Genomic DNA, 107,019 nt, shown 5'->3' on the forward strand with positions numbered 1-107,019 from the left:
TGAAATTAATAAATAATTATGAATTTCACATAGGCACAAAGTCTGAATACCATGTTAACACACACACACACACACACACACACACACACACACACATACTGATTTTCTTTTTTTATGGGTACATTCCATAGACGTAATGGTTTTTGTACTGTACAAACTGTATTGTTTATCCCTTTCAAAGGTCAAAACTCCCCTTTACGTATGGCTACTTCAAAACCTACCTTTAAACCCATCCCTCACAAAAAAATTCTGCTATTTTAGTTTTTTAAAACAGTTCATTCAATATGATTTATAAGCTTGTTTTCTCATGTGTCCCTACAAGGTCAAAATTTACTAGTATTACTTGTGGGCAGAGCTGGGTAGTAACTGATTCCATGTGATTTTGTTTTTTTATGCCACTTTACCCCACCCATGGGGCAAACCGCACCCTTGCTACAAATTTATTTGTTAAAAAACTAATAAAACACTGGACATTTTTCATACGTGGTTTATAATTTATGTCATTGTCACTAAAACTATGATAACATTTAACTTTTGTTTCACAGAAAAAAAATTACACACTCCTTTTCCCCCACACTGTAAAAAACACAATTTGTTAAGTCAGCTTAAAATAATTTGTAACCTGGCTGCCTTAAAATTTTATGTTCAGTCAACTCAAAAAAAACTTTATTCAACTTGAAATGTTAAATTAAGTGACAAGTGACAACTTAGATATTTGAGTTGAATCAACTTCGAATTTTAAGGCAGCTGGGTTACTTACCCATCTGTTAAGTTTAGCAAACACAAATATCTAAGTTGTTACCTAGTACAACTTAACATTTCAAGTTGACTAAACTTATTTTAGTTGACTGAACTTAAAATTTTAAGGCAGCCAGGTTACAAATTATTTTAAGCTGACTCAACAAATTGTGTTTTTTATTTTTTCACAGTGCACTCTACCCTACTAGTTACTTCTTTCAAAAGTAATTATTATGTTACTTATTACTCCAAGCCAACAGTAATTAGTTACACTACTAGTTAGATTACTTTTCCATTACACCCCAAAAACTTGGTAATTGCATAGTTTTTGCAGCCTCTGAATCTGAAAGTTACAGATAGCCTAAATGAAGAGTAGAATCGGCTCAAACTGATGACAAGCCACAATTTTTTAACAACTTGTTATTTTAAAAAGCACCAAGATGGTAAAATCTGCAACTGGGTTTAAGCAGGTAGAACCAACGTAACATGGTGGGATTCGCAGTATACAGTCTTAGCAGCACTACACAATTTATATGTGACATTGATGTTTTTTGTCATTCTTGCTCCCTACCTGTGATGTGGTCAGCTAGTTTGCTGTGTTGGTGATGTCACATGCTTACAAGTACGACAACAGTTATGAAAACTGATTGGGTTGATTGAATTTTTAGATTTCAGATCATTGGCGATTGTGACAAAAAGTAACTAATTAAAATTTTTGTATGGTAACTGTAATATTATTACTCAAATTTTATTAGTAATTGGTTAGACCACTACACTGTAAAAAGCAATTTGTTGAGTCAACTTAAAATAATTTGTAATCTGGCTTAAAATTTTAAGTTCAGTCAACTCAAAAAAAGTTTATTCAACTTGAAATGTTAAATTATACTAAGTGACAACTTAGATATTTGAGTTGAATCAACTTCGAATTTTAAGGCAGCTGGGTTACTTACCCATCTGTTAAGTTTAGCAAACACAAATATCTAAGTTGTTACTTAGTACAACTTAACATTTCAAGTTGAATAAACTTATTTTAGTTGACTGAACTTAAAATTTTAAGGCAGCAGGGTAACAAATTATTTTAAGCTGACTCAACAAATTGTGTTTTTTATTTTTTACAATGTAGATGCCAGGGAAAGTCATATTATTACTGTAATGTGTTACTAGCTATAGTAACCAACACTAGTTGACATGTAGTTGCAAAGTTACTTACAGTTAGTAGAACGTCTAAAGTGGACAATTGAAATAAAGTGTAACCCCATCTTTTACTAACACATTATTAATATTTTTACTATAGAGTGTTTTCACGACCCATCATCAATTGACCATACTGGCGGCACTGAGCATAAACAATGCCACTGAACCCAATGGAACTCACATATTTTGCTGCTGAAAATGGTCAATTATTGTCATGTTTTGGACTGTACTAATCGCTCGGACTGTGAAAAACATTTGGAGTTGGCTACTATAGACTGCCAAAAGTTATAACAAATTAAGGTGAAGAGTGCAAAAAACTGTCTGAGGAACAAAGGGCATTTGTGTTTGGTCAAACCTTTTAGTATTTATTTTTAGTCTGCAAGAAATTTCCCAAAAAGTTAAATATTTGCATTCTCAACCTCTTGCAAATGGACTTTCTGATTTAAAAACAGTGGATACAAATACAAGACACTCATTTTATTAATAAGTTGCTTTTTTATATATATAAAACATTACAGTTCTATCCCACAGTATAGTTACAGCACAACACACACACACATACACAAATAATTGCTGTTTCATCAAAGTTCCATGTTTTTTTCCTTTGAAGCATGTTGTGAAATTCTATCTTTGCAATCTGTACTGTACTGTGACAGTACTGACCTTCACCACAAGGAAGTTGAACTATGCAGACAATACATCTTTCATTGAAATGTCAGGTGCGGAAGATTACACTTTTGGTCAATTTTCGAGGCAAACAGATTCACTAGCGTGTTTTTAATTCCAGTCAGTGAAACATTTGAGAATGAAACCAGCATCGTTTAGAGGAAAATCAGAACAAGCATATGTATAAGTGAAGAGTTTAAGTATTTATTAAATTAGTTATTTTATGTACTTTTAAAATGAAAAATATTTTTGAATGTCCAGAACTACGTGAAACTTAAGAAGAAAAGAAAGAAAACACAATGTTCTCATCATATATACAACAGCTGAAATTAACAAGCTAAATGATTTTCCTGAATGTCGGGCCTCTTGATATCAGATCGTTACTCGTCATTTTTCCAGACCACCAGAGACCGCCAACTGCTCATTGCCACCACAGGTACACGGACATTGGCAGGAACAGTAGACCAAATGAAGCGCTGAGGTTGGGAATTCGATTTGTGGGTTTGTTTTGTGTACTCGTTGTGGTGTTTCCTGCTGTTGCATTTGTTCCTGCTGTTGCCTTTGTTGCTACTGCTGTGGTTGCACTGATCATGTTGTTTGCTCTGGTGGTGTTCTGAAATGTGAAATAATGGGATGCTTACCATGATAAATCTTTTGCTTACAGAACCACATTACAAGATGCTACAGTGTAATTAAGCACAGACACATGTGACATCATTCATCCCCTCCCCTTTATGTTATCTTGAGTATCACTTTGAATACACTTTGAATATGACACATATGACAGCTTTTTTGTTTCACTTCAGTGCTTAAAAATACTTAATATACAATAATACAAACTAAACTATTAAATGAAGCATCTAAAAAGCCACATCAAGAAAAAAATGCTATCACCTTTGCGAAAATCAACCACGGTTTTATTATAGTAAAAGTGTAGGAACCATGTTTTTAGCATATTGATTACCACGATTTTACTACAAATACCATGGTTAATTTGTATTTGCCATGGTTTAACTATAGTTCTTTGCAGTAAAACCATGGTTAATTTTCATAAGGGCATTTAAAATAACCTCCTACCCATTTAATTTAAAAAGCACTGTTTGACATACATTTGGATCTTACATCGATTTCCTTAATATAAATGCACTTTTGAGTTATTTAAAATAGAAAAGGGATGAAATTACCTGTACAGATGTAAATAACAGCAGAGATGCCATGGGCAATGCAAAAACCCAAATCTTGGACATGATGTGATCAAAGGCAAGAGAGGTCCTGGTGCAGGTGCTAATGTGTGGGTGCTTAGAAGTATTTGTGATTACAAACACTGCTTGTGAACAAGCTTTTATAGGCTACTCCTCTCTCCCAAAACATGATGGCGAACGGCCAATCAGCTGGCCTATCACTCATTGCACTCAAAATGACATTTGTATAGTATTTCGTAACATTTTTTTCTTTTAAAAGTCTTATTTTCCAGTGCAAATATAACATCCTTTATCTTAATACAAGCAAAATCAATAAAGATACATTCTTGTCAGTGAATATAGTTTATTGTTTTCTTTTCCCCATTGTAAAATTCTTATTTTAATGCATAAATCTAACAAACTTTAAAGAAAAAAGTCTTATTTTAATCAACAAGTTTTACACAGTTTTGTTTCTCAAGTAGATGTATCTTGTTTAAATGATGTTGAGATATCTATACTACAACAAAGCAAAAACACAGATTAAGAACATTATCTGTATTTGTGATATATAGTTAAAATGAGTCCTTTGATGTGGCCTACATAGTTTGGTTATAATTATGTTTTTTGTCACATGTTTAAACAGTATTTTCGATCATTCTAGATCAAGATTCTTCTTTCTTAAGCCCAAATGAGTGAAAATGGTGCTTTACTGAAGTAAAACACATTCAATAGCAATAGTATGACTGGAATGCTCAAACATTATTGTGTTAGACTTAAACATTAAACTGAGGTGTGTTTAAATATTTCTCATAAGATGAAGAATCAGTTTGTGTGTCTTTTGAAAGAAAATGAAATTGAGCTGCAAAATTAGACATTGCTGAGTTTTAATTTACAGTATATTTTATACTATGCGTTTTTACTGGTGTTCGTGATACAGACATTGACACGTAACCAATAAATTCAAAATGAAAAGACCCATTATGCATGCAGGAAATGTCCTAAGAGCTCAGGTTCCTGCACACCTACCTTATCAATGGAAAAGTTCATTTGCAAAGTTGAAGTATTTGCATTTGACTTGTTAAGTAAGAAAAGGTATACCGAACGAGATATGAAATCATACAACTGTACTGCACATATTCAGGTTTTTGGTTGCAGTATTTGAGATTGCTTTGAAGCAAAATCCTACACATGATTTTAATTTTCAACATCTTTGATTTAGTGTCATCGTCTCATTTCAGACCAACAAATCGGACTTCATTACAAAAACAACCCAGCTAAAACAATTCCAAAGTCCTGTATCACCCTAGTTCATCAAATACATACGTTCATAAATAATAGAGTCACTGTGTTCGTCTTCCTTTGAGAAGGAAAACACAAGTTACCAGATTAGACTTAATTCATCATATGTTACATAAAAGCACTGAAAACAGAAAAACATTCCCTGACTACTAACTACAAAAAATGCCTGAGGAATGATTAGTACATACTGAAGTTAATGAGAGTTAGCGCAGTTAAAGCATTATTTGGCAATCCATCTGATTGCATTAAAGTTCCACTACGATGAGAAACATCAGAGAGATCAGCAAAAGACCAAAGTGGACATACTGGGCTGAAGCACTGCCCTGAGGATGGCTGGAGGGGCCAGGCATTGGGGTAGGGGTCAGCGGTGGTTTCGCTGTGCTGCTGGTTGCGATCGGAGGTTTGTTGAACTGAGGATGGGTTGTGCTGGGATGTGGTGGGGTGCTCTGGGAGCTCTGGGATTGAAGGCTTGGAATAGTGCTGGTATTAGTCGATGAAGTGTTTGAGCTGGTCGTATTTTGGGAGGAATAGTGTGAGGTTACATGTCCAGAACTGACTGTTGTGCTGGGTGTCTGATCAGATCTGACCTGTTAGAAGGAGCAGATAAAGACAAGAGAAAGACATTCGAAATACTTAACAGAATGACAGAAATTTCTAAAATGTTTTCTCTTGTTTTAAGCAATGGTATGACTGAATCACCTTGAATCACTTTGTATTAGAGAACATTAGACTTAGAAGAACACTTTCATTTTCTTTCAAAAGAAAATGAAAGTGAACTGCAAAATTAGATGTTGCTGAGTCAAAAGTTTACATACACCTTGCAGAATCTGCAAAATGTTAATTGTTTTACCATACATAAGGGGGATCATACAAAATGCATGTTATTTTTTTTATTAAGTACTAACCTGAATGAGATATTTCACATGAAAGATATTTACATATAGTCCACAAGAGAAAAAAATAGTTGTATTTATAAAAATGACCCCGTTCAAAAGTTTACATACACTTCTTAATACTGTGTTGTTACCTGAATGATCCACAGCTGTTTTTTGTTTGTTTGTTTGTTTTGTTTTGTTTTTTCCTTTGGTTTTTCAGCATTTTTGTGTATTTGAACCCTTTCCAAAAATGACTGTATGATTTTGGGATCCATCTTTTGACATGGAGGACAACTGAGGGACTCATATGCAACTATTACAGAAGGTTCAAACACTCACTGATGCTTCAGAAGAAAAAAACAATGCATTAAGAGCAAGGGATGTAAACCTTTGATCAGAATGAAAATTAGTCATTTTTGCTTATTTTGCCTAAATATCATATTTCTTTCATTAGTACTGCCCTTTCAGTAGCTACCGAAGATACTTAAAATGTTTCCCAGAAGACAAAATAAGTCAAATTTACCCTGATCTTCAAATTCCAAAAGTTTTCACCCCCTGGCTCTTAATGCATTGTGTTTCCTTCTGGAGCATTAGTAATTGTTTGAACCTTCTGTAATAGTTGCATATGAGTCCCTCAGTTGTCCTCAGTGTGAAAAGATGGATCTTAAAATAATATATTGTTTATAATATATTTTATACTGTGACGTATATGCAGTGGTGTTCGTGACACAGGTATTGACATATGACCAATAAATTCAAAATGAAAATATCCCCTTCTGCTTGCAGGAAATGTCCTGAGAGGACTCATGCCAACAAAAAAAGGTAAAAAAGGTAACACTTTACATTTAAGGCTCATTTGTTAACATTAATTATTAGCTAACATAAACTAACACTGATCTTTATTAAAGTTATTTATTAATAAAAATACAGTTCTTTGTTCATGTAAGTTCACAGTGCATAAGCTATATAACCATAGTTACTTTCCTACTTTCTAACACTTTTATCTTAATCAGATGGTAGTTATCAGACCGTAGTTAGACTGTACGTGTACAGGTTGGTCCTCAGAACATGACAAGCAGATGGTACCAGAACATGATTAGAACACCCACACTCGCTGCAGGGAGAGTGAAAGGTCACGTCAGCTTCACCACTCCCATCTTGCTATACATTTGATGCCCAGACTGATATTTTGCATATCCTCGACCTTTAGGCTTTTGTGTCACGGTTCTCTTTCATTTCCTCTTTGATGTCCTTACTATCTCACTTAGTATCTTAAATTTTCCTCTCAGAAATGAGGCCTAGCAACAACAAGAACAAATATTTTCCTACAACTAGAAGCACTTTTTAAACACTACCCTTTTACTGTGCACAGAAATGTATCAGTAAATTACTTTATGAATTGTGTTGACTTCAGTAACAAATTGTTCTGTAAGTCAATTTGGATAAAAGCACCTGGAAAATGATCAGATGTAAATGTGAATGCAAATGAATGCCTTTTAACCCAAAGTTAATATAATATTTGTTTAACTGGGTTGTTTTTGTTTAATAGAAACCATAATGAAAAGAATGCATAAGGTTCATTAAAATCAGAATAACTAAGACTAAAAAAATCTGTAGTGTAATTTTACAGTTTAAAATAACAGTTTGCTATTTTTATATATTACAGAATGTCATTTATTCCTGTGATGGCAACGCTGAATTTTCAGCAGCCATTCATCAGAAACATTTCTGATTATTGTTAAAAACTTGTGATGCATTTTTTCTAAATTATTTGATATAAATAAAAGAATGTATTTAAAAAAATGAATTATTTGATGCATTATAAAAAGTCTTTTGGTCATTTTTTGCTAATTTATTGCACCCTTGCTTAATAAAACTTAACCTTACTGACCCCAGTTTTTTTTTAAACAATAGTGTGTGTATGTAGATATAAAAATTCTTTATAAAATAAAGAAATATATAATAAATATCCATTGATGTTTCAGAGGTTCTGTCTGATGATCACTCACCCGGACAATGACGAGTAGCAGGCACATATAAAGAACAGCAAAGTGTCTCATTGTCCCAGCTGTTTGGATCTAGGATCTAAGTTTAGGTGCTTTGTCTGTGGCAGTGCCCATCTCCGTCCACCTCTTTAAATACTGCAGATAAGGGCCACTGAAATATGCAAAATCACTCTTATGTATGTGACACAACTTCAATTATAATGGAGCATTTCACACAGAAAGACTTATTCATCATCATCATCATCAAATGGCCCCTGACAAACCGTCTGACATTTAGTCAGTATGACCAAAAACTTCTTCAGACTTCATAAGGTTGGTCTTCAGAAGCTATTGTTGGTCACTTATCTTGCTTCATCAGTTCTTGCTCAGCGCACGGCTTCCGTTTTCTTCCGTTTTATTGTTTTGCTGCAAACCCTTCTTTTTTCCAGCATTCACTTTTATGTTGTATACTGAGTGACTTATAAGGTTAGTCATTGTGTTTATAGATATTTGCCTATTTTTACTGTCAAAGTAATTACATTTTCTCAGGTTTTACAAGCCATGCCCTGATTTGAATATTTTTTAGTACTGACCTGTTGCATTGGCAACGAAATTGATTACTAATCATCCTCACAAATTAAACTGTCACTTCTGGAATAAAGTTTTGTTTTGTAATTAGTTTGAGGGAAATAATCCCCAATTTGATGAAATGTTTTGCTGCTAGGAAAAAATTAAGTTTAGGTTTGCATATAAACAAACACAATTTCAAATTTTCTTAATGTACTAAAAGGTAAATGTGGCATCACACTGGCATGGGGTGTGTTGCTAAAGCACATTCTGTGTGGATCTAAACAAATAAGCCTAACTATGACCCTTTTTATTTATTTAAAATATAGTTTCACCTGTTGTGGACTGCACCTGTTGTGATGACATGGAATTGGGTGGCATTAATTGCTAGTGCAATTGCATTTGTGTATATGTAAATGGTCATGTGCTACTGTATTCATATTGCCATCTGTTGACGAGTTAAAACCGCAGACGCTGTTTTTGGCAGCTTCAATTGAGACTAGAGTGGAAGTGTTTAGGTTACAATAGTACAACCAGTAAGGAGTAATTATAATAGTTTCAGTTACGTACTCTCTATTACATTGTCAGAGTCAAAAAAGTGGCGAAGCATTTCTCGTACTGGATACATTGTGATTTGATTAGAAGGGAAATATTCTACCCAGTACAGGAATAAACAAAGAATCTTTCCCCGAATCGCACTACATTATGAATTTTAATAACTTCATTCATACAGCCTTATCTAACCCATATGCATCATGAGACCAGTTTATTCTTTCCATAGCTGTAAGTGTATTTACTGGCAGGTCACATGTAAATAATAAAACAGGGAACTAATGATCATGAGACTTTTCTTTTATTCTCAGTAACAGGAGAAATGCTAATTAGACTAACAAGAACATTTACATACACATAAAAAGTATTTTACAGTGTACTCATTGTTATAATCAAAGTAGCATCAGAGGAAATAAACAGAAAAAAGAAAAATATCCAGGAATCAAAGAAAAGGTTTCAAGTATGCTATAATCATTTTATTTTATTTCAGAGTCTCTGTGTATTTCATTAGTTTTAAACTTTGTAATTTCAGTCTATTGTTTGCCCATTTTTGTTTGTGTAGCCTATATGGTATTTTCCATACATAATTAAGAAAAGTTAAGAAAAGAAACTACCAGTTTCCTTTCTAAACTCTTATTTCACATACAATAAAAATATATTTTACCAGTTAAGCGAATTTTGAATTTTGTGTGGTATGAATTTAGATATTACGTTTTAAGAAGTCTTGTTTAATGCTCAAAACAGTACACAAACAGTAACACACAGTAACAAAAATAAAATGATAGACAATGACAACAAAATAAAAAAAGAAAAAGGGGGCGTTAAATACATTACAAACAAAAAAAATAGACTTACATGTAATTAAAGACAGGAAAAGAGTTCATTTTAAAAGTAGACTGCGGTTAAGGCTAGAAGGGCATGCGCACATCAATCTACAACGCTAATACTGTTTTTGCATTATAGTAAGGGCTAGGTCTAGGGTTCGGGTAGATGCAGACGTTAATAAAACACAATCTAATAGGTAGAAAAATTAATTTCGTTAGTTTCCGGCCTGCACATGAAATTTGCAGGATGACGTCTGAACTACTCGCGGAAGTGACGTAACTCTACGTTTGTTCCTCCAATCAGAACTCGCAGCGCATGATTTCGAACATCAACGTCCTTGACGTAAACTACGCCGGAGAAGCATCTCGCACAAAATACACAGCCATATTCGCCCTGAAGTAGCTGTTTATTCGTTTTATGATAGTGGAAAATAAGTAGGTAAGATGTACGCTGTGATTTGGTGAAGCTCGGCGTAGTATGGAGATAAACGGAAACCCTTGAACAGCTGATAGTCTTTACATTGGACGTTGTGGACGAGTGACTGATCCTGCGCAGCTCAGCCATGGTTCGGGAACGGGTGGTGCAGAAGAAGTCCTTCCAGCAGAGTCTGGACGACATCAAGGACAAAATGAAGGAAAAGAGAAACAAACGTCTCGCTAGCGCCTTAGCTGCCAGCCGCGGCCTGTCCAAACTGAAGAACAAAAACACAGGTGCGATTTGCACGAGGGTTTGGCTTTGTGGTGCATACCAATAGATTTATTGATATATTTATGGCTTTAGATGTACATTTTGATGTGTTTTTGTGTTTATAACTTCTAGTTTGTTTGTAATGAACATTACTGTATCTATTGAAACAGACCTCTCCGTTATTAGGTGGATAGTGCACATAAAACTGTAAACTGTTTCATTTACGCCCCCTCAAGTTGTGTCATACCCATATTTACTTTTTTGGAAAACTAACAGCCTCAGTCCCCATTCACTTTCATTGCACTGTTTTCCATTAATCCTAGCATCTCCTTTTGTGTTGCGCATAAGCTCATACAGGTTTGGAAGAAAATTAAGGGACCGTAAATCACAACACAGTTTCATTTTCTGTCCCACAGCTACAGTGAAGCCGTTTGTGCTGAAGAGCGTCCAGGTGAATAACAAAGCTCTTGCAGTAGCCCTGCAGACCGAGAGGGAGAAGGTACGGCAGGCGCAGGGGGTCATCCTGCAGCTCAAGAAAGAAAGGCAAGCGCTCATCTTCCACCTTCTGATGTTGAAAAGGACGCTTAAAGATCGAGGACCTGCTGAAAATGCCCAGGTGAGAGGTGTACGCAAGGAATCACCCAGATGCTGAGTATTTATTTACAGCTTCAATCAAAATTGCAGGCCCCCAAGACATATTGCTGCAGAGAACAAAAATTCGTGAAAACAATTCAGCAAAGGCGTCAGTATATTATTAGAGAAGGTTTATTAATACACATTTGAGTAATTCTGAGAACACAAGTGGATGAATAATTAAAAGAAAGAATCAAATTGGCTCTAAACATTACTGTTCAAAATTATTCAACCCCCAAAATTCAATTTGAGATCAGAGTCTTTTATTCTTTAAAACCACCAATAAATGCTGCTTTAAAGCTTCTGTCACCTCTATACTGCAATTTTGGCCCATTCCTCTTCTGAAAAGCTTTCAGATCACTGATAATCTTTCGTCCTTTTTCGCTTTCTTCAAATTCAACCAAATATTTTCAATGAGAATTAAATCTGGAGACAGAACAGGCCACTCAAGAACATTCAGTGACTGATCCCTGAACCAAGCATAAGTGGATTTGGATGTATACTTTAGGATGATTGTCCTGCAGGAAAGTACACTGATCATCAGCTTAAGTCTTTGCACCAAAGGCATCACAATTCTTGCCAAAATCTTGCTGATCCATTATAGGTCCAAAAAGTTCCTGTTTGGTCATGTCACTCCATAAAATATTCTTCCAGAACTCCACAGGTCTTTAATTTAATTTAATGACTTTCAGTTGTTCTGGTCAAACATTTTATGATATTGTGTTTTTTCTTTAACACCCTCAAATGTTTTCTGGTACAACATACTTTAAGCCAAGGAATGAGGCTGCCAACTGTGTCTCTAGGAACTTGTAATGTCTTGGAAAGCTTCATATAGCCTTGGACTTTATAAAATAATAAAATTATTTCTTCTCTATAGCTTTTGTGAGCGCTCTGTTGACTGTCATATTACCTACTCAGCTTCAGCACTTGCATTGGATAACTATATGTATATGTAACTGCTCAATTCTGTTTTCTAATAGTTTAATTTTGGTGTTAAAACAATTTTGTTCTCCACCATACAAATAAGTGACTAAAAACAGCAATGTTGAAAAGGGATTGAATAATTATGACATAGCTGTGTTATTAAAAAATATTACATGATGTATTGACATTATCACTTTTAATATGCCAGTAATCTGTTATAGATGCAATTTTTATAAGTCCTGGATCTTCAGAGCTTGTTTCTTGGGGGTTGAATAATTTTGATTGGTGCTCAATTATAAAGTTTTAATGCATGTAGACATTGGTTGAAATGCAGTGCAGGACATCCATGTACAGACTTTTTTGTATGGGAATGGGCTGTGCTGGATGCATTTTCCTGCTTGTTTTTGTAGGTTTCTCCTCCTGTTGAGACGAGTCCACCAAGTCCACCTCGGCCTATCAGTCCTAGGTAAGCAAGAACAAATCTGTAGCTCCATTTCAACCAAAACACAGATTTTTTTCATGCTTTATTAATGATTATTGTTACTGTCATTGTGGCACAGACCAGTACATGTGGTTGAGGCTGATATCCAGGATCATCACCCAGCAGAAACACCATTTATTGCAGGTACTGGACTGTATCCAATCACTTTAATTGCTAAGATGAATGTTATAAACAGTCTGTATGTTTGAGGTTTTATACTTTGCTGTTTTTTGTTTGCAGAGGCTGTTTCGGGTTGTCGCAGTGACAGACAGGTTTCATTGCCCCCCACAGTAGGAACAAGGCGAAAGAGACGCTCTGAGATTGTGAGGAGGCGAAGCTCACGTTTGGACTCTGGTTCTGTTGAGAAATCTGACACATTAGATGTGAAAAGAGAAGAGAATATTGATAACAGACAAGGGGTGGGGCAAAACACACCTTTGGATGAGGTGTGTAATGAACAGGAGGAGATTAATGAGGAACAAGCTGGACTAAAAACAGGGTTCGACCTAGAGATTTCTGAACTCCCAGCCGTTCAGCACTCAACGCCTGAGCGCCCCCAGCGGCTCGCCAGACAGCCTAAGAAGAAAGCTACTCAAGCCGCTCCCCGACCCAAACCAGAGAGGGGACGCAAACCAGACCGAGCCCCGTTGAAGAAACCATGGGAGAACTCCAAACCCCGTGCTCGCTCCAAGAGCCGAGACCGATCTCAGAGTCGTGCAAGAGCGGCGCTTCCATCTGGCGATCGCCTCAACTCCTCATTGGGTGGCAATGACACCTTTGACTTCGACTGTGAAGAGGCCATCCATCTAACGCCTTTCAGAGCAGGAAACAAAGCTGCGGAGAAACCATCACCTGATGCTCTGAAAAAAGAGGATGAGGGACTGCCAAGTCCTATTGTTATGGAAACCAATAACAGCGTTTCAGAAGATGAACAGGATGCAGATGATTCCCCTTACATACCGAAGAGGAGATCCAGAAGAGCACGTAGTCCACCACCAAGACGGGCTCGCTCTAAAAGACGGTCTGTTCAAGAAGCTAGGGAAAACAGAGGAAAAGAAAATGCTTCCCAAAAGCAGGACAATGTTGAAATACAGCATTTGGGTATGTATACAAATATTTTATTTTATATGCAACAATTGCTTTTTCAGTTTGATTTGCTTTAATGCATTTAATGTTCTACAGAAGAAAGTAGGCCTGAAACTGAAGAAATTGGCTTGCATCTCAGCGATGATCTCGACCCGGGCCTTCTGCTCCCGCATTCACCAGTTTGTGTTCTTGCTGAGAATCCCATCCAGTCAGAACCAAGCCCAGAGATCTGCCAAGGTAACTTTGTGTGTGGGAACACCAAACCTTTTGTTGAAAACATTTTTAATTTGTAAATGGTATCTAATGGTACATATAAATCTAAAGATAAATGAAAAGCATTTAAGACAAGAAAGCAATAAGGTTTCACAAAGGACTTTTTCTTCTTGATTCTCCCTTCCACAAATTAAGGCATTAAAAGGTCTTGAATCAGACCAGGAACTTGCATTTTGCATTAAATGTTGCATGTACTGCAATATCTTCCTCAGTGTTTTTGTTTTGTTTTCCAATGCAAACATCTATGCAAATTGAAGAGATGAAGTCTTGTTTTTTGAGAAACTGAAACAAAAATAAGTTTATGTGCTTAAAGGATTAGTTTACTTCCAGAATAAACATTTCCTGATAATTTAGTCACCCCCATGTCATCCAAGATGTTCATGTCATTCTTCAGTCGAAAAGAAATTAAGGTTTTTGATGATAACATTCTAGGATTTTTCTCCATATAGTGGACTTCAGTGGAATCCAACATGTTGAAGGTCCAAACTGCACTTTCATTGCAGCTTTAAAGGGCTCTACACAATCCCAGCTGAGAAATAAGGGTCATATTCAGTGAAACTATCTGTTATTTTGTACTTTTTAACCACAAATACATCATACACTGGCTTGACTTCACGTTTTTTAAGGTCACGTTGACGTAGGTGGAAGTACTGACCCAGCGTTTTCAAAGCGAACATGCAAAGAAAGTCAAACGCCCTTTACAAAAAAAGGTAGTGATGGAGTTTTTTGCCCTACCCTACCTTTTTGAACTGACATACACAGACAAAGGCCTTGTCCACACTAATACGTTTTCATTTGAAAATGCATATGTTCCTCTCCATTTTGGCCTTCCATCCACACTGAGGTGGTGTTTTTGTCAAGGAAAATGGAAAAGGCAAATGCAAAAAAAAAAAAAAAAGAGGCTTGCTCTGAAAAGGGCTGATTTTGACAAGGGTTAAAAGAGTTTTTTTTTTTTTACAGTACCACTGAGAAATTTTAACGAAAGTATGTTATAGACTTCTTCTTAAGACCCTAATGAATCATATCAACTTGTGGGAAATGGGCATCCGATGACCCCTTTAAATAAAATGATCCTGCCAGAAGAATTGTGAACTTGCATCTGTTTTTTCTGTATCATCTCTGAGGTTTTATGAGATTTTACACATGCACAATAAGGCGAATTTAACGTTTTCAGACATTGCAGTCTGGATGAGAAACTTTTGGAAGATGCTTGGAAATACTAATGTGGATGGAGAGTGTTTGAAACGAAATTTATGTTTTCAAAAGTATCCAGAGAAAATAGAGAAAAATCATGGAATGTTTTTCTCAAAAACTGAAAACTTGAACTTCTTGGATGACATGGGGGTGCGTAAATTTCGGAAAATTTTAATTCTGGAAATCAACTAATTCTTTAAACAAGAGCAAATATCTGTCAACAGGGTATGAAAACTTGTTTTCCCTTTGAATTCAGTTTATCTTGTTTTAATTCTAAACTTTTTTTTTTTTAATGGAAATAAATTTAAAATGGAGTAAATATATCTTGATTTAAGAATCTGTAGAAAACAGAATCTTCTAAAGAAAATTTTTTGCAGTTATTTCCATATTCTTGTTTTGTTTTGTTTTTTGTTTTTTGTTTTGTTTTTTTTGGCTAAATGAATTAAAATTGCACTTTCAAACTTTTAAGCATTGCTAATAGAAGACATTTACTTCTAGAGAATATACTGCTGTATTGTGGACCATTCAATGTGTTCCCTAAATTGTCTTTATTTGGTCTTACATTTGTCTTTATGTAAACCCTGTTTTAACAATGGAAATATTTCTTTACTTGGCTTAAATTTATCCTTATAAAATCTACAAAATCCAGTTTCAACAATGTAATTATTTTCCCACAGCACCACCTTCTGCTGATTCAGTGGAGTCTCCGATCCCGATTACTCCTGGTGGTGAGGCGGAGCTTATGATGATTGACTGCCCAATATTTGAATTTCCAAAGCGCCCTAGCAACTCATCCAACCAGGAAAATGAAATGCCCTTGGTGAATAGAGGCAGAAGAAAAGGTAAAATCCTTTACACTTTTTATTTGACTTTAGATTCTGTTACATCTGTTCTTCTGGGAACATTTCCACTGAAATGTGCTATGAGGAGCTCTTGTATCTTGTTTCTCATCACATGTATGTGTATCTATCTATCTATAAATATTCACTCACCAAAGTCACATTTCTTGGGGTCACCTTTTAGAAGGAAAATGAATTTGTCACACGCATGCACTTGTGTTTTTACAGGTGGGCTGGTTGTTCGCTCCTTTCTAGGCTTGGGTTTGAGTGATGTGACAAATCTCTCCCCCGCAGCCTTTCAGAAGCCCATGTCTGCGCAAAACACCCCTCAAAGCTCCGCTCGTAAGCGCCGCTGTACGAGTACTGTCAACTACAAGGAGCCGTCGATCAACTCGTAAGTTCTTTGAACTTTCAATTGTTTGAAGTGCCTGGTATTCTTTTTTTGATATTGTAATTTTATTAAAGCTTATCCACCTTATTTTTCAAAGTGTAAGTAAGTTAATGGCCGAGATTTTCAGTTCATTAGTCGCTATAGGGATTAACAAAATTAACAACGTGCAGTAAATGGTTAAACTTTTTTTTGCTCTGCAAACCAGTGTGTTCATAATTAAGATTACATTAAAATAATATAGTAAAAGACGTAATATAGCAACAAAATGCAGCAAAATTAGCCGTTTTGCACAGCTAAAAATAGCTAGACGTGGATGAGACCGGAAACCAGACCCATAAAATTTACAAATGCCGCACCCGCTCATACAGGAAAAATAAGGTGGATAGCATGATCTTTGATTTCGTAATTTCCTAAACCGTTCTTTTTTAGGAAACTTCGACGTGGTGACAAATTTACAGACACCAGGTTCCTGCGTTCCCCCATCTTCAAACAGAAACCCACTTCCCGTCGGAGCTCACTTAAAAAGATGGAATTATATAATGAGTCTTTTGTGGGTTGTCGCTGAATAGATGATGAGACTAAACAGGCCTTTGTAACAATTTCTGCTGAACCTCATAAAATTACAGTGCTGTCTGTCTAAACTGCATTATTTTTTGCTTTTGATTTTTAACTGTCTGTTACGTAATTGAATACATTGTTTTTGAATCTCATGATTTTAATTGTGAATATTAATAAAGTTTGTCCTTTTAATTATCAGAAGGATTGTTTTTAAATTACAATTAGGAACCCATTACACAAAATGTATTGAAGATCATTTATTTACAGCTAGAAGCATTTTAACATAAATTGGTTTACTTTTCAGAGGATAAGTTTAATTTCACTAAATTGTGTGAAAGGGCATTGTGTAAGTTTATAACAGTTTCAAGATATTAAAGCCATAAAGTTACAAATATAAAATATAAAGACTTTTATAAAAGGTTATGCAGGTCAAATAAAATTCATCAACTAAAATGGTGATTGCATATTTAAGTTGTGTGGTACCAAATAAAACTGCTGAAATTGTCATGTCCAAAAATTAAGCTCAAGTCACAATTGTGACAAAGTGGTTGCTTCATATATATATATATATATATATACATACATATATATATAGAAAAGACCAAATGAATAAAACTTAAACAATACAAGTATGATGAAAGAAACACTTGTTTTGGAAACACTTTACAATAAAGTAGAATTGGTTAACTTTAAGAAACCTATATGTGTGATCTAACAATAAACAGTTGTACTGCACTTATGAATAATTAACATGAACCTAGTTTAGTATGCTAAAAAAATTATTGTAAGTTCATGAGGAAACCATAAGATGATGACATTATGGTTTTATTTAACTACATTATTTGAACTAATCAACAGTAAATTCTACTTCTAAACCCTATTGCTCATATCAAGGTTTCACAAACACTTTAAATACATTAACATTACTCAATGCACTATGAACATGAGCATCTATTTTATTAGCATCAAGATTAATTGTATAAAATATATTGTTCATTGTTAGCTAATCGATTAAGTAACATTAACAAATAAGACCTTACTGTAATGATCTTAAAATCTATACCATGTAATTTTCCATTCCCCTTCACACAAGCTCATGAACAGTGCAAACTCATCAAAATGCACTAAGGCACACAAATTTCAGAACAAACCTCTTTTTCCCCAGCTTCAAAATCATCCATAAAACAATGGATACAAAACAACGCACACAAAAGTCAGGCAAGTTTACAAGTCAATCAAGTTTATTTAAGATTGTTTATGCTTTCTTTTGCGCTTGTGCTTCAGCTTTCTGGAGCTTCTTCACCTCTTGTTTGATGATCCTGTTCCTCTGCAAAGACAAAAAATAAATAAAAACAGGTTAAATTGCAATCATATCTTAAGACACCACAACATATACACCAAAGTCCAACATATACATATACAGTCTAAAAAAAAAAAAAAAAAAACATACCATTTTCTTGGCCAACATCACCTTGAAGCGATCAAAGTCAGACATTGCGGCCCTCTGTTAAAAGAAAATTAGTATGATAAGAAAAGACTTATGAAGCAAATCACCGTCTAGCATGTTGCAAACGCCCCAAGATGCAACCTTGAAAATGCTAGATCTGGCTAAAAGATGCCATTCGTTCACAATACAAACAATCTTTATCCAATAAGTGCAAGAGATCTCAAGTGGTTCTGTATGTTGTTACATACCTTCTTTTTGGCCTCAATTTTCTTGGCCCAGTTGCTTTCTTCCCACTTCTTGTTGATTTCTGCTTTTTCCCAGGCGCGCCTAACATACTTCTGACGGGCGCTGAAACAAACCAAAACAGAAGAGGTGATGAGCGATTGAAACAGACAGAAATTAACTAGTGCTCAGGGCAAAAAAAAAAAAAAAACCATCAAAAGTGACAAAAAAATTCTCATTTAAAAAGGTTTTATCTAACATTTAGTGGTTCAACGCATTCCAGTCATCTAATTACAGTTTAAGCTGAATGGAGACATAAAAATAAAAAACACAAATACATTTACAGAGATTTTATACTAAAAGGCACCTCAAAGTGACAGTGGTGTAAAATGTTACAATTTAGAAAAAGCAAGAAATCTTTGACATTTGAAGGCAGAGCAAAATTAAGATGCTCTACTGATTATCAAATACTACTACAATTAGACCAGCAAAATACATGGAATGTACTCATAAAATATGACACAAATGCTCCAAACGCAAACTCACCCGTGAGGTACTTTGATGACGAAGTCAGTGAGCTGCAAGCACTTGAATGGCATAGCCTGTCTCCTCACTTCAGTACATGGGCCATCTACCAGTGCCTGAAGAGAATTTAAAACAATCTGACTTACAACTCAGACATTAAAAAGCTTAATGAAATATGTAATGTGAAATGAAGGTAGTATGCTTTACATTATACAGTGTAGCAGTATTCAAAACTCACCCTGTTTTGGTCAATGACATCTATAATGACCACCAGTTTGCCCTCGTGAGGACCGAAAGCAACAAAGGCAACGCGGCCGATCTCAACAAAGCGCTTGAACACCTGAAAAAAAAAAAAAAAAATAGAGGAAAGAGGAGATAAGTATTGAAGCATTTCTAAGTAATTTCCAGCATATATACAGTACCCAGTCAAAAGTTTTTGAACAGTAGTTTTTTTTTCTCCAAGTCTCACCAAGCCTGCATTTACTTAATCCAAAATACAGCAAAAGCAGTAATATTGTGAAATATTTTAACTATTTAAAATAACTGCTATTTAAATATATTTTAAAATGTAATTTATTCCTGTGATCAAAGCTACATTTAGTTGAGTTACTTCATTAATCCCAAAGGGAAATTCACATCACAGCTCATCACACAATACATAAAAAAAACAATAATAATAATAAAAAAACACTTACAGCATCATTACTCACGATTCTTCAGAAATCATTCTAATACGCTGATTTGCTGTTCAAGAAACTTTTATCATCACCAATATTTAACAGTTGAGTACATTTGAGGATTCTATGATGAACAGAATAATCTACCCAATCCAAAAGATCTGAAATAACACTTTTATAACATAATACACTATATCATTTAAAAGCTTAAAGTGTGTAAACACACATATTATATATATATATATATATATATATATATATATATATATATATATAAATAATGTTACAAAAGAATTCTATTTCAGATAAATTCTGCTCTTCTGAACTTTCAATTCATCAAAGTACCTTGAAAAAAAATCCACTCAGCTGTTTTCAACAATGTTTTTTGAGCTGCAAATATTAGAATGATTCCTGAAGGATCATGTGACTGGAGTAATGATGCTAAAAATTCAGCTTTGAAATCACAGGAATAAATTGGACTTTAAAATATATTCAAAAAGAGAACAGTTACTTTAAATAGTAAAAATAATTCAACATTTTGCTGTATTTTGGATCAAATAAATGTAGGCTTGGTAAGCAAAAGACACGACAAAACACCAAAAATCTTAAGGTCCGAAAACTTTTGACTGGTAGCGTAACGACTGCCACTGCTTTGTGCGTATTTAATCGTTTCTTTCCCGAGTATTTTCCCTGACTTTAAGTATATTATACCCGGTGTCTCCCTTTTCAAAAGTCTCTAGCTTTACATCCACAGCACATCTGTCCCGCTGAGTAATAACACATGCCTCCATTGGAAAGAAACTGGACGAAGAAACGGCATTCCCGTTATAAAACGCATTCGTTTTAGGGTCTTCGTTGCTTTATCATCATTTGGTGGTAGTTAAATATGAAAGACGAGTTTAAAGTCTGACGGCTGACATGTTTGTAGACTCCGGCCTAACTCACTCCACCACGTTGTTTCGAGACATGTCTGCAGCTCATTTTCTCCCCGATAGCGCTAAAAGGTTCACTTACACTACAATCATACTATATGTGTGGTCGTTGTGTTATTAAAATACATTTTAGATGTTTTCCTGGTCTGTAATCTTTCAAAAAACACCATTTTTACTTGATTTTAGACACCGCGTAAGTGAGTTCACTCACCATGATGGCAGACCGTGGTAGAAAAAGAACGAAGGGATTTCCGCTCTGGAATGAAGAGCCTTCCGTTTGAGTTCTGCGCATGCGCGGCGACTACAAACCGTGAAGAGATATGGAACGAGATGAAATGTGTATATGTTTAATGCCGTACAAGTGCAGCTGCTTATTTTCATATTTGAACGGTTTATTTTATACAAGTCCACGAATGTGCTATGACAATGTCTTTTTAAAAATATTTTTTATTAGTAGAAATTTTATACGAACTGTTCAAAAGAATCGAAATATCCGAATTGCATTATTAATAATATCGTTAACACATTATAACATAGTAAACATATGTATTATCTTGGGAAATCTCGTTTACTTATATAATGTCGTATATTAAGCAAACACAATTTGTTTTTTGCTTTGTGCTGGTCATAGCAAGAAGAAAAGCAAGCTTCCATTGAATGCAGTTTAGTGTCTGATCGCTGGGTGGCAGTGACAAGCACCCGTCAGAGGCTCACAGTTACACGCAAATACAACTTTTACATTAAACGTGGCAGGTTTGTGCTGAAAGAAAATTGTTCCAAAGTTCCAAACAGGAGGCTCGTTGGTCTAGGGGTATGATTCTCGCTTAGGGTGCGAGAGGTCCCGGGTTCAAATCCCGGACGAGCCCTTTCTTTTTCACATGCTTTAAATGCTCATCAGTGTCACAATAATGCAGTTAAACAATAAATAATTCAAATCACGTTATTCATTTCTTAAATAGATACATAAAACTATTTTGATAAATAGTTCTTAATAAAACGTTAATGTGTAGCAGTATAATTCATTAATTATTTATTAACTCACGTTAGGTTTTCAGTTTAAAACATTCCATATTTAAAAATACAGTAAAAACAGCAATATTATGAAATATTTTTAAATAACGTTTTTCTATTTTAATTTACTTTAAAATATAATTTATTCCTGTGGTGGCAAAGCTGAATTTTTATTAGCCATTAGACTTACTACAGACTAAACTTTTTTTGTAATTTGTGATACTTTTTGGGAGTCTTTGATTAATAAAATGTTAAAAAGCATAGTGTTTATTCAAAATAGAAATCTTTTCTAACAATATAAGTCTTTACTATCACATTTTTTTTTAAATCACTATCATATATTTATTTATCAGTTTAACATATCCTTGCTGAATAAAAGTATTCATTTCTTATTTTTTAAAATAATTTTTATTCATCAAAGAATCCTGAAAAAAATATCACAGTTTCCAAAAAGCTGTTTTCAACAATAATAAATCAACATATTAGTATGATTTCTAATAGCTCATGTGACACTGAAGATTATTTTTAAAAGTGTATTAAAAATAGAAACAATCACTTTAAACTGCAATAATATTTCAGAATATTACTGCTTTTACTGTATTTTGATCAAATAAATGCAGCTTTGATGAGCATAAAATCCCAAACTTTTGAACAGTAGTGTATGTAATTTGTAGAGCTCCAAAGGTACTGTATAACACTAGAGAGATATGTGACCTCTATCAGCCAAAAATGAAAATGAATATGCGCTCTAACCAAGAGTGGGTGAAAGGAGCACGCTTGGCCCTTGGGGATCTTCTTTGACCACTTCCCTCTTTATACAGCCTGTGTTGCAGTCCTCTTTCTCACAAAAACAATATGTCGGTGGTGCCAATACGTGAGGAACTATGAGAACAGATCAAGAGGAATTTGTACTTACACAAAGGAGGTAAGCTCTATACATGTGTGTGTTTATGAGATAAAGAGATAGAAGACAAAAATGTTACTTCATGTCAGTAGGACATTTTTCTTTTTTGCATTAAAATATTATTTCTCATATTTTCTTTTACATATATTTTCTTTAATCATTTGATTATCAGCTTAACTTGCTCTTGGTAAAATATTAAAAATATTTTCTGGAGAGGGTATTAGTTTTTATTTAATTTTTATACATTGCTCTTTTATCATTTTAAGAATGTTGATTTTAGAAGTAGAACTCCTCAATGAGAATAGAAAATATTAGATGAATAAACATAAGAAAAATGTAAGTAGGGATCATGTAGCAAATCATATTGTGATATACCCAAGGGGATGTCCTATTAGACAGAAAATGTTCTGACGCAAGAGCCAGAAGAATGATGAGAAAAAACTAGTGCAATAAATTAGTAAAAGAATCATTCTAGGCATTATTAAATCCTTTTGTCTATGCACATTTTGTATCTTTTCACTGTATATGACAGGTCATGGTGGATCTCCAGTTGGCTGCCATCCTGGTGTCCCACCTCACTCTCCTATCTTATAAAAGCGGAAGAAAAAATTCTGAAACGTAAGTGTCCTGTATGTGTAATGGTAGGTTTCTGATCCGCATACAAACCATTCAACATCTCTATTTTATTTTCAGCCATCAGAGTGAAGTTTACTCAAGGATATGTTCCCATATCTAATGGCAACTACATATGGACTCTTGGCTTTAATGAAAGAGAACACTCACCTGAGATCTCAGCCTCTGGAGTTCAACACAATCAGGTCCCACTGGTGCTACTACATGGTTTTGGGAGTGGAGTGGGTCTGTGGGTAAAAAACCTACCTGCCCTTGCACAGGAAGGACGGCCCGTGTTCGCACTGGACATGTTGGGTTTTGGACGCAGCAGTCGGCCGATTTTCGGCAGGGATGCCAAGGAAGCAGAGGAACAGTTTGTACAAACCCTGGAGGACTGGAGAAAAGCAGAAGGGTTGGAACACATGATTCTTCTGGGCCATGATCTTGGAGGATATGTGTCAACTGCATATGCCCTGAAATATCCTCACAGGTCTGTGAGTGTGTTCGGAATTAAAATAACATTTTAGCTATGCTGAATCAAGCAAGGATGTCTGCTATAATGATTTTTTTGGAAATGATTTTGTCACAGATTGAAGCACTTGGTGCTGGTGGAGCCGTGGGGTTTTGCAGCAAGACCACATGTTCAGGAGAACTGGGTTCCCATCTGGATTAAAGTATTTGGGGCAGCAATGAATCCATTTAACCCTCTTGGTCTGCTTAGGCTGGTGGGCCCGCTGGGTATGAAACAGCATTATTAACTAAAACTATTAAATTTAATTTACAGTAAATTAAATAAAATAAAAATATTAAATGAAAAAATATAAACTTAAAAATTTGAAATTTTGTTGTGGCAACTAAAAAAAGGGTAAGCTGATATACTAAAATAACAAAAAATAAAATATAAAAAAATCTAAATGGAGGTATTATAAACAAAACAAACAAAAAAAATGAAACAAGTCACAACTAAAGTAATATCACGAGGTGTAAGGTCATCACGAGAAATAAACAAAAGCCTAACCTTTTCATTTTTTTATCCTGATTTGGAAATTCTCTGTAGTATGGCAATTGATCTTTCTTTACAAACGTATTTCTCTTTCAGGTCCTTTGTTGCTACAGCTTTTGCGATCAGATTTTAAGCAGAAATATGCTTCTGTATTTGCCGATGACACGGTGGCTGATTACATATACCATGTGAACGCACAAACGGCCAGGTAAACCGCGAACCCAAGCGGAATAGCTGCTTCTGACCTAAAAGACAGAAATTAAAAATGTTTACGAATGTATCTTGTGATTGGGCAGCGGTGAGACCGCATTTAAAAACATGACAATTCCATACGGCTGGCCTCAGCACCCCATGATTGACCGTGTGGAGATGATCAGTCCCTCTCTTCCCATGACCTTCATCTACGGATCACGTTCCCGCATCGATGGCCAATCAGGAAAAGCCATTCAAGAAATGAGACCCAACTCACACACAGAAATCGTAGTAAGTTTTACTTGAGGGAACATATTGTTTTTCCTCTTTAAACCCCACAGTTAACGCTGTTCTTAATTTCTTTCAGGTCATTCAGGGTGCAGGTCACTATGTGTTCGCGGACCAATCGGAGGATTTCAACCAGGCTGTGCTTAAGATATGCAATAATGTCAGGCACATAAATGGGAAGGATGAATGAGAGAGAGAGAAAAATGAGGGGGGAAAAGTGCGTGGCGGAGAGATTCCGTAAAAAGGAGGATTAAATGTGGCTTTGTTTGGACAGAGGAACTATTTCTCTTGGCGAAATTAGGCAGAACAGACAAAACTGACAATATTGTGTCAAAATATTAACTTACTGTTTATTAAAATGTTTTATAAAATTAATATCACATTACAATTTTACTACTCTTGCTAAACTATATCATATAGATGATATACAGTTGAGGTCAAAAGTTTACATACACGTTGCAGAGTTATTTTACCACAATAAGTGGGGTCATACAAATTTTATAATTTTTTTACCCTGTTCAAAAGTTTACATGTACTGTGTTGTTACCTGAATGATCCAAAGTTTTTTTGTTTAGTGATAGTTGTTCATGAGTCCATTGTTGGTCCTGAACAGTTATACTGCCTGCTGTTCTTCATAAAAATCCTTTAGGTCCCACAAATTCTTTGGTTTTTCACCTTTTTTGTGTGTTTGAATCCTTTCCAACAATGACAGTATGATTTTAAAACTCTTCTTTTGACACTGAGGACAACTGAATAGAAGGTTCAAACGCTCACTGATGCTCCAGAAGGAAAAACAATGCATATTATTTTCTCTTGTGGACTATATGTAAATGTCTTTTATGTGAAATATCTATGACCCCTCTTATTTCAGTAAAATAATTAACATTTTGCAGATTCCCCTGGTGAAAAAACCAGCATATGCTGGTAGGTATGTTTTGATGCTGGAATGCTGGTTAGGTAGGTTTTGATGCTGGTTTAAGCTGGTCCTTTGCTGGTTTATGCTGGTCCTTAGCTGGTTTAATCTGGTCCTTTGCTGGTTTTTGCTGGTCATGTTGCTGGTCAAGGACCAGCATGAACCAGCAAAGGACCAGCATAAACCAGCAAAGGATCAGCTTAAACCAGCATCAAAACCTACCTAACCAGCATCCCAGCATCAAAACATACCTACCAGCATATGCTGTTTTTTTCACCAGGGTCTGCAAGGTGTTTGTAAACTTTTGACCTCAACTGTAAATATAAGACAAAAAGAGTAACACACTATTTTTGCCTCAGATTCACACGTTAAATCGACAGCCTTAATTTATTGTCATGTGTCTTATATCAACAAAGCAAACGTGAAATACGTACAAAGCAAAGTAAAGTAGCATATTGCTAACTTGTGTTGTGATCTACTCGAGTGCATTAGATGGAACAACCTCTAAGAAATGCTACAACATTTAGCAATATTTGTGCATGTCACTGGTGCTCTGGTGAAAAAATACCACTTGTACAGATAAGAAAAATAAACGTGGCAGTTGTTCAGACAACACATGTACAATTGCGAAATTAAAGTGTAATTTTGACCTCATTTGATGAAATAGAAGTGTCTGTTATTTGCCAACAGAAGTGAGTACTTTGAAATCATTTTATCTGATTTTGCAAAACAACCTTCACATGTACAGACATTTACTTACAGAAGAAACCACATATACAAAGATCATTGCACTCATGCATGTTGATCTGGTTCAAACACATTTAAACGAAGGACAGACAGGTAAGGATCATCATATCATCTGGTCTGGATATCAAACAACTAGTTGCTAAACATGCAGGTCAAGCTGTTGTGGTATATTTGATCATCTTTAACACACAATCAGTAGCAAAAAAAGTGATTGCACTGACACAGAAAACAACTAATGGTGCGTTCATGTGCTGTATTGTTATGTCTTAGATCATGATGGGTGTACTTGTGATTTTGTTTCTCACTCTTTCTCCTGTGCTGTGCGTTGCTCATTTGACAGGTAAGAACAGATTAATAGAAGAGAAAATCCCTTGACTCAAGAAGTTCTGTATTGATTATGATTACCTTGTTTAATGCATGGTATTCATTTATTCAAATTATAGACAAAGAATAACAGTGGTTAGTGAAAACCTCTGATCCTAATTTTGTATTTATTTTCTTTAAAGTTGTCTAGGGTGGGTGGGTTGTCACTTTCTTCTGTTCAATGTAACTTTCATATTGCATTGAACAGGTAATCTTGCTTTCGAAGCCAAAGCCGTTCAGTCTTCCATAGGCGACAAACAGGGAGATGCTGAACGTGCAGTAGATGGAAACAAAGAGAGTGATTACATGAAGGGCTCATGCACTCACACTAAATCTGAGCTTGGCCCATGGTGGAGAGTCGACCTCAAAGATGTCTACAGTGTCAGCAAGGTTATCATCACTAATCGTGGAGACTGCTGCAGTGACCGAATTAAAGGAGCTCAGATACGTATTGGTGACAGCCTGGATAACAATGGAAACAACAATGAACTGTAAGAAATGTTTCAGTTGTTTTATCAACTTCTCATGTTTATGATTATCAGTCTGGTTTAACAAAAGAAAACTGAAAAACATCTGTTGAATTGAATGAAATGATTGCTTGTTATTTGTTTAATAGCTGAGAGGCCTCTGGTTTTCACTTTCACGTTCATTTGTGTATTTGCAGGGCTGAAAACCTTCTGACTGTTCCTGAAGGCACAAAAACATTTGAGTTTAAGCCTATTAAGGGTCGATATGTCAACATCTTTTTGCCTGGGAAAGATAAAACTCTCACTTTGTGTGAAGTTGAGGTATTTGCAGGTAAGAAACAGCTAGAGAAGACAGGACAACTCTGATATATGTTGTGTATACATATTCATTTTGGGTGTTTTATTAACAGAAAAGAAGGAAGTCCAATCTATTTGTGTTCCAAGTGAGTGTTTTTTTTACTCCGAATGTGTTTTCAGCTGCATAATAATATCCAAAGTAATTTTGTACAAAATTACTCACAAAATGAAATAAAACATAAAATAAAGTAAATGTCCTTTTTCTCATTTTTGATGTTTAACAGGAAATCTTGCTCTTCGAGGTGAAGCAGTCCAGTCTTCCACATATGATAAACAAGGAGATGCTCAAAATTCTATCGATGGCAAAACACTGACAAAATACAGTTATGGGTCCTGCTCTCACACTGAAGAGGAGAAAGACCCCTGGTGGAGAGTTGACTTGAAGAAATCCTACATTGTAACCAGGGTTAGTATCACTAATCGTGGAGAATGTTGTCCAGAGCGGATAAATGGCGCTCAGATCCGTATCGGTGACAGCTTGGAAAATAATGGCAACAGAAATAAGCTGTAAGTGTTGTCTCGCTCTCGGTCTTCTTACAACTTTACTATGCTTTTTTTAAAGCAAATGGATCAAGTGTATAAGCTATTTATTAAAGCAACTGTAGCTTGTGTATTTTTGTGACTTCAGAGCCCCCTACAATTAAAGGAGAAGTCCACTTCCAGAACAACAATTCACAAATAATTTACTCACTCCCTTGTCATCCAAGATGTTCATGTCTTTCTGTCTTCACTTGTAAAGAAATTATGGTTTTTGAGGAAAGCATTTCATGATTTTTCTTCATATAATGGATTTGATTGGCGCGCCGATTTTGAACTTCCAAAATGTAGTTTAAATGCAGCTTCAAAGGGCTCTAAACGATCCCAGTCGAGGAAGAAGGGTCTTATCTAGTGAAACGATCTGTCATTTTTTTTGGAAAATAAAAATGTGTACACTTTTTAAGCACAAAAGCTTGTGTAGCACAGGTTCTGGGATGTGCGTTCACGTACTATTGAATCATGTCAAAAGGTCAGGCCGAATGTAGGCAGAACTACAGACCGTGTTTACAAAGCGAACGCGCAAAGACTTAGAAAGTGCAAGTAAGTCAAACGCTGTTTATAAACAAAAAGCTACAACGATGTCAGATGATTCTGAAGTTGTAGGAGAAAATAAGATGGAGTTTTTAGCCGGAGTACACAGACGATGAACTTAGATGTGATTCGTAGTAGTGATGGGAAGTTCAGATCATTTTACCGACTCAGACCTTTCAGTCTCGTTCAGCAAAATGAACGAATATTTTTTCGAGTCATTTCGTTCATTTTATCAAAATATAATTAAAATATTACGTGTTACATCCCTAACACATCTACTGCTTACACAAACGTTGATTACACTATAAACAAGACAAAACTATAATGCTATAAGAAACAGAAAAGATTAATTCATTGTTTACCTGGGTCTTTAGTCTATGATTAGCTCACCTCATCTCTTATCTGACATGTTTTTCGGATTCGAATCATTCATTCATCACGTGACAGCCCCATAAGATGAATGAACGACTCGAAAAACCCCCAAAGACTCAACACAGGTGAACTAATTCCAGTACAGAACCAAATAGGCTGTTGCGCATGCGCGACTTAACAAATCACTCTCTGAGACGACTCATTCTTCGCGAGTCACATTAAAGATTTGTTCAAAATGAACAAACTGTAGCATCGTGAACGCGCATCCTAGAGCCTGTGCTACACAAGCTTTTGTGCTTAAAAAGTATACAAATTTTTATTTTTCGAAAAAAAAATGACAGATTGTTTCACTAGATAAGACCCTTCTTCCTTGGCTGGGATCATTTAGAGCCCTTTGAAGCTGCATTTAAACTACATTTTGGAAGTTCAAAATCGGGGCACCAATCAAGTCCATTATATGAAGAAAAATCCTGAAATGCTTTTCTCAAAAACCATAATTTCTTTACGACTGAAGACAGAAAGACATGAACATCTTGGATGACAAGGGGGTGAGTAAATTATTTGTAAATTGTTGTTCTGGAAGTGGACTTCTCCTTTAAGTGAAACTGACTGTTGTATATCACCATAAGCTATATACTGTTAATAAATTGAAAATGCTATAAATAAAAGCATACCCTTGTGAGAAACATCTAATATGCATCTCTATGTGTATTCACAGGGCTGCAGTCATTGAGTCCATTCCAGGTGACGGCACAAAAAAATTTACGTTTGAGCCTATTAAGGGGCGATATGTCAACATTTTCCTACAAGGGGAAAGAAAAATACTTCAGATGTGTGAGGTTCAGGTGTTTTTAGGTAAGATATATACAAAAAAAAGAGAAACAATGTGGAGTGTGTACATATGAATACTATGCATAAACTTAAATAAAATAAAATTATTGCTATTTATTTTTATTTTTTTTATTGACAGCTTAAGTTGGATGAGAAGAAGTTACCGATCCTTAAAGAGAGAAAAGACTTCAAACAAAGTGTCTTCTCAGTATTTTCAGTAATCCTGTATTTGAAATACACCTTGTCATTTTTTAATCCAGCTCATCATTGTTAATCTTTATTTTCTACATGAATAAAAAAAGGATGATTAAACCCCGCCTTCCTGTGTAAACCTACAATTTTATAGACTATAGTTGTAATATTAACTTTTAGTTTTAATCATCAATACCTGCTGGTGACCTTGCTTAATTATTACTAATAATAGAAACACAGACATGCACACTGAATACTACAGCTGCAAGATTTAAAAAGGTAGGCTAGGATGCATTATCTCTGTTGAATTGGAAAATTGTACCCGTTTTAATACAGTTCAAAAATCCAGTTAAAGGAGAAGTCCACTTCCAAAACAAAGATTTACATATAATGTCCCCCCCCTTTTTGTCATCCAAGATGTTCATGTCTTTCTTTCGTCAGTCATAAAGAAATTGTGTTTTTTAAGGAAAACATTTCAGGATTTTTCTCCATATAATGGACTGATATGGTGCCCCGATTTTGAACTTCCAAAATGCAGTTTAAATGTGGTTTCAAACGATCATAAATGCGGTTGTAAACGATCCCAGCCGAGGGAGAAGGGTCTTATCTATCTTATCTGAAACGATCGGCTATTTTCATTAAAAAAATACAAGTTAAATACGTTTTAATCTCAAACGCTTTTGTTCTGTTTGTGACAGTTAGGGTATGTTGAAAAACTCCCATCTCATGTTCTCCCTCAACTTTGAAATCGTCCTGTATCGCTGTTTTACCTTTTTTGTTAAGGGTGTTTGATCTTCTTTGCATGTTCACAGTGCAAAGACTGGGTCGGTACTTCTGCAGCGATGTAGGATGATTTTGAAATGATTTTTGAAGTCGAGGGCGAAAATACAATTGGAGTTTAAAAAATATTTAAATTGTATTTTTTTTTATGAAAATTACAGATCGTTTCACTAGATAAAACCCTTCTTCCTCAGCTGGGATCGTTTACAACCATATCTGGGAATGTTTGAAGCCGCATTTAAACTGCGTTTTGGAAGTTCAAACTCAGGGCACCGTATCAGTCCATTATATGGAAAAAAATGCTGAAATGTTTTTCTCAAAAAACATAATTTCTTTACGACTGAAGAAAGAAAGACATGAACATCTTGGATGACAATGGGGTGAGTACATTATATCTGAATCTTTGTTTTGGAAGTGGACTTCTCCTTTAATGGAATGAGATTATTTACTTGTCTTCCTGTCATGCTGCCAAAGGGTCGAAGTGATCTTACTTCTTGGGTGTCACTAGTATTCTTTTATGTAATAATTCAACAGACCGTAGGGTGTCTCTTTTGTCATTTGTGTTTTGGAAAGGTGCTTACAAAGGCCCTCGATGCACACTAAGAGGCAAAACTTCACCTGATTGTCAAAGTGCCATTGCATCATAAAAGTGTGAAGGAAAACAGAGCAGATCCAAAGGGGGCACTCAGAAGCACCCGTTTGAAATGACAGTCTTGTGTCTTGTGGTATTGTAAGTCCCCACGTGCACATGAATTGCACCATTTGGGACAGGGCCATTGACGGTGACATGTATGTGCACTCTAATTTTATAATTTACATTTTGAATGTTCTCTGAACATTTTGACACAAGTAGTAACATTTAAAAAATGTCAGACAAATGTTCAAAAGGACTCCTTTTGACAATACCATGTCAATAGGAAAACAAAGGCAAAACCCAGCCATTTTAGGAAATTTAGAAACATAGTACAGGTAATATGTAACAAATAAGTGCGGCTTAACGCACAGGCTTGCCTAGGTGGCAGGATTGTGCAGGGGCCCAGGATTGGCCAGACTTTTTTATCGTTATTTTAAATTTACTTAGGCACGAACAAAAAAAGACCCTCAGTGTGGTCCATAAGAAATGTTAAAGGATTCGTTCAATGACAGTAAAATTTCAAGTATTCATTTTTCATTTTGTTGAATTTTATTTTTATCATTATTATTATTTTATTTTGTTCGTTTTACTTTGCATAAATAAATAAGTGCAATTAAGTGCTTGTTATATTTTTTTCTAGTTTTTTTTTTATTCTGTGTGAATCAACAAAATCAACTTTTATTTTCATATATACAGTTAAATACTTACAATCATATAAACAATGTCTTTAAGATTCAAACAGGTTTGACATTACAGGAATGCTCCACTGTATTCTCTTTTAAAACTTTGATTTCATAGAATCAGTTTCTTTGAAGTAGATAAAAAAGACAAACCAACTAATAAAACAAAGCATCACATTATAATAAAATCCACTGCTAATACTGTAACGTAATATTTATACAGGAAAATACTCCCATTGATATTTTGGCAATATTTTCGTCTAAGACTACATTTGAGACATAACTTATTCTGTGGGGTGATGAGCATTCAAAGCATGTGAGAAAAAGAAAGGGCTCGTCCGGGATTTGAACCCGGGACCTCTCGCACCCTAAGCGAGAATCATACCCCTAGACCAACGAGCCTCCTGTTTGGATGTCTGGAACATTTATTTTTTTTCAGCACAAACCTGCCACGTTTAATGTAAAAGTGTATGTACGTGTGACTGACAATCTGCAGTGTGCTTGTTACTGCCACCCAGCGGTCACACACTAAACTGCGTGAAGCTTTTACTGAGAATGTGAGAAGGGTATTCCTGCACAACAGGAGGCTGCAGTTTCTAGGACCGCATTTCTAGGGGCCTACAGTTTTTTTTTTTTTTTTTTTTTTTTTTGTTTGTTTGTTTTTTTTTTGTATTATTTTATTTATTTATTGTATTTATGTATGTATTAGCTTGTACTATTTAATAGCGCTTGCTATTCAGTTCTGTATGTTATTATATTTCAAAGAAATACGTAGTTGTTTAATTCTATACACTTAATTATTGTCCAAACCAACCAACGTCATAAAGTGCAGTAAACGGTAAAACAATTGCGCTACAAATTAGTGTGTTTATTGCTACATTAATAAATGTAAGATAATTTGAATACAAATGCTAGTTCATAACATTCAGCAGAACAATGAACTGTTTTGCACAGCTAAATAAGCTAAATGGAGATTGCTGACACCGCCTCGAACACAAGTTCAAACCAGGTCTTACATTAAAAATAAGATGGAAAGATAAAAAATGAATAGTTTTTGTTTTATGCTTGAATCAGGTCTGCTCTAGATGGCGCTGTCACAAAAAATAGGGTACTAGAACTGCGGTCCTGAAACTGCAGCGTCTGGTTGTGCAGGAACATACTATTGGAGAATGTTCCTAAATAAAATACGTTAACGATGCATAAAACATTTTAATTTTATTTTTATTTTATTACCTATATGCAGGCTACGAGTTTTGTGTAGCCAATAGTACATTTTTATTGCAACACAACTATTATTAACAGAACAAAGAACATGTCTTTCATTGTGTCTCTGGTTAGCATCTATTTTTCCTGTGGGCATTCATGTGTTTTGGAGGGGGAGTGGCATTGGAGAGTGATTATGAAGGGAAGGTGGGATCTTATGCTTTCAAAGCTAGCCTCTCCAAAATTGCCTACCCTATTTTGAATGTGCTGGACAGGAAAAAGACTTTTGAGACTATTGTGGAAAGTGATTTGTCAGGAAATTGTGTTTTAACACACACAAACACAAACACACAAACTAGCAAAGCAAAATGGTAACATCACAACAGATTAAATGAAAGAGTGGTCAAGTGAAATCAAAAGCTCACGGCACGAGAATTAGCGCTATTTTGGTAAAAACTATGGCTGCGTCCGAAAACCTAGTCAGCTGACTTGCTGCCTCGCTGCCTTATCAGGCAGTGACTTCGAAGGCTGCGAAGGAAACTCTAGAAACAGTTTCGAACGGACTTCAGAGGCAGCAGAACGTGACGCCGTTGCTAGGTTACCTAACGGTTAAGTTGTAGAATTTGTAGAAAAACGATCTTGTACTGTTATATATAAATGCTTTATTAATACATAAAGACCTCAGTGTCATTACCCACCGAAGAGTCTGTGCGTCGGAGAAGACGACTGAGAATGGCAGCTACTTTTTGCTTAAATAAATATAAGCACTGATGCAAGTAATATTGCAGAACAGGTCATTGTTATTAGTGTGTGTTTCGTTATTATTGGTAGTATATTGTAAATATTATTCTTATTCACTACTCATTTGAACTATTTTAACATTTTATTAAATACTATTATTACAAACAATATTATTTATTATGCTTTTTACACTATTACGATTCATAAAGAATATCATGGTCAAAATCTCTTCTATTATATAAGGTAACAAGTCTAATTTCACCAGAATATCTTTATTTATATAGTCTATATGACGCACACGCACAGAATTGTGGGAAATCGAAGGCAGCGAAGGATACATCTATGCTGCCTTCAAAATTCCATCAGATGAAGGTACCTCCGGAGACAGGAAGTGAAGCAGAATTAGAATTCGGACGTGACTTGATGCCTTCCTGCCTTGGAATGCTGCCTCCGAAGGCAGCATTTTAGAGCTTTCGGACGCAGCCTATAACAGAGAACGGTTGACTACGCTAAAATTAAAATTCTACTTTTAAATGTTACATTTTTTATGTCTTAAATGCTTGTTAAGCAAGTTTAAATGTATGTAATATTGTACACTTTATGCTGTATTCACCCAAATAAATTCAATTTGTCTAGTATTTTGTGCATGTGTTCTTGCTTACTAATAAATGTTCATCTATTGATTATTGCGTTTTTTATAAGTTCCAGTCCATTTTAAGCAAGCAATATAATCATTTTTAAACAATAGTTGACTTTAATAAAATAACCCAGCATGTTTGGTAAAAACATTTAACCCAACCAGCTGGGCCAATATAACCCAGCATGTGTTTTGTCCAATATTTACCCAGCGCAGGGTTGACAAAAAACCCAAGGTGGGTTGTTTTTAACCCAGCATTTTTTAGAAAAAAAAAAAGCAAAAGAAAAAATCTTTTTTCGGATAAGCATCAAAACAATGCCTAACCGTATTGCCACGCACCAAAGCAGTCAATACAGGGCGGTCAAGAATAACTTAAAGAGGTTGCCAACATTTACTACACCAACGTTGTGGACAAGCTTTTGACACTTGCTGCTGGTTTGAATCTGGGGATGCTTCCTGTTTTAAGTGTCAGTTGATGGCCCTATAATTTTTAACCAGAAATGTGCACGCTGCTTTTCTGATTTTCTGTGACCTTTTCCCGTGTCATGTGAAATGTATCCGTTTTTTTTCGTTGTTACTAAAGGTGAAACGAGTGAGGAAAAAATTAAAGATCAGTAGTGAGACTATTCTGTCATAAATCGCATACCATTCATTCCTGAACTTTACCCCCTGGTGAAAAAACCAGCATATGCTGGTAGGTAGGTATTGATGCTGGGATGCTGGTTAGGTAGGTTTTGATGCTGGTGTAAGCTGGTCCTTTGCTGGTTTATGCTGGTCATGTTGCTGGTCAAGAACCAGCATGAACCAGCAAAGGACCAGCATAAACCAGCATCAAAACCTACCTAACCAGCATCCCAGCATCAAAACATAGCTACCAGCATATGCTGGATTTTTCACCAGGGCCGTCCGTTACTGGCAATGAAATTAGGCTACTGGTTGATATGTCCCGGTAGAGCCCTGCATTTCAACCCAAGTCCGACGGGCCTCGACTTTTTTACGCCCCTAGGACCGGGCTTTGAGACCATTTTCACATCATAGTTTTGGCCGGGCTTCGGGCCTGTTTTAAAGCTTGTCGCAAAGCATCGGCAAACGTTATTACCATGAATGTGTCGGGGGGGAAATAGTAAGGAGATTTCTGAATTATTTATTAATAAACTAGTGTTTTCCGAGTCAGTGTCGCTCCAGTCGAGATGACAGAAAGCGTGTCATGTTTGTTTTCTTTCTTTTATAAAAGCACTATTTGCAACGTTTTGTTGATATTGTGAGTGCACACAAATAAAAGTATACCCTTTACAGTTCTGAATGATGTATTATTCTTACATTTATCAGCAAAAATGACGGAATATTTTAAATAATTTCCACTGAAAAAATGGAAGTGATCCACTTTCTGCACAAACGATTGAATTTTGGTCCAAATAGCACATATTTACCTAGGTTTAGCGTTTAAACTAACATTGTTTTATACTTGAACTGTTTTAAATCTATAGATTTTATTTTAGGCAAGTCGAGAAGGCAAAATTAATCAAACAGACTATGATCAGTCTATCCGCAGGCCGCTTTGTCATTACTTTAAAAATCAAAAACTTATATTTAACGAACAACAACAAAAAAGCTTCAAACGGTTTTTCTACCTTTCGTTTTTAACTTGATAAAAAACGAAATATAATCACTTTGCCACTGCATACAAAACTGAACTATTTTAGTAGTATAAGCTGTTTTGGGAGAAGGGGGAAAAAGACGGGCTCTGGTCAGACTCGGGCCGAGAATAGTTTGCATAGTTTGTCAGATCTTCAGTTTTCAGCATTTGCTTTCGTTTGAGGGTATTTAGCACCGTCTAGCTGCCCCCCTCCCTCATTTTTGGGTGAACGACACTTTTTTTATTAAACATGGTGCAACACAACCAATGCATTGCAAAAATCAGATGAATTGTCTGTTTGGACTACTGCTGTTACAACACATGAGGTGAAGTGGTAACCAAATAGACTGTTGTCATTTAGACACCTCAAAGTATCTATTTCTAGTTCTTAGTTTTTTAATACCTTGTATTTTCTTTCTCATTTTTATGTAAAGCACTTAATTACCATTGTGTATGAAATTTGGTATAAAAAATTTGCCTTGCAATGAAGCTAAAATATGTTGATATGCTGTATTGTTACTATAAAACTCTTACAACAAACATGTCTTCTAATATCTTAAATTGTCGCGTATACCGAGCTGCAACCTGGAAACCGTAGCAAGACGTTTCGCACTGGTCTGAGCTTGAATGTGCCCCAGTTTTTACTTAATTTTATATACTTGACATTTACGTAAAGGTGCAGTGTGTAGATTTTAGCGGCATCTAGTGGTGAGATTGAGAATTGCACATAGAGAAGCTACGGTGGCCGACACAGGACGAAGATGTCGTTGTCTAAAACAGCAGAGGGTAGCCATTGTGATTATAAATTAGGTAATTATATTTACTTAATTATTCAGTAAACCAAAATGTTATTGTGAATATTATTGTTACTTGTTCATGGTGTCAGTGTTTCATTTGTAAGAACAACATAGTGACGAAACACGCTCTGTGGAGCAGTTTGTCCGTTTAGGGTTACTTAAGAAATATGGTGGTGGTCTTTATACAACTCTGAAAACATAGCTGTGTATTATATTTAATTTCTGTCAATACTGTAGATCCTCCTAAATATTGCACACTGCACCTTTAAATGTGTGTATGTGCATAATAGGATCTTTCTGCTTTTGAATCAGTATTTGAGACCATCTATAAATATAACATTACTTAAAGCTTTCATTTCTGCATGTTTAGATTGAGTACAAATGAGGAATGTTTAATATTTTCACATTCTTGCTTGAGGTAACTTTTTTTCAATGTAGAAAGTACTATTTTTTTTTTTTCTGCTTAAATTCTCTTGATAGATTAGGAATTTTATTTATTTAATTTTTTTTAATTTTTTTTTTTTTTTAGTTTATGCCTTAGCCTACAGTATTTTTTAAATCCAGCAGTTACAGTATTGACCAAATAGACTACAATCAATGATGCATGTCTTGTGTTAAAACTAAATGTAGGAATCTGATTATATTCCCAATTGGGCAGTGGCAAAAAAATAAATATTGTCTTTAAAATCTGTTTATTGTTTATGCAGAAAGGTTGCAATATAGGAGTAAAACAAATAGGATTTTTGACTTATAAACATGCAACACAACATATAATGCTCTGATGATTCTTTATTTGCATAGAAAGCAAAGATAATTTTTAGTTATTTTGCAAGTATGATGAATAGCAGTTATTCTAACAACATGTAAATCATGTTTAGTGGCACAGCAAAGGAAATACTAGATATACTGAATAAAGATTTTCACTTTAAGCAACAGTGCACTTAAGCTGTTTTTTTTTTTTTTTGCTTCTGGAATCAGTGGACTGAGGTGTAACTTCATCTTGTTGCACTTAATCTGCCAATGAAATTAGATCATCAAGACATTATTAATAGTGACACATACAGTACAGTACACATGTGCACAAACCACCGTCTGTTTCCTTTTATCTCTCACCTGCAAACACCTCGACTTCACACAGAGTGAGGTATTTCTCATGCCCAGGCAGAAAAATGTTGACATATCGCCCTCTAATAGGTTTAAACACAAAGGTTTCTGTAGCTCCAGCTGGAATGTGTTTAATGGTGGCAGCTCTGTTTAAACACACCGAGACAGAAAAATACAGAGAGATTTATCAATCAAAAAGGCTAAGAATCAAGATTGTATTCAAAGTTTTTAGTAATTCTTGTTTTATACACTCTCTAAAATAGGCTGAGACAGAAGATACTTACAGCTCATTATTGTTGCCATTATTTTCCAGGCTGTTGCCGATACGGATCTGAGCACCTCCAATCCTCTCTTCACAACAGTCTCCACGATTAGTGATGCTAACCCTGGTCACCTTGCGCACTTCCTTTAAGTCAACTCTCCACCAGGGATCATTGTCTGCAGTGTGAGTGCAGGACCCAAGCAAGAAATTTGATTCTTTACTGCCATCAACAGCATGTTCAGCACCTGCTAAATGATTGTATGTGGAGGACTGGACAGCTTTAGCTCCAAGAGCGAGATTCCCTGTTCAGCAAATAAAGTAGATTTCACTGTATAATCATTATGCAAAGTCATGTAAACAAAATGATTATAGTTTTTTTTTTTTTAAATGTTTAAATTCTATAAACAGTTTCAAACAATATTTAATGCAACAAAGAAGAGTCCCTTGAAACACAGCACTCTGATGTCTCTATTACTGTTATTAAAGAAAAAAAAACAGTTATGAACAAATTAATAAGTACTTAAATACATTTGATCAAGATTCTTCTTCTCTCTCTTTCCCCTACCTGCAAATACCTCAACTTCACACAGAGTGAGGATTTTCCCATCCCCAGGTAGAAAAATGTTGACATATCGCCCTTTAATAGGCTTAAACTCAAATGTTTCTGTGGCTCCAGCCTTAATGTGTTTAATGGTGGCAGCCCTGTTTTATTCAAAGCAAAAAATCTTTAGATTTTAGTCATTCTTATATTCTCTATAAAGAAAGTAAAGCCAGAATATACTTACAGCTCATTATTGTTGCCATTATTTTCCAGGCTGTTGCCGATACGGATCTGAGCACCATTTAGCTGCTCTGGACAACAGTCTCCACGATTAGTGATGATAACACTGGTTACCTGATGCACTTGCTTTAAGTCAAGTCTCCACCAGGGGTCTTTGCTCCATGTGGTATGAGTGCAAGACCCGAAATAGTGATTTGACAGTCTACTGCCATCGATAGCATTTTGAGCAGCTCCTGTGTCATGTGTGGAAGACTGGACAGCTTCAGCTCCAACAGCGAGATTCTCTGTTCAATATAAAATAAAGTATTTCACAGTATAATCCCATAATGGGACATTGTGCAAAGTCATGTAATCAAAATGATTGATTATAGGTTTTTAAATGTTTAAATTCTGTAGTTTCAAACTATTTAAAGCAATGAAGAGCACTCACTTGAAAAACAAGAACACTCCTTTACTGTTAAAAAACAACAACAACAACAAAAAGTTATGCACAAATACATACATACAAGCACATTAACTAATTTTATCACAAAGTCTTTTTTGTCTCTCTTCCTTACCTGCAAATACCTCAACTTCACACAGAGTGAGGACTTTTTGAGACCCAGGTACAACAATGTTGACATATCGCCCTTTAGTGGGCTTAAACTCAAACGTTTGTGTGGCTTCATATGGAGTGCACTTAATGACGGAGACCCTGTTAAAACACACAGGGGCAGAGCAGTGGCAGTTACAGCTCTGAAAATACAGATATTTATGTAAAAGTGAAGAAGAGTGTCACGCCCACAGACTGTTTTTGTTGTGCTTTGCTCCCCATGTGCTCCTTGACTAAGTTCTCCACCGCCTAATTAATGCTATCTGATTCGCCTGTGTTGATTAATTACCTAGTGTTTAAATACCCCAGTCTGTGCATTGTGTCTCTGTCGGCTGTCAATGTCTTTAACGTCATCCTTGTGTGTTCCACTTCCTGTGATGGATTTTCCCTGTGCTTCATTTATTAAAAGGTTCATCGGATGCCCATTTTCCACAAGTTGATACGATTCTTTAGGGTCTTAATGAAAAGTCTATAATATACTTTGGTTAAAAATTCTCAATGGTAGTGTAAAACAACACCCTTTTTACCTTGTCAAAATCAGCTCTGCAAAAATCATCTCATTCTGTTCGAGTCTGCTTTAAATGCAAATGAGCTCTGCTCGCTCCGCCCCTCTCTTCTCTCTGTGGTGCAATGAGCCTGTTTACTTTAGCCGCATTTAGCCGCTAAACTTGCTAATTAGCACATTATTAGGAAAGACGATCGCAAGATTCATAAAAAAAAAAACGCTTATACTCACTTCTGTTGTAAGTGAAGCTGGATCACGAATGATTCGAGTGAACATAGATGGATATATGTAGATCGGGAGGCACATTCCCTTCACAAACAAAAGTAATCTACTGCATCTTCAGCAGCTCAGATGTTGGGAGTAAATCACGAACACTACGTTCATTATTACATCCAGCAACACAACACCTCAATTGCTCAATCTGAGATTTTCTTGTCTAATTTACATCCCTGCTCCGGCATTCAAACAAAGAGGGCAGACTGTTACAACTGATCTAAGGCAGTGTTAATTTTGACAGCAAATTCTGATTTAGTCTTAGTCTTAGTCTTTGGAATAATACACCATTTAGTTTTAGTCCTATTTTAGTCATCTGAAATCTTTTAATCTTAGTCTAGTTTAGTTGACTAAATATCATAAAAGTTTTAGTCTTAGTTTAGTCTTAAGTCTTTTAGTCTTAGTCTAGTTTTAGTAGACCAAATATTAGCATATTTTTTCTCCATAATTCACGTAATTGTAAGTATATTACAATATATGGAAGCATATAGAGAATACAGGCACATATCTAATTGTTGTAATAAAAAACATTTATTTTATTAAATGTCAAAAACATTAGCCTTTTTCACAAAAATAACCATAAGACCTGCTCTCCCTGAACAATATACATGCTCCCTGAAAAAGATATGCATTGTCCCTGAATTATATGAAACGCATATGACATCCTAGACCAAGCTCTGACATTTCTGTCTGTCTGTCTGTTCATGAGACAACCGCTGCCCTCGGACCGCGTGCACAAGACGTTAGCGTGTTGCTAACGAGAAAAGTCAACTTAAATTAACCAAAGCTTTGTAACCAAGACTGTGCATCCAAGTATAATGTATAACTAAATATAATGTATAACAAACGTCCTCATAACTTGAAAACCGCGGCTTTTGAAAATGGCTTTGCCAAGATCAACCTGCCCTCAAAAGATTCGCTCTGATTGGATTTCCCCACAAAAGGGTAGTTCTTATTGGATCTCTTCTCCATTCATCCCGCCCCAACATTTTCCTCTCGTTTTTATTCGTTGACTAAAGTTTCAGTTAAATTTCATCATCGTCTTCGTCATCATATCTGACTTTTTATTTAGTTTTTATTTAGTTTTCGTCTGTAAAAAATGTTCGTTGACGAATATTTTTCGTCATAGTCTTCGTCAACGAAATTAACACTGATCTAAGGTAAGACGCTCATGTCAATAAAAGTGAACTTAGCATCCGATGACCCCTTTAAAGACTTTTGGACATTTCCATGTCTCCTCGCTCCATCGTCTATGTTAGAATTGTGACAGAACAGCCGACCTAAAAACAGATACTTCCATGTTTTCCCAGTGTTTTTTCTCTCTGTTGTGTTTCATGGATCTCCTCCTTATATAGAAATTGCTCGACAAGGGCCACACTACACTGTTCGTATTCCTCACTAACCTCACCAGCTATCCAGACGATGCGTTTTATGATGGCAGCTTAAACATCACGTACAGAACGTCATTGTCCTAGGACGGTCCTCGAGCGAACTTCGCCACTTTCGTGGAGTGGACACTCTGGACCCAGCGTCCAACCCACCATCTCCCCGCCGCGCAGAGCGGATGCCCGAGTCCACAAGGAACGACCGAGCCATGGATCGCCGCGGAGCCCATCCTGCTCATGACATCAGTCCAGTTGCATGAGCCGGTAACAACGCCCGCCCCGAGAGAGAACGCCAAGGCCAGTGATGTCTTGGAGGGGAGCTCCGCCCACTGCAACATGGCTGAGGGTGAGTTGGTTAAAGAACTGGGTGAATGGAAAGCAGAGGAGGATCTTATAGACTTGTGGGCTGACTTACTTCCTCTCCTCCTTTGGAGCCCTTAGTCTATCACGTTTTCCCATCCTGCCCAGAGAAAGACTGTGTCCCCAAGAGCATCCCTTAGAGCCCAAAGGCTCTCAAATGCCCACCCCCTCCCACCTGCTCCACTTCCTCTTCCGCTGTCGTCTGTCAGCCCTTCCGCTCACCCTCAGTCCTCCATCTGTGCGGTGGGTTTGCCGCGGGTCTGCCAGCTTCTATTGGCGTTATGGCTGGAGGATCCCTTGTCTCTGCCTCCAGCCTCAGAGTCCCGGACTCCGCCTCGGCCCTTCGACCCAGCGGCTCCACCATGGCCCCTAGTTCTCTCCTCTCCGCCGTGGCCCGGCAGTCCACTAGCTCCACTGGACTCCCTAGTCACTCCGGCTCCGTCCTGGTCTGGCATCGACCATCCTGCACCTCGAGACTCCACTCCTCCTGCTTCACCTCATCCCTCTGGCTCCGTCTGGCTCCTCCATCCCTCCGGCTCCACCTTGGTCCTCTGTCGCTCTGCCTCCACCGCGGTCTCCCGGATGCACGGTTCCGTGCAGGTCCGCGGCGCCACTTGCTCCACCTTGGTCCTCCAGATCCTCCCTGTCACCCTGGATCTTTGGCTCTCCGTCCCCGCCTCGGGCTCCTACACCACCTGCTCCGCCGCCTTTGGTCGGCCCCCTGGAGTCGTCAGCCCTGCCTCCTCCATGGTTCCTCCCTCTGTTGGCTCCACTGTGGCCATCACCATGGCTGTGGCCTGGGTCATGTCTGGCTCCTCCTGCTCCAAGTCCCTCCTGTCGTCTTTCTGGCTCCTCCCTCTGTCTGGTCCACCCTGGTTCCTACTGTTTCCTTCATGGTTCCTTCCTCCGTCATCTGCCCTATGGACTCTGTTCGTCATCCTCCTCCCAGACGTTCGTTCTCCTCCTGAGCCTTCACCCGAGGTTCCACTGCGCGAGGATGCGCTTTCCGGGAAGGGGGCGATAATGTCACACCCATCTAGTGTTTCAATATACCCCAGTCTGTGCATTGTCTCTGTCAGCTGTCAGTGTCTTCAATGTCATCCTTGTGTGTTCCTCTGTTGGATTTTCCCTGTGTTATATTTATTAAAGACTTTTGAATGTTTCCACGTCTCCTCGCTTCATCACCTATGTTAGAACTGTGAAAAAGAGATGCCTTCAAACATGCCACATACATGTAGAATGCCAAATTCAAGTAGCAATCTTAGAGAGCTTTTCACAATACAAACTGTTCAATTGGTTGGTGATTTTGAACATATTAAATTAAGGTTAAAATTTTGCATCTTGTTTTAGTCTAGATATATCATTATCATGAGAAGATGATACAACAACAGAAACATTTCTCACAGTTCATTGTTGTTTCCGTTGTTTTCCAGACTGTTGCCAATACGAATCTCAGCTCCAATAATTCGCTCTTGGCAACAGTCTCCACGATTAGTGATGATAACCCTGCTGACACTGTAGACATCTTTGAGGTCCACTCTCCACCATGGGTTAAGCTCAAATTGAGTGTGAGTGCATGAGCTCTGGTGGTAATCAGAGTTTCTGTTTCCATCTACTGCACGTTGAGCAGTTCCTCTTGAATCGTATGTGGAGGACTGAACAGTTTTGCCGCCAAGAGCAAGATTCTCTGTTCAGTATGACATGAAAGAAAGAAAAAGGCAAGATAACTTTAAAGCAATACAAATAAGTATGTCATGGTTACACAATCTCCTTTATTTTAAAATCCAGACATTTCTATATAATTCTATATTTACCTGTCCAATCTGCAATGCACAGCTCAGAAGAAAGTGTGAGCAACAAAATCACAAGTACACCCATTCTGATCTAAAAATACACACATACACACAATTAACACATAATCTCAGCACATGCAGGAATTATTTTCCAATCTCATCCATTTTTGCACATATTTATTACTATTGTAATTGTAAAATAGTATAGAAGCAGAGCTGGGTAGTAACTGATCACAGTAACATGGATTATGTAATCAGATTCCAAAAATTAAAAACTTGTTATTACTTGTTAAAACTGGTTAAATTATATTTTAAAATATTCTGAACTACAGTTACTTTTTTATTTATTACATGATTACATATTGTTCATAAAATAGCAGTAGTTTATTCATAAATTCTATTCACAAAAATCATTTCAGTTTTAAGAATAGTTTTCCCAGCATTTCAACATTTGCATTAACTACTAATGAACACATTCATTTTTATTTAAATTATCGCTCAGTATTACTATTTCTTCAGAAAGGCTTTTGTCTTTCAAACACACTAAAATGCACAAATTCACATTGTTTCTTATTTACGCGTAATGCAGTGATTGCCAAACTTCTGTCTGCTGAACCTATCTAATAAATTATATTTACTTGAAGAATCCCCCCGAGATTTTAAAATAAATATTTTAATAATTAAGTATCACATTTGCACATTGTTCACGGTTCTTTGTTGTGCAGGTAAACAAATAAAATATTTTTTTCAGAAAATGATTATAATTGTATATTTATTGATTTAATTAATTATTTGCTTTTCATTAAACTCATGAACCCCTTGCAATTCTTTGTTAATGTAACGTAACGTTTAATGCACTTCATGTCGTCAATAACAACGAATGGAATACATTTTCTTTTTCTTTGCATTTTACAAGTACAAGATTATCCTACTTAAATCTGTTTGATAAAGGAGTTAGGTCAAAAGTAGTGGTTTAATTTAAAAAAAATTACGAATTAATCGCACATTTTATGCTGAAATTAATCGTGATTAATTCCATCTGACATTAATGTTTTTAATTATACTTTTATATGGCAAAAAATTTAAATTCAATCTTCAAATTAATGTAGAGAAAACATAAAAAAACATATATTTTCATATTTGTGTAATGCAATCTTTTATGACCGAAGGCAAGTATCATATCATATGATACCAACTGATGTGTCTATGAATTTTTTCCCCTATTTTTTAACCACAGATTATAGCCATTCAACATTACAATGGAAATGAGAGCTATCACTTTAACATTTATTAGACTTTAAAAAAAACCTTCTAATTTAAGCGAACTTAAAACAATCTTCACATAAACCCCATGATAATAAATGTCATATAGCTACCTGTGCCTTTCAGCAAGAAAATATAGCCTAATTTAATAAAGTTATCAAACACTAAATTCTAAATTAAACAAAGATAAAGCTTAAAATAACAGAAGTTATTGATTTCCTCTTTTTAATTTTGTTCTTTAATTAACAGACATCACAGCAGCTGGTCATTAGGATATTTTGGCTGCTGTTTCTTTAAAAGCTGCAGCTGCTGAACTTGAGGCGGATATGATAGGCTACAATGTAAGTTTTTATTATTTCTGAATTACATTTAAAGCTTTAAATGTAACTAAGAATAATAAATACTTACATTTATTATTTTTACACAGTTTTAAGGCAGCTTTAATCACCTTTTTTGTAACTTCTTAAATTAACTGACGACATAACTACAACACTGCATACCCATAGTTTCATTTCGGTTTGAATATGAAACAGCACTTTATTAGAGCACGCGTCTGCAACGTCTCCCGCTCGATGTGCTCGTAAAGACATTCTGGGTAAAGGCTAGAAGGAATACAGCTCTAGCTACTGGGCATGCTCACATCAATGTAACGTTATTTTAGTAACACTGTACAACAATAAAACTGTTTTTGTATTATAGTAAGGGCTAAGTTTAGGGTTGGGGGTAGATGTAGACGTTAAAAAAAAAAAAAAAAAAAAAAAAAAAAACACACACAATCCAATAGGTAGAACAATTCATTTCATTGTTAGTTTCCGGTCGGAGCTGTATCCCTTCTAGCCACAACCGACATTCTGCGTCTAAATAAACGCAATTCTTCAGCAGTTGTGAGTGGGATGACCAAACCTAGCCCCGCCCTTGCATTAATTGCTTAAATATTTTTAATGCCTTAAACTGAAAAAAATTAATCGTCTGTGCTAATTGTGACACCACTAGTCAAAAGTAATCAAAAGTAATATAAAAGTAATCAAAAAGTAGTCTGACTGCATAACCTAAAATGTGTTATGTAATCGTAAAAACAATTTTTGTCAGGTAATTTGGAATCGGTAACAGACTACAATTTGTGAGTAATCTGCCTAGCTCTGTATAGAAGTAGCCTATGACTTAAAGTCAGTGTAATGACTTTGACAGTGACTTTAAAGTTGACAACAACACCTATAGTGCACATGGACCAAATGGTTGAGTTAATATCCCAATCAGAAGTGTAATAAATTCATTAGCATGTGCCACTGATGGCGCTGAAAATAGAGCTAGACCATAATTCTTACCTGTCTGTCCTCAGTTTAAGTGTTTGAAGCACAGATCAATGTGTGATGATCAACACTGTGTGCAGGTCTTTTTATATGTGGTTTTCATACATGAACTGGGTGTTTGTATGCAAGAATGTGTTGCAAAAATCTGATAAACTGGAACACTGTCTGGACTACTGCTGTTACAACACATGAGGTGAAAAAATAACCAAATAAACTATTTCATTTTAAATACTGATGTGACGACACTTTTGGTCGTTACTTGGTTGTGTGTGTGTTGTTTCTGAGTCTTTGCAGGTGTCTGGATGGTTGCTGTGTGAATGGAAACACTGGTGCGCAGGCAGTTCTTTGTCTATAAAACTTCTCTTCGCTTGTGACGAAAGGACGTAGCTTTTTGGTGGGATCCGGTGTCAGCTCTCCGGTCTTTGTGCCCTGTCTACGTTGCTCGAGACGAGTTGAGAATGATTCGTTTTAGGCCTGATGGTTAAATAAAGTTTTGTTTTTCAACGCAAATGCACTCGTCTTCTCCTTATTTGTAGTGATCCTTTCGGGATCACAACACTGAAAAATAAGTTCATTTTTGTGTATTGTTAGAAATGAAAAAACAACGTTTATTGTTAAATTCACACAAGGAATTAAAATTGTACTTTTACAGTTAGTATTAGTATTTAATTCCATTTCTGAGTAATTAGTATTTAGTTCCATTCTGAATGGGGGTGGGGGAGAAACGAGGTTTCAGGCTCTGTTTTTTGCCCCATTCCTTTGTGTTGTTGCCTGTGGTTGTTGTAGCATTATGCTTGTATGGCCAAGCTTGACCTTTTCCTGAGAATATTTTAAAAAAGTTGACTGGGGAAGTGATGGCAGCCCATTTCCCCATCATATAAATCCCTCTCTGCACCCTGGCCCACTTGCTGAAATGGCCAGTCAATAGAGAGTTTAGCAGTTCCCCTGCCATGGGGGAGAGGGGGTCTCCGCCTCAGAGGAGACAAGACAACTGTGAATTTATTGATTTATTTACTGTATCTTACTGTAAGTCAGTGGTTTTCAACCTAGAGGTTGCCAAGCTCACTCTAATTTGGGGGTTACAAACAGGGATAAAATTATTAGTTTGACCATAACCAAGATGAAATTCCCTACATTTTTTTTTATTATCATTAAAACTGTATTTGTTTACCATGATTTCAAAAACTCACATAAATACTGTCCAACATTAAGCAAAGTTAGTAGCAATCTCACACAGTCACAGCATGCAGCGTAGGTTTCGTTTTGTTTGAAATTATGGCAGAAGGCAGTGAAAGGTTTTACAGAGGGAAAATATACAAATTAAAATATGATAATGATTATGAATAATATGATTGTATCTCTGAAGGGAACCAACTATCTTCAGAAAAATTTCCATGTAAGCGCCACCTGCTGTCAGACAGTGGATTTATATTTTCTTTCAGCCTGTCTCCTGTCCTGGTGTTGTTTAATTTTTTATGCACAGAACCCACCAATTAAAAAAAAATAAAAAATAAGAATGATTTTTACTGAATTCTAACAAGGAATTAAAATGCTACTTTTACAATTAATATTTAGTTCTGCTTTGAATGGGGGTGGGGGACGGTTGGGTTTTCAGGCACTGTTTCTGGATAATTGCGTTTGCTCTTGTAAAGATTTGAATTAACAGACCCAACTTTCCTTATATCAACAATTTGTGCTCAGTCTTTTAGAAATGTCTTTCAAACATTTGTTCGGTATCTCACTACGGGCCTATAAAAAAAAAAAAAAAAAAAAATCGGACAAACGTGTGTGGTGAAGTCCAGCTTGCCGCTGCACAAATGTCTTGAATTGAAACGCCCTTAAACAATGCCCACGATGTGGCCACACCTTTGGTACTATAAGCCTTCTGGAGGACTAAAACCCATGCAATATAATAGCTTCCACTACTCAGTGGGAGAAGCATTGATGATGTGCCCTGGCCCTCTTGCTGAGATGGCTAATTGATAGAGAGTTTAGCATTTCCCCTGGCATGGGGACTGCCAGGAACGGAAGAAAGATTAGGAGGGAGGATAGCATCCTCTTCGTCTTCCTCCAAATCCTCCTCTAAAAGACAAGCAATTGCCTCCATCATCTTCGTCCTCCTCCACTTTGTCCCCCGCCAGCTCTCTTCAGCTGCACTGGGCCAGAGGACCAAGCTCGTCCATCTCCAAGGGAGGTGCATAAAGACTCGGGTTCCCCTTAACGGGAAATGAGAACAAAGTGGGCAACACTTGGGATTAGAGAGTGCAGCCTGTGCATGTCTTAACTCCCAGACATGCTATGCTCAAAGGGTGAGAGTCTTTAGATGAAATCAAAGATCTGCATGCACACGGGCGAGAGGGATCTTTCCCTTTCACTTTTCCACTGGGCCTGATGCCAGAGCTGGAACCAGTGCTTAGCCAAGACTGGCACTCACTCAGCCAGCTCCCGTTTCCACTGGCAGGGAGCAGAACTCTCCACGTCACCAACATATGACCGCAATCGCTTGTTAGCTCTTGTGGAAGGAGAGTGTTGATCTATTTTGCTGACCATTTTTGAACTGACATATTTAATTGTTGTGTTAATGTTGTTAATTTACCTGAACTCCAAAGGCTTTTAAAAATAGGCTTGTTCAAGATGCATCTGTGCCACGCAAACCGATTGGTGTATGACAAAGTACCGTGAGAGCAATTCAAAAGCAAAGAGTCGTCTGCAATTGCTCTCGTGGTACTTTGATTTCATATGCTGATCTGTCTGCGGAGCACCGATGAATCTCGAACAAGCCTAATGGCTACTTTCAAACTGCAGTCTGTAGTGGACGCTCTGCCTACTGACGTCATAGGTTCCCTTGTTCGAGATTAGCAAGGTTTCAGGGCTTGGAACCAAGATCTGGGCACCAGCCCAGAATTTTTTTTTGAGTGGAAAAGCGCATTCCCAACTGGGCTTCAGCTCCTGCAACAGCCCGGTGGAAAAGCGTTAACAGAGATGTAAAGAAGTTTACGTAAACGTGCCTCTGTCCAGCCTTATAGCAATTATTCCTGTAAACACGTCGGGATCGTACCAATCCATCACGTTTGTGCGAATCATTGGTGATCCAGCTTCACTTACAGCAGAAGTGAGTATAAGGGGTTTTTTTTATGAATCTTTGCAATCGCCTTTCCTAATAAGGTGCTAGTTAGCAAGTTTAGCAGCTAAACACGCTAAACGTGGCTAAAGTAAACAGAGCACGGCTCGTCACTCCACAGAAGGCGGGTTGAGCAGAGCTCATCTGCATTTAAAGGAACATGCAACAGAATGGGCTGATTTCTGCAGAGCTGATTTTGACAAGGTAAAAAGGGTGTTTTTTACAGTACCAATGAGAAATTTTAACCAAAGTATGTTATAGACTTTTCATTAATACCCTAAAGAATCATATCAACTTGTGGAAAATGGGTATCCGATGACCCCTTTAATGCATTAGCACAGTAAAAGACCAGATTCAGTATAGCTACATCTTGATGATACACCAAAATGATACACTAAGCCAGTAGCAAATGATACCGATTGTTGTTTAAATGTCACCTAACTGCTGACTTTGCATGTGCACAAACCATGTTCTCTCTTCTTTTATCTCTTACCTGCAAATCTTTGACTTCACACAGAGTGAGGTATTTTTTGGTGCCAGGTAGGAAAATGCCCTCAATATTTTTGCAGCTCTGTTAAAACACACAGAGAAAAAGAAATAGAGGGTGACACAGCAATCAGAAAGGCATATAGCAAACTGAATATATATCTGTCAAAGGCAAGTTTGTATTCAAAGGAATTTGTGAGAGTAATTTTATCTAGTACATTTTCCAAACATTTGTGAAAGTATTTGCCAAACAGAAAGACAAAAGCAGACAAAAACAATTACTATAAAAAAGAGTGGCAAAGTGTAAGAAGAGAGATTGAGAGTGACACTTACAGCCACTTGTTGTTGCCAGTACTTTCCTGGAAGATGCAGATATGGATCGCCCTCTAGTACACTTAAACTCAAATGTTTGTGTGCCTTCAGCTAAAGAGAGATCAATGATGGCGACCCTGTTAAAACACACAGGGGAAATATAGAAATTAATATAAAAGTGAAGACAAGAGGCCTCCAAACATGCCATATAAATTTTTAACGCCCAATTCAAGTAGCAATTTGTAGTGAGCTTTTCACAACACAAATTGTTCAACTGGTTGTTGAAAATTTTGCACCTTGTTTTATTGTTCCAGACATACCATAATCATCAAGATGATAAAACAACAGAAATATTTCTTACAGTTCATTGTTGTTTCCATTGTTTTCCAGCCTGTGCCCCATCTGTGCATGTGTTGTTGCCTAATGCATAAGGTTGTTGTAGCATCATATGCACAAAACCAGTCATAAGGGTCCTTTTTTTTAAAAAAAAAAAAAAAATGGGATTTATACATCATCTGAAAGCTAAATAAGCTTTCCATGAATGTATGGTTTGTTAGGCTAGGACACAATTTGGCTAAGATACAACTATTTGAAAATCTGAGGGTGCAAAAAAATCTAAACATTGAGAAAATCACCTTTAAAGTTTTACATATAAAGTTCTTAGCAATGCATATTACTAATCAAAAAGTAAGTTTTAATATATTTACGGTAGGAAATTCACAAAAAAATTTACTTTACTTAATATTCTACAAATATACCCCTGCTACTTTTTAGACTGTTTTTGTGGTCCAGGGTCACATATTTGTATGTGAATGCCCGAGACTTTTAACTACGTTTTATGCAAGAATATTACTTACATAATATTGATTACAATTATGTTTAATTTAATCATGTGCATGTATCTGCAATTTACAAAAGTGAACGTATTTATGGTTTGCCCATACACTGAACCACTAGGCGGCAGTATTCATCGAACACTCCAAAATCAATTGCGCATGTCTTGCGTCGAAATTGGAAGTGAGAGGGTGTGTTTATTCTTTTAGTAATAATCGCTCAGTGGCACGGACAGGTATTGAGGAACATGTTACTCATTAATAGTGTCTTTAAAAATAAGGTTCCGACTTGCATCTGTTTTACAGTTTGTTGTTTTACGTTCTACCAGCTTTATGCACGTCACGTTGGACTTAATGCGGCGCTGCTACGCGTTTGTCATTAACTCCTCGGAGACATGCGTTTAGTCTTGTAAATATATTTTAATTAACAGACCCAGTTTTCCTCAGATCAAACTCTGATATGTTTATTTTCAAGTGCATTTAAGACACCTCAGTTCATTTATGCGGGACACACGTTTAGTCAGCATACAAATGCACGTTTTTTGTTAAAGTTAATCGCGGTTGGCTTCAGTAATGCTTCCATGCAACGGCGTTTCGAGGATCAAATTGAAGAGGGACTCGTTTAAGCTCGATAACAAGTTAGAGCCGACTAAACGCAGATGGACTGGACCTAAAACTGTGTCTGGTTTAAATCCACTTGCCGATCGTGGCATACAGGTACAAGAACAATCCAGCTCTCCAGCCCCGGAGGCAGCAGATGTCGTTTCCCCAAAACGAAACGCCAACCAAACCTGCGCCACAGCCGACCACGACCCACCGTCCCAATTTGACGGGCAAGCGAGCTCCAAACAAGACGGTCATGCTGAACATGACGGCTGCGGAGGGGGTTATAATCAAGGTACTTTCCCATCTACAGTCAGTGGCTCTAGTAGCTGTCAAGGAGGAGATACTAAAGCTCAGGGTACCTGTACAAGGAGTGAACCGCAGTCCAAAAAAACGATGAAACGGTCCTCCGAGCATAAAAAAGAATTTTTCTACCGTTTGCGTTTAGCGTTGTGCTTAAAACGTCGAAATGGCGGGAAGAGCGTGAGACACGGGCCGACAGACGTGCAGTGTCACGGTCTGTCGTATATAAACAGTAAAGTGTCGGTTGAGTCAGATAATATTTCTATTAAATCGACGGTCTGTGAGGAGTCAGTGGAACAAACTCCACCTGCCCAACTAGATCAAAAAAGTGGCGGCCCAGAGTGTTTGGGGCAAGAAAAGCCTCTTCGCGGAAGAGGAAGTCGGAGGAAACTGTTTATTGATCATTTTGATGGGCCTGATGGACGTGTGAAAACTACCATCAAGACGGAAGTCCGGCGAGCCCATGCAAGTAAAGCCAGGCGCGGTATATCTGGACGTACAGCAAGTAAGGGTCAAGACGCTCCTATACATACAAATAAGGGTCAATCCTGGGGGTATTTTAGTGAAAAACATGTTTACCTGGTATTTATTTCCAGACCTCATGTTTCACAGGCAGCAAAAAGTCAGTTGGGGTAACTACCAGGCCCTTCAAGAGGTAGAAGAGATATTAAAACAACAGTTTAATCATAAGCGCATTTGCAAAATTGTATTGATATATGGGCCATTCTGCGGAATTGGTGCAAACTGCTGTCCCACAACCAAAAACGCATTTAAAAAGCATTTAAGTACTAAGATCTTAGATGTTTACTAAGATTCTTTTACTATCTATTGTATCCCGCAATAATATTTAAAATATCAGTACGCTTAATATATATAAAATCATCATTAAGTGGGTACTTGCAGTTGGGAGGTGACCATCCCAAATCCTAACCCTTAAATTTCAACTTAATGATATTGAAATTTTTGCGTTTTATTCCATTGTTGTTTTTAAAAAGACTTTTTATTATTATTGTTTTTTTTAAATAAAATATTTCCTTTGTAAATTATGAAACTTTATGTAAAAAAACACAAAACGGTGTTTGTTGTAGTTCATTGGCTGGGACTGATTTTAACCACTACATTTATGATCAGGAAATATTCATGTGTCCCTCTCTCTCATAGCTACATGGTGAGTAGATTGATGTCATCATTGTGAGGTAATTTTGTTCAAAAGTCTGAAAAATCTGTGTGTGTAACTTTAAAGGATGTCACTACCAGACGACATTTTCTATAGTTAAACACACTGTTTTTGGAAGTTATGTGTGCAACTGTTCAGAAACGTGCTAGCTAACCATGTGCTGATTAGCGTCTTTGAGCTAGGTTCAAAAAGATCTAAAACTGTAACTATCAAAACAGTCAGGACCAAAACATTTGGTGAAGATTCGGTAGTGACACTACCTTAACAGTCAAGCCCGAAACGTCATCATTGTGTCAGTAGTGACAAAAGGGAACACAATCCTTTATTTGGGGGAAATAAACTAAATTTTTTACAGTTATGCAAGTTTTTAGTATTTTAGTATGTTTTAGTAGCGATTTAGTGTGTGAGTTAAAATTCTGTAATGTGATGTAGTTAATACCAAAAATTAGCAGTCACAACAGAAGCATGGGATGTTTTGTCAAAAATATAGTATACTGAATTATCAACTAAGATGTTATGAGAGTGTTTGGTTCAATGTATATTTAAACTAATAAATCCCTAAGTTTGAAATCAGTATGATCAACCTTTTATCTTTTACAAAGAAAAAATGGATTCAAAATACAAGATGTCATAAATCACACTTGAAATATTGTTAAAATTGTAACTGCTTTTGATTTACCTCTAAAAACTTTTTAATAAAATAATATATTTAATATATATATATATTAAAAAATATATATTTACAAGAAAATGTGAGCAAAATCTTAATAGTTCGATGTAACCCTTCTTTTAAAATTACATATTACTGTGTTTTGGTATATGAGAATTTACTGCACAATTACTAGAAATGTGTATCTTGGATATTATACAATTTGCATATGAAATTTGTGGGAATTTTTTTTTTTTTTCAAGATGTTTCCAACTCTGACTTTGAACCAAATCTGTAGAATGGCCCATGTGTTTCGAAAGTGATACTCTACCCTCATGCCATCCCATATATATATGACTGACTTTCTTTAGATGAATATAAATGAAGATTTTTAGAAAAACAGTCCATATCTGGGAGTCCATGTAATGCAAGTGGATTGTATCCCAAAAGTTAATGCTTAAAAAAACACAATGTGATTGTAATGGAAACTACAAAGGTGACTACGAAGGATGAATCAATGTCGTGTGAAGTGAAATGATAGATGTAAGAGAATACAGATTTTTTTAACTTCTGAAACTATAAACCTGTGCCTTTGGCCAACTCTTATAAGGTCACACTTGATGTAAATGTCAGTTTGTTGTGCAGTAAGTGCAGTAAGGTTCACAATCACATATTCCATGCTTCAGAGTGTGTTGACAGTGATATATGACACATTTATGTGTATGACAGATGGCCTGGAAGTGATGCTATAATATTCAAGGTGTTGTTTTTGAAGCATCAACTTCTGAGCTACTATCCACTTGAATTACTTTTCTTCTAAAAAATCGTTTCTGTTCATCTGAACAAAAAGTCTGAGACATATGAGGATGAGTAAATGGAAAAAATTTAATTAGGGGGTCGAAGAATCCCTTTACGATAAGATGATTCTAATTAAAGTAATTTAATGAAAATATCAGCATTTTGGGAGATGGTCATAGCGAGGCTCTTTGCATTCATATTGCATTTTTGCTCTCACCCTTCTCACCTTCTTTGTCTCTGATTGCAGATATCAGTTCAAAACTTGAGCTGAGACGACAACTTAGGTCAGACACAAGGAAAGACCGCAAACGATTGGTGAAAAATTCATGCTGTGCTTTGTGTGGTGATGTAAAATACAATCCTCCCCCTATTAAGAATCTGGCCCGTTTACTCACTCACAGATCTAGAGCTGACCACCCCAACCCGACTGTGTGGCGGAAAGATGCTGGTCATATCCCAGAGTCCCCGACCACGATGAATTTCCGCTTCGAGAAATACCCTGTGGTGAATCTGTGTGATGTAGCCAGAGTGTTTGACATAGCCTCTCGTGATTTCTCATGCGTCTTACCAGCAGTACTAAGACAAAAGAGGAAGTGCAAAAGAGTGCAGTGCTTAAGGAAAGAATTTGATTTCCTTGCGCATCTCAACGGGATCAAGGAGTGTAGAAGTAAGATTGCCAACCAGTCCTGGGAAGTTTCCACACCAACCCATAGCTGTGCTTCTTTTTCATCAGGTGATCCACCATCTGGAGCTACAGGCAGCACGTACATTTCAGACACAGATGGATCTGTCAAGGAATGGGATGCTTGTCTTGCAAGGAGTCCAGACTGCGAGAGTATGAGACAGACCGACGTCGAAGGAACCAGCTCTGTACTCCCAGGGTGTGAAGACAATGGTCCCGTTGTGCATTTCTGTGAGCAAGACATAGCCTGTCCAGTGGTAAATATCTCTGAAAGTCCTTCCACCCCAGTGCTTCGTGTACCACCTCTAATACTCAGACGGGTTGCTGTCAATGGTTTCAGATGTGAGGATGATGCTGATGAGGAGAACAGTGGAAATTCACTGGATGAAGAGAAAGAGGAAGACAGTAGTAACAAGGATTCTGATGGTGAAGTAAACTCACCTGAGAGTTTCTCCTGCCAGCGAGTGCAAGCCTACATATTTTTCCCTCAATCATCATGCGCTCGTACATGCAAAACCTGGCCCTTCCCTAGAACGGGCCCTCCTGACGAACTCATGTCATCGCTGCGCACTGGACCCCGCTGGATTGCGACCACCACAGTTCCTGCCATCGTTCAGACATCGTTCAGTGTAGCACCTGAATGCATAACAGAAAACGACATTCAAAATGAACTCTCCAAACCCGCAAAGGAAAGCAAAAGCAGTGATGAAACAAGAGAACTACTGGCGAGGCAACCACTTTGTTTGTCTGTGCATCAACCACATCAAAATGAAGCAGAAAGTCTTAATCCAAGTAGTACAATAACTCAAGACAGTTTTATTTTGAAACCTGCAGACTACAACAGTTGCAGTTTAGAAAGTAGAGACGTACTGGAGTGGCAGCCATCTGCTTCAGGCAAAATGCCTCCCACTTGCACACTTGAAAGGACTCCAAACGATCGAGCAGAAAGTCTTAATCCAAGAGTCACATTTGTAGACCACAACAGTTGCAGTTTAAAAACTCGAGACATACTGGGGGAGCAAAAATCACCAACTTGCACGCTTAATAGCACTCAAAGGGGTCTGGCGCAGAGTCCGAAAGTCATACTGACTCGTGTTTCCAAAGCTGCAGAGCTTGAGTCAAATCAAAGTCTAAAGAAGGCTTTGGAGGATGTTCTTGAGTCGGCACCTGTAGTGACTGAACAGGTTAACAGCTGCAAACATAATGGTGTTGGCTATGCAACATCATTAGAAAACAGCAGTCTTTTGAAAAGACATTGCCTGCTTAAAGCATCTGATCAGACGGCGCTTTCAAGTGGGTCCGAAAATCAGGCTGATGTCATAAGAGAAGATCGAAAAGGGTCCAAAGATGTTTTGGAACCTAAAATCAGTACTTGTCCTGTTAGCCAAACCTCAAGAGTTCCGTCAGTTGAGAATCAAGAGTTGAATGAAAACAATGCTGGACAAACTCTTTATAACCCTGGTTCACTTTCGGAAATATGTCTTAAGGTAGAAATGCTAAAAGCACAGCATCCTCCTTTTGCAGCAACAGCTTCTGCAATGGACCTGGATGCGGAAAGCGATGCTCCAAATTCTGCCACACTGCATACACCTGCCAGCAATCCTGAAGTACTTGTCAACTTCACAGCCACAGACTCCTCTTCGGAAGATGAAAACGAACATGTGGCTAGTCTGTCGTCAGATGACTCCACGGAACATGATGCTGTTGAGGGATCGCAGTCTGATGATGGGACAGGTCCAATTAATGATGAAGAACAAGGCTCTGCCTCTCAACAATTTCCAGCGGTTGGCGACAGCTTCCTGGATGTTTCTCGAGCATATGAAGAAGATGTTCTTGTACTGGACGTGATACAGGATGATCCAGAGTTGTTCGGGGCTGTTGTTACTGAAACTGTGAGTAAACAGGACACGTCCGCAGAGGAGAATGAGAAGATGCAGTCGAAGACAGAAGACAAACTTCAAACAGGGAATCATTGCAAGATTGTGTGGGACCTAAATGCAGATGGGTAAGGTATTTAATATTCAATAAATGTACATTATGATAGTTCGTTTTAAATGCCTGAAGAAAGTCTTGGTTGTTCAAGAATATGGTTGTTGTTTATTCAGTTTGCCTTCATATCATTTTTGTTAAAGCACCAGCAAATCTTGCCAAACTGCTGCAGACATCAGGACTGATAGTGTGAACGATGGCAGTTCTCTGACAGGTTTGACTAAAAAAATTGTATTTATTAAATTTTATTTAGATTTTTTTGTTTTTGTCCTAAATGCTGATTTATGGAAGTTTAATTAATGTGCAAAGGGTCTTTATGGATAACATTTTGTTGTCGATCAAATATTTTGACTTTTTACAAGAATATTTCTTATTTTTACAAGAAAGTGACACAAATTCTGTTTCTTACCTACAGTTATGGAGACAGAGAATTACAGAGCTCAACCTGTCCAGGGAATGAGTACTTCAGAGTCAGAGGTCAGTTTGCATGTCTCCAAAACCTTTAATAACATTGCTGACAACTTAACAGCATTGTGATCATTTTAAGGTATAGTTCACCCAAAAACAAAAATTCCGCCATTAATTACTCACCCTCATATCGTTCCAAACCCGTAAGACCTTCGTTCATCTTTGGAACACAAATTAAGATATTTTTGATGAAATCCAAGAGCTTTCTGACCCTGCACAGACAGCAGTGCAACTGACATGTTCAAGTAGGGCTGGGCAATAAATCGATAATGATAATTATCGTGCAATATAAATTTCCTCGATAAATGATAACAAAAGTTCGATAAATGTTCAATATAATGTTTTTGCGGCAAAGACGGAATTAGGAGCGCTAGTCATTTGAAGCGCACCAATCGGGCTATTTATCCGCTCAGATCAAAGTTCAAACGGCAGCTCGGCGTGAGCTTTCCTAGAGCAGAGGCGTTCACTCGCTGATGAGTCTCAGACACAAATATCTCTGTTTACAGCCTGGTGAAACAGAGCTGACAAACAGGAGAAACACTGCGCAAGGATACAGTCAAAAGGCCATCTACTATTCACAGTCATTTAGGCTACCGTGGATTTACCATAGTAGCTCTAACTGCACCATGGTATTGTGTCAGAAATGTGGGTATTCATGTCGAATTGTATTATATTATTAATGTAGACATGTATTAAATGTATTTGAGGAGGAGTAATGGAATATAATTACAGTATTTTTTGTGATTAAGCTATAGCATTTATGCATTTATACTAAATAAATTTAGACTACTATTTTTCATAAAAATACATAGAAACCATTTTACATTTTTACCATGGTATTGAGGTGCTATATTTGTGGTTTTAACTGTGATTATCATGATCTAAATGTATGCTACTATGAAAGACCAATGGTTAATTAAAAAAAAACAAAAAAAAACAGAATAATTAAATTTCACCATATAAAAATTAGGTTACTACAATATCGATATTACTGATTTTGATAATCTACATCTGCATCCTAACTCAAGCTACTATGAAATGTGTATGGAATGTTCAAGGCCCAGAAAGGTAGTAAGGACATTAAAATAGTCCATGTGACATCAGTGGTTAAGTTACAAGAATAATTTTTGTGCACAAAGAAAACAAAAATAATGACTTCATTCAACTATTTCTCCTCTTCTGTGTCTTAAATAAAATAGTCATTTTTTTTGGTTTTCTTAGCACACAAAAGTTATTCTCGTAGCTTTATAACGTTACGATTGAATCACTGATGTCACATGGACTATTTTGTCGATGTTCTTTGTATCTTTCTGGGCCTTGAACGTGGCAGTTGTGTTGCAGGCAAAAGGGCCAGTAAGATTTTTATGGCAAATCTCTTTGTTGCTGCTATTGTCACAGAAGTGAAACTTCACTTTTAACAATTATTTGACATTTTGTTCTGAACACATTGTGATGAGCTGAAGGTTGATATTTAATGTCCTCTTCTTGCAGAATGCCACAGACTGCAATAACAACCAAGAAATGAGACAAACAAACAATCTGTATGGCATTACAGTAATAAACACAAGAGCAACAAGACTTGTGATGGACACATGCAGTAATGGTAGGCCAAAAACAAACATCAGCTACCTGACATGTTCATAATTTTTCTTATGAAATGAGTTTATCTGCATACATGTTGCCAAGTAGTCAGTCTAAGCAAAATGTCACATTATCTGTTTTATGTCCAAGGGTACGAAGTGACTGCAAAAGAGACTTCTGCTTTGAGAACTTTAAACTGTAATGTGAGTATACTCCATCAGTGACATGGGAGAGTGAACTAAATGGTTATTCTGCCATGACTTTTCTGTGCTTAACCAAACTTCTCTTTGTGTCTTCAGTATTGTTGGTTCTACTTCAGTGAATATAACTCCTGTATGCGATGTCCCTGTCGGTTCCTTCACGTACCTAGAGATGGAGATGAAAGGGTGTGTTGTAATGTGATTCTGGTTCAGTATTTTTTGATTTGAGTGCCCTCTTCTGGTTAAGTTGCATCTGAGTCATGTTTTTTTTTTGTTTTTTTTGTTTTTTTTTTCAGTTCTGCATGGATACAGTGAAGAAGTTCTGTCATACTGGTAATCATGCCCTTATTCTACGAGCAGGTAACAGGACTTTATTAAAGCAATACGTCCCTGTTTTGGGGTGAATTATGCTGATGAATAATTTCAGTTTGACTAAATGGGTTTTCTGTCTGTCTTCCTATATAAAGTGGAGGTGTTTATGGGATATTACAGCAGTTGTTCTCCCAGTGTGAGTTTCAGCCAGGAGACTGTCAATTTTCTGCTCTCATCTCTCCTTAATTTGTGCTTGCTGAGGGAATTTGATGCAGTCATTAACTTGCTTCTCAACCACAAGAGACTGGTGAGTGTGGTTGCTCGTGCTCATTTGTTTTTATAGAATGTAATTTATATATAATGCCTTTTATTAATTTTTATTTCTTATGTCAGCCTCCACCTGAGATTGTGTTAGCCGTTTTTAATCTTGTGGGAGAAAGAGGGCTGATGAACTTTGTACCTGAGCTCATTCACCTCACCTCAAAGGTAATGCTCACATTCAGAGCATCAGATCATTAAATGATGTACTGGAGTTAAGAGATGGTTTCCTTTTGCATCTGTGCGTGTCAGATTAGCCTGAATGTCCATTTAAAGTGTGTTTGTGTGTTTAGATTGTGGAGGCAGGATGTGTATTCAGTGTGGATCAGTGTGAGATCATGCAGAGTCATCTCCAAATGATGCAGGTTCCTAGACAGCAGATGGACATTTTCATGGCTGTTAAATGCAGGTATGCACCCTCCCACAACAGATCAGTTGCATCATTAGTCTTGTTGTTTTATCATGTTACATTACCATGAAATCATCATATATATCACACATGGACTCATTTATGTTTGTAGAGCTCTGGTAACAAACCCCCACACCTCTGAGCTGTCAGATCTGGCCCAGGCTGTTGTTAGAGTTGAGGTAAGATCACTAACTTCTATTGACGTATTTACACTTTGCTCCATTTTCATTTCCAGACATTTTCATGAAAATAGCATTATTTTCATTATCATTCGTGCAGAGGTTTTACATGTATGTATGTATGTATGTGTGTGGCCAGATGCTGAAGCATCAGGAAGATTGGGCTGGACTAGCACTACTATTCTGCAATGTTTGTGAGGGCTCACACAGTCAAATAGAACTTCTCAGGTTTTGCTGCTGTGTTACAATGGCACTCCTGAAAGAGCCCAAAGGCAAACACACCCTACCATATGAGCTGTTTGCTGAATCAGGTACTTACTGTAAAGTAATTCATTTGTACATTCAAAACTTTGGTTTTTATTAGGGCTGTCCCCTTATAGTCAACTAACCGTTAGTCGACGAAAAGAGACTTGGTCGACCAAAATTTTTTAAGTTGCTTAGTCGCAGGGAGAAATAAATAAATACAAAAAAATCCACAGGCAAAGTCACACAGTCTGTGACTGACAGATTGTTAACGGTTGGTCTTTGTGGTACAGTATATCAAGCAGAACATCCAAACACTTACTTATCATTCATCAACCTCAAATATGGCGTATCACCTAAAACAGTGGTCTCAAACTCCATTCCTAGAGGGCCACAGCTCTGCACATTTTCACTCCAACCCTAATCAAACACACCTGATTCAGGTAATCAAGGTCTTAAGGATTACTAGAAACTCCAAGCAGGTGTGAGTTGGAGCTAGTTGGAGCTAAACTCTGCAGAGCTGCAGCCCTCCAGGAATTGAGTTTGAGATCTCTGACCTAAAATATGTAAGTAATAGCAACTTCACATGGATGCTCAATCTAATTTTAACCTAGAAAAATGTGCACTATTAGGCTGTGCAGAGTGTGGAAGCTGAACAGTAGTGCGCTTATTACTGCATGACAGTTGGAGGCGCTGGTGTAGTCACCTGCTCTTAAAATACTCCATCATTTTTGGTCATACAGATAAAAGGAATACAACTTTCAAATCTGTAAAGACTGTTTATTTGTGTGCACTCACAATAACAACGAAACATTGCACTTTTGTAAAATAATGAAAGCAAACAGGATGCACTTTCTGCTCTGTGAACTTGAGCGCGAAAGTCCAAAACTCTGCATATAAAAAAAGTATATCTATAGAAAGTGAAATGTCTACTTTCAAATGAGCCAATTCAAGTGGAAAACAAAAATTCTCAGATTATGTAATCCGTATGAAACATGCATACAGACGCATCATGACGAGTCAGTGTCGCCAACTTCATCTCTTAAACTGAAAACAAAGAAAGAACTAGTTCATCAATAAATTATTAAAAAGTTTATGGAGCCTTCTTACTGTTTTTCCCAGACACATTCATAATCATTACTTTTGCTGTGCGCTGTGGCAAGGATGCGCTTAAGCGCTTACTAGGCTATGTAGGCACTATTATGATTTAAACAGTTTATAAATAAATGAACAATTAATCGACTAATGCTTAAAATGAACGACTAATAGTCAACCAAAGAAATCTTTAGTTGAGGGCAGCCCTACTTTTTTTACAAATCTTTTCAAAAGAAGTCTGAATTTATTTAAACAAAAATACATTAAAACATATTTTAAAATATTACAATTTGTAATAGCTGTATTTAAAATATATTTTAAAATGTAATTTATTCCTGAGTTGGCAAAACTGAATTTTTAGCAGCAATTATTCTAGTTTTCAGTGTCACATGATCCTCAGTGTCATATAATAAATGTTAAAAAGAGGTTTTTCAACATTTTATTGTAATCTAGTTTTAATTTGTCTTTTAAACTTATACGCATTTTAAGTTTAAGCTTTTGAATCAGGCTTTCCACAGTCATTAAAAATATATATTTAAAGGGTTAGTTCACACAAAAATGAAAATTCTGTCATTAATTACTTACTCTCATGTCGTTTCAAACCCGTAAAACCTTCATTCATCTTCAGAACACAAATTAAAATATTTTCGATATCGATTTCGACTTTCTGACCCTCCATAGACAGCAGCGCCACTGTCACATTTAAGGCCCAGAAAGGCAGTAAAGATGTCATTAAAATAGTCCATGTGACATCAGTGGTTCAACCATAATGTTATGAAGCTACAAGATTACTTTGTCTTTATTGAGCTATTTCTTTTCTCTTGCATATAATTTCTTTGTAGCTTCATAAAATTACGGCTGAAGCACTGATGTCACGTGGACTATTTTATTGATGTCCTTACTATCTTTCTGGGCCTTAAATGTGTCCGTTGCATTGCTGTCTATACAGGGTCAGAAACTTTTTAGATTTAATCAAAAACGTCTTAATTTGCGTTCCGAAGGTGAACAAAGGCCTCACTGGTTTGGAATGACATGAGGGTGAGTAATTAAAAACTAATTTTCATTTTTGGGTGAACTATCCCTTTAAATGTAGATCCTTAAAAGTAATTGTTCAGAAAGTTTGGGACCACTAATTTTTCACGATTAGTTATGTCTCTTTCTGTCAGTGTGTCAGCAAGTCTCGTCCAGTGACATGATAAAAAACATCCTGGGGAGAATTGGAGTCTCTCTGATCTTCAGGTACCACAGGACACGAGATTGGAATAAGGTGGGTGTGTGTCCTGTTCGTGGAAGCGTTCTGTACAGCAGTGAATCTTTGATTGACCGTGTCTTGCATGTGCTCAGGGAATGAAGCTGGTCAGTGTGCTGTTCAGGCTGCACATTGAGTTCATCACTCTGAAAGGGCTTATGGGGAACGAACACAGGGTGTCTCGCTGTCAACTGGTCACTATGGCAACGGAGTTCTTCCTCTATAGCGGGAGTATTGAGGGAGCGTTGAAAGTGCTGAGAGGTAAAGGGGCGATTTTGTGTGTGGTGTTCAGAATCTGTAAAGAAGAGATCATATGTTTATGTGTTTCTTTTCCTTCAGCTGATGGCTGGTTTGTGAGCTCGAGCACGTGGCCTTGTGAGCAGGCTGACGTTGAAAATCGAAAACATGTCCTGACGCTCTTAGCTGGGAAAACCTCACACAGAGACGCCTTTGAGATTCTTACCAACTTACCCGGAATCAAAGAACCGATGAGTGAGTTATTAGCAATCGTCCTCTCTCATTGCGATTTATGCTACTGTCGAAAGTTTGGGAGCAGTAGGAAACCCCTGGGTATTAAGATATGTATGGCTTAATATAATGTAAATTATGTCTCTTACTAAAATATGTAGTAGAAAGCCCACAAAAGATTTGTGTTATTTAAAAAATCCTTGTGGCTACATGGGATGCCATTAAGACGTGACATGTTTGCACGCAGTAAGCTACTGGCGGTGCTACCTGTTGCTATTTATGCCACAGTACAACTTGAAAAATATACAATACTGAAACGATCATTTATGTTATATTAAGCCATTAAAGTCTTAATACCCAGGGTTCCCTTGGGGTTAGCCACGGTTGCATTTTAATTACAGCAAAATATTTTAATGTAGTTTTATTTTTTTCTGTCTTGTTCCTAACAGTTATTCAGTTGAAACCAATATATCTTGTACCATTACAACGGTTTTTAATGTGACTTTTGGTCAATTTAATGCATGCTTGCTAAATAAAAATGTTATTTTCTTAGAGGAAAAAAACAACACAAACTTTTCCACAAACAAAAATATACACACGCTTTTAATGTGACTTTTGGTCAATTTAGTGCATGCTTGCTGAATAAAAGTATTACTTTCTTAGAAAAAAAAAAACCATCACATAGATTTCCCCAAACAAAAATATATACACTATCATTTAAAATTTAGTCGGTAGGATTTTATTTTATTTTATTTTTTCAGAGAAATTTACTTTTATTTAGCAAGGATGTTTATGTGTGTGTGTGTTCTAACACATTATTTGTTGTAGTTTAGTCTATTACAGTTGGGACTATCAGTCAATTGTAAATTGAATTAAAGAATTACTTCCAGAATAAAAATTTCCTGACCTCTATGTCATCCAAGATGTTAATGTCTTTCTTTCTTCAGTTGAAAAGAAATTAAGGTTTTTGAGGGAAACATTCCAGGATTGTTCTCCATATAGTGGACTTTATTGGTGGCCAATGGGGTTGAAGGTCCAAATTGCAGTTTTAATGCAGCTTTAAAGGGCTCTACACAATCCCAGCTGAGGAATAAGGGTTTTATCTAGTGAAAATATTGGTCAGTTTCTTAATTGTTAATTTTTTTTTTTTTTTTAATTCTATACTTTTTAACCACAAGCACTCATCTTGCACTGGCCCTGCATCTACAATTTCATGCATTACATAGTCACGTTGTAAAGGTCACGCGTGACGTAGGTGGAAGTACCAACCCAGTGTTTACGAAGTGAACGTGCAAAGAAAGTCCAACAAAAAACAATGTCTAATGATTTTGAAGTTGCAAGAGAAAATAAGATGGAGGTTTTTTTTTTTTGGCCCTGCCCTGCCCTACCTTTTTTTAACCAGAGTACACAGATGAAGAACTAACCACACGTGATATTTTCCAACGTGATTACGTAATACTTGATGCTGTGGACATAGAGCTAGTGCAAGATGAGCATTTGTGGTTAAAGTATAGAATTATTATTTTTTTTTTTTAAATGACCGATCATTTCACTAGGTAACACCCTTTTCCCTTGGCTGGGGTCATGTAGAGCCCTTTGAAGCTGCATGAAGCTGTTTTTAACTGAAGAAAGAAAGACATGATCTTGGATGACGCTGAGGTGTGTAAATTATCAGGAAATTTTATTCTGGAAGTGAACTAATTTTTTAATTACTTGACATGCTGACTAATTGATTGATTGAGTTATATATATTATATTGCATTTTTGAATTCAACCTGAATTCATGTTTTCAGATGGTGTGCAGATAAACGACTACACTGAAACATTCAGTGCTCATCTACGTATGTGCTTGCTAAAGCAGACGTTGCCAGTCGCAGCAGACATTCTTGAGTTCATGCTAACACATGGTATGGTGCCTGAAACCATCCAGCTACAGAACCTCATCCATAGACTGGGCAAACAGAACAACTGGAGCCGTGCCAGGGGCCTTTTTAAACGTGAGTCAGATAACTCTGCAGTATTACAAAATCAACAGTTGCCATTGCATCACCTAAACTGATCATGCAAGAGTCCATTTTAGTCAGTTTCTTACAGAGACACATGTATTTTGATGTATCATTTGATGTTGCCCAGCATGTCAAACAAACACTGAATATCCTGTATACTGTTTGTGTTTCAGGTGCTCAGTCAGCAGGGTTTTACTCTGCAGTGGTGTGTGAGAGAGACTCTCTGTTTCTGCCATGTAGTCTCACTGAAATTGAAATGACACTGGCCTTTGAGATGTTCATCACCCTTATTAATACCAAACTACCCGCCCCGGATGGAGCCTCACAGCCACTCGTCATTACGCTCAGAAGGTACGTGTGTATAATAGACAGACTATTTTGTAGCTTTAGCACCGTAATATTGTTTGGTCGTGATTTGTGAGTATGTGAGTTGTTTGGTTTAGGCACGCCGATGTTGAGGATGTAACGGAGAGTGTGTACTTGGCAGCCGGTTGTCGGCTGCTCTCTGCAGCTCTCATACCAAACCCCAAATTGAGCATCCGCTACACAACTGTCAATAAAAGCCAAGAGCAACTGTTTCAGCTGGACCGTGGGTCTGCCCACAAATGGTTTTTGCAGAACGAGCGGTGGGCGCGAGAGATTTGGGCAAGCTAGCATACACACACATGCTTGTGAACAGTCCCAAAACAAACTTCTCAGTGTAATCGAAGGTTAATTTATGTTGTGGACTGTTGAAGCTTTGAGACTTCTTGAAACTGGTTGCACAATTTTTTTTGTGGTGTTTGTTTTATATATTTCTTTGTTAAACAATTATTGAAGGACAAGATTGTTTAGTTTTGAGTTGTAAATAGAAAAAAAAGTTTTGTAATATTTAGTTTCATGTTCTTAACAATTTCAACTTCCAGAGATTTACATCTGAGGCTGCGAAAACGTTCATATGGAAAGAAAAAACAATTAACAACTACCAAAAAATAACGGTTGCCGTAAATATATATAAAAAGCTTTTCTAAAACAGTATTGCATTTGTGAAGTTTTCCATTTTTTTTCTACTAAAGGCTTGGATAAAGATTTGACAACACAGAGTTACTTTCACGGTTTGACTTATCAATAAGAAATTGTCCAATTCATTTGGTGAGTAGACTACAAAATCATATGGTACACACGGTAGCTCTGAAAGGCACTTACATACATTCATATGAAAGACATTCCATCATTGGATACACTTTGTCTTGTTCTGCCACGTGTACATTTCAGTTTGTTCAGTTTAGCTGAAAATACAAATAAATTTAAAATTAATACCAATCTGATGTGAGTTTTATTATATTTTGTCCACATTTTTATAGGGAGTCAACACAATTTGTTTTGCTTTTCAAGTGCTGTTTATATGCATGTCTTTCAAAAATGAGAATACATTGCTTTGTCTGAACCCCCCTTATATTTAATCATGGCACAAGGAAGTCTATGTGGACAAGGAATCTTCTTTTCGCTGTTGATACAGATTTGGTAAAAAAAAAATTGGTCTTAAATATTTGTAGCCAATAAAAAATTTGTTGTTTGAGTCACACTGCAAATGTCTTAAATGGTATGCAAATGTGGACTATTGTCTTAAAAGAGAAATTTTTGTTTTGTAGTTTAATAAGCAAAAATGTTACATTTAAGCAGTGTAAAAAACAAAAACAAAACAACTATAGCGGACAATGTAAGATTTAAAATGTTTAGCAATACTTAAAGGTTTTCACAATTTGGTGGTTTGTGTGGGGAAAAAAAAAATCTCTCATTGAATTCAATATGTTGATTCAAAAACAGATAGCTCTGGTTCAAAAACTCTGCCTGGGCTGTTTTTTTCCAGTTCATGACGGCTAGGGTATGTTGAAAAACTCCCATCTCATGTTCTCCCTCAACTTCAAAATCGCCCTATATCGCTATTTTACCTTTTTTGTTAAGGGTGTTTGATCTTCTTCGCATGTGCACTTTGCAAAGACTGGGTCGGTACTTCTGCAATGATGTAGGATGATTTTGAAATGATTTTTTAAGTTGAGGGAGAAAATGCATTTGGAGTTTTTCAACATACCCTAACTGTCTTGAACCATAATACACAGAGTTCAGGGAGAGCAAGACAAGATGAGCGTTTGAGATTAAGAAGTATTTAAATTGTTTTTTTTTTTTTTTTAAATGAAAATAACCGATTGTTTTGTTAGATAAGACCCTTCTTCCTCAGCTGGGATCATTTACAACTGATTTGGCATCGTTTGAAGCCGCATTTAAACTGCATTTTGGAAATTCAAAATTGGGGCACCATAGCAGTCCACTATATGGAGAAAAATGCTGAAATGTTTTCCTCAAAAAACAATGTCTTTACGACTGAAGAAAAAAGACATGAACATCTTGGATGACAAGGAGGTGAGTACATTATATGTGAGTCTTTGTTTTGGAAGTGGACTTCTCTTTTAAGATAACACAAAAATTAAATATTGCATAAAACATTTGCTTATAAACACCGTATCCATCCAACGAACGAGTCAAGGAGTACAAAATCGTCACTTCCTGATAAACTGATACAGCAAACACAGAACATTCCCCAAACCAAAGTACTAACCAAATACCAAATGCTAAAGTTAGGAAAACGTTAGAACAACATTCTACAAACAAAAAAACTAACATTCTAGGAACGTAAATAAAACTTGGCTAACCACAAAAACTTAACGTTCTGAAAACAAAATTGTTACCTGGTTGAGAAAAGTAGGAGAATATAGTCATTTTAATTTATAATGTATTAATTACCGCATACAAAACAAAATAAATGCGTTCATTGCTTTCGGATGTGGATGCCTGATGTGTGGGAACGCAGTCGTGTACAGTCCTGGGAGGAAATTTTACATAAATTTATCGTTGGCCTTTCCTTTTTCTTTTCGAAATACTTTGACAGACTTTGCTCAGGCATTTCAGAATGATTATAACAACAATTTCAGATGCTGTGGAACGATATCGGTCCACTGGTTAGTCAGACGATGTCACATGACTTTTTTGATGCGCATGGAGGAATTTATTCAGCAAATGTACTTCCATCTCCCATATTATTAACCCTTGTTCGCACAAGTCAAAAACCACCTCAAGCGAGCGTAAGTCCTTTTGTGCAAATTAAGGGATTTTTATTCGAATTTTGGCGTTTCCATTACTGTTTCTGACACGATACTTCAAAATGCGCATAAAAACAGTGGGGAAACTTGTCTTTTTCCTCAAAGGATTGTGGAAATCGCATTTGAGTGCCTGTTCTGTGAGGTCTAATGTATTCCTAGTACCAGTGGTCTATTATGGAGAACATCAGATCAGTGATTCCTACTGAAATCATTAGTAGGGCGTTCTATATATACACACATGTGCACACATTTTCTTATGTTTTTTACATTTAACGGAAGATAAAATCGGGTTAAGATGAGCCTGTTGAAAATGTTTTTTTTTTTTTTTTTAATTTTGATGGACTTTATGGTTTTACCATCTATCCCACTATTTTCGTATATACCTTTAATATTTTATTATGAGTTTTTTTTTTATTATATTTTTCCTAAGAAAACTTTATGTATTAAATCCTGTGTTAAAAAACATATGTGGCTGTAATGGCTCTATAAGAAGTTTTAAGTGGTTTAGGCGACGCATTCTCAGATTCGGATCTCCAGACTTGAACTCCGCGACAGCCCCTCTTTATTCATCATCAATATCCTCTCAGACGTCAAACAATTAAGAGTTTCGGAAAACTCCACATCATCCCATGTCAACAAGAGCAGTCATTGTTTAAGAGCCAAGGGCAACCTCGGGGGTGAGCCGCTCAATCGAACAAACACTACTCGTGTGCGGCTGGAGTGGAGTGTTTTTATCTTTCCCTCTATGGATCTACTCAGCAGACCACTGGATGCGGTTGTGGCTGCAAAAGACAATGGAGAAAACTACTCAAACCCGCAGCCCAGCTTATAACAGCAAGGTGTGAATCCGTTGTTGTGCCCATTTTCGACCCCCGCCAAATTATTACCCCCTCTTGTTCAAATCGCTACCTGATTGCCAAATCCTAACCCCACCCCTCCTAACCCCTCCCCCACACGTAACCCTAAACCTTTCAATACTAGGGGGGTAGTAATCTGGCAGGGGTCAGACAACAGAATTGGGCACCCTATCTTCAGGACCGGGCTTACTTCTGCCAGCAAATGAAAATGAGGTGAGTTTGGGGTGGGGGAAAAAAAAAAATAAAGATCCTTACTGGAACATTTTTTTTTCCAACCAGAGGTTACAAATACATTTGATAAACATTAAGGAAAAGTCAAAAGATGCAAACATATATACACACAAACACACATACTGCCCATGACCTTTGACCAAAAGTGTTGGACACAACGGCAGTCCAAAAAATGTTAGACAATGTGTACATTTATTGCCTATGTTCCTGACTTATTCACAGTCCACACTACAATGCAAAAACAGCATTTTCAAATGTATCCACTTTGGAGAAAGTTTTCAAAAAGCTTAGTTTTCCTTGACAAAACGCTGTCTTAGTTTGTACGAAAGGCGAAAACTGATTTACCAAATACTGATCCTAACCGCCCAATAAAAGATTCATGATTCACATTTTTATTTTTTCAAATATTATAAAATTAAGTATGTTTTAGCTCAATTATTTGTAAAACACAAATTTCTTCCACTTAAGTGGCAGGTTTACTGGCAAACAATATTTCTTTACTTTAATATTTCCTGGCTGACTTGCACTGTTGCTCTCTGTGAGATAATGGCTTTGTGTCTAGAGGGTGAATTTTTATTTCTCCTGTGCTCAGGGGTGTCCCAGTCACCTGATCTTTTCTTCCTTTACAGTTGTGCCCTTTAGCAAAACCCACATAGTTTATATCATGGCCAAGTCTGTGCTTTTCTGATTTATGTCTCTCTTTCTAACTGTGCTTTTATGTGTGCATTTTGTCCTCAAGCAGCTTTTACTCACGACAGATTCTCTCAGCGTAAGACGGTGGAAAGGAAAAGAGGAGTTTCAGCACGCCTCGTTAAACTTACAGATGAGGTGTTTGCCTTTTCATCTCTTTCACTGGATGTTAAAGCATTCTAGTGCCATCTGTCATCAGTGATTGATGGATTATTGATTATATCATATTTAAGAATGAGTGAAGCGGAATACAGATATTATGGTAGAGAGTCCTATTCCAAACATAACCATTGAAATACATGTATTGTTTTTAACATATTTTGTATTTTCTTGGTTTGTTTCTTTGCAACTGTGGCGCAGCGAGGACAGCACACCATACAGGTATTTCTTTACCAAGGAATGGCGAAATTTTCAAATTGTGGTGTCAGATGTAAAGCATTGAAAAGCTATTGGTCTTCCCCAAAAGAGGTTACAGGGTGCTACATGAAGTAGTAAAAGAACAAAGTAAACTATACCTCTGTTTTAGTGCTAATGCTGTACATGCAGTTGCTCTTATACATCACTGCTCAGCATGATGTGCTTTGGTGAAAAATCATGAAAACACATTTTTAAAATGTTTTTCCCTTTGCGTGTATAGCATAGAGAGGGCACAGGTTGCAGCTGACCAAGTATAGATGAAGGCAAAGATGGTTCAGGCAGAGGTGAAAGCCATTATTCTCTGCCATAAAAAAGCTATAGAGGAACAGGAGTGCGAGTTTCTCTGAAAGGTAAGTGTGGATGTAAATGCCTGTCAGTATTCCCTCAGATATTCCACTTTAACTCACCTCCTTGTCATCCAAGATGTTCATGTCTTTCTTGCTTCAGTCAATAAGAAATTGTTTTGAATTCTGAATTTTTCTCCATATAGTGGACTTCAATGGTGCTCCCAAGTTTGAACTTCCAAAATGCAGTTTCAATGCAGCTTCAAATGACTCTAAACGATCCCAGCCGAGGAAGAGGAGTCTTATCTAGCAAAACGATTGGTAATTTCTGAAACAAATTGACAATTTATAATTTTTTATCCTCAAACACTCGTCTTGTCTCATCTCTGCAAAGTGTATGCATAGTCTGTATAACCCGGGTCAATACCATTAGGGTATGTCAAAAAAACTCCCGTCTCGTTTTCTTCTTCAATGTCAAAATCATCCTACATTGCTGTTTTACTTTTTTTTTTTTTTATATAAACACTGGGTTGGTACTTCTGCAGCCATGTAGGACAATTTTAAAGTTGGGAAAGAAAACGAGATGGTAGTTTTTCAACATACCCTAACTGTATTGACCATCTCAGAAAGAAACAAAGTTCACGTAGACTTAGAGAAGACGAGCGTTTGAGGTTAAAAAGTATAGAAATTGTCAATTTGTTTTCGAAAATGACCAATCGTTTTGCTAGATAAGACCCTCGGCTGGGATCGTTTAGAGCCAACTGAAGCTGCATTTAAACTGCATCTTGGAAGTTCAAACTTGGGGGCACCATTAAAGTCCATTATATGGAGAAAAATTCGAGAATGTTTTCCTCAAAATAATTTCTTATCGACTGAAGAAAGAAAGACCTGAACATCTTGGATGACAAGGGGATGAGTACATTATCTGTACATTTTTGTTCTGGTTGTGGACTTCTTTAATTTCCTTTTACAAGATGTCTGAAGATGCTTGGTGTGAAAAGTGTAAAACCTGATGCCTTGCATCTCTACATGTCAAATTAAGGCATGGTCTCTTGTTCTGCCTGTAAACTTATGCCTTTCTCCTTGTTAGGGATTACTTGTGCTGTATGACTTTGTCTACACAGCATCTCAATTGCCTCGTTAGGCACAGAAATTAATGTAGTCTTAGAAGAACCATCATCCTTTTACTACCTCAGTAAATTTTAATGATGCAAAAACAATGACTTTGCTTTGCATTGCTGACAGCTAATCACATTTATATTATTTTATTTTCTTGTGTTTTAGGTAAAAAAAAAAAAATAAAATTTTTAGTTCTTCACTCTGGCTAAGCCACAATCACAGACAGTCAAAAACCAAAAATAGACCAAAACACAAACACCAAAGATGTGAATGAGCACATAATTAATCTGATAATGGTTGCATCTTATTTAAATGCAGAGGCCGTTATAAATAATATTTTTGTAGTGCCTAAAACAAGTGTCTTGTAAGTGTCTAGGCAGAAGGAGTTACCATTTAGACATAAGAAAAAGTGCAGTATTTATTTATTTGTTTATTTTTATTTTGATAAATATGTAAGTCTTGGAGCTGGGACAATGGCGTTTTAAAGGTTAAGGATTTTTTTTGTTTGTGTATGTGAAGCTAGTGGCATATGTCTTATCTAAATAAGGAAGTGGGGACTATAATGTTTCTTACAGCTCTCAGTGTCCGTTAGACTTTACACAGTTCATATGCAGTTTTTTGTGATTGTTTTACATTTAAACAAAAATGTTACAATTAATTATTTTCACTTTACAAATTAAATCCAATGTAAAGAGTTAGTTCTCCAAAAAATGAAAATTCTGTCATTAATTACTCACCCTCACGTCGTTCCAAACCCGTAAGTCTATCTTTTATCTTATCTTTTAACACAAATAAAGATATTTTTGGTAAAAATCTATAAAAAACAATGCATAGACAGTAACACAACTGATACGTTTACAGCCCAGAAAGGTAGCAAGGACATTGCTGAAAGAGTCCATGTGACATCAGTGGTTTAACCTTAATTTTATAAAGCTACGAGAATACATTTTGTGCACAAAGGAAGCAAAAATAACGACTTTAACAATTTCTTCACTTCCCTGTTAGTTTTCAATGCATATTCACCACATGACCTGATTTTTAGCAAGTATAAGATGGAATAACAGAAAGCATGTTAAAGCATCCTCTGCTGGTGATTATGCAGTCTTATGCTTTTATGTATTGACTTGTAGGTTAAACTGTAGTAATATTCCAACTTAAATATGACAGTCATACAAAATAAGAGAGTTCATACTATTTTGACTGAATAGATTTGTTTTCTTTACACATTTCACACATTATTGTGTGACTGAAAGTGTGAGAGTGTGTCTGCAAAATAATTTTTAACAATGTTTGTGCCCTTATATGATCTTTATAGCTGTACAAATGCAATTATATAAAATGATCACAATGGGGTAGTGTGTGTGTTTATTTGCATGAGAGAAGGAAAAAGAACAAAAGAGGAAACATAAGATGACAAGGGTGAATTTAAAGAAATTATTGCAAGATATTTTCAGTTAACCAAACACATGCAACTTCTTTTTTATCTTGATGAAAGATGTGTCATCCAAATACAGTGGTTTTAACTCTGAAAAGTTTCAGTGTATGAACTACAAACCTTCCAGTTCTTATCAAGTTAATTTCATTTGGCATGATTTATTTCCCCTGATGCTGCACCAAAACTCTGGACTAATAAAGCTAATATGTATATCCTAAAAACATATGAAGAGTTCAGATGCAAAACCAGCTAAATCCATCTGACGTTTTTCTTTAAAATGAGCATTTCTTTCTGGCTACTTTGTATAGGTTTCTATGTAGGTACTGGCACTTCTGATTGGGCTGAGACTGAAATTTAGCGAGTTTGAAGTAGAAGTATTTGATGGACATATAATATGTGTCAGGAGTATTCACTCAGTATCATTATCTCATTTTTGACTGAGATGGCTTTTAGCTGGTTTTGCATCAGAACTCTTCATATGAACAATGATTTGCATAACAATGGTGACTTGTGATCTGTATCTAGTGAACACACCCATGGTGTTGCGGTACAACACGTCCTTTTGATCTCTGTCACATTTCAAAGGGAAACAGATCAGATCTTCAACAACTAAACAGTAGAGAGGATACAAATCTCAGTGGGTTCTGCACGATTGTTCTGCAATTGCATTTATAATCTGTCACTGGTAGTTTAATTGGGTTAATTTAGTTAATTTATAGTTGATTTAAAGTATTGAGTTTTCTATCATTGTTTTATAGGAATGCCAGAGTTCCAGCTTCTGATGATCACCGTGGCTGGGATGCTACTCATCTCTGTGGGACCTTGTGCGGGCTTTCGGATCACAGGTAAACAATGTTGAAGTGTGTTAAGTTTTGGCATTCATCTGTTCAATTAGGGTGACCATATGTCCTGTTTTTCCCAGACATGTCCTGGCTGGGATTTGCTAATGATCTAAAATGTCAAGGCTTTGGCTTTGTTTTCATGTTGTTTTCATACTTTATAAAGGTAATGATGAAAAGTAGTTTGACCAATAGCATGCAGGCATAGTACATAATCAACCAACTACACTGTAAAAAATAAAAAACACAATTTGTTGAGTCAGCTTAAAATAATTTGTTACCCTGCTGCCTTAAAATTTTAAGTTCAGTCAACTCAAATAAGTTTAGTCAACTTGAAATGTTAAGTTGTATTAAGTAACAACTTAGATATTTGTGTTTGTTAAGCTTAACAGATGGTAAGTAACCCAGCTGCCTTAAAATTTGAAGTTGATTCAACTCAAATATCTAAGTTGACTGAACTTAAAATTTTAAGGCAGCCAGGTTACAAATTATTTTAAGTTGAGTCAACAAATTATTTTTTACAGTGTAGTACTCTAAAGTTTGTATGTTCAAATCCCTCAAAGGATAATGCATCAATTACCTTCATTTGTGTTACAGCCTCAGGTTGCTCCAGGTTGACTGTTCTTGTAATTAAAAAATATACTCAAAATCACTTTTATTTAAGAATAGCTTAGAATAAAGCCTATAATTGCATGTAGTAAAGGTGATGTGTCATCCAAGTCAGTTCTTCAGCTGGGCAAAAATTACAACATCAGACAGAGATACAGATAGAGATTATTTTTGTCAAACAAACTGTATTCTTAAAGACTGCTTTTCAGAGACTCTACATGGCTGCTGCTGAATCTACGACACCACGGCAAAATCATCATTTGATAGAAAATAAAAAAAATGTAAAATTGCCAGGAAACGTCATATTAAGAACAAACATAAAATCTCCAGAGATCTACTTATAAAGTTATAGAAGTTATATCAAAAAACATCATTTAGAAGTAATAGGCTATTTTCTGTCCTGTTTTGACCCCCTTCATCAGAACGCTCTGTTTGAATAGGCGTGGCGGAGTGTAGTAGATGTAAAGAAAGTAAACGCCCACTGCTATGATTTTCTAACAGTTGTGTATGTTTGACTATCTACATCAAGGGTGCCCAACCCTGTTCCTAGAGATCTGCCTTCCTGCAGAGTTTAGCTCCAACCCTGATCAAACACACCTGTCTGTAATTATTAAGTGCTCCTTCAGATCCTAATTAGTTGGTTCAGGTGTCTTTGATCAGGGATGGAACTGAACTCTGCAGGAAGGTAGATCTCCAGGAACATGGTTGAGCCCCCCAACCTACATCCTTCACAGATGGACGACGCTGCTGTGATTTAGGTCAAAAACTAATGCATAAATGCGCAGTACATATCTGTAATAACAGACAAAGCAATAGTGACCACGTAATAAAAACAGTTACTCACACTTGTGTGCTGCAACATTACTGTTGGATCCAGTATAGTCAGCACAGCATCATCTTTTAAAAAATTAAAAAACACAATTTATTGAGTCAGCTTAAAATAATTTGTTACCCTGAAGTTCAGTCAACTAAAATAAGTTCATTCAATTTGAAATGTTAAGTTGTACTAAGTAACAACTTAGATATTTGTGTTTGTTAAACTTAACAGATGGGTAAGTAAGTTGATTCAACTTAAATATCTAAGTTGTCACTTAGTATAATTTAACATTTCAAGTTGAATAAACTTTTGAGTTGACTGAACTTTAAATTTTAAGGCAGCCTGGTTACAAATTATGTTAAGTTGACTCAACAAATTGTTTTTTACAGTGTACATGAAGTGAACAAAGGACCAAGTTCTTACTGACGCGGTCTGGATCTTCATTAAAAATAAAGTTAATTCACTCTTTCCTAATGTTGGGATCAGAAGGAAGGCAATGCAAAGACTGTTTTTCCACAGCTTGGCACTGAACAGCGTCTTGTTGTATTAGGAGTCATCTTTATCGCTTGATTTCTGAGTAGACCTCTTGTTATTTACACTACATGTGTGAATCAGTTGGCGGGGCTAAACAGGCAGTGATGTAGAAGCAGGCGCTGATCTTCTTCTGCAGTGGCAGTGTTTAGCCACACTATTACATTATAAAGTGGCACATTTCACAACCTGTCATTTTGGCAGATTGCTATCAGTATAAGCTGTTTTTAGACTACAAGAATGTTTTGAGTTCTGAAACTTGCAGGATGTTTTTATAGTACAATACAGACTTTTATGTCAAAAGATAAAGGGAATTTTGATTTCTCATTTCATGACCCCTTTAAATGGATCTACAAGTAAGTGTTGTGTCGTTCCATACATTAGCTATCTTCACATGAACACTTGAACAGGTCAAGTACAGGACATAAGTCATGTGAGTAGACAAGCGTTCAAATGCAAAGTCCACAAGTGTGGGTATTGAGATCAGTGTAGTCCAATACACAAATGGCTCTAATAAAACCCAGTTCTTTCTAGTGGTTCAGAAACACACAGGGCAGACAGTGTAGTCCAATTCACAAACAAATGAATCTTGTGAGACAACAAAATACCAGGGAAATTTATGAACAGTGTCTCTTATGATGGCACTTCATTTTTAGTGATTGAAAATGTACTGATGACTCTTATGAGTCAGTCTATTTTAATGAATCATTACAAACAGGAAAAAGAAAATCTCTTGGATGAGCAAGCAAAGGGGACATTATAAGTAAAATCTATTCTTTACAAATCAGGAAATCTGTATTGATATTGTTCCCTTTGCTTTAATATTATAAGTCTTTTGTGGTGACTTTTGTTGTATCCCAAATATATAGAAGTTTGTACTAATCACAAGTTTTCACATATACAATCCATTTACAATCTATTTGTTTTACATTAATATTTTCTGTTCTCTTTCTTTAACATTCACAGGAAATGTTGCATTGAAAAGTGTGACCTACCAGTCCATTGACTCGTTGAACGGAAACACGGCTTTCAAAGCTGTTGATGGAAACCGAGCAACAAATTTAGCAAATGATTCCTGCACTTACATAACTGCAAAAAGAACCCCCTGGTGGAGAGTAACCCTGCAAAAACCATACAAAATTGTCATGGTTTCAATCACCAACCGGGGGCGACTGTTGTGCTGATAGGATCAATGGAGCCGAGATTCGTATTGGCAACAGTCTTATCAACGACGGCAACCAGAATCAGCTGTAAGAGATCTCATTAAAGCAATAGTTCACCCAAAAATGAAAATTCTGTCATTAATTACTCAACCTCATGTCATTCCAAACCCGTAAGACATTCGTTGGTCTTTGGAACACAAATTAAGATGTTTTTGATGAAATCCAAGAGCTCTCTGACCCTACCACGCTCAAGGTCCAGAAAGGGAGTACGGACATCGACAGAATAGTCCATGTGACATCACTGGCCACATCACCCTAGCAAAATTTTGAAGAGTAACACAATGCATACGCATGCTTTGATCTGCACTTTCTGGACTTCGAACCAGGTAGGACCCTTGCTGTCTATGGAGGCTCAGAAAGTTCTTGGATTTCATCAAAAATATCTTAATTCATGTTTCAAGATGAACAAAGGTCTAACAGGTTTAGAATGACATGAAGTTGAGTAATTAATGACAGAATTTTCATTTTTGGGTGAACCATCCCTTGACACTGTTGCTATTGCTTAAATCATGCTAAAAAAGTACATGCAAAATGTAAGATCAGTCATTTTTATATTCCTTTAGGGTTGCAAGAGTATATTCCATGCTGCCTGGGAAAACACAGAAGTTCAAGTTCAGCCCTGTAGACGGACAGTATGTTAATGTGGTCCTACCAGGAGAGGACCGCATTCTGACATTATGTGAAGTAGAAGTGTACGCAGTCTCTGAAGGTAAAACAGTCACAAATCTGATGTTTACGTGAGTGATTTTTACAACACTGTCTATAACTTTTCACACTTCATTATATCTCAGACATGGTAGCAATGATACAGTCCAATATGATCAATGTGGCACCGAACGGACGAGCCACCCAGTCCAGTGTGAATCAAGGTTCTACAATGTGCCTGAGTCTTGCACAAAATGCCATTGATGGGAACCGCCAATATGATCTATTCAAAGGCTCTTGCACTCAAACAGACACTGAAAGTAATCCCTGGTGGAGAGTGGATCTGATCAAGACATATACAATTGCATCAGTGGCTCTTACCAACCGCGGCGACTGCTGCTCTGAACAACTGAACGAAGCGGTGGTTCACATTGGAGATTCACTAATGTCTGAGGGCCGTGAAAACCCAGTGTAAGAAGTGCTCTTTTTTGAATGTACAGGTATGTGCCAAAAAATTAGAATATTGAGGGAAAGTCCATTTATTTCAATAATTTGTTTCAAATAGTGAAACTTGTATGTTATATTCAGAGATGTATAGTAATGAAGTAGAACTACTTCACTACTGTACTTAAGTACTGAAAGGCCGTATCTGTACTCTACTGGAGTATTGTTTTTTTCTCCTACTTCCACTTTTACTTCAGTACATATTTTCGATGAGTTTAATACTTTTACTCCGATAGATTTTTTATGTGCTGCATCGTTACTCGTTACAATTATAAAAATGTTGCGAATCATTCCAAACCCACATTATCACTGCCAGAGCAGTAGATGGCTCTGTCACAGGTTTGAATAAGCTGGCTCGTCATTGAGCGAATCAGACGTTCAAAGAAGACAGCGCTGCCTGCCTGCATTGAGAGCACTTTAGTTAGGTACGCGCGGTTCATAACGTGCTGCGATGTTCAGTTAACGTTAACTAGCTGGCTATCATAAAGGCTGTCATGCTGAATGGTGTTTTTGACCCATCATATATATATAATAAATCGTAAACCATGTTTCTTTTCGTTCTGCTTAATCACGTGCCCATTATTATAGTGTAGTGTTTTATATGATGTCTTTTGACTGCTTTCTTTAATAACTACATAACACAATACTTGTACTTTTACTTTCGGTATTTGAGTAGTAAATTTTAAAATAAACTACTTGCAATTAAATTAAAATTAAAGACAAAGAGCACTTCAAAAAAAGAGCACTTGTACTTTTACTCAAGTCTGGGTCTCTAGTACTTTAGTATTTAGTTCACTACACAAAAGTTAAATATTTCAAGCCTTTATTTGTTTCAATTTTGATTATGGATTAAAGACAAAAAAAAACAAATGTATTTCCAAAATTAGAATATTTCAACCAATAAAAAAAGGATCTTAAACACATGTTGGCCTTCTGAAAAGTGTGTTAATGTACTGTATTATGTCCTCAGTACTTTGTTAGGCCTCCTTTTGCACTAATTACAGCATCAAGGTGGCGTGGCATGGAGGCGATCAGCCTTTGACACGGTTGAGGTGTTATGGTAGCCCAAGTTGCTTTGATATTGGCCTTTAGCTCGTCTGCATTTCGGTGTCTCTGTTCCTTCATCCTTCTTTTGACAATACCCCATAGATTTTCAGTGGGGTTTAAGTCAGGCGAGTTTGCCGGCCAGTCAAGTACAGTTATTCCATGGCTATTAAACCAGGTACTGGTAGTTTTGGCTTTGTGGGCAGGTGCCAAATCCTGCTGGAAAATACAAAATTTTGCGTCAATTAGCTGACTAGATTGTGACACAGGGAGCTAATTTTGTGAAATACTGGATTTGGGTTTTTTTAATCTTTAAACCATAATCATTAAAATTGAAACAAATAAAGGCTTGAAATATTTCACTTGGTGTATAGTGAACTAATATAACATACAAGTTTCACTTTTTGAAACAAATTATTGAAATAAATGGACTTTCCCTCGATATTCAAATTTTTTGGCACATACCTGTATATGTAAACACTTTGTAGAGTATATTTATTGTTTTAATATTACTATGGCTGTCAGTCGATTCAATTTTTTAATTTAATTAATTACATTATGTGTCGATAATGTATAAGTCGAATTAATCGCAAAATAAATTTGACTGTGAAAATACCCACAAAAGCTATTTTTGTGTTAAATAAGGGGAAAGTATTAAGTAGACATTACAAATTGTAGCTTTAGAAAGAAATATCTTATTTGATTCAATATAAAATTTATGACACAAACATTTAGGCTGCAAGGCCTAACGTAAACTATGGAACATAAAAGAAAATCATTTGAGAAACATCTCAGTATTTTTTGTTCATACAATGGAAGTCATTGGTAACCAAAACAGCTTTGTTACCAAGTCTTCAGACTACCTTCTTTATGTTCCACAAAAGAAAGGTTTGAAATGACATGAGGCTATATTTGAGTAAATGATGACAGAATTTAAGGGGAGACACTGCAGGCAAAAACACTGTTTTTTTTGTGCACCTATCAAATTTGAGATTTTGGGCTTTTTGGTTTTTCATAAAGTGTTTTTTCAGACCAGTGGAAAGACAACATCCAAAAGACACTGTTAAGTGATTCTTTAATAGCACTCTCTATTTGTGTCAATAGATTTCAATTATAATACATATTTTTAAAGGCCGTTTTCTCAAAATGAGATTTTTCTCCTACACTGAGCCATAAATCTCCACTTCACACACCAATTTCTGTCTATATCCTGAAGGTTTTTACAGAGGAATTTGTTCATATATAATTTGCTTGATTTTATACAACATTTTATTCCCCCAAAAAACTGTAAATATATATTGTTTTCTGTCTGTTCTAAGTATTTTCTGAATTATGGAGTGACAAAATGAGATTACCTAAAATTCCCTCTGTAAAAAAACAAAACAAAACAAAAAAAAAAAAAAAACATTTGACACTAATATGTAAAAAAAAAGAATTTTGAAAGGACTTAGATTTTTGTACCAGAAATGTATGCAAATTAGGGCATATTTCATTAAATAAACCTAACATTTTAGAAAACTTGTAATACAAACATTTTTTGTAATTATCAATGTAATCAATCAACTGGGCAAGCAAGGTAATGATTATTCGTTAATTTTTTTTTTTTTTTTTTTTGTAACCCTATTCAGTGTCTTACCTTAAATTTAAATATTTTTATTTTTAATGAAATTATACTCTAAATAAGAAACTAAATCTGCCAGCATGTGGCGGTAAATTTCTTTATGCGTCATTCACTCATTCGATTCAATTCAATTTGTTCAAATGGCTGATGTTTAAATGGACCTTTGAATCATTGATTCACACAATTCATTCAAAACGCGGATTCATTCAGAAGCTAAACACCGCAGTGTTGCTTGGAGACATGCAACAATTATGCTGTGGCTTCAAAGGTAATATGTTCTCTGCAAAATTTAGCAAAAACACAGAATATTATGTTTAAACTATAACACAATATCAACTTATTTATTGAACTGTTGTGTAAAATCACAACAAGCTGTGATCGGGACAAAATTAGCACTTGTGTAATATCGCTCTTCCAGCCTGTGTGATATGTGAGCTTTTTTGGGGCTTTTTTTTGCACCAGTATCTTGAATTTTAGGGCATAACTGCATTTATGGAGTTATTGCACTGCATCGTATTTGTCAACAGTCAATATGAAATATTAAATGATGGGGGCGGGGCCAGTGCTTTAACTGCGTTAAAATATTATAATCACGTTTCACGTTTTTATCATAACTAATTAATTTAACGTGTTAAACCGACAATTCTGTCATTAATTATTCACCGTCATGTCATTCCAAACCCATAGACAGGACCTTTGTTCATCTTCTGAACGCAAATTAAAATATTTTTGATGAAATCTGAGAGCTTTCTGAGCCTACATAGACAGCAACACAACTGACACATTCAAGGCCCAGAAAGGTAGTAAGGACATTGTTAAAATAGTCCATGTGACATCAGTGATTCAACCGTGATTTTATGAAGCTACAAGAATATTTTTTTATGCGAAAATAAAATAAAAATAATGACTCTATTCAACAGTCTCCAACGCACGGTAATGAGAGTAAAACGACACATACATGTGGTGCTGCAGACACAGGAGCCGGCGTTTTGACGTAGAACCCGGATGTGCTGCGCCTTATTTACTAGCAGAGGAAGACACACCCTATACATAAAACAGCCTTTGTAAACATGTCTGAAGATTTTGACAGAGAGGATGACTTGCAATTTTTTGCCCAGCCTTACTTATTTGAACCAGAGTATACAGATGATGAACTAAGAGAGTTGGATGTTCTATGCCAGAACTCTGACTACTGCATTAGCAGCACCACACGCATGTGTCATGGTACTTTCGTGAACGTGTGGTGGAGACTGACACAGAAGAGAAGAAATTGTTGGGTAAAGTAATTATTTTTGTTTTCTTTGCACACAAAAAGTATTCTCATAGCTTCATAAAATTACAGACTCACGTGGACTATTTTAATGATGTCCTTACATTCTTTCTGGGCCTTGAACAAGGCAGTTGCATTGCTGTCTATGCAGGGTCAGAAAACAGGGTTTTTGTAATTTCTTTGTCAGTGTATTACACACATTATGTCTTAATATTTAGTTTAAATAAGAAATGTGATTTTAGGAAATTAGGTTATCTTTTGAAGAGTAGCTGAACTGTATAGCCTATGTCGCTCAGCCAATCAAATTTGAAGACAGAAATTGTTGCATAATATACATATGCAACATATGATTCCTAAGCAGTAATTTTATTTCTACTGTCTCTTCCTTAACTCTCACTCTTATTCAGGTGTGTTAAAGTGTCCTTCATCCCTGCGGGAGGGACTGGGATGTTCAGATGTGATGGTGTACTTGAAGGCCGTTATGTGACCGTAGCTCTTCCAGGAGAAAACAGGACTCTGAGCTTGTGTGAAGTAGAGGTGTTTGGGATCCCAACTGAGTAATATAGATAATGCATCTTTTAAGCAGGCAAATAACATCCTACCATATTCCTACCGTGTATTGCTTAATAATTTGTAGTCTGATAATATTTTTATAATTCTATACCTGTTACAAGTATTTGCATGGGAAACAGAACTGTTGTCTTAAATGCTCAAAGTAACATGAAAATAAAATTTCTACTTTGCTTTAATACAAACTGTGCATTCATACCAGCCACTTGATGTCACTATTGCTTTAACTTCACTTGAAATAGGAAATATTAAGAAACTTCTCAAAAATAAATATATTCAATACTATGCAAAAACTGCTGCTTGATTATTTCACTCTGAATTGAGAGTTAAACCCGGCCAAACTGTTTCTGTTGTTCCCAAACCAAAGCTTACGCGATATACATCACTAAATCAGAAGTGACCATTTCTTGTCAGATCAATACTGATTCAATAGCGGTGCAAGATATGTGTTCAAAACTGTGCTGACGTTTAGGATCATTCATTGTTATTTTGTAAACAGGAATCAGCCTGTTTCTTTTCCACAGTGAATTGAAAATGACAACTTTTCATCATAATAATTGAATTTGGAGCAGCTGTATGCTTTGAAATGAGGTTGTCCTTCTGATAGACCATCTGTGATTCTCCAAAGCTCTTGGATAGATTTTTTTGCAAGCTATCTGTCAATTTTATGGACTAAATACTGGTGTGGAAAAGGATAAAATGTGAATCTGATTTTTTTAATATCACAGACAAAAAAGACATCTCACAGCTCTAGCTTTGACAATCATTTTAGCAAGTTTTGGCATTTCACTACATTGTCAAAGATGCCAAACTGTTAGTTGTGCTAGTCGAGAACATGAAAATCATATACTATGTGAAAATATGCTTATATTAAATACACATTTTCAGATTCACACTGACAGACTGAATAGAAGTTACACTCTAGTCAAGGTTGAAAAGACGGATAATTGGATAAGACTTTCATAAGATTGACAAGACTTTGGATTAGTAATATGACATTTAAAAAAATATTGTCAAAAGTGTTATATTGCACTACTGGCAATGGGTTTATATGTCTACAAAATATTAACATCCCTGATTTTTTTAAATTGTACATTTAAGAACTTGCTGTGAAGTTGTAAATAAAGATTATTGGAGTAAGTTTTACAAGAAAATATTATAAAGTTAGTTTTGTCACTTTTTACAAGTACAGTTGAATTCGAAAGTTTATATACACCTTGCAGAATCTGCAAAATGTTAATTATTTTACTAAAATAAGAGAGATCATACGAAAGGCATGTTATTTTGTATTTAGTACTGACCTGAATAAGATATTTCACATGAAAACATATACAAATAGTCCACAAGAGAAAGTAATAGTTGAATTTATTAAAAAATGACCCTGTTCGAAGGTTTACATACACTTTGAACATACACTTTTTTTTTTTTGTGTAGTAATAGTTGTTCATGAGTCCCTTGTTTGTCCTGAACAGTTACACTGGCCACTGTTCTTCATAAAAATCTTTTAGGTCCAACAAATTCTTTGGTTTTTCAGCATTTTTGTGTATTTGAACCCTGATTGTATGATTTTGAGATCCATCTTTACACACTAAGGACAACTGAGAGACTCATATGCAACTATATCAGAAGGTTCAAACTCTCACTGATGCTTCAGAAAGAAACATGATGCATTAAGAGCCGGGAGGTAAAAACATTTTGAACTTGAAGATCAGAATAAATTTAACTTATTTTGTCTTCTGGGAAACATGTAAGTAACTTTTGTAGTTCTGAAGGGCAGTACTAAATGAAAAAATATGATATTTAGGTAAAATAAGAAAAATGTACACATCTTCATTCTGTTCGAAAGTTTTCACCCCTGGCTCTTAATGCATCTTGTTTCCTTCTGGGAACATTGTGTATGATCCCTCTTATTTTGGTAAACTAATAGACATATTTTGCTGATTCTGCAAGGTGTATGTAAACTTTTAACTTAACTGTACTTAAGCATATAAATGCTGTCAAGCCTGAATAACATAAAATACACAAAAATCTCATTCTGGTGAGAATCTGGACTAGCAGAAGTGAACAGGACCATGCTAACCAGCCAAACCTTTACTTTGGAAAAATACAATGACACACAGATGCAATCTAACAAACTAGCAGGGCTTTTTGACCCTCAGCGTAAGAAAATAAATCGTTCAAGTAGCAAAGACAGGAAGCATATTGATTAGGCAGAAGCTCCAGATGTGTAATTCTGCAAAATACTGAAAGAGTAATTGAGTCTCTTCTTCATGGCATTATCTGACTGGGTCAATTTGCACTCTGCCTGATCAGGTCAGCGCGCAGGGCGGATGAGACTTCAGCCGTGCCTTCCACACTGCCACTGAGACCAGCTCAAGTGTGCATAATGTATAGAGAACCACAGTCTATAAATTACATCTGACTTAACAAGTCGGTAGGAGAGCTGTCTGCATAAACCTCGCAGAGGAACAGCAAAATTGCAGCCGTTAACACTTAGAAAAGTACAATTTTAGCTCTGCTCCAGGTTGTGCTGGAGATTCAAATAGAAAGTCTGCAATATTATTACTTAACTTGATTCTAAATTAACCAGTGGCTTGCCCTTATATACATCCAAAAATGGCTTTGTTAAGAATAACACATATCTCAGAACTTAAAGAAAGAAGACAGCTGATCTGTTTCTTGGAACATAAACCTGTCAATTTTTTCCCCTTAAGGACAGGTTGGACATCATTTGTCTGTGCCCACTCTAAGTTCCAGCACCTCAGGCTGGATAGGTTTACTTCATGCCTCTAGTTTCACTTATTTCCTCAGTTTCTTTTCAGTTTCTTTTTTTAACAAATGTATCTCTGACATTTTCACTAGCCTGAGGTAACTTTCTGCAAGAGCTAGTTTAGTATTTAGTAACTTCTAGCTTCACCACCCTTGTTCTAGATTTTTTAAAAGGGTAAGGAAGAGCGCATGGAAAACCGGAAATTCTGTCAGGGCCACTTCCGTCTAAGATAATTGACAAGTAGCATACAGCTTAGATTGGCTGTATGGTTTTATTCTGAGCAATAACTCCTGCATCCATGCAGCCTTTAACAGAGCTGAAGCAACTTTACTGATATCTGTAATAAGTTTTGTTTATGATGATAATGACACTGGCAACTGTTGCAAGCTTGACTAATGTGACCAGCCAAAACTGACACTATACGTTTGATTTATTTTGACAAAAGTAATAATTAAATGCACAATGCACTCACAGTGGCCATTTCACTTATGGCATGGATATTTAAATAAAGGGGTCATTGGATGCCCATTTTCCACAAGTCGATATGATTCATTAGGGTTTTAATGTCTATAACATACTTTGGTTAAAATTTCTCAGTGGTAGTGTAAAAAAACACCCTTTTGATCTTGTCAAAGTTTTTTTTGGTTTTTTTTGCATTTGCCTTTAAATGCTAATTAGCTCTGCTTGCCCCGCCCCTCTCTTCTGTGGGGTGATGATCAGTACAGTTTACTTTAGCTGCATTTAGCCGTGTGTAGCCTCGAAACTTGCTAACTATCACGCTATTAGGAAAGGCGATTTGCAGAGATGCATAAAAAACCCTTATACTCACTTCTGCTGTAGGTGAAACTGGATCACGAATGATTCGCACAAACACAGACACATTTATGTAGATCACTCATTCAGGGTGGGTCTAAGGTAAGACGACTGGGTCAATCAACTATCGTGGGAGCGGCCTTGGTCGGTGTGACGTCACACAGACAAGATGCTAAGAATGGCTTGATTTGAAAAAGGGGGTATTACTTATAAAGAGTAAAAGAAATACTACTGGGTAGATTTTGATCATTATAGGGTGGTTGTGTACACACACTGCCAACACACATTTGTGTTCAAAATATGTAAAAGTGAGTTTTGCATCTGATGACTCCTTTAAATAAATGAACAAGTAAATAAAAAATAAATAAATAAATAAAATTTACAAGTAACAGCTATTTTTAGAGTGGAGAAAATGAGGGTCCAGCATATGAAGAATACACAGAACAACCAAGCAAATATTTGCCATAACCGTTCATAAATGTGTATAAGGCTTAGATTTTAAACATTTTTCAGTGATTATTACATGTCTATTTAAATTCTGAAGTTTATTCAAATATGCATTTTCCATATCAACATGAGTGAGTCTCAGGCCAGTTGATGGAGCTGTTACTTGCCAATTGGGCCAGTGCTTAAGTTTTTACATTCCAATGTTTTGTTGATCATGTACATTTGTTTATGTCTGGCAAACATTGCATTGCATATTGTGATTACTGTGATTACTGACTGACATGTCACCAAGGTTGTCTTGCTGCCTGACAAAGACAATACGTTTTGTTAAACTGGGAATCACTTAGTGATAGTCTTATTTGGAGTGGCATTTATTAATTTATTTATTTTCTGGAATTACATTATACATTTCCAAACATAAAAAATATAAACATAAATTAATTGCCATTAAATAGCTTAGATTTTGTATTAAATACATTTTATATTCATAAATTAATTTATTAATTAACAGTTTTTTATGGTTTTATTTTAAGGCTAGTGAGTTGAGTAACTAGAACATTTTTCATTTATTACATTTATTAAATTCCTCTTAAAGGATTAGTTCACTTCCAGAATAAAAATTTCTGATAATTTACTTACCCCCATGTCATCCAAAATGTTCATGACTTTTTTTCTTCAGTCAAAAAAAAGAAATTAAGATTTTTAAGGAAAACATTCCAGGATTTTTCTTAATATAATGGACTTTAATGTGGATCAACAGATTGAAGGTCCAAACTGCAGTTTCTAAGGGCTCTAGACGACTGCAGTGTCAAAGGGTGTCTACATGATCCCAGACGAGGAATAAGGGTCTTATCTAGCAAAACAATCTGTCATTTTATAAAAAAAAAAAAAAAATTAATATAATTTTTGAACGAAGAATGTTTATCATGCACTAGCTCTGCGGTGTGCATTTGTGTGGTTAGTTCTTCGTCTGTGTACTCCGGTTCAAAAAGGTAAAGAAAATGACTGATGACTGTTTTACTGGATAAGATCCTGATTCCTCAGCTGGGATTGTGTAGAGCACTTTGAAGCTGCACTGAAACTGCAATTTAGACCTTGAACCCGCTAATCCCCATTGAATCCCCAGGTAAATTACAAGGAAATTTTTATTCTAAATCTTTTAAGCCCTGATATGTTAGCATGAATCTAACAAAATGGACTTGCCCATGTTCACATGGACTTGTTCAACAAGTTACTGAGCAGAGAACAATGTGATTTAGTGGGAAGAAAAATCTAGAAGTGCATTTAAGGAGAGAATGAGAGAAGGGGGAATAAACCTCAGTTCCTCGAAAAAGCTCCGATTCAATTCAGTGACAAGGTCGATATGGAGGAATCTGCTTTGCAAATGTGTCCCAGCAGGTGTTTACTGTGGTGTCGAACCCCACGGCAGTAACACAGACTGAGGAAAACAGCCTCGGGGTTGAAAATAATTCCTGTGGAGATCAGCGAGTTCCCAACTCTCTGCCCCACCAGTCATGGAAGCCACGTAGAGCAGCTGCACAGGCGCTGGGGCTCTTTTCGGTTGTTTAACTTTTGTGACATGCTTCTCCACAGCTGTAACACTTGGTGTCACTTCAGTAATGTGTGTGAAAATATGTGTATGTCAAGTCCATCAAATGCTCCCGTAGGGAGCTTCAGTTTAAATGTTGGCAGAGGAATGTCGTAAGAATTGTCGCAAGTACTGAGGTAAGCAGTTCTTTATACTATATATAGTCAAAGACTGAAGCTGGTTATCAGAAGGGAGATTGTTATCGCTACAGCCCAGTAACTTTGTGTGTTTCCCAGAGCTCTTCAACACTTGGGATGTTGTCTTTTGCAAATGCTTTTAACTTCAGGTAAAGCTCAACTTCTAATACAGGGATATAAATCTAAACCATTCATTGTCGCCAGATGTATTTACTATGAAACAGCCAGTTCTTTAGCGCTTGCTTTACTAAAACTTACACACACTGTATTTCATTATAATGTTTAAGGGAAAAATGTCAGATGGTGACACTGTGAAAAGCTTACCCTTCTAAATCAAAATAATTTTAGTGAATTGTATCCTTTAAAATAGTGAAGATTCTAGAATCAGTTTTATTTTAAATAGTCCATGCAATTCTATATAATTAATTAATTACATTATTGGCAATTGGCCCTTCACAAGGAGCATGATAGACAGGCGATCTGACCAATCATAATGCTGAATCCATCATTTTGTCTGACAAACAAACCAGACAGAAGAGTAGATTACATAAACTTGAAAAACGGTGTGTATTAATGTATTTTTGCGGTTGAAATAAAATTCCTTCTGATGTTCACTCATGTTTATTTCATGTTTTAAGTAAATATGAAAAGATATTCGTTCCACGTGCCGCTACAAGAAGTTACAACACATTGAAGAGCCACAAACGGCATTTATTGTCAGAATTTCTTTAAAAATGACAAAATTTGACTTTCCAGACCTTTTTGTCTTGTCTGTCAGCATGTTGTCAGTTTCCTTTTTGCTCCGTTATGTATGTTTAACTCCATAAGAAATGATGTGTTACCAGGTTTTCATAGCAAAACCCACCCAATGTCTACTCAAAACTAGCCCAAAACTAGCCCAATAGCATTTCAGGTGGGTCCCCATGTAGGTCTGGCGATAAATCAATAACGATAATTATCGTGTGATATAAATTTTCTCAATAAACAATAACAAGAGCTCGATAATGTTTGATATAATGTTTTTGCTGCAAAGGCGGAACAAAAGAGCGCTAGTCATTTGAAGCGCAGCACTTGGACCGTTTATCCACTTGGCTCAAAGTTCAAACGGCGACGCAAGTTTACCAGGGCCGAGTTTACTCACTGATGAATCTCGGTCACATGACCACTAAACAGTGCTGTGAGATCCAGTGTGAAGTGCTTGAATTCAGCAAAGAACACAAATAACTTGGTTTAAAGCCAGATGTAACAGCGCTGACAAACAGGAGAAAAACTGTGTGCAACAATACAGTCAGAAGGATTTAATCTACAATTCACCAGCATTTACCATAGATTTACTGTAGAAGCACTAACTGCACCATGATATTGTGTCAGAAATGTTATTATATTATTATATTACTAATATAGACGTGTATTAAATCTACTGAAGGAGGAGTAATGGAATATATTTACAGTATTTTTTTGTGATTAAGCTATAGCATTTATGCATTTATACTAAATGTATATAGACTGCGTTTTTTCAACAAATACATAGAAACCATATTGCATTTTTACCATGGTATTGAGGTGGTATATTTGTGGTTTTAACCGTGATTATCATGATTTAAATGTATGCTTCTATGGAAGACCAATGGCTAATTTTTAAAAAAAATTTTGCCAGTATTACGTTATATCATTATTAATATTATGAGGCAACAGAAACCTATTTCTTGATTTGAAACAGTATTACTCATTAGAACATGTAGAACTAAGAAAAATTTTTTTCTTAATATATTTTATTTATTTTGTTAATGAAAAACGACTGAAAAAGTGTAAAGAATTCAAAAACGTTAAGTGTTTGTCATGTTGTAAAAAATGTGGTAAAAATGTTGTCATGTGGTAAAAATGTTTTTTGGCGGGGTTCCCCTAGTAAAATTCGCATTCCAGAGGCTAAATATCACATTATTGGGGTTGCTCTGTTATTGGGCAGTGTTGTTACAAAATGTCAACTGAGTCTTATTTTAATAGGTAACTTTTTTTCTGTTTTTTTCCCCTCCTCAAAAACAGACTTGCAAAATCAAATTTACCCTAAGCACTAGAATAAAAACTAACACTGTTCTCCCATTTCAGCCAAGTATTTCACAGAATATTGATTAGGCATTTGCTGTATGTCAGATTTTCAAATCCTCAGTCCTGCAGATGATATATTCAAACATAAATAAACACATTTCTCAACCTTCTTCTCGTTCAATAAGTGCTAGAGTGGCGGTGCGGTTTCACTAACAAGGCTTCAGTTTTTCCCAAACACTCACCTTAACAACATCATGTACAAGCACAGAGCAACAATGTTCAGATAAGCACAGCATGAATGTAGTCTGCTTAAAAAAACACACACTTCTACTACGGATCACATCTGTTGTCCATCAGTTTTACCCCTTATAGTATCTGTGAAAGAATGTCTTGGACGAACCAAGGGACAAAGACATCAAATATTTACAAAGAGCGACATTAAAAATGTATAAGCTTAAACAACCGTATGTCTGTCTCGTATTCCTCAGTGTAACATCCTCACAAGAATATTTACTCAGATTTACGATGTGGACAGTATTTGCCGTTTTCTCTACTGTCTCATCCCAAGTGCCTTAACGGAAATCAGCGCTGATTTATATCAAACTCTGTCAGAATCCTTTGAAATACTTCTGCAATATGCTATGGCTTAAGCAATGATGGACACCAATAATCAAGAGTTTGCTGAAAAAAAAAGGGAGAAACGTTTTTTGGCTTCTAATTCAAAAATGAATATTCATTAAATATAATAGCAATCACAAGAATATCAAACGGATTTATAAACATAATTCCTTACAGGTGCAGCATCCACATTTCCTATAATCATTTCACTGTCTTAATTAGGCAACAATGATGCTGTATATTGAAGGGGTGATGTTTGTAACATTTGAAATGCAAATACTGGCCTCCCTCAGGCTTCTACAGAAGTTCTGAATGAAGACCCTAATTAAAGCCTGAGGGACACATGGCAAACCAGCTCTCTCCCTGTGACACGTCAGACACGGGAATGATGAATAAATTACCATGAGAAGATGAAAAAAAGGGTTCACTTCTCGAAAGTTCAGAAATCACTTGTTTGGGGCCATATAACAAAAAGACTCCATTCTTCTGATGTAGGAGAACACTTTTTTTAAAAATTGGATACATTTTAGAAACAGGGTTTGATCTCCATTCTAATTTGGAATTTTGGGCAGTTTGCGATGACCTGGTGACAGGTTGTCTCACTCTGGTATACAATATTAATGGTGACTGAGGGTTAATAGACATGTTAATGGACCAAACGCAAAGCCACACCCTCATATAGATCATATGTTCACTCCTTTAACCAATCTCTCTTCCATTTCCTCTTGTCGGCTTTTGTTAAGTGATGTTGAAATGGTGAGTAAGTGGGCTGAGAGGTCCACAGCATGAATGTGAGAGCTGATTTCTCAAAAGCCTGTAGTAATTAGCCTTAGAGATCAAGAATCTGCTGAGAAGACTGTCAGTCAGCCTCCTACACACTAATATTCCAATATTCACCACAGAAATAACCATTATTAATGTTTCAAAGTTCACTCTTCAGCTTTTCAACCATCACCCTGTGAAGTCTTTGCTCTTGTGGGCTCATTTCTATAGCAGCCCTGAGATGAAGTTTCAGTAAAAGGAGGGTCCAAACATGTCAAGTTGACGCAAGTTAAAGTGCAAATAGCAAACTTTTATCTGTTGCTGTCTCTTTCTTTCTCTTTCTATCATTCTCTCCTCTTTGTGTAACAGCGGTATCTTAGATGTCTTTGTTTAGGGTACAAAGTCAAATCTTTGAGCAAAGATGAAAGATAGAGAGTGGGCGATACCGCCTTTCAAAATTTTGGACCAAACTATAATAAGTACTACAGAGAAACACTAAATATTTCAGACATCCGTCCACCATCTAGCCATCACTTCTTCTTTCCTTCCATCCTTCCATCATTTATCTGTCTATAGAGGTGCCAAGAGAATGAACACAATACATAGCATGATGTAATACATACAGAGCTGGGTAGTAACTAATTACATATAATCTGGATTATGTAACCAGATTCAAAAAATCAAGTACTCTTTACTTTTTATGGTAAAAAAAAAAAAAAAAAAAAGTAATCTAAAAAAAAAGTCAGAATACACTTAGATTACATTACTAACTACAGTTTTAATCATGTAATCTGTAATGGACTACAATTTGTAAGTAATCTACCCAGCTCTAAATACATAAATATGATGTAATACATACAGAGTTGGGTAGTAACTGATTACATGTAATCTGGATTACGTAATCAGATTCCAAAAAGTATTCTTTGCTTTTTTTATATCAATATGGTGCATTTAATAGTAAATGAGGTAAAAAAAAAGTAATCTTAAAGTAATCTAAAAAGGAGTCAGAATAAATGTACATGACCTAAAATGAGTAACCTAGATTACATTACTAACTACAGTTTTCATCATGTAATCTGTAATTACATATAATAGTTGACCTAACAATTAACCAATGTGACCATTATACAGCCATTTCTGTCAGGACCACTATTGTCAAAGATGACTGACAATTAGCATACAGTTTGGATTGGCAGTGTGGTTCTGTTCTGGGCAAGAACTCCCTGTGCATACATGCAGCCTAGTATGGATAAGACCAGGGAGAGTAGCAATAACCCCCTAGGGTAAACAGAACAAAACCAACATGAATGTATTGCAGATATCATTCATGTTAAATAATTTAATGTACACATTTTAGAAATTTGTCTGATTCAAATTAGAATCAGAAGGCTGAATCCAGACTGGACGAGAGGAGGAGCTGGGGATGGAGAAGGGTAATTAGCTATTGAGCAACATGAAAGCTGTTGGTAATACTAAAGGACCTTACATATATATAAATATATGCTGAGATAGGCGTCGTATTCTCATAGGTAGATGTAGATCACCTGAGAGTCAGCTGATGCAAACTTGACTGAAGTTTTTAAATTCTTTCTTTTATTGTTGTGATTATTGTTTTTATCATTATTCTACTTCCTTTTTTGTGATCATTGTTTTTATTGTTGTTTTTATGATTATTCTATATAAATAAACTTGCCTTGCCTTGCCTTGCCTTGCCTTGATGTGACCTGCCAGAAATAGCGCTATGCTTGATTTAAAGGACAAAATACACCAACCTACACATACAGCTGAAGTCAAAAGTTTACATACACCTTGCAAAATCTGCATAATGTTAATTATTTAAATAAGAGGGATCATACAAAATGCATGTTATTTTTAATTTAGTACTGACCTGAATACAATATTTCATATAAAAGACATTGACATATAGTCCACAAGAGAAAATAATTTATAAAAATGAACTCATTCAAAAGTTTACATACACTTGATTCTTAATACTGTGTTGTTACCTGAATGATACACAGCTGTGTTTATAGTTGTTTATGAGTGCCTTGTTTGTCCTGAACAGTTAAACTGGCCGCTGTTCTTCAGAAAAATCCTTCAGGTCCCATAAATTCTTTGGTTTTCAGCATTTTTGTGTATTTTAATCCTTTCCAACAACACTGTATGGTTTTGAGATCAATCTTTTCACAATATGGACAACTGAGGAACTCAAATGCAACTATTACAGAAGGTTCAAATGCTCACTGATGCTCCAGAATGAAACACTTATTTTGGGTAAATTTAACTTATTTTGTCTTCTAAGAAACATTTACTATAAGTATCTTCTGTAGCTACTGAAGGGCAGAACTAAATGAAAAAAATATGATATTTAGGCAAAGTAAGAAAAATGTACACATTCTGTTCAAAAGTTTACACCCCCGGCTCTTATTGCACAAAAAAAAAAAAAACACTCACACACGACTGTGGATCATTCAGGTAACAACACAGTATTAAGATTTAAGTGTATGCACACGTTTAAACAGGTTCATTTTTATAAATTCAACTATTATTTTATAAATTCAACTATTATGGACTATATGTAAATGCTTTTTATGTCTTATTCAGGTCAGTACTAAATAAAAAATAACACAGATTTTGTATGATCTCTCTTATTTTGGTAAAATAATTAACATTCTGCAGATTCTGCAAGGTGTATGTACACTTTTGACTTCAACTGCATTTGAGAATCCTGATATCAGATATTTCAAAATCTATAAACATTTTGAATTTTGAAAAAAGAAAAAAATTAACCAACACATTAGTCATAAAGCACCATTGTGACTTGTTCATTTTTGCTGCTTTTTTTCTTGAAAAAATTTAAATAAACAGTTTAACTGCAGCTTTCACTATGATGATTAGAAACTGTTGTTGCTAAACAAACTTCCTGAATTACTAGGCTTCACTGACATCACTATAAATAATCATACAACATTTAACAAAAGTGCATGGTAGTAATGTAATAAATTTGTAATAATGTAATAATGTAATTGTAATAATGTTTTGTTTTTTTTTTTTTTTTTTTTTTTTTTTTTGTAGCTAACAAAGTTTGTCCAAAAACTGAGAAACATTCACTGGAATAACCAGTGTGACAGCTAGCCCCAGTCATATATGTCTCAGTGATTATCACAAACAGCTGCTCATCCCTGTATAATGAAATATTTGTTTTTTTAGTTTTCCAAGTAACTTTAATCTTACAAACAGAACAACGGGGTGCTTTTACATCTGTTACTAATACTATGAAATGTCACCATGTTCTCATGCATGACGTGTTCATGCATTTCTTCCTGTTTCCTGTGTGCTTAATGATTATTCAGTTAATCCACCCTCTGTGTTTTACAGGTGATTAATGACTAACAACTATTTCACATATTGACTTTCTCTGATAGGGCTAAGTCTTTATGCTAGCATGACGACAACTTCTCGAACCCTCAATCGATACTGTTCTATGACAAAAGCTCTGGCGGTTCATCCACCGAGCCAATGAGAATCTACATACACTACAAATCCGATATCTTAATATGCATCAATCCGGCACTGCTTATTGATTAGTCCATTTGCTTTTCTGATCATTAATCTAATTTGTTGATATAGAAAGGGCGGACAGGAAATAGTGGTGATGGAAAAGAGGACATTCCACTGAAAACGCTGAGAGATGGAAAGATTAAGGGAATTTCAGATGCTCCAGGCATGGCTTAATTAAATACGTGTGGTGAGGGTACAGGTGCACATTAAGAAGGCAAGAGACAAGCCATCTGCTGCTACTGCAAGACATGCCAGGGATAAAATATTCATAAGCACACAAACACACACACATACAAACACTCATGCACTTTAATATGGGCAGACACTGGCTGACAGCCTCACATGCACTTACGCACACTTGTATAAGCACAGCAGACTGTATACATATGCATATGTAAGTCACTTGCACACACTCACAATTCACAATTCAATTTTACAAAGCCTCAAACCAATTGGTGTCCTGGGCAATGTGTGTCTGATTTGTTTATATGCACTTCAGCATAAGTCCCCTCTGTGGCTAGAGCTTTATCTCATTTGCATTTTAGTCAACAGCCAAGAATATCTACCTCATTTTAGCCTCTTTCAATTACATTTCAGTTGTGACATCCATTTGAACCCTTCATTTACAGGTGACTGAACTTGAATCTACACCTTAAAGGAATTCAGAGTGAAAACTTTGATAAAACCACAACTTGTTTAAGGCCCGAAAAGTTAAATGTTTGACTGACAGAGCTAGATTTGTCTAATGACAAATCCAAAGTTGCAAATTTAACTTATGTGCAAAATTGGAATATCGCATAAAACATTTCTGAATAAAGTGCCGTTTCCATCCAACAAATCAAAGAGAACAACATAGTCACTGCCTGATAAACCAGCACCAGTTATCACTAAGAAAAATAGGAGAAGCCACTGAATAATTTTCATATATAATAAATGAATTGAAGGTGGATGCCTGCTGTTTGGGACTGCAGTCATTTAAGACAGTTCTGAGAGGCAATTATACAGAAATACTTTGACAACAGACTTTGCTCAGGCAGTTCTATGGAAGCCCGTTTCCACCACTTGAAAAAAAAATTGTGACTTTTTTCTCACATTTGAGAGTGTACATTCCTTTTTTTCCTCAGAAAAAAATTCTGAGAAATTAAGTCAGAATTGCATAATATAAACTCACACTTGTTACAAAGTCAGAATTGTGAAAAATAAAGTTGCAATTCTGAGAAATAAAGTCAGAACTGCGAGATATGAACTTAAAAAATTCTGACTTTTTTCTCAGAATTGTGTTTATATCTCACAATTGTAACTTCTTTTTTCTCAGAATAGCGAGTTGTTAAGTTAGAATTGTAAGATATAATCTCCCAATTCTGAGAACATATCAGTCTTTTCCCCCTCAAAATTGAACTTATAACTCGCAATTGCAAGTTTATATCTCACAATTCTGAGAAAAACAAGTCATAATAGCGAAAAAAATATAGATATAAACTTGCAATTGCAAGTTTGTGTCACGCAATTCTGAGAAAAATGTCAATAACCTTTTTTTGTTTGTTTGTTTTTTTATTCAGTGGCGCAAATGAGCTTCCATACATTTCAGATTGACTATTACAACATTTCAGATGCTGTGCAACAAGACTGTCCCATCGCACAAAGTCACGTGACTTTTTTTAATTTGCGCATGAAAGAATTTTAAGTAAATGTTTCCATCCCCCATTATTCGCTCCCATAAATAACAGTTTTTTTGTTTTGTTTTTTGCACAAGTCAAAAACCATCTTAACCATCTTTTTTATTTTTCATCCAAAATTTGGCATTTCCAACACTTTGCTCCTGATGCAATACTTCAAAATGCACACAAAAATAGGGTGATGGAAACATAGCTATTCATCCTGTCCAGAAATCCTAAAGGAATGTTAACACGGCTCCTTTTGGAATTTATATCATAATAAATTCATAGACCTAATCCTGAAGAATCCTAATACAACAACAACAACAACAACAACAACAACAAAAAACCATTAGAAGACATCATTTCATACTTTTATGATCATTTCAGGATTCTCCTTCTCTGATTGCCTTTTATTGTCCCCATAGCTAAACATTATTCGACTATAATACAAGTAAAGACTATCATTTAAATGTATTCATAGAGTAAACTCCTAAACACATTACAAACACATATATACACACACACATATATATATATATATACACATATACACATACATACATATATATATATATATATATATATATATATAGATAGATAGATAGATAGATAGATATAGATAGATATGGATATATAGATATAATTTTATATATATAGATTAATATATATTATAGATATAATATTTTTTTTTATTGTTGCCCCAATAAAAGAAATACAGAAACATCCAGAGCACTTCATGTCTTATAATGTGCCTTCTGTCCATCTGATTACATAATCACCCACTAAATAAACACAATTCCCCAAGGGATACCACACTTCCAATCGACTTCTGTCCCAACCACAAACTTCCACCCCGATGAGAGTGCCATTAGAGGGTCCAAACAAGCAGATTCTAGTCAATATGCTGCTTGAGGAAAGTACCTTGTGTAATTAGAGACAGAGAGCAATCTGAAAACCAGCTGTAAAGAGCGATTCAACTACATTATACACTGTAAAAAAAATGTTTATTTGTTTTTGTACCTGTGCTTTTACAACAAAATTTCAATCCACTTCAAATTTTAGTGTTTAATTCTGTTACCTGCCGATTCTTTGATTCATTTTGATTCGATAGTAATTATTTGTGACGTATACAGTTCATTTCTGAGTAAAATTGTTTCTACACCTTTTTTTTTCCAGAGTAGAGTGTATTTAGAATTATATATTACTGTTTTGTTTTCCTCGTCATTTGCATTTATAGTGTAAAGTGCTGCTCTGTGTCCATAGCATTATTTTCATCTTCTTTGAACTGACTTGATATTTGTTAAAGTATCTTGATGCACTTGCGGTATTACCTGAACCGTCAAAATGATCTACAAAAGTTCCTCTGTCTTTTGTGCTTTCGTTTTTGATCTAAGAACAACTCAACACCTTATTTATTCAGAAATATCATAGGAAGTTATAATGAACAGACATGTGTCTGGGGGGGATTTGAAAATTAGATTTTGAATGTGACTCATTCCAACAACAGGAAGAGATTGTATTTTTATTTACTTGTTCCCAGCAGAACAGAATATGACATGATTCGATCATTCCAGAGCAGGCTTGGATTTTCCATATCGGACGGCGTGTTTGTTAAGTTGATTTGATTTCAGTAAAGGTGTTTGAAACACGGTTAAGGTGCGCATGCACACAGATGGCGACTTTGAAGATGCTGCATGGGTGTACGGCTCTTTACACTCTGTTTACAATTATAAGTTTGTTGCTGAGAGATTTATGCTTTGGTGTGACAGCAGCTGGCAGATTCTCAAAGCCTGACTAATAAAACTTACAAACAGTCTATGTAAAATATGTGAAACATTTGGAACGGCATACTGTCTGTAAAACTCATACTCATACTCATTTAGATATGAAAATCATAGGATTAATTAGCATTGTCAATTTTGGTTTAGTTACCACTACCCAATCTTCAGCATCATAGTAATAGAAAAGTAAGAAATTATGCAAAAGATGTGAATTCAAACTTGTTATAAAATAAAAAGACTGCGTAAACCATGAAATAATGGTGAGAAATGTCTTTTCTGAGTTGTTCTCATGGGGTGCTCAAATAAACAAACATACAACGCTACCAGAGTAGTGCAACTCATGAAAACATGCGGAACAGCGATTATTTTTACTGAATCACAAACATTCAGCATGACATGTGTAATCTAATTTACGAACAAATGACTCTTATGAACTGGTTCCTTCTAGTGAGTCAAAAACAAGTTACCGGTTTGAATCACTCTGATGAATCCTTAACTGAATCAGCATCTGATTTACTTATCAATATCTTCAGTGACGTCAGTATTTTTACTGCCTTATTATCTATACATCAGTGCGTCGTTAAAGATACACATTTTCTAAATACAGTTTCATATAAGACAATTTTTATATGATCATTTAAATATAGAAACAAACAGGGCTACAAGTGTCATGTTACTAAACAACAAAATCAGCAACAACGTATAAATGATACCGGCAAACAGCCCAACAACACCATCATATTAATTATTCATGCTCCAGTGCATGCTGGGAAATGACTACACCATAATAATTTTAGTTTTTTTTTTTCACTGTAGACCTATTTAAACTCAAAAAATACATTCCACCAACTCACCTGCTGTGCTTGTTGGTTCGACGTCAAACATCTGAGAGAAATGTATGAAAAAACCTGCTTTGAGATGCATTACTTGTGTTCCTGCAAACCAAACATCAAACACTTTTCCCCTTTCCAATCGGTTTACCTGCGGCACTTTCTAGGATAAGATAGACACGTGAACTCATGACATAAAGACAATTCAGCATGATATTGATAAATGTCGTATATAATTGTATGATATTTACAAATACATTAGTAAAAGGACAGCAATGTTTTAAATCATCTCAAACAATCAGTTAATACACTTCCCTATACACAGGAAAGCCGTGTGTGATAATGGCAGTCATTCATAATCTACTAAGCACTGCCCTTGATAAAGCACGCTATTCAAACACCAAGGGGCCAATTATCCTGAATAAGGGCCTATCACTTGTGTCAACAATGTACAATCGGTTTTGACATTGACATTTGTTTTGCTAGGTTGCCATTAATAATTGAAGCCTTTTACAGAAGATTATGAACTATGCAATGAGAGAGACAAGAGGTGGGAAAGCAGGAGGTTTCATTTTATGAGATCTAGTCTACGCACGAAGATGAAGATGTGAGTATACAGCAGCAATTCCCTATAGGGTGGAGTCAAAAAATTGCAATATACTGATACAGATTTATTAGAGCCATTGCGGTCTTGGACAAATGGAAAATAAGGCACAAGTGGGTTAGGGAATGACGTTGTTTTTGTAGGATGGTTTCAGGTTGGCATGGAAATTATATTGTAAAATAGTGTTGCAATTTCCCACAAACTCTTAAAAGGTTTTTAGATATTACTTGACAGTCGTGTCACACATGCATATTCTTCTGATGTTGACTTCATTTGTTCACTGAAGACTGAAATACAATGCAACTCCATGAACCATCTGTCCATTCCTTCAGAAAAATTCTCATTTCATCTGTCTTGCTCCTTCTTTGTATTTCCCATCAGGAGCACCATTATTCTCTGCCACAATGTTTTAGAAAAACACTTTCTGTACCAACCAACTTCTCAAAGATTCTTTTTTTGGAAGTTGAATTTAGAAACCATTTGGCTTAAAATGACCATGACGCTTATGTTTCATACCATCCCCCCTTTTTTAGAGGAATATCAGTTCTCTCATGGAGCCCAGATTCATTCATAATTCATCATATGCCTGTTGTATCTTCCTTGCGTATCTGACTCGCTCTCCCCTAAGAGAGCCCCTGGAATGAAGCCATTACCAGGATGACATTCACACCAGGGATGGGGATTTCCTTCAATCGGATCAATACGTCATATGTGTGTCAGGGTAATTTTATAGCTAAAAACATATTTCAAATGAATCTGGGAGATATTAATCAAGAAATAATTCAATTTGTAAAATCTTTCAAATGTACTATGTCTTTTATGCATTCTAGTTCACCCAAAAATGAAAATTCTGTCATTAAATACTCAACCTCATGTCGTTCCAAACCCGTAAGACCTTAGAACCGTAAGTTCATCTTCAGAACACAAATTAAAATATTTTTGATGAAATCCGAGAGTTTTTTGACTCTGCATAGACAGCAAGGCAACTGACACTAGGGCTGTTCGTTCCCGATTCATCATCAATTCCGATTCATGGTTCTGGAATCGATGGGAATCAATTCCTCACTGTTGTTTTTGATTCTTTTTCAATTCTTGTTTTTTAGATTGGAGGAACCTAATTTTGCCACGACTCCAGGATACTATCATGGCCTAAAATATCGGCACACTTGCAATTCTGTCAGAAAATGCAACCCTTCTCTCAGAAAATTGTTGTAGTTTCAAATGTTTTGGTACTCGCATGTTTATTTTTTTGTTTGCATTGGAACAACACAAAACAAAACTGAGAAGAAAAGTCAAATCTGATACAATTCCACACAGAACACAAAAAATGCACTGGACAAAATTATTAGCACCCTTAACTTAATATTTGGTAGCACCCTCTTTGGAAAAAATAACTGAAATCAATCGCTACCTGTAACCATGAATGAGTTACTTACACATCTCTACTGGAATTCTGGACCACTCTTTTGCAAACTGCTCCAGGTCATTCAGATTTAAAGGATGCCTTCTCCCAATTGCTGTTTTGAGATCTCTCCTCAGGTGTTCTATCGGACTCAGATCTGGACTCATTGCTGGCCATTTCAAAACTCTCCAGCGCTTTGTTTGTAACCGTTTCTGAGTGCTTTTTGAAGTGTGTTTCGGGTCATTGTCTGCTGGAAGACCCATGACCTCTGCTGGAGACGCAGCTTTCTGATACTGACCACTACGTTGCACCCCAAAATTCTTTGGTAGTCATCAGATTTCATGACACCGTTCACACAGTCAAGGCATCCAGTGCCAGAAGCAGCAAAGCAACCCCAAACTTGTAGCCTTGAGATTGTTATCATGTTTTTCCACATTTTTTTTCTCTCAAATCCACAGACAATTCTTTACACACAACTCTTGACACAAAGTTTGAGTCAACTTTTCTCCATTTTAACTGGTTGCAAGTGTGATTACTATGTGGCCCACACCTGTTACTTGCCACAGGTGTGTCTAAATACAAATTACAGGAGCATCACATGCTTGAAAAGCAATTATTTCTTACAATTTTGACAAGGTGCCAATAATTGTGTCCAGTCCATTTTTGAGTTCTGTGTGAAATTTTATTAAGTTTGACTTTTCTGGTCTGTTTTTTTTTTTTTTGTGTTGTTGCAGTGCAAACAAAAACAATAAGCACGTGAATACCAAAACATTTGCAATTGGAACATTCTGACAGAATTGCAAGGGTGCCGATATTTTTGGCCATGACTGTATAAAGGTTGTAGAAAGTGGCCTTCTCATAATATAAATCTTTATTTGTAAAAATTACTGCATATTTCTGTAGCTCTGTTTGATTTTAAATTATAATTGTCTGCAATGCCCATGAAATTAGTTATAGCTCACAGCTCAGCAGTGGACATGAAGTGTCTAAAATACATGTGCACAGTTCAGCTGAATGATGTTTACTTTAACCATATGCTTTGCACATACTTAACCAACTGTACACTGAAACAAAATAACCAGAACATTAATGACAACAGTGATATAAGAGCTTGTGGTTTATCTGTCAATCAGATGTGCTCTCGGCCACTGATGTGTGGTTTTCTTTCAGAACTATCATTGGCTGATATTTAAGATGGAAATTAAATATTAAATATAGTTAAAGCATTTCCATAAAGTCGTGCAGCCTTCAAAATTGAGGACAACATAAGCCATTTCTACCGTAAAATAACCTCTGAATAGTTTTTTGAATTGGTTCATAACAACAATCTATCTGAAACATCCTTTCCATGGAAATGAATCAGACTTCTAATTACTATTAGCGGGAAAGAGGCAAATTAATGGGTGCTTCTCAAACAAAAGGCTGCATCTTCAAACTCAGATGAGCTCAGTATTGATTTTTTTTTTTATTCAGTTTATTTTCATCATTCGATGTTTCCAACCTTTGGAATCGACACTTGATTCTCAACACCTCAGAATGAAGGAATCGGTTCTTCTTTGGAATCAATTCCCAGCCCTAACTGACATGTTCAAGGCCCGGAAAGGTAGTAAGGACATTGTTAAAATACATCATTTGACATCAGTGGATCAACCTGAATTTTAATGCATCGTGGTACTCTTTAATGCGTCGTCAAAGACTGACAGAGAAGAGAAGAAATTGTTGAATAAAGTCATTATTTAAGTTTTCATGGCAGCACAAAATGTATTCTCGTAGCTTCATAACCTTACGGTTGAACCACTGATGTCACATGGACTATTTTAACGATGTCCTTACTACCTTTCTGGGCCTTGAACGTGTCAGTTGTGTTGCTGTCTATGCAGGGTCAGAAAGCTCTCGAATTTCATCCAAAAAATTGTAATTTTTGTTTCAAAGATGAACGAAGGTCTCACGGGTGTGGAACAACATGAGGGTGAGTAATTAATGACAGAATTTTCATTTTTGGGTGAACTATCCCTTTAAGTTTATAAACTTCTCCTACTAAAAGTCTCAGCATTATTGAGTAATTTATATGGCAATCAAAGCACTCAGTCTCAGAGGGGGTGAAACTGTGCAGAAAGACTTATTTATCGATTAAGAGTCTCACTAATTGATACCTATAAATAGAAGGATTCATTCCGGTGAGACTGGATCCAGTGTGATTAAAGTGTAGGCTGAACTTCCTCACATGGCCCGACTCTACAGGGGGTTTCCTGCCTTGAACCAGAAATACAAAGCTACTCAACATTTTCGAAATATGGATGATTATTAACAAGAGGAAAACTACGTTTTCAGACAGTGTGGATAACAAGTGCAAATCTAAGCTGAAGAGCAGAATGAAGCAGAACAGCTGGTAAAATAACTGCAAAGCCTTGTGTAGCCTACCTGTATTGTTTATAGGCAGCTGAGGTAAATGAGTTCGCTAACCTTGTGTTTCACTCTTGAGATCTCTGTTAGCTGCTTGTGGACAGATATTGGCATGAGAATGAGTCATGATTTGATCCACTTCACATCCTCCTCTGGAGTTTTCACTCAAGCGTTTCCTTTGTGTATACAGGCGCATCCCTTCATTATTATATCAAAAGCCTGATTAATTGAAAGCCCTTTGGAAACTCTAACACAATTGACTGTCATTTATTTTATTAAAAACAACCATCAGCCACTGATTGTTGCCCAAATCCTACGCAAGCCCTTTAGCTGCCTGTCAGGTCAAACTTATTCAAGTTGGGGGGTAATTCATCATAATGACACCGCAATTGTGATTTGGGATTCAACCTATTCACTGACGGTAATGGGGAAAGTACAGCCGAGGCTTTAAAGTCGATGTAGTATACTGAAACTGCGCATACGATTACATGGATCCCCTGTCGGGAACTTCTATAGACATTTAATGCTGGTTGTCAGGATTAGACACATGATTGACTGACAGAAGAGCCAGAAGCATATTTATTTATTTATTTGCTGCTGTTTTGTGTGCATTCATTCCCTAAATTAATAGCTATTTCTTGTGTCTCCAGATTTGTTAAAAATAATTTATATAAACTATAAAGTGTTTTCACTGAACCGAATGAAACTCGCATATTTAGCTGATTATTGCTGCTTAAAATGATCAATTATTGTCATGTTTTGGGCTGTACTAACCAGGAAAAACATTTGGATTACTATAGACTGCCAAAAGTTATAACAAACTGAGAAGAATGCAAAAACTGTCTGAGGAACAAAAGGCATTTGTGGTTGGCCAAACCATTACTTTCAGGGCAAGAATCTTGACAACATTTGTGTTTGTTCTTATCATTTTCAGTCAAGCAGGTGAAATATTAGGCTAATATCTTAATACTGCTCATAAGTATCTTTACAACCTTTAAACTTTAGTTTGTCAAAATATTGTGCCCTTTCCTGCTTACTAAGTCCTTCTCTATATGATGTAGCAACTTCCACATGTTTTTCCCCCTGGTTTAGACAGCATAAATTAGCAAAACAACATATTCAGTAGTACATTAACTGTGCTATCCATGCTATTGTTTACATCTGAGTATAACCAATATGGACGCACATCAAGGTAACTGACCAAATCATGACGCAAGTGCCATTACTTTTGAGCCAAATATACTTATACCGTATATATATGAAAGTTAATGTGAAAACTGCAATGACAGATAAAAGCCTTACTGTATGGTAAGTACGGCGTTGTTTAAGTTTGTGGTAATACAAAGTGTGCCAAGACTTTGACAGAATCTTCCAAACAAAGGGGATGAGGATACCATTTGCTACCGCACCGTTTGACTTATAAAATTTATGTTACGCTTATAGTAAGTAGTCCAATCCCTTTCATTAG

At 36.2% G+C, this 107,019-nt stretch overlaps 8 protein-coding genes and 2 non-coding genes across 16 annotated transcripts; 6 read left to right on the forward strand and 4 right to left on the reverse strand.

Annotated features, from left to right (window-relative positions):
* Nucleotides 1-4,164: 4,164 nt before the first annotated feature.
* LOC127182051 (putative protein TPRXL) lies at nucleotides 4,165-8,049 on the reverse strand. The gene is made up of 2 exons (XM_051137151.1): nucleotides 7,963-8,049; nucleotides 4,165-5,665 (listed from the first exon to the last, which is right to left on the reverse strand). Exons 1-2 carry the CDS (start codon nucleotides 8,011-8,013, stop codon nucleotides 5,324-5,326), a joined length of 393 nt encoding a protein of 130 aa, XP_050993108.1. The 5' UTR covers nucleotides 8,014-8,049; the 3' UTR covers nucleotides 4,165-5,323.
* A 2,133-nt stretch (nucleotides 8,050-10,182) lies between these two features.
* sgo1 (shugoshin 1) lies at nucleotides 10,183-17,143 on the forward strand. 3 transcript variants are annotated; one of them, XM_051137140.1, is made up of 9 exons: nucleotides 10,183-10,592; nucleotides 10,986-11,185; nucleotides 12,537-12,592; nucleotides 12,687-12,751; nucleotides 12,848-13,708; nucleotides 13,790-13,930; nucleotides 15,838-16,002; nucleotides 16,228-16,393; nucleotides 16,820-17,143. In XM_051137140.1, exons 1-9 carry the CDS (start codon nucleotides 10,445-10,447, stop codon nucleotides 16,953-16,955), a joined length of 1,938 nt encoding a protein of 645 aa, XP_050993097.1. In that variant the 5' UTR covers nucleotides 10,183-10,444; the 3' UTR covers nucleotides 16,956-17,143. The 3 variants fall into 3 exon arrangements, with proteins under 3 accessions (XP_050993097.1, XP_050993099.1, XP_050993098.1); XM_051137142.1 differs by having other exon boundaries at nucleotides 16,294-16,393; XM_051137141.1 differs by having other exon boundaries at nucleotides 13,793-13,930.
* A 1,024-nt stretch (nucleotides 17,144-18,167) lies between these two features.
* Nucleotides 18,168-21,064, reverse strand: rpl14 (ribosomal protein L14). Its single transcript, XM_051137150.1, has 6 exons — nucleotides 20,963-21,064; nucleotides 19,381-19,482; nucleotides 19,164-19,258; nucleotides 18,644-18,743; nucleotides 18,399-18,452; nucleotides 18,168-18,275 (listed from the first exon to the last, which is right to left on the reverse strand). The coding sequence occupies exons 1-6, from the start codon at nucleotides 21,041-21,043 to the stop codon at nucleotides 18,204-18,206; spliced, it is 504 nt and encodes a 167-aa protein (XP_050993107.1). The 5' UTR covers nucleotides 21,044-21,064; the 3' UTR covers nucleotides 18,168-18,203.
* A 481-nt stretch (nucleotides 21,065-21,545) lies between these two features.
* On the forward strand, nucleotides 21,546-21,617 carry trnap-agg (transfer RNA proline (anticodon AGG)). The gene has a single exon. It is a non-coding gene; the product is annotated as a tRNA-Pro (tRNA).
* Nucleotides 21,618-22,569: 952 nt separating this feature from the next.
* LOC127181444 (1-acylglycerol-3-phosphate O-acyltransferase ABHD5) lies at nucleotides 22,570-25,558 on the forward strand. The gene is made up of 7 exons (XM_051136199.1): nucleotides 22,570-22,687; nucleotides 23,199-23,284; nucleotides 23,360-23,768; nucleotides 23,868-24,016; nucleotides 24,378-24,489; nucleotides 24,578-24,764; nucleotides 24,841-25,558. Exons 1-7 carry the CDS (start codon nucleotides 22,647-22,649, stop codon nucleotides 24,949-24,951), a joined length of 1,095 nt encoding a protein of 364 aa, XP_050992156.1. The 5' UTR covers nucleotides 22,570-22,646; the 3' UTR covers nucleotides 24,952-25,558.
* A 356-nt stretch (nucleotides 25,559-25,914) lies between these two features.
* On the forward strand, nucleotides 25,915-30,197 carry LOC127181950 (pentraxin fusion protein). Of its 2 annotated transcripts, XM_051136990.1 has the most exons (8): nucleotides 25,915-26,514; nucleotides 26,692-26,761; nucleotides 26,993-27,275; nucleotides 27,449-27,582; nucleotides 27,662-27,694; nucleotides 27,833-28,115; nucleotides 29,767-29,903; nucleotides 30,019-30,197. In XM_051136990.1, exons 2-8 carry the CDS (start codon nucleotides 26,695-26,697, stop codon nucleotides 30,021-30,023), a joined length of 942 nt encoding a protein of 313 aa, XP_050992947.1. In that variant the 5' UTR covers nucleotides 25,915-26,514; nucleotides 26,692-26,694; the 3' UTR covers nucleotides 30,024-30,197. The 2 variants fall into 2 exon arrangements, with proteins under 2 accessions (XP_050992947.1, XP_050992946.1); XM_051136989.1 differs by having other exon boundaries at nucleotides 25,915-26,761.
* Nucleotides 30,198-32,495: 2,298 nt separating this feature from the next.
* Nucleotides 32,496-32,567, reverse strand: trnap-agg (transfer RNA proline (anticodon AGG)). Its single transcript has one exon. It is a non-coding gene; the product is annotated as a tRNA-Pro (tRNA).
* A 5,383-nt stretch (nucleotides 32,568-37,950) lies between these two features.
* On the reverse strand, nucleotides 37,951-46,888 carry LOC127181948 (uncharacterized). Its single transcript, XM_051136987.1, has 10 exons — nucleotides 46,823-46,888; nucleotides 44,256-44,325; nucleotides 43,846-44,128; nucleotides 39,884-40,020; nucleotides 39,757-39,780; nucleotides 39,331-39,610; nucleotides 39,111-39,247; nucleotides 38,568-38,847; nucleotides 38,293-38,429; nucleotides 37,951-38,193 (listed from the first exon to the last, which is right to left on the reverse strand). Exons 2-10 carry the CDS (start codon nucleotides 44,317-44,319, stop codon nucleotides 38,189-38,191), a joined length of 1,347 nt encoding a protein of 448 aa, XP_050992944.1. The 5' UTR covers nucleotides 44,320-44,325; nucleotides 46,823-46,888; the 3' UTR covers nucleotides 37,951-38,188.
* A 4,813-nt stretch (nucleotides 46,889-51,701) lies between these two features.
* topaz1 (testis and ovary specific TOPAZ 1) lies at nucleotides 51,702-67,624 on the forward strand. 4 transcript variants are annotated; one of them, XM_051136984.1, is made up of 20 exons: nucleotides 51,702-51,751; nucleotides 52,277-52,970; nucleotides 55,337-57,776; nucleotides 57,904-57,974; nucleotides 58,176-58,237; nucleotides 59,720-59,831; nucleotides 59,960-60,012; nucleotides 60,109-60,195; nucleotides 60,306-60,369; nucleotides 60,477-60,628; nucleotides 60,715-60,807; nucleotides 60,933-61,048; nucleotides 61,161-61,227; nucleotides 61,367-61,538; nucleotides 63,732-63,832; nucleotides 63,910-64,075; nucleotides 64,154-64,306; nucleotides 66,076-66,279; nucleotides 66,462-66,639; nucleotides 66,732-67,624. In XM_051136984.1, exons 1-20 carry the CDS (start codon nucleotides 51,722-51,724, stop codon nucleotides 66,940-66,942), a joined length of 5,226 nt encoding a protein of 1,741 aa, XP_050992941.1. In that variant the 5' UTR covers nucleotides 51,702-51,721; the 3' UTR covers nucleotides 66,943-67,624. The 4 variants fall into 4 exon arrangements, with proteins under 4 accessions (XP_050992941.1, XP_050992940.1, XP_050992942.1 ...); XM_051136983.1 differs by lacking the exon at nucleotides 51,702-51,751 and having other exon boundaries at nucleotides 51,762-52,970; XM_051136985.1 differs by lacking the exon at nucleotides 51,702-51,751 and having other exon boundaries at nucleotides 51,762-52,970; nucleotides 55,823-57,776; nucleotides 66,732-67,622.
* A 7,426-nt stretch (nucleotides 67,625-75,050) lies between these two features.
* Nucleotides 75,051-84,403, forward strand: si:ch1073-376c22.1 (uncharacterized protein LOC100000126 homolog). Its single transcript, XM_051136988.1, is given in 7 exon segments — nucleotides 75,051-75,095; nucleotides 75,217-75,303; nucleotides 78,221-78,414; nucleotides 78,416-78,504; nucleotides 79,041-79,186; nucleotides 79,269-79,593; nucleotides 83,969-84,403. Coding segments are annotated over 6 exon segments (993 nt in total). The 5' UTR covers nucleotides 75,051-75,095; nucleotides 75,217-75,218; the 3' UTR covers nucleotides 84,123-84,403.
* The last annotated feature ends 22,616 nt before the right edge of the window (nucleotides 84,404-107,019 follow it).

This window comes from Labeo rohita, chromosome 19, assembly GCF_022985175.1.
Source record: "Labeo rohita strain BAU-BD-2019 chromosome 19, IGBB_LRoh.1.0, whole genome shotgun sequence".
NCBI classification, from domain to species: domain Eukaryota; kingdom Metazoa; phylum Chordata; class Actinopteri; order Cypriniformes; family Cyprinidae; genus Labeo; species Labeo rohita.

What these genes read in the sequence shown, in the direction of transcription:
- LOC127181444 (XM_051136199.1), top strand. Translation starts at nt 22,647, where the DNA reads ATGAGAACAGATCAAGAGGAATTTGTACTTACACAAAGGAG. An exon ending in GGAAGAAAAAATTCTGAAAC is followed by an intron (nt 23,285 to 23,359) that starts GTAAGTGTCCTG and finishes TTTTATTTTCAG; the next exon opens with CCATCAGAGTGAAGTTTACT. An exon ending in GCCCTGAAATATCCTCACAG is followed by an intron (nt 23,769 to 23,867) that starts GTCTGTGAGTGT and finishes ATTTTGTCACAG; the next exon opens with ATTGAAGCACTTGGTGCTGG.
- rpl14 (XM_051137150.1), bottom strand. Translation starts at nt 21,043, where the DNA reads ATGCGCAGAACTCAAACGGAAGGCTCTTCATTCCAGAGCGGAAATCCC. An exon ending in TACCACGGTCTGCCATCATG is followed by an intron (nt 19,483 to 20,962) that starts GTGAGTGAACTC and finishes TTTTTTTTTCAG; the next exon opens with GTGTTCAAGCGCTTTGTTGA. An exon ending in AAATTGAGGCCAAAAAGAAG is followed by an intron (nt 18,453 to 18,643) that starts GTATGTAACAAC and finishes TTCTTTTAACAG; the next exon opens with AGGGCCGCAATGTCTGACTT.
- sgo1 (XM_051137140.1), top strand. Translation starts at nt 10,445, where the DNA reads ATGGTTCGGGAACGGGTGGTGCAGAAGAAGTCCTTCCAGCAGAGTCTG. An exon ending in GACCTGCTGAAAATGCCCAG is followed by an intron (nt 11,186 to 12,536) that starts GTGAGAGGTGTA and finishes TTGTTTTTGTAG; the next exon opens with GTTTCTCCTCCTGTTGAGAC. An exon ending in TGTTGAAATACAGCATTTGG is followed by an intron (nt 13,709 to 13,789) that starts GTATGTATACAA and finishes AATGTTCTACAG; the next exon opens with AAGAAAGTAGGCCTGAAACT.
- LOC127182051 (XM_051137151.1), bottom strand. Translation starts at nt 8,013, where the DNA reads ATGAGACACTTTGCTGTTCTTTATATGTGCCTGCTACTCGTCATTGTC. An exon ending in TGCTACTCGTCATTGTCCGG is followed by an intron (nt 5,666 to 7,962) that starts GTGAGTGATCAT and finishes TCCTTCTAACAG; the next exon opens with GTCAGATCTGATCAGACACC.
- LOC127181950 (XM_051136989.1), top strand. Translation starts at nt 26,695, where the DNA reads ATGATGGGTGTACTTGTGATTTTGTTTCTCACTCTTTCTCCTGTGCTG. An exon ending in AATGGAAACAACAATGAACT is followed by an intron (nt 27,276 to 27,448) that starts GTAAGAAATGTT and finishes GTGTATTTGCAG; the next exon opens with GGCTGAAAACCTTCTGACTG. An exon ending in CCAATCTATTTGTGTTCCAA is followed by an intron (nt 27,695 to 27,832) that starts GTGAGTGTTTTT and finishes GATGTTTAACAG; the next exon opens with GAAATCTTGCTCTTCGAGGT.
- LOC127181948 (XM_051136987.1), bottom strand. Translation starts at nt 44,319, where the DNA reads ATGGGTGTACTTGTGATTTTGTTGCTCACACTTTCTTCTGAGCTGTGC. An exon ending in AACGGAAACAACAATGAACT is followed by an intron (nt 40,021 to 43,845) that starts GTGAGAAATGTT and finishes GTGTTTTAACAG; the next exon opens with GGTCTCCGTCATTAAGTGCA. An exon ending in AATGGCAACAATAATGAGCT is followed by an intron (nt 39,248 to 39,330) that starts GTAAGTATATTC and finishes TGAATAAAACAG; the next exon opens with GGCTGCCACCATTAAACACA.
- topaz1 (XM_051136983.1), top strand. Translation starts at nt 52,133, where the DNA reads ATGCTTCCATGCAACGGCGTTTCGAGGATCAAATTGAAGAGGGACTCG. An exon ending in TGAGTACTTCAGAGTCAGAG is followed by an intron (nt 58,238 to 59,719) that starts GTCAGTTTGCAT and finishes CTCTTCTTGCAG; the next exon opens with AATGCCACAGACTGCAATAA. An exon ending in TGAGAACTTTAAACTGTAAT is followed by an intron (nt 60,013 to 60,108) that starts GTGAGTATACTC and finishes TTGTGTCTTCAG; the next exon opens with TATTGTTGGTTCTACTTCAG.